Here is a 144179-nt window from a genome sequence, read left to right on the forward strand (position 1 = left end):
GGTTCAGTCCATGTGGCTGGATGTCTGTCTGTCTTCAGTATATATCAGAGTTTCAAAGAGGTAGGCTTTTTAATGCCAGAAAAAGAAAAGGAAAGAAGAGGGGTTGGGGATTTAGCTCAGTGGTAGAGCGCTTGCCTAGGAAGCACAAGGCCCTGGGTTCGGTCCCCAGCTCCGAAAAAAAGAAAAAAGAAAAAAAAAGTAAAGGAAAGAAGAAAGAAAGAAGAAAAGGCAAGAAAGAACTTGCTAGCCAGAGGTAAGGTAAGTAGACAAAGAGAATGAGCTAACATCTTTCTTTATATATGTAGGCTGTCACTAGAAGCTGTGGGCTAGAGTAAAGGTGGATCTTAACAACTCAAAAAAATCTAGATTAAAGAAGGGTTTTCACATTTCAAAAGCTATAATTAAGAGAAATCCCCAGACTGTACCCAATCTCTTTCAGTTTTAGTAAATCCTACATGTAGTCAGTTTGAATACAAGGAATAGCCAATATGTAAGACAAGACAGAAGAACTGAGAAAGACATCCCCCGCCCCCTCCATTGCAAGCAAGGAGAGAAGAGGATTCATTTCCAAAGGAATGATTTCCTTCAAGAAAATAAGCAGTGGGATTTTACTGAAGGAGTCTGGCTATGTTCACGTATAGGTTTCCCTATCCCTGTACATGCCACGTTAGCCATCGTTGGACTAACGATGTGAAAATTCTAATAAATCTGCTTTCAACCTGCAGAGATTCATCCTATCAGGACTGTTCATCTAGAGAACCTTTACTAAAACAGTTCTGTGTGTGAATGTGTGCTTATCTTCCCACTGAAGAGGATGTGCTGGCTAACACTAGTGTTCCTCAAGGTTTGTCTCCCAGGGTTCCAGTACCTACCAGTGAAAACTAGCTGCAGTTTACCTAAGCCCAGCACGAAGGATTCCACCCAAGCCAAATGACAGTGTTTATTGGGGGCAATTCTCTAGTGGGCTCACTGATCCCAAGGATACAGAGTTCACTAGTTCCAAAGAGGTCAGAAAAGTCGATATGGGGAGTGAGGATAATGAGCAGGGGTGGAGAGAAAGAGAGAAAGAGCAAGCAAGGAAAGCAGGGAGAGAAAAATGCAGTAGGCAGAAAGGGGGTGTGAGAGGGAAAGTGGAGGGAAGAGAGGGAAGGGTGGAAAGGGGAGGGGGAGGGAGAGAGAAACAGAAAGACAAAGAGTACAAAATTTCTGGATTATTTAGGAAGAGCTTCTGGGGAAGGGAAAACTCGGCCCCTGTGCTGGAAGGTTCTAGGTACAAGGTGGGGTATGCCAGACAGGCCCTGTTACAGGTGGGGACTGAGGAGTGCTGGGAGAACCTGGAGGCCCAGACAGCTTTGGTGTGTTAAATATATGAAGGTCAGCTGATTGTCAGGTCTGAATCCCAACAGCCACAAAGAAAACTCTTGTTTTCTCAAATCTCCCTTTAAGTGTTAATATCTTGGGCACCCTTCCACTTGTGGGACAGATTAATAACACCACTGCAAGTTGAGTACCAGGGATTATGCAAGCTGTATACCTTGATTCCAGGAAGAGGAAGGGAAAGAGACTACTGAATGTTGTGAGCTGAGTGCAGGTTGAAGTGAGGACCGGGTGAGCACAGGGTCACCGCCCACGAAAGGGAGGAGCAAGCAGCTGGGCAGTGGTAGTTGGCGAGGTGGGTCCTTCCTAGGGCTGGGCGGGGAGACAGATGGGTAGGCTATTGGAGGACAGGCACAAGTGCTACTGAAATGCAAATCCCTGAAGATCTGAAAAAGGTCTGGCCCTGGGCTTGATGCTTGGGTCTGGAACTGTGAATCCTCACTGTACCTTCAGCTCACTCTAACCCTTAAGGAAGTGCTCAAGTCACTCAAGACGACTGGCCAATCAGAGTCTTAACTGGACCTGCCAGTCATAAGAGAAGGCGGGCTTTTCCGGGTGCCGTGGTGTAGTATTCGCGTAGTAGCTAAGCCTTCTTAAATGGTCCTGGCTGCTGTGTTCTGTGTCCTGTGTTTGGATTCTGTGAGGCATGTTCAGGCAAGCTCCGAAGTTGCGACATGGTGAGCACAGGGTCACTGCACACAAAGGGGCAGCGGGGTGGGGGGCGGGCGGGCGGGCGGGCAGAAGGCAGGGGATGAGCAGTGGGAGCTGGTGTGGTGGGTCCTTCCTGGGGCTGAGTGGGAATCGCCGGCTACCCGTGAGATCTTAGCCACTCACTGGAGCCAGCGGCAGTTTCTGAATAACTTCCCTGTAGGGGCTGCAACTGTGCAGAGCATTTCGCTTGTGTATGGAAAGATCCTTGGCGTGATCCCAAACTCAGAAGCCTGGTTTGTACAGTTCTGTTCTTAGCTTTTAACATTAAGGTGTAAGATCCATTTGGAGTTATTTTGTGGAGGTTGTGGAAGGCATCTCATGTGCTGGGTAGCAGTCCAATATCAAGCTGTAATGTAAGAGTAGAATTGATGATGTAAAGGATTTGCTAAAGTTTAGGAGATAGCCAGGCACACCATGTAGAATTTAGCTGAGAGAGGACTGCCTGCAAAACACCCCACGTGTAAGTAGTAAGCTAACCAGGCCTGTTAGAGATTAGGATGCTAGGATACACAAGTTTGTTCACCAGGATTGTCCAGAAATATGGCCCCAGACCCTGATTTGCAACCAGCCACTAAGCCCATCTCCATATCAAAGAGCAGGCCTCTAACAAGCTGATCAGTGGGGCATTACAGGATCACAGTCAACAGTGAGGCCTGGTGTGCCATAAAGTTTAGTTTTCTTCTTGAGAAAAGCATAGTTCTGCCACATGGGCAAGATGACACCCGGTGACAATCATTAGAAAAGGTAAAACAACAACAAAACACTGTTTTATTGAGTGCTGCCCTGAACAAGCTAAGCTTTCCCTCCTTTTCCTGAGGTCCCCGTGTTTGATCTCCTTCTGAGACACAGGGACATGCTTGCCAGAACCAGTAACCATCTAGGACCTAGTCCTTGGGAGCTTTCCCTGGGTCCCTGGGTATGGAGATCAAACAGCTCCCCTAAAACCAGGAATATGCTTGGGCCAGGGCATTTGGGAGGGGCTGCTTAATATTCTGAGAAAACAACTCTTGCCTGTTGTGGTTTGCCCTGAAGTTTTCTGTATTTTGATGCTAATTCCATTGCCCCAAGAACAGCTACCTAGTCACCTACTCAGAACTCAGGTGACTTCACCAAAACCACCTCCCCATTGAAACTGTAAAGTACAGGTGAGGGGCAGGTACAGGATAGAAGGAGGCCTGTCACTGGAGGAGAAGGAAGGATGGGCGGGAGAGAAGTTTGAAAGAAGAGAAGGAGACTAGGACAGAAAGGAAGAGAGAGGAGACCAGGACAGAGAGGAGGAGAGAGGAAAGCTGGAGAAGCCATGGCAGGTGATGTTAAGATTCTGCTCTGTGTATTTACAGGTTGTTATCAATGTTCCTAAGGGATGGATGGTACCGGGCTGTGTATGGTTAAGTCGGCAATTTTACCTTACCAATTGGATCTAAGATTATTGTGTTGTGTGTTCTTTATGTGGGGGTTTGAGTGTAGGAAAGTGTACGGCTGGGATGTGTTTCTCCCAAGATACCTAGTGGGATAAAAGACCAACAATACCCTCTTTATTTTTACATTTTTACAACAACACTTCCCACCATGTGGGGCTATGGGTCCCATGGCCACTATAGGCTTGGTAAGGAATATTTTTGAAATACCCTGAGTTCCTTGTGCAGCACTGTTTGATTAGACTTTTCCTGAGTGTGTCCTATTATACAATGTTTCTGCTAACTTCATAGTTTAATCTTTCTGCTGACTTCATAGATGTCTCCCGTTTCTTTCCATTTCCCTCATATAAACCATATACAAGGTGACATTCTTCTTAATGTCTCAGCTTAAGACACCCCCACCCCCACCCCAGCTTTTATACTTTCTAGCTTCTCCTTTTCCTATGTTTTTCTTCATCTGAGACCTTCCACTTAGGACACTGTCACTAACCTACTGTTTTAGGGCACTGGTGTGCTTAAGAAACATCCCGGAAATGTTTGCTGTGTAATGGCCTATCTAAGTGGCCAGACTTGTAGCCTCCAGTTTATATTTAAATTGTTCAAAACTTAACCTGGAAAAAAAATGGGCTGGAGAGATGGCTCAGCTGTTGAGAGCACTGACTGCTCTTCCAGAGATCCTATTCCCAGCAACCACATGGTGGCTCACAACCATCTGTAATGGGATGCTCTCTTCTGAAGTGTCTGAAGGGAACCATGGTGTACTAACATATAAATAAAATAAATAAATCTTAAGAAAAAAAAAACTTGGGGGTTGGGGATTTAACTCAGTGGTAGAGGGCTTGCCTAGCAAGCACAAGGCTCTGGGTTCGGTCCCCAGCTCCGAGAAAATAAAAAAAACAACCTGAAACCTGAACCTAAAACAAACTTAAGGGTGACAGCATACATGGAATGTAAAATCTACCTAGACTAGATCCTCTTTTAGCATTTTAGACCCAGCTAACTGGATCTTTGCTGGTCTTTGCTACTTTGTGGTTTCTTTTTCCCCACTTTTAATCCCCTCCTCAGCCTCCCTCCCCCCCACCCTCGTCTCACCCCCTAACACCAGATAGGAGAGAAACAAGGATGGAGGAGAAAAAGATCCTTGAATCTAGTTCCTTGTACTCGACCCAGCAGCCTGAGTCGAACAGTCTCTGCTGGGGGTAGTGAAGATGCAAAGCCAAGAGTTAGATTTGGGGGGACTGCTGGTTAATACAGCTGCCTCGAGTTCGTTTTTCATAATGTTTATGCCCCACAGCGCCATAGAAAGCAAAGCCACAAGTTAATAAACAATTCTCCAAAATATGCACAGAATATAGGGATGAGGTTATGAGAATCATCCTTTGGCAATACTTGGTTAAAACCCTTTTACCTTTCCACTATCAGCAGTCACAGTGAATGGAGTGATTCAGGGAAATTCAGTTCCAGAGTCCAAAAGGAGTTTCTGAGATGCAGAGGTTTCTCAGGTGTGCAGGGTGGGGTGTAGGTGGGTGGGGCAGATTGTACATCATTACTAAAATCCACATGGCATCATGTGGAAGCAGACATTAAGTTATTCTTCAACCTTCGTTTGTGTGTGGGTTCGGGGGCTGGGTTTGTGTGAGATCACACGGGGGCATTGGGAGCCGCAGAGCCATAACCCTCCTTTCTTACCACCTCCACACAGAGAGTGTGGGGTCAGTAGTGGCCGGAGGGTCAGAAATATAGCAGTTTAGGGGTCAGTTTGAGTCATTTTTGTTGGAGTTGGGAAGTCTGTGTTTTTTCCATTTGAATACACATGCAATCATAGGTAATATTGATCAAGTTCATTTTTCCTGGCTGAGTTTCCTTAGGTCTTTTGATTAAAACTTGACTATAATTTGGGGCTTATGTTCTTGCCTTTTTTTCTCTACATCTCATTTTTTCACTAATGTGCAAAAACTTTTGATTGTTATAGCTCTTTGTTAAGTACAGATGGGATCTATACTGTGCCAAAATGTGTACTTTTTCTTCATAATCCTGTTGATGATTCTGACGTTTTTTCACATGGCAAATAGCTTTGAAATCAGCTGTCCTGTTATATATTATTAGACGTTTTCTTTAGATTGTATTGAATTTTTGCTGCAAATTGAACATACCCAACATTCCTTTTTTAACAATAACGGTGTTGTTTACAGTTATATAACTTGGTAAAAGATATTCTCCATAATAATTCATTTAGCAAGCTATATAGTATGTGTGCGAAACTGAAACTGATATGAAATAATGTCCAAAGCCATAGAAAGAGGACTTTAGTGTAGACTTTAGTGACACAGAATTCATCCTTAGGCTCACGTAGGTCTTTATAAGTATGACTTAATTGAGAAAGCAAAAAGAGTGAAAATAAAGCATGGTCCAGAATTGGACAATAAATCTGGATGTGACACAGGATTGTGTCTTAGCACTAAAGTCTGATAGCAGTACGTTGGGATTTTCCATAGATACCTACTAAAACTAGTTAAGACTGTGTTTCTATAGTTGATATAAAATTGTGCATGCTTAACATATGTATTCTGATACATGTGTACATAATACCTACACCCAAGCAATCCCCATCCTATGGAGTGTTGTATAGGAATCGAGGCTCGTGCCCAGACAGACCACACCTGGCCAGTACGGTTCCACGTGAGAGACTTTCATTGGTGCTGGGGATGGGGGATGCACAAAGGAGGGGAGGAGACAAAGGAGGAAAAGAGAAAGAAGGGGCGACGGTCAGGAGGGGTTGGCTTTTTATTTGGGTAGGGACATAACCTCTTGCAGGTGAGGGTAGGAGATGGACTAGGAGGACACTGGAAATATATGACAACAGATGCACAGGTCCCTTTTCACCTCTGGGTGACGTCACTGCTATCGCTGGGTTTGGAGACAACCTGCAACCATAAAGCCGATTCCTCATACCAACACTTACTTCTCATAAAAATGACAGAATTGCCATGGATCCCAGCAGTCTTCTCAGTATAGTTTCCATGCACTTGAAATTAGTTTTAAAAAGTACCAGAATGCTCATGTTTCTTGCAGTTGTATTCATACTTGCCTAAATATGAAAATAACATCAATGCTCATTTGTTGAGGACAAGCTAGGTACCTCTAGGCGACCTAGGGTGCCTTGGGTTAAAGGAGTGGATAAAGGATTATGCACTTGTAAAGACTCTCACAGTCAGTGCTTTATTGTCATAAAACAGCATGTAATTATAGCTTAAGCATTATCAACCCACTTCTTTCTCCCATATAATTTTAACCTTTAATGCACTCTTATTATCAGATGGATATGGGAGCTTGAACCATGTTGTCAACATTGTAGGTAGCACTCGAAAATGAAGGGTGACCAAGTCAACTCAGTCAGTCAACAGGGTCTCAAGGGAGGGAGTGAGGATTGAAAGGAAAAAGACAATTAGACAATATATAGCATGATTCTAGTGAATGCTGAGGCTGAAGCGGGTTTATTTTTCCCAGTCTGCTTTTCTACCATTTTTAGTACAAGCAAATAATAAGGTCAATTCTAGGTCAAGGAACAAACAAGGCACAAAGACCTGTGATCATTGTTTCTAGGGGCTCATTAGTTTAACAAGAGAAAAGGAATGTTACTAGCGCAAATGAAAATATTCTTACCTGAACCTATTTCCTAAGTCCTAGTCCATGGTCAAATTCCCGCCAAATTCCTATAGAAGGGCAGAAAGCAGAGAATCCAGCTGAAACAATCTCCTTCAAAGGTTTTTTTTTTCCTAATGTTTATTTAGAACATTATGTGGAGAAGAGAAATGAAATATCAAGCTTTCTGTAGCAAGAGTTGTTGTAGATGAGAAGCAAATGTGCTATTGTAGTATGCTATAAAAATGCAGAAAGTGGCTTTATTTGGATGGCATGAGAGCCCTCTGCCAATGAGTCATACTGCATGAAGAAGTAAAAACGAGGTTCAGAAACAGATTGAAGGGGTTGGGGATTTAGCTCAGTGGTAGAGTGCTTGCCTAGCAAGCGCAAGGCCCTGGGTTTGGTCCCCAGCTCCGAAAAAATGAAAAGAAAAAAGAAAAAAAGAACCACATTGACTATTTCGTTTGAGTTTAAATACTAATGATAAATTAGAGTTGAACAAACATGTAAAAGTCTTAGATAACTGACTTGGCTCTTTGCTTTCTCTGCCTTCAGTAACTTAGATGGTAACACTTACATTTTTGCTTTGGAGAAAGTGTTTAAACATTTAATATTTTTATACATTAGTTTATTTAGGCTTAATGCATAATATAGTTCATGTAGCGATTTTGTGCAACATCTCATTTATTTCTGTTTGAATAGTTATTGAAACATTAGTTTTTCTTAAGAACAATTATGAGTATTCCTTTGGAATGAAATGAAAAGCATTGTAATCCCGCACTCCAAACTAGTGAAAGCCAACACAAGAAAGTCATTGCTTTTGTTTCCTGCGTGATATATATTTCACATTGCTGAGAACAAAACTTCTGATTTCACAGATGTAGACTGGCCCCAAGATGAGCTTGTCATGAACTCCTGTGTTACAGAGTATTTGATCATATTGTGAACCCAGAGACTGTCCAATTTGCTGGAGGCAGGGTTAGGAGGGGAGCTGTTTCTAACTGGTATGGCTCAGCCCTTAGTACACACCTTTGCTCTCAAATGATGAAGGTAAACATCGTTTTTGAAGGAAGTGCTCATGTTCGTAAGTAATGTATAATTGAGTGGGTGAAAAAATGATGAATCAGGGAAAGATCTGACAGAATAGGATATGCCCAACTCTCAAGAGAAGAGGGAAAAGAGGCAACATAAGAGGAAGCAGCACAGAGGGTAAGAGGAGGAGGCAGTTTTACCTGGAGAATTTTACAGAGAGAGGCAGGCTAAAGACAGAAAAAGAGAAAATGAGCGAGAGAATGAGAAGAGAGCAGTTTACTAGAGTTCATTTGAGGCCAAGCACAGCAATCAGTCAGAAGTGAAAGAAGCAATTTGAATTGGTTAGAGTGAAGAGTAAGAGCTAGAAGAGCACAGTTGACCAGCCAGAGTTCAAAAAGAAGAAGAAAGGGTGATTATTTAACAGTTAAGTCTCTGATGCCCAAAACATTCAAGTGCCCAACTCTACTAAGCCCCCTCAGTGTTTGCCCAGTGCTGAGCCTTGCTGATGCATGTGGAAGCTTTAGTTCCTAACAAAGGAACATCTTGATCTTTCTGTTTGGCACCTGGGCAGTAACACCCAGTTCCTGAATTTTGTTCCTGTTTTTCACCTGAGGGCATAACCTATTTTTCCACTGTGCTTCCTGGAATTCTCCACCCAGTGAACTTGGGGTGTATATTCTGTGAACCTCAGTAAAGCTTTGGCATTTTCTTAGCCCAAATGACCCTAGTCTGTGTCTTTTGTTAAATCGCCCATGCCTACGCCCCATCATTCTAGACCTAGATAAGATTGTACAGAAGCTATAAGCTTCCATGACTAGGCCTAGATTATCAGAAGGAGGAAGTAAGCCTTCCAGGTATTTTTACATTCCTATGTGATAGTCACTGTGGACAAAGATAGAGCAAGTACTGTATGTATCACAATCTTGCTGTCCCTATCTTTACGAATTTGCTTTTCTTTGTTCACTATAGCTTCCCTTCTTTGCCTTTCATTTAAACAATATTGAATTAAGTTTTTTTTTCTTTTCTTTTTTTTTTTTTTTAGATTTATTTATTTATTATATATAAGTACACTGTAGCTGTCTTCAGATACACCAGAAGAGGGCATTGGAACTCTTTACAGATGGTTGTGAGCCACCATGTGGTTGCTGGGAATTGAACTCATAACCTCTGGAAGAGCAGTCGGGTGCTCTTAACCGCTGAGCCATCTCTCCAGCCCGAATTAAGTTTTTATATGAGGGTAGATTCTCATATAATATATCCTGACCACTGTTTCCCCAACCTGCACTCCCAACTACCCCTCATTTCTATCCTTTCCCCAAGGTCCACCCCCTCCCCCACCAATGTCCTCTTCAAAAAGGAGCAGACCTAACAGACAAAACAAGATAGAAAAAGACAAGGTGAAAGCCTTCATGTTGGACAAGGCAACCTGACAGGAAAAATCTCAAGATCAAGCCAACGAATCAGAGTTACACCTGCTTCCATAGTTCGGAGTCCCGCAAAGACACCAAGCTAACAGCCATAACATATCAGCAGAGGACCTGGCATAGACACATGCTGTCTCTATGCTTGCCATTTAAGTTTCTGTAAGATTCCTAGAAATCCAGTCAGTGTTAGTCATGGGTTCCCTCTCATATCAAGGGCCTCAAGTTAAACCAAACATTGGTTGGCCACTCAAACACGTTTGTTACCATCATGCCCCAGCACATCTTAGGAAGGACCAATTGTAGGTGTGTGTGGGTGTTGGGGGCAGAGTGGGGTTTCCCGGTTTCTCTTTCTTCTTTTTAGCCTGTAGAGTACCTTCTCTCCTCAAAGAGACTAGAACACAGGGGTGAAGGCTCCGAGCCTGTACTAGCTTGACCTCTGAATTCAGTGAACTGTGTGGAATTTGTCCTTAATGATCAGTCCCTGCTGTCAGTTATCTGAGAGAAAAGTTTGTCCTTGCATCAGCAAGGATTGTTGAAGGATCTCAAGGGACCTCCTTGGCCAACAGCTCAACCAAATGTAACTTATTAGCAACATCGAAGCCCTGTCTGGTTTCAAAGGATGGTAAGTTCATACTCCATATCCTCCATTACTAGGAGTTTCATTAGGGTCACCCTGGTCATCCAGGAAGTTGTCATTGTACTGGATTTCTATACTAACTCCCAAATAACCCCTAATTCCAGCTGTTTCTTCCTGCATTGTACTTTCCCCTGCATCCCCCTCAACTGATCCTCCCTACTCCTGTTCCCATCAAACTCTGGTCTACTCACAGAAATTATTCTATTTCCCCTGTAGAAAGAGATCTGTGCTTCCTCCCTAGAGTCCACCTCTTTAACTAACCCCTCTGGGTTGGATTATTATTTATCTAATAGGTAATATCCACTTGTAAGTAAATGCATGCCATGTTTGTCATTCTGGGTGTAATTTCTTTAGTTGCATTTACTTGCCTGTAAATTCATGATGGCATCTTTTTAAACAGCTGAGTGATAAATGTACCACATTTTTGGTTTACCCCATAGGGCTCAAAGTGAGTCTTAACTACCAGGAGATCCCCCAAGTGAGGCATGAGAATGGAGTTTAATGCAAAGGCAAGAGTTTATTTTCGGGAGTGTCGGGGTCAACCTTCAATCAGCCCCTCGTAGCGAGGGACTGGAAGGTGACCCCAATGGCTGTGACAAGCAGTTTTTATACTTTCAGAGGTACAGGTTACATTAGCAGGTTTACAGTTCAAACTTATATGGCATGCCTTTGAGCTCTTATCTGAGACCAGAGGATAAGGCTACTCTCAGTACATTCTGCAGGATTTTCAAGAATGTCCCTGCTTCTCCCAGGAACTCTGGGTGGAGAATGGAACTTGTCCTAGCCTTGGCCCGAGGCCTGAAGCTGGGTCGTGCCCTAATCTTCACCAGAGGCAGTTGATGTAAAGCTGGCAAAAGCCCTTAGGGTCCCCATAACCTACCTACTTTCCACCAGGCCAAGCCTCCTGACAGCGCTTAGGCTTCAATAAGAACTAGGGTCCTTCAACCCATTCTTCAGTTGAGGTACTTTTCGGTTGTTTCTAGGTTCTGGCAAGTATGAATAAATATGCTATGAACATAGGTGAGCAAATGGCCTTGTGGTAGGGTGGAGCACCTTTTAGAGAGATGCCAAGAGCTTTATAGCTGTGATTTGAGATAGATGGATTTTCAGGGTTCTGAGGCACCAGGACTCTGAGGAAATGCTCATTTCCATAGTGGCAGTATTAGTTTGCACCCTACAAGCATGGAGAGTTGTTACCGATTCTCCACATTCTTACCAGCATGACTTGTCACTTGTATTGATCTTAGCCCTTCTGACATGTGCAAGATAGATTCTCAAAGTAGTTTTGATTTGCATTTCCTTGATGGCTGAGATGATAATGATTTCTTTAAGTATTTCTCAGCTTTTTGAGATTCCTCTTTTGAGAATTCTCTGTATAGATTTATACCCCCCTTTTTTTTAAAGATTTATTTATTTAATGTGTGTGAGTACACTGGAGCTGTCTTCAGACAAGCCAAAAGAGGGCATCAAATCCCATTACAGATGGTTGTGAGCCACCATGTGGCTGAACTCAGGACCTCTGGAAGAGCAGTCAGTCCTATTAACCGCTGAGTCATCTCTCCAGCCCCTTTACCCCATTTTTTAATTGAATTTTTTACTTTGAAAGTTTAATTTCTTGAGGTCTTTATGTATTTTATATATTAGGCCTCTATAAGATATGGATTTCTTTAAAAAAATATTTTCCCATTCCTTAGGCTGCCACTATGCCCAATTCACTAGGATTTTGCCACAGCTAAGCTAATCCCATTTATTTATTTATTTATTTATTTATTTATTTATTTATTTATTTATTTATTTATTTATTTGCAAAGATGAGAAACAGAATACACAGGATGAGTATTGGCCTGTAATTTCATAAATTTGTTATTACACTCCTGTAGTTCATGTTTAAAACACTTTCTGTCTGTCTTTCTGTCTCCTTTATCTTCTGAAAATTTACTGTGTTATGAGTTTCTTGAAGTTTTGATAGTTTGGGAAACAGTTTTAGTGTCCTCTTCTAAAGGCTTGCCTCTCCTCATTTCTTGGCAAATCTGTGTTTTCCAGTTTTCGTAATCATTAATTTTGATTGTGTGTGTGTGTGTGTGTGTGTGTGTTTGTTGGTTTTTGCTACTTAAATGATATTGTTAACATATTTGATTTGGGTTTTTTTTACACTTTCTGATATATTATTGCCTTTTTGTCCTAGTCAGCTTCAGTTGTGAACATTTTAGAGCCTACAATCATCTGAGGGGCTCTCACTTGAGGGCATGCCCTCATCAAAATGTCTGCATGCTGTATCAGTGAGAGATTGTGTTGTGATGATTGATGTGGTAAGGCTCTACACTGAGGGTGGCAGGATCCCTGAGCAAGTGGGCCTGGGCTGGGTAAGAGAGCTGGGTAAGTATGAGACAGTGACCAAGCAGGAAACAATAATTGTTCATGGTTTTTTCCTTTTCTTGAAGCTTGAGTTTCTATCCTAAGCTCCAGAACTTATGGCTGTCATGTGACTGGACCAAACAAGTGAACCTGTTTATTTCCTGAGATGCTCTTGGTTAGAGAATTGAATCAAAGTAGGAAAGTAGCAAGTTAGAACAAAAAAAAAAAAAAGGTTATTTTGTTGCTGGACAGAAACTAGAGAAACTAGAAATGTTCTCCTTTGGAGGAAAGTGGTAAATATCAGGGCTTGAGATGGCAAACAGCATAGAAAGCTGTATTCAGAGCTTAATCGGCTGTTGTTGTAGCACCTGGAAGACTGGAGTCATGCAAGTAATGCAGTCAGAAGTTGAGGTCATAGGATTTCAGTGGAAAATAGACTCCATGAAAAATTTAGCTAGAAGTCATTTATGTGGTATTTTGACCCCAAGTCTTTCTTATTCCGCCCATGCTCTGATAAATTGAGGAAGGCAGAATTAAAAAACAATTAGCTATATTTCTCAGGTGAAATATTGAATCTGTTAGATGATTATTACTAGTAACTCATTCTGGACTACAAGAAAAAAACAACAAGTTGAGCAGAAATAAATGCAAAGTCTGTGGTTTGTAGAGAAAAGCAGCCCTGGGAAGTTACCCATGGCAGCCAAATGCTGAGACAGAGGCATGAATTTTCAAAGAGATTATCACCATTAAAGAGAAGGACTTTGCTCAGGATTGGAAGCCTAAGAAGGTGAATTAAGGGAAACAGTCCCTCCTGCTAAGCCTTCAGTTAATGGAAGGGGGAGTTGGCAAAGTCATTCCTAGACCCAGGAAGGAACTTCATATAAAACCTGCTACTACTGGTCCAAGCGTGGCACCCAAGTTCTGGAAATAAGAAAGATGGAAAATGTAAGGTTATGGCTTCTTCCCCCGTGGTTTCAGTTCAGCAGTGTTCCAGCCATCTGTGTTTGGCAGAGTGAGATCCCCAGTGAGGGAGGACACTGTGAGAGTGCATGGGATGAATCTGAGGATGAAGCCAGAGTTGCATTTGAGACCACAAGATATAGAGATGCCTAAGTTATGAGACACCTGTCATGGAGAGCTGCATATAGCAAGTGGAGGTAACAAAGCCGAGAGATGTATGAGAAGTTGCAGGGATATAGCCATCTAAGCCTTTTGAATCTGAAGCTCCTTGTGTCTGAGACAGAGCTGCAGGATTTGGTGTTCGTCCTGCTGGGTTTCTGGCTTTGGTCCAATCTTCTCTCACTATGTACACATTCCTCTCTTCTGGAATGGGAAGGGCCATTCTGTGCCTTTGTATGTTGGAAAGATATAACTTGCTTTCTGATTTTACAAGATGTGGCAATCAAGAGTGTCAGAAGTGATTTGGGGCATTTGAAGAGTGTATGGACTGCAGGCTATTAGGGTCATTGGAAGCTCCTGATTAGCTGTGCCTGTGAGGGATGGTTTTCCTAGAATTGACTTGTTTGGCCTTTTCCAGTTCTGGGAAACAGAAACTTAGGCCTAGCTTCCCAGTCTGTCAGTTTACAACCTGTCATGGAGGAGTCAGCCTTGCTCTGGCCAACTCAGTTCTCTAAATAGAAACTTTTGTAGGAAGAGCCTTTCTAGATGATTAGTTATTGGGGATGACATTTGGGTGTCTATAGAGTCAACCCATTTGCTGCGTGGTGTGTGTGTGTGTGTGTGTGTGTGTGTGTGTGTGTGTGTGTGTGTGTGTGTGTGTGTGTGTCTTGTGTAGTGGTTGTACCTGATTAGTCAGCTTCCTTCTTATGTTGTCTTGCCTTCAGCATTAAAGACTCTAACCCTAAATCACATAAGATGCAGTTGAAGCAATTGCTATTCAGTGCTAAGGTATTTTGGAAGCCAGGTTTTTTTTTTTATAATTTTAATTTTGTTTTTGTTTTTGAGGACAAAGTTTCTTCATGTAGCCCTGGCTGTCCTGAAAGTAGGTATGTAGAACATGTGGCCTCAAACGGAAATGGTCCACCTGACTTTGGCTCCAGAGTGCCAGGATTAAATATCAGCCAACATGCCCCGCTTTTTCTTTGTTTCTTTGTTCGTTTTTATATTATTGGCTGATGGTTTGGACTGTGGGTTTTGGCACATGTCAAGCATATGCTGCTGTGTTGATTTCATCCACGTTATGAATTTTGAAATTTGACAGAGAGCATATTCTGTTTCTCAGGTGGCATGTATTCATGACATTCATACTGCCTGGCTATGTTGCCTGAGCTTTCTGAGTCATTGGATTGCAGGTATATAACATTTTTCCTACCTGTTGCGTTTGTGTTGATTTTTTTTTTAATGAATATGTGTATTTTGCCTGTATGAATGAATATGCACATCATGTATTCCTAATCCCCATAGTAGTTAGAAAATGGCTTCAGAATTCCTGAACTTGGAGTAATCAATAGTTATGAAGCTCCCTTCTAACTACTGGCAATTATTTTTAAGACCAGCAAGAGCTCTTCACTGATGAGCCAGCTCCTGTCCTATGTTGCTTATTTAGGATCAACATTTACATTGCCAATATTTTGAGCTATCTGTTTGTATCTGTTTAAACATTCATTCCCTTTTAGTAAGATCTCATTATTGTTACAGTTTAAACTGGGCCATCTCAAGATTCTGGAAGAAGAATACAGAAGTGCAGTGAATTTAATTCTTTGTAGGAACTCTAGTAAAAACCTCTGAGTCCTTTCTATCTTTCTTGTTTGTTTGATTAATTTTTCATAGGGGAGACAGGGTCTTAATATGTACCTCTGGCTGTCCTGGATAGACCTCAGATATACCTGCGTCTTCCTCCTCAGTGCTTGGATTAAAGACATGAGCCTATATGCTCACTTGATATTTTTTGCAGTTAGTAATTGTTCATACAATTTCTCTGTGTGCTGAGTACTGCTCCTCTCTCTCTCTCTCTCTCTCTCTCTCTCTCTCTCTCTCTCTCTCCATTAATTAGCATTTCTTTTGCAAGGCTATGTCCTACTCAGTGAGCAAAGAAATGACAGAGGTGAACCTTATTACTCAGTTTTCTTCTAAGATGATTTGGTAATTAACATTAGAACATCTGGGTCAAGAAATAAGTGGGGGAAGCACCAGAAGCATACATTTACAGTGATATCTGTATCATGGTTTCTGTTGTTAATGTACGGGATATTTCAGGATGCATTGACCTATGATGATGTACATGTGAACTTCACTCGAGAAGAATGGGCTTTGCTGGATCCTTCACAGAAGAGTCTCTACAAAGATGTGATGCAGGAGACCTACAGGAACCTCACTGCTATAGGTAAGACAGTGAATTTTCTTTCAGTTTTTAAAATAAGGAAACAAATGTTCCTTTGTTACTGTTGCTTTTCTGTAAAGTCAATTGAGAATAAAGAAGAATGAGGTGAAAAGATCAGGTTCACTGAAGATAGTAACTTAAATGTTGCCTAATTTCCAATAATATATCATTCATTTTCTGTTACTGTATTTTAGGTTACAATTGTGAAGACCATAGTATTGAAGAACATTGTCAAAGTTTCAGAAGACATGGAAGGTAATTTTCATGTGCAAGTTGGTATGAATATGCCTCTGAAGAAATGTTAGTATGTCCTGGAACTTTTAAAGAAAAGCAACAGTGTAAAAAGAAAAGCACTTCTCCAAGTGTATTGATTATTAAATTCTCACAAATACCTGTACCTCAATGTCAGGTGTCTGACTTGAAAGAAGACAAGGAAACAATGCCTTAACAAATATTACCATTTGAATCATAGTCACATTACAGCTACTCTGTATACCTGCCAATCTGTTTAGTCTCATAACACACAGACACACACACACACACACCACACACAGAGAGAGAGAGAGAGAGAGAGAGAGAGAGAGAGAGAGAGAGGGAGAGAGAGTAGGTGATAAGTTTATGTTTCTAATAGGCAAATATAGTATAGTAAAGCTGATTACTCATATAGTAACATTGTTAAGTTTAAGTGAGAGGGACAGTTTATGAGAGTCAAGAATGTTTTTGAAGAGAAAACTTAATTCTTATACCATATGTCTATGATGAACAAAAAAATCAAACTGTATGAATGATGCAATGTGGAAATATTTATTTGTTATTTTAACAGCTATATCCTGTGTCACAATGGATACAAGCCATGTGAGGACAAGGATACTGAAAGAAGCAATGCCCCCCCCCCCCCCAGAACAATTAAGATATATGTAGTAGTCCACATTTGAGCAGACTTTCTCAGTGTGATACAAGTTTATAATTAGTTGGTTTCCCAACTTCATTGGGAATATATCCATAAAGTCACCTAGCAGAAAATCCCTATGAATACTAGGATTGTGGAAATCCCTTTCTGTTTGTGTGTTGATTCACTTGGCCGATGTGGTATGCAAATGTAGTGTATTTGACAATAAAGGAAAGCATATGAATGTACTCAATGTGGTAAAGCTCGGAGCTCTTCCATTTCTCTTCAAATATATGAGAAATCTCATAGAGATAAAGGATGCTACAAATGTGAGCCATGTAATAACACTTTTACCAACCCATAATGAATGGGAAACCATGAGTGTAAACAAAGTGATACAACCTTAAGATGTGATTCTTCTTTACAATTAGACCAAATTATAAAATTAATTTCCACAGGTAAAAAGATTCATTAGGGGCTGGAGAGATGGCTCAGCGGTTAAGAGCGCCCTACCGCTCTTCCAGAAGTCATGAGTTCAATTCCCAGCAACCACATGGTGGCTCACAACCATCTGTAAAGAGATCTGATGCCCTCTTCTGGTGTATCTGAAGACAGCTACAGTGTACTTATATATAATAAATAAATAAATCTTTAAAAAAAAAAAAAGATTCATTAGTTTATTGAATGTGGTAAAGCTTTCCCATGTGCTAACTATCTATCTTTGCAGGCATGAAAGATGTCATACTGGAGAGAAACCCTCTGAAAATACTCAGTGTGGTAAAGCCTTTGCACAACATAGTCATCTCCAAAGACATAAAAGCACACATACTGGAGAGAAACTCTATGAATGTAAGCCACGTGATAAAGCCTTTACATACGATTCTCAGCTTCAAACTCTTGAAAGAATTCATACTGGAGAAAAAACCTACAAATGTAATCAATGTGGTAAAGCCTTTGAACGTCGTTGTAATTTTAGAAGGCATAAACTAATACATACTGGAAGAAAATCCTACAAATACAATCAGTGTGGTAAAGCCTTTGCACGACTCAGTCATCTGAAAGCGCATGGAATAACACATACTGGAGAGAAACCTTACAAATGTGATCAATGTGGTAAAGCCTTTGCACATCATAGTTATCTCCAAGTACATAAAAGAGAACATACTGGAGAGAAGCCCTATGAATGTAATCAATGTGGAAAAGCCTTTGTACTTCACAGTGCTCTTAAAACACATGAAAGAATTCATACTGGAGAGAAACCCTACAAATGCAATCAATGTGGTAAAGCCTTTGCAAGACCCAGTCATCTCAAAAGGCATGGAATAACACATACTGGAGAGAAACCTTATGAATGTGAACAATGTGGCAAAGCCTTCATAAGTTGTAGTTATCTCCAAGTACATAAAAGAATACATACTGGAGAGAAGCCCTATGAATGTGATCAATGTGGTAAAGCCTTTATACGTTGTAGTCATCTCCAAGTACATAAAAGAGAACATACTGGAGAGAAGCCCTATGAATGTAATCAATGTGGTAAAGCCTTTGTACTTCACAGTGCTCTTAAGAGACATAAAAGAATTCATACTGGAGAGAAACCCTACAAATGCAATCAATGTGGTAAAGCCTTTGCACGACCCAGTCATCTCAAAAGGCATGGAATAACACATACTGGAGAGAAACCTTATGAATGTGAACAATGTGGTAAAGCCTTTACATCTCATAGTTATCTCCAAGTACATCAAAGAATACATACTGGAGAGAAGCCCTATGTATGTGATCGGTGTGGTAAAGCCTTTGCATATCATGGTTATCTCCAAGTACATAAAAGAATACATAGTGGAGAGAAGCCCTATGTATGTGATCGGTGTGATAAAGCCTTTGCATATCATAGTTATCTCCAAGTACATAAAAGAATACATACTGGAGAGAATCTCTATGAATGTGATCAATGTGGTAAAGCCTTTGCATCTCATAGTTCTCTCCAAGTACATAAAAGAATACATACTGGAGAGAAGCCCTATGAATGTAATCAATGTGGTAAAGCCTTTGTAGGTCAGAATAAACTTAAAAGGCATGAAAGAATTCATACTGGAGAGAAACCTTACAAATGTAATGAATGTGGTAAAGCCTTTGTATGTAACGCTTATCTCCGAAAACATAAAGCAACACATACTACAGTGAAACCTTATGAATGTAAGTAATTTAGTAAATTCTTTGCCTCTCATGATCAACTTTGACAACATGAAAGAATTCATACTGGAAAGAAACCTTATGAATGTAGTCAATATGGTAAAGCATTTTCACAATCAAGCCACCTCCAACTACATAAAAGAAAACATACATACTAAAGAGTAACCCTATGAATGTAACCAGTGTAGTAAAGCCTTTACTGTGATCTTCAAGGGTATGGTGGTTTAAATATACTTGGCCCATGGCAAGTGTCAGTGTTAGGAGGTATGGCCGTTTTGGAGTAGATGTGGCCTTTGAGGAAGTATGTCACTGTGGAGAGGGGATGGGCTTTCAGACCCCATGCTTAAACTCTGCCCAGGGCAGAAGAGTCTTCTGGCTGCCTTCTGATCAAGATGTAGAACTCTCTCCTCCAGCACCATGTCTGCTCGGACACTGACATTTCTTCCACCTTGATAATAGACTGAACCTCTGAATCTGTATACCTCCCCTCCCCCCAATTAAATGTCCTTTCTAAGAGTTGCCTTGGTCATGGTATCTTTTCACAGCATTAAAACCCAAATTAACACAAACAGCATAAAAGATAGCACACTAGAGAGAAACTATGAATGTACTGAATATGGTGAAGCCTTTGCACATTTCTATAGTTCTCAGTATAATAAAAGTATTCATACTTGCATTCACTGAAACCCTGTGAATCCAGAAAATAACATTCTTGAGAAAAGCCTTATGAATGGGCTCAATGTGGTAAAGTGTTTGTGTTTTGAAATCTGCATACATACTTAACAAGTCAAAAACATGGTCAAAGTAAATGCCAGGAGTCTATTGGAAACAAGCTGAGTTAGAAGGGTAGGGATTATGAATAGGGTGGTTGGGTGTGCAGTTAGTTCCAGAAAGTTAGGGTTTAGGGTTAAAGTGTTGGTGGGGGGGCGGTGTGGGTTAGGGAGTGGAGGGGTAGGGTTAGGTTGGGAGTGTTTAGGGTTAGGGGGTTAGGAAAAAGTGTGAATTTGGGGAAGGAAATGGGAGGAGGTTGGTTGTGGGACAGGGAGGGATTAAAATGATATGTAGTATTCATAAAATCCTCAAATACAAAAATAATCCAGTTGAACAGCTTCAACGTAAATAGATTGGGGGGTAAGGAGAGTTGTTACTACATACATTAATGAAATTCAGGAAAATCATTAGGTCTCATTTTAGAAATCACTTATTTCAATAAAGTGGAAAACTCTAAAATAAAGTATGTAGATTTCTGGATGTATATAACCTACCAAAAGTAAATCATGAAGATCTAAAAAAAAAAAAAAAAAAAAGAAATGGAGCAGCTTTGTAGAAAGCAGTACAAGTGAAGTAGTGATCAAATATTTATCAAATAAAAAAATTACCAGACCTTCAATGAAATACACAAATGCTTCTCAAAGTATGCTATTAAATAGCAAAGGAAGGTTACATTACCAAACTCTTTATGAAGTTAGTATTAGCCTAGTACTAAAACCAGATAAACACAGACCACTCTCCAACATAAATACATGCAAAATTTCTTTAAAAATGCCTGCAAACTCTTCAATAATAAATCACAAAATTACTATGATCAAACTGGTTTATTCCAGAGATGTAGTGCTGGCTCAATATGTCAATTAATTTTATAAATTTCACAAATCTCTTGTTTTTGAAAGAATAGAAATCATATCAATTGATAGACATGTAAGGCTTTTGACAAAGCCAACATCAATTATGTCAAATATCCTCCCCCCAAAAAATGTCTTGAATTAAACCCGACCAAGGAAGTGAAAGACCTTTGTAATGAAAATTCTGTAGATACTAAATAAAATTAAAGAGGACACTAGAAGATGGAAAGACCTTGCATGCTCATGGGATGGCCCTACTTCCAAAATCAATCTACAGATTCAATGCAATCCCAAGAGAAATTAAGGGGGAATAGTATCAAAGTCCATTACTTAATGCATGAAAACCCTATAATCCCATTATTCTGTATAATAAGTGTTAAGTGTTAAGACATTTTTGAAAGCTTTAGATCCATACTGGTTTTAGGAACACACACAGTCACACACATGCACATGACAAAACTGCTAAACACCAGTCAGGCATATGATGTTCTACCAGTAAACCCAGCTCTAGTGAGCTGGTGCCCTGGGATTCATTGTCAAGACAGCTTAGCCTAAATTATTGATCTCATGTGAGAGACCCAGCTTCAAAAACAAGGTAGATATTACCTGAGGTCAACAATTGTTCAAGAGATGCATGAACATATATGAACACACTGTATACAAATGGAACATAATTCAGACGAAAAGCTGTGGCACATGCCAGAACATAGATGCCCCAAGGAATTTACACAAAAAGAAATAACCCAGTTGCCAAGAGACAAATACTATATGATGTTATTTGTACAAGGAGCCTAGAGACAACAAATGGAAGCAATGGAAAGCAGCATGGTGGTTGCCAAGGGCTATGAGAGGGAGAAGTGAAGAGCTGGTATTTATTGAATATAGAATTTCAGTTTGAAATGGTAAAAGAATTGTGATGCATGGGAATCATAATCCCACAATCCAGTGAATGTACTTCATGCCAATCAACTATCAACTTAGATAAAAATAATACATTCATATTATGTATATTTTACAAGAATAATAAAAGTCCTCCATCGCCATAAAGTGATAAGGAGGTTGGGCCCTGTATAGCTGCAACTCAGTAACAGCAATGTTAATTTACTTTGGTGAGTTTCCTAACGGTCTCAGTGCATTTAGATAGCTGTATCTTGAAAATAAAGTAACATTAAAATGTCTACCAAGGTCTTTTCTGAGGTATCTTGAAATCTCAAAGGAAACTCCTTTGAGTGACTTGGTGTAATGGAGGCGGCTGTTGGCTGTGAGGTGCTGAGAAGAAGGCAGAATCAGAGAATCCTGAGTGCTCTGCACAGCACTAACCCCCAGGCAGTACTTAGTTTACTTTCCTTTATAAAACTTTACAGAATGAAATTTTAAGCCTATCTGGTTGATTAACCACATGTACTTTCACAAGAAGTCAGCATTAGATGCTTCCTTTGTCCTCAAATGTCTTTTTTTTTTTTAAGGTATGTCCCTGAGGCTAGGGTACATGTTACATGAACACACACACACACACACACACACACACACACAGTGGCAGCCTGCAACATGCAAGGATTTTTTTTCTTCACTAAATGTTTGTGTTATCTTTGGCTGTTGAGAGATGTTTAAATTCATGCTGGCATAAGAATATATGCTGAATGCTTCTTTAGATATTTAGAGTAAAGTTTTTTTTTTTTTTTTTTTTTGGTTCTTTTTTTCGGAGCTGGGGACCGAACCCAGGGCCTTGCGCTTCCTAGGTAAGCGCTCTACCACTGAGCTAAATCCCGAGCCCCTAGACTAAAGTTTTGTGTAACAAATATCAGTTTATTACCCCCAGGATGGCGAGCCTCCTCGAGACAGAATAAGCAGTAAACAACACAACACTTATCATTCAATATTGAGCGACACAGATTCCAGCTCTGAGTCCCAGACCAATAGAGTGCTACACAGCATCTTAGAACCTTCAACTGTAAAACTGACTAAATAGCACATACCATTCGGGATTACTGTAAAACTAGGGGTGAAATGTGTAAGACTGTGCAGGCCCTGTCACCTAATGGACACCAAATAAACATTAGTTACTATTTGTGTCACTAGTGTTAGTGTTATTAGAGAGCCTATGCAGGATAGGGGACAACAGTAAGTGTGCACTGGTAAACACGATCCCCCCCTAACCCACACACACACATCATTAGGAATGATGAGAGATTGAGACTAAGACAACTCTAGCAGTTAACATTTTGGGTTGTTTCAATGACACCCTTTTTACTTGGTCTTGCTAACTCTGAGCATTGCTAATATCCAACCCACCTTTTTATCTGTTTTTAAAAACAAAAATACATAAAATGGACTATTAAGGCAAGGTGACAACTGCTTTTCCTGTTCTTTATTTAAATTTTTTTAAAAAGATTTATTCATTTTATTATATATAAGTACACTGTAGCTGTCTTCAATAAACCAGAAGAGGGCATCGGATCTCTTTACAGATGGTTGTGAGCCACCATGTGGTTGCTGGGAATTGAACTCAGGATCTCTGGAAGAGTAGTCAGGTGCTCTTAACCACTGAGCCATCTCTCCAGCCCCAAAAATGCTTCTCTTGAAAAAAGGAACACATATTTTAAAATTGTATCACATTACCTAGTAAGGACTATCACAAACAACAGATTCTGTTTAAAAAAAAATACAGGTTGTGATTTAGCAGTTAAAAGGTAGAAGACAGGCACAGTGTCCCTCTGTCAGATTTGTATCAGATGTAATAATGGAGACTCAGTTGGGAGGTTCTCAAATATTGGACACTATTACCCACCAAGTTTGCAGAGCAAATACATGTTATCCCAAACTATTGTACAGTTTTCAAGCCTGCAACTTTCCCTAAATGATTTTTACTATTTGTTCTAAAAAACAAAAAAGCTCAACAACAAGAGAAACTCCCAGCATGCTGTTTCCTGACATTTTCTGTCTTTCATTCCCCCTAGAAAGAGCTGGACCCAAAGCTTCTGAACCATGTTGGGCTGTGCTTAAGGACAATAATGCATTAACACACTTTTCTCACATTTAATTTATTTTAATCATTTTATTCCAGCAAACTTTCAGAGGGCAGAGGGGAAATTCCATTCACCCCTATCATATTCTGCCCTGCCCTGCTGCACATCAGCCCAATGGCTTACCAAGGGCAAAATTTTCTATTTTTTTTTTTTTTTCGGAGCTGGGGATCGAACCCAGGGCCTTGCGCTTGCTAGGCAAGCGCTCTACCACTGAGCTAAATCCCCAACCCCCCCTTTTTTTTTGGTTCTTTTTTTAGGAGCTGGGGACCGAACCCAGGGCCTTGCGCTTCCTAGGCAAGCGCTCTACCACTGAGCTAAATCCCCAAACCCACCAAGGGCAAAATTTTAATGCAGGTTTGGTTTTTGTTTTTGTTTTTTTTTTTTTCTTTAAGATCAGGGGTACAGTGTTTCTAAACAGAAAGAACTGCACTAAGTCCATTAGTAGACACCAGATAGCTCTGAGAATAGATCTTTTTGGAAACACCTTCAATAATGTCAGTTTAGGGTGCTAACAGAGGCCACTTGACAAATCATTTTAAACTGAAACAAGGAAATCCACTTAAGAAAGGGTTAATAAGTCAGTGTAAGGACCAGACGTTAGAACTGTTGAAAGTCACTGTACACCAACTTTAAACATCAATTAAGAAAGTGGTAATTGTTCAAATTCTGAAGGTTATAATAGGATCAATGAAGAAATGTATTTCTTAGTCAATCATAAGGGAGAAGCTTATGATTTGACTCATTTCCCAGTCAATGGAAGCTTGTGGTTTGAACTTGTTTTCTAGTTAGTATGGTCACTGCCTTCAATGGGTCAGAACCAAAAGCCATGTACTTTAGAATGCTTGTAAGAAGCTCAACATTGACAGTAGAAATTATAAAAATATGTATAGCCAATAGTCACATGAAAAGTTAATACAAAACTGGAAACCGAAGTAGAATAATTAAATATTACTGAATGAATACAGTATTACATGTGCTTTTGATACAGTGTAGCTAAATCAATAAATATATTTATTAATATTTTTGAGTTAAATATTGCAAAATAAAGTAACTTTAAAATATTTATTGACTTGTGTGGGTGTATGTACCTACTTGCACACATGTGAGTGCCACAGTGCACATGTAGAGACAAGAGGACAACGTTCAGAAGTTAGTTCTCTCCTTCCTCCATATCTATTCTGGGGCTAAAGCTCAGATCATCAACCCACTGAGACATCTCACTGGCCCTAAATAAATTCTTTAAATCTCTATTTACATCCCTTAAATTTTCTATACTCAAGTTGACAAGAAAATAAAACAAAAGATACTACCATCCTAGTTCATTTTCTGGCCAAAGCCTGGTCAATTTTTTTTAAGAAAATAGGTTTGTTGGGCTCTTGACTGTGGAGACTGGGGGTTTAAAGAACACAGCAACAGTGTCTGATTAGGGCCTTCTTGCTACATCATAACATGATGAGGGCATCACTAGTGAGACAGGGCAGATGTGATGATGAGCTTTCTCTACTTGTCCTTATAAAGTCACTGTGCCATCATGGGGATTCTATTCATGGTCGTATCTAAACTTAAGTTAATGAAGACACTGAGCAAAAGTTCTGCTTCTTAGCACACAGCAAAAAAATGTTTTATTGCTTTGAAAAGAAATCTTGCTTCATCAAATCACAAATAGGCTGGCCCATGACAAACAGAATAGGTGGATCCCACCTTTCCCCCTGTGTCTTCCTTTGAAAAGTACTATTTTGCCTGTGAGTAATGGGCACTTGCTGTGCACAGAAGGGGGGATCAGACAGATTTATGGTAGATGGTGTTTAATGTACTTCCTGTAGGTGGCCTCCCAACAGATATCTTCAGAGAGAAGTTAAAAAACAGAGAGCAATTATTCTGGATTCTGGATTCTGCCTCCTTTTTCTCTCTGGACAACTCTTGTCATAGAGCAGGCTACTGAAGAGACAAGATGGGAAGGCTCTTGGTGATCACTCTTTGACTATGTGCCATCTCCCTCACACTGACCCTCTCTAACCATACATGGGTCAGACTCGTCTGTATTAATGACTCTCCCCTTAGATTCTGATTATCACCTTGACAATTTCCATAAGGTGTTGTTACAGTCAGCATGCAGTCAGTTCTCTGTATACTTGGGACTTTTATTCCAGGTCACCTCATCAATATTACATGTAGGAATGGCCAGGTCTCCTATGTAAAATTGTGTAGTAATAGCATAAGACCCAGACAACCCCTCCTTATACCATAAATTATTTTAGACATTTTACAATATTCAATACAATGTTGCTTCTAAGAAAATATCTTGAATTATTAGGAAATTGTGACAAGCAGATAGTTCTCTGCGTGTTTGGTAGAGAAATCACATCTTATAAATAGTCTCTTCTTCCTTCTCTACTCTCCTTTCATTTTGTCTCATTTATATCCTTCTATATCTACTTTTCCTTCCCATTTCTTTATTCCCCATGAGGACAGTGATGTATTAAGATAGAATCTCATATGTAGCTCAGGGTAGTCTTGAATTGAAAATCCTCTTACATCTACTTCTTGAAGGCTGAGTTATAGGTGTGTGTGTTGTGCCTAAGTTTTTCAAGCAGAAATCCATGGATGTGGAACCCTGAGCAACAAATTAACTGTCTAATCTTTGGGAAATTGCTAAGGTGATGACAATATTGAGGAGTATACTCAGAGGGTACAGCCGTGCCTCCACTTCTGTTAGCTCCTGGAAGCACATTACTGTAGGGATATAGAATAAGCCTAGGCATTAATTCTAAAGCAGTCTATTTCACTTGAGACAATAAGAAGCACCAAAATGACCAAGAGGGACTAGAGCTTAAAGCACTATAAATGCCCTCTCAAGCCAGACAAGGACTCCAGGAGATGCTCTAACAGATTCAATGATTCTTGGTCAGAGAGGAAAAGCTGTAAGAGGGGGTTCCAAGGTGCTTCCTTCTGGCTTCTCACAGTGTTTATTTTATTTAAACACTAGTATTTATTTAAACGCAGACACATATTGGACAGGGTAGAGATGAGTATCTTAAGATTCACATGGCAGTCTTTCTAGACCATCCTCCATGTCCACCTCCTTGCCATTCAACAGAGCATCAGAACATGGGATCTGCTGCTGACACTTTGAAGCAGTTCCAGAGAGATCCCTGTTATGTGACTATTAGATTTCAAAATGTTTAATTCCAAGCTATTCAGAGTTTGAAAGGTTCATAGAAAGAATACACAAGTGCCTTTGGCTATGTTAGTGATGGGCAGGGAAAGAAAAGTCCTACAGTTTTCCCTTAAAGCTTTTCCTCCTGTGTTCTTTTACATCATGCGAATCATGAACTGTGATTGGTCTCTCAAGTCTTACACCGCTTCTCTTTGGTAATGTTGTCTGATGAACAGGTAATGAATTCTGGTTCTTGATGTGCATGCTGAGATCATTTCCTAGTAATTCAATGTGTTTTCTCAGAATCAACATTTTATCGAGTATTGTAAAACATCTAAGCTGATTTACAGTGTAAGGAAGATGTGTCTGGGTTCTGTGCTATTTCTACAAAATTTTACATGCATTGAGCATAGATTAAGTCAACTATGTTGTTGTGGCTGCTCAGTATTGCTTCTTGACCATCTAACTCATAGGAAGCACATTACACTGTCATTTCATAAAATTTGCACTAGCAAACATTACATTAAAAATGTCATTTCTTGAAAAAAAGAAAAAAATGTCATTTCTCAGGGCTGGAGAGATGGCTCAGTGGTTAAGAGCACTTACTGGTCTTCCAGAGGTTCTGAGTTTAAATCCCAGCAACCACATGGTGGCTCACAACCATGTGTAGTGAGATCTGATGCCCTCCTCTGGTGTGTCTGAAGATAGCTATTGTGTACTTAGATACATGACATGAATCTTTTTTTTTTTAAAGTGTCATTTCTCTGGAGTATGCTCAGCAATTAATTTTGTATCAGCAAATTAGGAGAGCAGCTTTCAGATGCACACATTCACAGTTAACAGAGTCTGCTTTTGAAAACTGTTATGAAGTGTGATGCATATTCTCCCATCTACTCATCTTGATCTACTATAAATTTGTTCATTATCGGAAAATTAAATTTAAGGACATTAATTAAATTATGGATATAGTGATACTGGGAAATTGTATTAAGAATAAAAATACAAAACCCTTGCTAAAAAAGGGAGAAGAATTTTTGTCTCCCCTCCTTAAGAAGGTAGGTGAAATGTATTTGAGATGAGATAGGGCTCCATGGCCTATTTGAAGAAGAGGGTGTGTTAACTATATGCTTTAATTAGCACCTAAACTACAGATCAGAATATTCCCTTTTGTGTAGGAGGACAGTCATGTAAAATGCATGTAGTTGAGCAATTTTGCACATCCTGTCCTCCAGCTAGAGTCCTGATCACACTGGGAATAGGCTACTGAAGTGTGCTTCAAAGAGTCACTCACCCAGAAACAATTTTTCTTTTAAAACTAAAAATCATGAAAACATTTTTAAATTTAATTTTTACTTTCAATCTTTTATTTTTAATGTATTTATATAGAATATATAACTAATTATGAAAACTGTCATAAATTTTTCTAATAAAATAAGCACCACACATGAACATTTATGTAAAGGAAATTCACTGTACACAGTATAGCACCTTTCTCAGACTTTTATCAACTCATTATATGAGATTGGTTCAGTAGAAACCACCAGGGGGCACCCTCAGCACTGTCTTCCAGTTGTGTCCTACTTATGGTGTCCTGGACACTAGGTGACGCTAGAAAATTGATGTCTCTAGGTATGCTGCACCCTATTAGACTAGTTCAACAGGAAAAACATAAACTTCAACGAAGGTAATGACAGTGCGGATGAGTCGTTCAGTGGTGTGGAAGAAAAATAGAAATAGAGATCCTGGTGGAGATAAGAGACTGTGATTCTCATGACCACTACCTACCAACAGACCCTACTCCACATCCACAATCTGTAACTCCCCTATACCTATGTGCAGAGTGACACCATGACATGTCACTGATACACCGGCTGCTGGTCTATGTCTTATGTGTCAAAATCTCCTTCAGTCATGAGGAAGAGTTTTCTTTAAAATATCATCCTCAGAAGCAACAGAAATAACCAAGTCCCACAACTCCTGTCATCAATAACATGCCTGTTCTCCACTGGCAGCCACCATGGCCCTTCCTCCTTCCTGCCTGCGCCGGTGTGATATCAGAAGAATCAAACGCATAAGTCTTTCCTCAGAAGATGCGATTAAAGGTTGTGGTTGAAAGAATAAGAGAAAAAGAATAGGCTAGAGAAGCATCTACCACAAGTCCAGCACAGCAGTATGGGGGCTTTATTTTCTCTAGAATCTTGATTAAATGTCAACTCTGCATTGTAAAGGATAGGGACAAAGGAATAGACGTGTGGGCATTTGAGCAAAAATTTACTTAAGAAAGTATTTCTAGTCTTGAAGTCATGCTTCCCAGAAACATTCATTCTGCACATTCTCCACACCGTGCCTCCCTCCACCTCCCCTACCTAGACAGTGGCTAATGATCACATACACATTTTAAAGCTGTGCAGTTTCTTTCTACCTGTGACAGTCTGAATGAAAATGGCCCTCATAGGCTCTTAAGGAATGGCACTATTAAGAGGTTTGGCCTTTTTGGAGGAAGTTTGTCACTGTTGGGTGGGCTTTGAGATTTCAGATGCTCAAGCCAGGCCTAGTTGCTCCCTTTCTTTTCTCTTCTTGATGTCTGCAAATCCAGATGTAGAAGTCTCAGGTACCTCTCCAGTACCATGCCTGCCTGCATGCCACCGTGCTTCCCACCATGATGATAATGGACTAAACCTGTGAACTGTAAGCCAGCCCTAACTAAATGTTTTCTTTTATAAGAGTTGCTATGGCCATGGTGTCTCTTCACAACAGGAGAAACCCCAACTAAGACACTACCCATTTGATTTGGGGGACCTTCTTAGTTAGGTTTTCCTGGGATCCCAACTGAGGGCTTAGGAAATTTCTGAGGGCAGGTGGGCCTCTTACCTTTTCCTGTATTTTAATTTTTGAGACAGAGTATCACTATGTACCTCAGCCTAGCCTCAAGTTTGCAGTCCTCCTGCCTCAGCCTCTTGATTGCTGTTATTGTAGGCATGTAGCATCGAACCAGAATAGACTCACAGACTCCACTCTGGAAACTTCAGTGTTTCTGAACAATCAGGAAATGGGTTGAGGTAGGGTAGATAGACCAGTCCTTGTTTGTATGGGTTTCCAATATTTAATGTCTCAGCTCAATGTCTCAGCTCAAAGATGTTAGTGGTAGGAAACTGAGACATAGCCAGTGCGGACACTCTGACAGACATGAGAACTGACAGCTTGATAGAGTTAGTGGTACCTGTCTGACTGCCAGTCCCACCATTAGCCAGACCTCACATTGGAGCTGTGCAGGAGCCAACAACCCCAGAATTCCTGGTAACTTCCAAGCTGTCCTTGTGATAACACCCAGCTCATGATGGGCAATTCAGGTCACATGGTAACTTGGTGTCCCATTGCCAAATGTTCAGTTTCTACTAAGACCTAATAGCAGGCCCAGAGCTGTTTTTGAAAGGGAAAACAGTTGTCTGGGGATGATGGTATAGCTTTGCTCCAAAGATACCAAAGGTATCTTCTGTGATCCATCTACAGAGGCCAGCCAGAGGTTCCAAACGGCAACTCTATCTACCACAAAAACCTCGAGTACCATAGAGTTTGCTGGATCATATGGTCCAAGTAGTAGGGCAGCCTGCACAGCAGCCTGGACCTGTTGAAGAGTCTTCTGTTCCAGGCCCCACAAAAGGCCAGTGGCTTTCCTAGTCACTTGGTAAATGTGCCTGAGTAACACACCCAAGTAAGGAATGTGCTATGTCCAGAATCTAAATAGACCCACTAAATGTGCTTCTCCTCCTATTGATGCCAGACAATGCAATCCTCTGGTACATGTGTGTGGCTGGAACCATGGGTCCCTCTTTGTGTACTCTGGTTGGTTGTTTAGTGCCTGAGAACTCTGAGGTCTGGTTTGTCAATATTGTTGTTCTTCCTATGGGGTTACAAACCCCTTCAGCTCCTGCAGTCTTTTCTCTCACTCCTGCGTTGGGGTCCCCATGCTCAGTCCAATGGTTAGCTGCAGGCATCCTCATATGTATCAGTAGGGCTTTAGCAGAGCCTCTCAGAGACATCATATCAGGCTCTTGTCAGCAAGCACTTCTTGGCAACAACAATAGTGACTGGGTTTGACGTCTTCATATGGAATGGATCCCCAGGTGGGGCAGTCTATGTCAGTCCCTGCTCCACTCTTTATATCTGTATTTCCTCCTGTGAGTATTTTGTTCCCCCTTCTAAGAAGGACCGAAGCATCCACATTTCGGTCTTCCTTCTTGACCTTCATATGGTCTGTGACTGTGAATGCCAATTTCTAAGTATATCTATCCCAATTATACATTCTGGAACTTGGGATATGACCACAGGATGTGTTCAGGCACCTACTGGACCTACTGTGAGTCAGGCATCAGTCAAAACTCCATTAAACGCCTGTCCTCCATAAGCCCCTACTTTAACTGGAGGGCCATAGCATTTCTTGGGATCTCCTGGGATCAGAACCAGTATCTGATAGACCCTGGAAAGTCTGATTATTTGCTTTCCCCAGTGTACAGTTATCCTTGTAAAAGGCTACAGGTCTCTCTGGGGAAGAACTGGAAAGAGGCTAATAGCAAAATTTTTAGGTGTCTTATCAAGATCCTTCCTCTGGGGAACCTAGCCACCCCTTCATTCAAGGGGTTCTGGGCCTGCAAACTGACTCAAGTCTGGAAATTGATTTACTGGCCAAGATTGCCTTTTGCCAGGATCCAATGTAGCCTCTCTTTCATTTGTTTGAGAATTTGTCTGCTTATAGAGATCAAACAGATATGCAGTAGGCTTCTTATCTATTTCCTGCCTGGACACCATGACTGATTAGGCACTACCAAAGGTCTGAACCAGTCATGCCATTATAAATTTCACCTCTCCTGTGCTGATCATTACAGGCTATGTCATTATAAACGTTGTTTTGTCTACTCTGACTAGTATAATAACTATGTTCGCCTTATGTCTTGCCATTCAATGCTGCCACCTGGCCCGTGGCAGCATTGAATTTAATTCATCTAATTGAGCAACATCTCCAACCCTACAGTCTGGCACACAGAAAAGGGCAAGAACAACACTTTTCAAATGTGTGGTGCCCCTCTCACCAGTTTTCGTCTTATAGGATTCGTGAAGGCCATATCTTCTGGGCCTTCCCATTGTGGAGGATTAGTTTTACCCAACCTATCTACTCTAGCATTGCAATTTCCCTGAGCCTTGTGACTTCATCTGGGTTCAGGTAAACTGCAGCTACTTCTCACCTGGTAGGTCTGAGACAAGTCTGAGAGAAAAGCAGGAAACAGGACAAACACCGTGGATAACAGTTGTTAGCTGGGACATCTTCCTCAGTGGAAAGGTGGAAAAACAAAACAAAAGCCTTGTATGCACACATGGCTATATTACTAAATGTTATGGTTTGCCCTGAAGTTACTGTATTTTGATGCTAATTCCAATGCCCCAAGGACAGCTGCCTAGTCAAGGACTCAGAACTCAGGTGACTTCACCAGAACCACCTCTCCATTGAATCTGTAAAGTACAGGTGAGGGGCAGGTACAGGATAGAAGGAGGCCTGTCATTGGAGGAGAAGGAAGGATGGGCTGGAGAGAAGTTTGAAGGAAAAGGAGGAGAGGAGGAGAGAAAGGAGGAGAGAGAAGGCGAGGGGGGAGAAGCCATGGCAGGTGATGTTAAGATTCTGCTCTGTGTATTTACAGGTTGTTATCAATGTTCTTAAGGGATGGATGGTACCGGGCTTTGTATGTTTAAGAGGGCAATTATATCTTACCAATTGGGTCAAAGATTATTGTGTTGTGTCTTCTTTTATTGTGAGGGTTTGAGTGTAGGAAAACGTGTGGCTGGGATGTGTTTCCACCAAGATATCTAGCGAATATCTTGGGGCACTGAGGTGCCGAACCCAGCAGGGTAAGAGACACCAATACCTTTTTTATTTTTGTATTTATAAAACAACAACTAAACATTCTATTAATGAACAGAACTGATAGAATGAATCTCTGTATGTGTGTTGAAAGCGGATTTATTAGAATGTCTCACTAACAGTGGCTGTCTACCAATGGAAAGTTGAAGAATCCAGTGTGGTTCAGTCCATGTGGCTGGATGTCTGTCTGTCTTCAGTATATACCAGAGTTTCAAAGAAGTAGGCTTTTTAATGCCAGAAAAAGAAAAGAAAGAAAGAAAACAAAAGAAAGAAGAAAAGGCAAGAAAGAACTTGCTAGGGAGAGGTAAGGTAAGTAGACAAAGAGAATGAGCTACCATCTTCAGTGTTCTTTATATATGTAGGCTGTCACCAGAAGCTGTGACCTAGAGTAAAGGTGGATCTTAACAACTCAAAAAATCTAGATTAAAGAAGGGTTTTCAAATTCCAAAATCTATAATTAAGAGAAATCCCCCTACAGTACCCAAAGCCTTTCAGTTTTAGTTAATTCCACATGTAGTCACTTTGAATACAAGGAATAGCCATCATGTAAGACAAGACAGAAGAAATGAGAAAGATTTCCCCCCTGTGGCAGGCAAGGAGAGGATAGGAGTCATTTCCAAAGCAATGATTTCCTTCAAGAAAGGAAGCAGTGGGATTTTACTGAATGAGTCTGGCTATGTTCACATATAGGTTTCCCTACCCCTATACATGCCATGTTAGCCATCGTTGGACTAACGATGTGAAAATTCTAATAAATCTGCTTTCAACATGCAGAGATTCGTCCTATCAGGTCTGTTCATCTAGAGAACCTTTACTAAAACAGTTCTGTGTGTGAATGTGTGTTCACCTTCCCACTGAAGAGGATGTGCTGGCTAACAGTAGTGTTCCACAAGGTTTGTCTCCCAGGGTTCCAGGACCTACCAGTGAAAACTAGCTGCAGTTTACCTAACCCCAGCACGAAGGATTCCACCCAAGCCAAATGACAGTGTTTCTTGGGGGCAATTCTCTAGTGGGCTCACTGATCCCAAGGATACAGAGTTCACTAGTCCCAAAGAGGTCAGAAAAGTCGATATGGTGAGTGAGGATAAGGAGCAGGGCTGGGGAGAAAGAGAGAAAAAGCAAGCAAGGCAAGCAGGGAGAAAAATGCAGTAGGCAGGGAGGGGGGGTGAGAGGGAAGGTGGAGGGAAGAGAGGGAAGGATGGAAAGGTGAGAGGGAGGGTGAGAGAGGCAGAGAAACAGAAAGACAAAGAGTACAAAATTTCTGGATGATATAGGAAGAGCTTCTGGGGAAGGGAAAACTCGGCCCCTGCGCTGGAAAGTTCAAGGTACAAGGTGGGGTATGCCAGACAGGCCCTGTTACACGTGGGGACTGAGGAGTGCTGGGAGAACCTGGAGGCCCAGACAGCTTTGGTGTGTTAAATATATGAAGGTCAGCTGATTGTAGGGTCTAAATCCCAACAGCCACAAAACAAAACTCTTGTTTCCTCAAATCTCTCTTTAATTGTTAATATCTTGGGCACCCTCCCACTTGTGGGACAGATCAATAACTCCACTGCAAGTTGAGTATGGGGGTTATGCACGCTGTATACCTCGATTCCTGGAGGCAGAAGGGAAAGAGACTACTGAATGTTGTAAGCTGAGAGCAGGTTGAAGTGAGGACCTGGTAAGCACAGGGTCACCACTCACGAAAGGGAGGAGCAAGCGGCTGGGCAGTGGTAGGTGGTGTGGTGGGTCCTTCCTGGGGCTGGGCGGGGAGACAGATGAGAACGCTATTGGAGGACAAGCACAAGTGCTACTGAAATGCAAATTCCTGTAGATCTGGAAAAGGTCTGGTCCCAGGCTTGATGCTAGGGCCGAGAACTGTGTACCTACCCTGTACCTTCAGCTCACTGTAACCCTTAAGGAGGTGCTCAAGTCACTCAAGACTACTGGCCAATTGGAGTCTTCAATGCACCTGCCAATCAGAAGAGAAGGCGGGCTTTTCCGGGTTCCTAGGTGTAGGATTTGTTTAGTAGTTAAGTAGTCTTAACTGGTCCTGGCTGCTGTGCTCTCTGTTCTGCCTTTGGATTCTCTGAGGCATGTTCAGGCAAGCTCCAAAGTTGCGACATGGTGAGCACAGGGTCACTGCACACAAAGGGGCAGAGAGGGCGGGCGGACGGGCGGGCGGATGGACGGACGGACCGGCATGGGACTGAGCAGTGGAAGGTGGTGTGGTGGGTCTTTCCCCGGGCTGAGTGGGAATCGGCGGCTACCCATGAGGTCTTAGCCACTCACTGGATCCAGCGGCAGTTTCTGAAAAACTTCCCTGTAGGGGCTGCAACTGTGCAGAGCATTTGGCTTGTGTATGGAAAGATCCTTGGCGGGATCCCAAACTCAGAAGCCTAGTTTCTACAAGTTCTGTTCTTAGCATTTAACATTAAGGTGTAAGAACCATTTGGAGTTATTTTGTGGAGGTTGTGGAAGGCATCTCATGTGCTGGGTAGCAATCCAGTTTCCAGCTGTAATGTAAGAGTAGAATTGATGATGTAAAGGATGTGCTAAAGGTCAGGAGATAGCAAGGCACACCAAGTAGAATTTAGCTGAGAGAGGACTGCCTGCAAAACACCCCACGTGTAAGTAGTAAGCTAACCAGGCCTGTTAGAGATTAGGATGCTAGGATACATAAGTTTGTTCACCAGGATTGTCCAGAAATATGGCCCCAGACCCTGATTTGCAACCAGCCACTAAGCCCATCTCCATATCAAAGAGCAGGCCTCTAACAAACTGATCAATGGGGCATTACAGGATCACAATCAACAGTCAGGCCTGGTGTGCCATAAAGGTTTAGTTTTCTTCTTGAGAAAAGCATAGTTCTGCCACATGGGCAAGATGACACCCGGTGACAACCATTAGAAAATGTAAAACAACAAAACACTTTTATTGAGCGCTGGCCTGATCAAGCTACGCTTTCCCTCCTTTTCCTGAGGTCCCCATGTTTGAGCTCCTTTTGAAACTCGGGGACATGCTTGGCAGAGCCAGTAACCATCTAGGGCCTAGTCCTTGGGAGCTTTCCCTGGAGCCCTGTATATAGAGGTAAAACAGCTCCCCTAAAACCAGGAATATGCTTGGGGCCAGGGAATTTGGGAGGGGTTGCTTAAGATTCTGAGAATACAAGTCTTGCCACAATATGGGGCTATGGGTGTCTAGCCCACTATGGGCTTGGTAAGGAATATTTTTGAAATACACTGAGTTCCTTGTGCAGCACTGTTTGATTAGACTTTTCCTGAGTCTGTCCCATTATATGATGTTTCTGCTAACTTCGTAGTTTAACGTTTCTGCTGACTTCATTGATGTCTCCCGTTTCTTTCCATTTCCCTCATGTAAACTGTATACAAGGTGACATTCTTGTTAAGCTTACTTAGTTTTTTTTTTTTTTTGTTGCTTACAAAATAATTTATTTCTTTATAAAAACTGACCTAACAGTCAGGGCATATTTACATTTTAATCATTACCCAATTTAGTAAGAAACAATTCAATGCAAACTACAAAACAGCTTATAAAGTCAGACTTATACAGAACACCAAAAATAATAAATAGACTTACTAAAATAAGTAGGAAACAATTTAAATAGTCATCGTATTTTAAACAGGAATCCACAGAAGCCTTAAGACTTAAGGATTTATACAAAGTAGAAAAAACTACAAATAACTCCAAGCCTGTAGGATTCTGCTGTAGAGGGTTGGCTACTTAGAACATTTCTGGATTAGTCTAAGTTAGGATGGTCCAGCTGTGTTTCCTCTGCTTCCAACTGTCCTTCTTCCTGTGTGCTGGCAGAAGGAACGTCATGTGGACCATCAGCAGAGATCAATCCATTTGACTCTTCTTGATTCTCACCAGTACTGCTCTCTTCAACTGTCACGTCATTTTCTAGGGACTGGCTATTACTCAATAGCTTTGCCTGCCTTCTTTCCAAGGCCAGTTGTTTATTTCTCTCAATTCTCTGCTGCTGCTCTTCTGTTAGGTTTCTACTCGCTTCAGAAGCAAACCTCTTGCTGTCAGATGAACTTGTCACAAAGGCATCAAATCCAGTGGCAGCTGCATCAAGGCTGTTAGTTTCCTCAACTTCATCGTTATTGTTAACAAAATCTTCATGTACAATAGGCAGATCAAGTCGAATTCGTTTTAAACAGGTCTGAACCTCCTTTTTATTTCCTAGGTTTTCAACTCTGTCAATAAAATCTTCAAATTGCAGTTTGGGGAATAGCCTATGCGCCCAGTGCTCCATGTGTCTGATTAGCGTTTTCAAGTCTTCAGCCTCATGACCTTTCCCCTTGAATTTTGTCTTATCAAATACATGCCTTAAGGCTGGAAGCCCTCTCTCTGAAGTCAATCTTGTAGCATCTAGCTTGGGTATATTCCTTTTAACTATTCTCTTTGGCGGAACAGGAACAGGTGCTCCACTCCCTTCATCAGCTTCAGCTTCTGCAGGATCTCTCTCTGGAGAGCCCGGAGGTGGGAAGGGAGGAAAAGTTTCATCCTCTACATGTTCATAATCTGGTATTTCAAACAAGCCATTTTCTTCTTGCTCCAACATTTTTTCCTCACCCAAACGGCGGCCACCGCCAAGCGTGCCAACAGCACTTCTCCAAGCTTACTTAGTTTAAGACCCCACCCCCACCCCACCCCCCAGCTTTTATACTTTCTCCCTTCTCCTTTTCCTATGTTTTTCTTCCTCTGAGACCTTCCACTTAGGACACTGTCACTAACCTACTGTTTTAGGGCACTGGTGTACTTAAACATCCTGGAAATGTTTGCTGTGTAAATGTCCTATCTAAGTGGTCAGACTTGTATCCTCCAGTTTATATTTAAATTGTTCAAAACTTAAACTGGAACCTGAACGTAAAACAAACTTAAGGGTGACAGCATACATGGACTGTAAAATCTACCTAGGCTAGATTCTCTTTTAGCATTTTAGACCCAGCTAACTGGATCTTTGCTGGTCTTTGCTACTTTGTGGTTTCTTTTTCCAGGCTTAAACCTCCTCCTCTTCAGCCCCCTCCCCCACCCCCATTTCACCCCCTAACACCAGATAGGAGAGAAACAAGGATGGAGGAGAAAAAGATCCTTGAATCTAATTCCTTGTACTCAGCCCACAAGCTTGAGTCGAACAGTCTCCGCTGCGGGGAGTGAAGATGCAAAGCCAATAGTTACATTTGGGGGGACTGCTGGTTAATACAGCTGCCTCACTCGAGTTTGTTTTTCCTAATTTTTATGCCCCACAGTGCCATAGAAAGCAAAGCCACAAGTTAACAAACAATTCTCCAAAATATGCACAGAATATCGGTTCTTATCCAGAGGCACCTCCCTGTTCCTTCCACCAAGGTTGATAGAACTTTCAGCCCCTCCAATCGTTCCATGCCTCAGCAGGCTGATAAATTTGCCTACAGACCCTGACCCACTTTGACTGCCTGGGTACATACAAAGAATAGGGTCAGTTCTAAGGCACAAACAAAATAGCCAAGTGTGGGGAGCCGACTTGCCTGAGACCCCCAACATTGAGCTAATTAGGACAGACAAAGAACATATGAAAGGACACCTAAGGACAAGGTCACCTAAAGGACAAGCTGAGTGGAAAAACCTAAGGTTCCAGCTAAAGTGCGGATACCAATCTGGGGGTCAGAGTTGCTTAGTAACAAGGCTTGCCAGGAGCACTGACACAAATCTGGTGTTCCAACAGGTTTGCCAAGTGGAGGCTCCTGACCTTTTGTTGGGAGCTAGCTCCATACAGCTAGCTTTGCAAAAGAACCAGCTTCCTATAGACTCCTACAGACCCAGGGCTGTGACATTTTGCTGAGAGCCAATTTCCTCCAGACTCACAGATTGTGACTTTCTACTAGGGCCCAACTTCCTACAGACCTAGGCCAACATCCCGCAGGAGTGAGCCAACTACCCTGTTGCAGGATGGGACAGCCAAGGAAGAAAAAAGGTGTAAACAAAATTCCCGAGGTCATTCTATTGGGCTTATTAAGATGACCAAGATACCAGGAACACATTACTCTGTCCCATCCAACAGGACAGTTAACGAAGTTCCAGGGGGTACCCAGAAGAGAATGGGGGACAAGAGACTTGAAGAAGGACACTAATACAAGTGTCTGATGAAGGTGACAATTTTATTTTTACAAGCTCTGGTTATATACTATAGCAAGACTAGGAGAGGAAGAAATCTTCAGGGGGCTGGGAGACCTCTATTTATTAGCCTATGATGAAGTTGGCTCACACCTGCGGGATGCCTAGGTCTGTAGGAACCTGACTCCCCCTCAAAGGTCATGAGCCTCCGTTTGGCAAGCCTGTTCCTAAGCAATGCTGACCACCAGATTTGTATCAGCCCTTCTGTAAGCTTAGCTAGAACAATGGTTTTTTTTTTTTTTCTCCACTGAGCTTGTCCACTAGATGAACTTTCATCTGTCCTTTGTCTGTCCTAATTAGCACAATGTTGGGTTCTCAGGCAAGTTGGCTCCCACATTCCTCAGCTGTATTTTTTTTTTTTTTCTTTTGAACTTACTTTCTTGTCGTAGCCCAGTGGCAAATATACTTGTCATTTTCCTAGAAGTGGTACCAAGATCTCTCCACACCTGGGAGAGTTGAAGATTCTAATAAAATACAAATTTACCATACTAGGGCTCTGTCTGCCCCTAGGGTGGGGCGGAAGGGCAGAGCTGGGAAGGCTTGTGATGAGTCATGCAATCTCTAATCCTCCAATAGAGGAGCTGCTACCATTCTCTGGGGAGCCTAGCAATCAGGAGGAGCACCAGTGGGAGGTAGCTTGCAGGTTCTTTCCATATTCTCTGATGTAGTTCATCAGAGAGCTGTGAGGGAGATTTTGCAGCCACCAGGAACAACAGGTTGGCTAAGCTATCGGTGTCCAATCTGACTGGACTGACGTGGACTGTGAACCAGACTGTGGTGCTGTTGGTACATGTGGTGTCCTGGGCAGAGGGCCTTGTCCTCTGAGCTTCTCTGAGTGTGGATTCCCTGGGGAGGAGGCTTTGCATCTGGGTATAAGGTGTGTTGATTATAATATCACTGCCAGTGTGCACACAAGCATTGCTCTTGGTGTGCAAAAGACAGATTTCAAAACTGAAAATCCAGTTTCTAGAAGTTCAGAAGATTGTATTGCAAATTCATTTTGTGTGATAAATTTTACAAATAGTTTAGAAACTGGTAGGGATGAGGTTATGAGAATCATCCTTTGGCAATACTTGGTTAAAATCCTTTTACCTTTCCACTATCAGCAGTCACAGTGAATGGAGTGATTCAGGGAAATTCAGTTCCAGAGTCCAAAAGGAGTTTCTGAGATGCAGAGGTTTCTCAGGTGTGCAGGGTGGGGTGTAGGTAGGTAGGGCAGATTGTACATCATTACTAAAATCCACATGGCATCATGTGCAAGCAGACATTAAATTATTCTTCAACCTTCGTTTGTGTGTGGGTTCAGGGGGGCTGGGTTTGTGTGATCACACAGGGGCATGGGAACTATAGAGCCATAACCCTCCTTTCTTACCACCTCCACACAGAGAGTGAAGGATTAAAAATTAATAATAAGCCGCCTAGCTACCCAAAAAGAAGAGGTAGGGTCTGTGAGAACATGAACTTTTCACCCCTCCCTTGCTGTACAATGGTTCCCGGAACATTCTTGCATGAAAGGTTTCCTGGAACAGCCACAATGACCCATAGCCTCCGGCCACAATGGTCCAATGGCCCTGTAAAATGTCACTACCCCTAATCACAATGTCACAAAGTCCTGGGTGTGTTGCCTAGTGTTACACATGACTAGCATATGACCTAAATGTATGGGCAGTTTGTGGTTTTGGAATTCCCCTCCTCCCTCCCTCTTGATCCCCCTGGTTTGTGGTTTTTTCCTTTATAAGCTCTGTGAAAATTCAGGTCGGGGTCGAACTCCTCTACTCCCTGTGTGGTGTATGAGTCTCGACCCCAGCATGCTGGCCTGAGCTCTCGTTTCATCTCGCCTACAATAAATCTTCCTCGTGTGATTGCAGCAGGTCGGTGTCTGTGTCCTACTGGGTGCGCGTCTTTCCCGAGACTTGAGTGGGGGGCTCCCTTCGGGGGTCTTTCATTTGGGGGCTCGTCCGGGATCTGCGCGACCACCCAGGGGTCCTAGACCCACTTGGAGGTAAGATTCTCTGTTTTATCTCAGCGCTGTGTCTGGGTCTGTGTCTATGTTCTGTCTGGGAATCTGGTGCGATCGCTGTTTCGGTTTTGCGGACGCTCAGTGAGACCGCGCTCCAGGAAGGAGAGCGGGGTGGATAGGGATAGACGTGTCCAGGTACCCACCGTCCGTTCGCCCTGGGAGACGTCCCAGGAAGACAAGGGGGGACCAGGGACGCCTGGTGAACCCCATCTGATAGGTCCAGAGGAGACTTTACTCCTTGACGACCGGTTTGTTAGGCAAGGTCTGCGACCTGCCGATCAGTTTCAGTGCCTCTGGTCGACACGAAGTCGACGTCGGTTTTGTTTTTTTTTTTTTTTCTCTTTTGTTTGTGCTCGTGTGTGTGAGTGTGTGTGAATTAAGTCCTGTAGTCTGTGTTTTTCGGTACCGGTTTAAGGTCTTAGTGCACTGTCTGGGCAGATGAAGGATTCCTGCCCTGTGCACGAGAGTCTTAGTGCACTGTCTGGGCAGAAGAAGGTTTCCTGCCCTGTGCACGGGTGGAAGAAGGTTCCCCACCCCGAAATGGCGCCTGTGAGTAGATGATGGATTCCTACTCCGAATAGTCTTTTTCTTTCTTTTTTTCCTTTTTAGAAAGCGCACCGGGGGACGCCCCAATCGCGCAGGCTCTGGGACTCGTGAGAGACGTTCCACGAGTCAGCCTTTGTTGGGTCCTGGCTCTGGGACGCGTGAGAAACGTTCCTCGAGCCGAATTTTGTCGGGAGGACCTGGCAACGGACAGTCAAAAAGATCTGACTGTGACTTTGGAGGTCGCGTTCGGCTGCCTATTTAAGTATAGGCACGGACAAGTGTGCTTAGATGTGTTAGTGTCTGTTGTCTGTATTCTGTTTCTGTGTTTGGTATCCCAGAAGCAGCTAAGGTTAAGCTGCAGTTTGGGCCAGGTACTGAAGGTACCAGGCATCTGTGGAAATTGGTTATAGGATGCTTTGTCTTGGTCTTGTTTGTCTGGATTGTTTTCTGTGGTATTGTCCAGTGTTTTTTTTTTGACTTTTGTTTCGTGTTTGAATTTGGACTGACGACCGTGTTTAAAATCTTGGACTGACGACTGTGTTTGAAATCATGAAACTGTTTGCTTTGTTCGTTGAAGAGTTTTACTTGGTCCCCTTAATGCTTAGTAAGAAACTTAATCTTATGGACCCCGCTCTAGTGGCGGTGTGTTGGTTGATAGCCAAAGTTAATTTTTAAAATAGTGTTTTATCTGTGCTTGTGCTCGCAGCACACAGTAGAGGGGAGCGAAATTAGCTGCGGAGCTGCTGCAGCGAGCATGGGGACTTCTCAAGTCTCACCCAATTTTTCTGGCTCTTCAGGAGCTGTTTAAAAGGAAAAGGCTTAAGGTAAAAAGAAACACTATAGAGAGATTTCTTAGTGAATTACTACACCTTGGTTCGCGATCTCTGGGAATCTCAGGGTGGACAGCTGAGATAAGCTGGAAAAGGATTTAAATTTTGCTTGGGAGCAAAGAATCTTAAAGGCGGAGTTTCAGCCGGTATGACACTTAGTGCTTAGCTGCCTAAAAGATCAGAAATGCTGTTAATAGGCTATAAAAAAGGGACAGGCTGTGTTAGAAATGCTACAGAAGAATAATCTAAAAAGGCTGAGAGCTAGGTGGGGCTATAAGGAAAACAAGAACAGGAAAAGAATTTCTGACATTTGCTCACAGAAGGAGAGTGCTCATTTAGAGAAGTTCTTTAAGGAAGCCTGCCTTATCTGCTGTCTTTATTCCAAGGGAGGAGTCAGTCTCCAGCACTAAATTACTTGGAGGTAGCCAAGGTCAGGATTAATGTTTTCTTTTCCATGGGCCTTTAAACCCAGTGAGACAGTTTGGTAAAGGGCTACTACTGAGGTCCTGATAGCCCCAGGTGAACTGGTTACAATTCTTTTATCAGCCCCCTGGCATCTAGCACCCAGGTTCTAACCATCTCTCCATCCTTTTGTTATTAGTTGTTACTAGAAGCCTAGTGTCATTTGGAGGCTGGTTCTCTTGAGAGGCAAAGCCATGGAGCTGACACTGACAATGGCCTTTTTGTTCCAAGAAAGGCCTCCTGGTTTAGCTGTGTGACTAAATGCTGTTTGCCCTCTTCGGTAGACTCTATTCTCAAGATTCTCTTGTTTTCTCACCATCCCATTTGATATGCTTGTTAGTAACTGTTACAGGTCTTCTTTACCACCGATGAAAGACGGAATCCTACTGGAGACCAGAAAAAAATGTTCCAGACACGGATAGAAGGCCCTCACTTCTGCCTGCTCTCTTCATACCCCTGAAGGTAGGGAGTGCTCCAGGTCTGCCCCCAGGCTCCAAGGGTGGGTCTCCTAGGGGCTGGAAAATGCCCCACCAATCTGGCTAAGATAAGGAAAAGATATGAAGAGAAAGTTACAGAAACTTGAAGGGTTAAGCTAAGTCGCTGAGAGAGTTATTGTAAGTTGATGCATGGTTCAGGGTCTGTGCAGAAAAGTGGACAGCACCTAATAGCTGTAGAAGAAGATGCAGAGAGACTGAAAAAAAAGAAAGAAAGAAAGAAGGTTAAAAAGAGCAGGAAGCTAGGGAAGAAAAGAGACTAAAGGAAGAGGAAATTAGAGAGCTAAAGAGAGATAAAAGACAAGAGAGGAACATATACTGGCCACAGTAGTTAGGGAACCTAGGAAGATAGTACCTGGCAACAGAAGAGAATTCCTGGCTAAAGATCAGTGTGCCTAATACGAAGAAAAAAAAAAAAAGACACTGGGTCAGGGACTGCCCCAGAAAGAACAAGAGGGGACACTGGAGAGCCTCTTGGTCCTAGAGTGCTGGCTATGTACAGAGATAGAAGGGAAGTGTGGATGCAGGGACCCAATGCTCTGTGCTCCTATGCCCCCCTCCAGTGGGCCAATATCCAAAGACCTTGGGTACAGGGGCCTACTGGCAACAAACAATACTTATGGACTGCCCGAAGAACAGTGGACCTTGGCGTGGGCCGGGTAACCCACTAGTTCATAGTCATCCCTGACTGCCCCTATCCCTTGCTCATGAGAAAATTGCTCTCCAAAATGGCTTGCGTGGGCTGAAATGGCTGGGTGAGGCCATGTGTATGCATATCTACAGACTGTGTATGCGGAGCTTAAGACCTGTCTCAGTGCACCAGTACCTGATGCTGGGAGACGAATGGCTTAGCGCTGTTCTACTTGGAACATATCACTCCTGCCAGCCGGGCACTAACAATTATCACCCAATCCAGGACTTAAACTGTGATAGAGTGGCTGATGTTTGCCTTTGAATAGAGTGTCCCAAAAGATGGGACCACTGGTCAGCTGCCATGGACTAGATTCTCCACCGGTTGGGGACAATCTGGTCACCTTGCTGCCCAATCCGGACCTGGAGCCACCACAGCACGAGTGTCAAGCACTGGCAGAAGCCCATGGGTGGAGGAAAGACCTCTGCGACTGGCTGATTGACCCCTGCTGAAAGCCGAGGACCTTGTCCACAGACGGGAACAGTTCTCTTCATGAATGAAGGTCAGAGACAAGTGGGTGCTGCCATGGTGGACAACACAATGTCATCTGGGATGACTGAACCTCTACCCCCCCAGTACATCACTGCAGATGCCTTTACCATCTCTTGGATGCCCTGGTGAAGCCAACAACTGTGAGTACTATTCATTGCTCAGGATATCAGGAGGGAAGAGATTCAGTGACATGGGGCAATAACGAAGCAGATAAAGTGGCTCGAAAAATGGTTATGCAGGAGCCCATCCTGGTTGCAGGCCTGCAAGAGACAGCCACTGAGAACTAGGATCGGACTAAGGGATGGCCTCACTTAGAAAAGGCCCAAATTGCTTAAAAGATAAAGGACAATGGCACATTGAGGGGAAAGCTATACTTCCCAGAGAACAAAGAAAAGACTCACTTTGCCAAATACAGAAATGGACTCATTTAGGAGATAAAAAGTTTGTCCAAGTAGTTAAGTGTATGTAATAGACTTTAAGATTTTAGCCAGAGAGACAGTAGAAAGTATAAGGTATGTCAATAAGTGAATGCTTAGCAAGCAAACAGGGCAAAGAGACCTAGAGAGTTTGGTGAAAAGTCGAAGTGAACTTCACTGAGATAAAACCAGAAAAATATAATCACAAGTATCTCCTAGTGCTTGTAGATACTTTTTCAGGAATAGATAGAAGCTTTCCTCACCAAACAAGAGACGGCCTCTGCAATCATCAAGAAGATACTGGAAGAAATCTTCCTCCGATTTGGAATGCCCAAGGTAATCTGGTCAGACAACTGGCCCTACTTTCGTTGCCAAGGTAAGCCAGGGTGTGGCCAAGTATTTAGAGGTAAATTGGAAATTACATTGTATTTACAGACCTCAAAGTTCAGGACAGGTAGGGTAAATAAATAGAACTCTAAAAGAGACCCTGACCAAATTAACCATGGAGACTGGCACAGACTGGGTGACACTCCTTCCCTCTTGCTCTCTTCAGAGCAAGAAATACCCCTTCCAGATTCAGCCTTACCCCCTTTGAGATCTTATATGGGGCCTCAGCCCCCCTGACTGTATTAGATGATGTTACTGAACCAACATGTCATAGTGCCATAGTAATAATGATTTGTGTGCCAGGCTAAAAGACCTACAGGTGATACAGAAAGAAATCTGCTCACAGCTGACAGCAGCCTATGCCCCGGAGACCCCTGAGACATCCCATCAGTTCCAGGTTGCAGCTACACTGAGTCCAGACATTCGAGCCTCGCTGGAAAGGACCGTACCTGGTGCTGCTGACCACCCTGACAGCTGTCAATTCTCAGCCCTCACCAGCCATGTACTAGCTGTTGGGGCTGAGAGCTGGGACCTAGAGGGAAATTCAGTCATGTTTGTCCTGGGTTCTATCAAGATAGGTGTGGGATAGGCTTGATTTCCATTACAAATGATGTAACATTGCATATGTTAGTACTCTTAACACTTCTTGGGACTGTGCCTCAGGGATCACAGTCCGTATAAGCTTAGAAGTTCTAAAAGCTAGTCATGACCTTGGTGGATAGGCTTGGATAGTGTCCAGGTTAGAATCCTCATGTTAAGACTACAATACCAAGCTGTTATGTTAGATGAAGCTGAGTTCTCCATGAAGTTCTAGGATTAGAACTATTAACAAAAAGAAGAAGTGGGGAATGAAGGATTAAAAATTAATAATAAGCCGCCTAGCTACCCAAAAAGAAGAGGTAGGGTCTGTGAGAACATGAACTTTTCACCCCTCCCTTGCTGTACAATGGTTCCCGGAACATTCTTGCATGAAAGGTTTCCTGGAACAGCCACAATGACCCATAGCCTCCGGCCACAATGGTCCAATGGCCCTGTAAAATGTCACTACCCCTAATCACAATGTCACAAAGTCCTGGGTGTGTTGCCTAGTGTTACACATGACTAGCATATGACCTAAATGTATGGGCAGTTTGTGGTTTTGGAATTCCCCTCCTCCCTCCCTCTTGATCCCCCTGGTTTGTGGTTTTTTCCTTTATAAGCTCTGTGAAAATTCAGGTCGGGGTCGAACTCCTCTACTCCCTGTGTGGTGTATGAGTCTCGACCCCAGCATGCTGGCCTGAGCTCTCGTTTCATCTCGCCTACAATAAATCTTCCTCGTGTGATTGCAGCAGGTCGGTGTCTGTGTCCTACTGGGTGCGCGTCTTTCCCGAGACTTGAGTGGGGGGCTCCCTTCGGGGGTCTTTCAAGAGCTCTAGAGCGTGGGGTCAGTAGTGGCTGGAGGGTCAGAAATATAGCAGTTTAGGGGTCAGTTCGAGTCATTTTTGTTGGAGTTGGGAAGTCTGTGTTTTTTCCATTTGAATACACATGCAATCGTAGGTAATATTGGTCAAGTTCATATTTTTCCTGGCTGAGTTTCCTTAGGTCTTTTGATTAAAACTTGACTATAATTTGGGGCTTATGTTCTTGCCTTTTTTTCTCTACATCTCATTTTTTCACAAATGTGCTAAAACTTTTGATCATTGTAGCTCTTTGATAAGTACAGATGGAATCTCCATTGTGCCAAAATGTGTACTATTTCTTCATAATCCTGTTGATGATTCTGACGTTTTTTCACATGGCAAATAGCTTTGAAATCAGCTGTCCTGTTATGTATTATTAGATGTTTTCTTTAGATTTTCTTGAATTTTTGCTGCAAATTTAACATACCGAACATTGCTTTTTTAACATCACTGTAATGGTGTTGTTTACAGTTATATAAATTGGTAAAAGATATTCTACATAATAATTCATTTAGCAAGCTATATAGTATGTGTGCGAAACTGAAACTGATATGAAATAATGTCCAAAGCCATAGAAAGAGGACTTTAGTATACACTTTAGTGACACAGAATACATCCTTAGGGTCACGTAGACAAGATCTTTGTAAGTATGACTTAATTGAGAAAACAAAAAAAAAAAAGAGGAAATAAAGCATGGTCCAGAATTGGACAATGAATCTGGATGTGACACAGGGTTGTGTCTTAGCAGTAAACTCTGATAGCAATAGGTTGGGATTTTCCATAGATATCTACTAAAACTAGTTAAGACTGTGTTTTTATAGTTGATATAAAGTTGTGCATATTTAATATATGTATTCTGATACATGTGGACATAATACCTACACTCAAGCAATCCCATTCTATGGAGTGTTGTATTGGAATCATGGCTCCACAGCTGGCCAGTACGGTTCCACGTGAGACAGTTTCATTGGTGCTGGGAGGTGGGGGGGTGCACAAAGGAGGAAAAGAGAAAGAAGGGGCGAAGGTCAGGAAGGGTTGGCTTTTTATTTGGGTAGGGACATAACTTCTTGCAGGTGAGGGTAGGAGATGGGCTAGGAGGACACTGGAAATATATGACAACAGATGCACAGGTCCCTTTTCACCTCTGGGTGACGTCACTTCTTTTTTTTTTTTTTAATTATTTATTTATTTATTATAGATGAGTACACTGTAACTGTCCTCAGACACACCAGAAGAGGGCATCAGATCCCATTACAGATGGTTGTGAGCCTCCATGTGGTTGCTGGGAATTGAACTCAGGACCTCTGGAAGAGCAGCCGGTGCTCTTAACCACTGAGCCATCTCTCCAGCCCCGGTGACGTCACTTCTATCGCTGGGTTTGGAGACAACCTGCAACCATAAAGCCGGTTCCTCATACCAACACTTACTTCTCATAAAAATGACAGAATTGCCATGGATCCCAGCAGTCTTCTCAGTATAGTTTCCGTGCACTTGAAATTAGTTTTAAGAAGTACCAGAATTCTCATGTTCATTGCAGTTGTATTCATACTTGCCTAACTATGAAAATAACATCAATGCTCATTTGTTGAGGACCAGCTAGGTGCCTCTAGGGGACCTAGGGTGCCTTGGGTTAAAGGAGTGGATAAAGGATTATGCACTTGTAAAGACTCTCACAGTCAGTGCTTTATTGGTCATAAAACAGCATGTAATTATAGCTTAAGCATTATCAACCCATTTCTTTCTCCCATATAATTTTAACCTTTAATGCACTGTTATTGTCTGATGGATCTGAGAGCTTGAACCATTTTGTCAACTTTGCAGGTAGCACTCGAAAATGAAGGGTGACCAAGCCAGCTCAGTCAGTCAATAGGGTCTCAAGGGAGAGAGTGAGGATTGAGAGGAAAAAGAAAATTAGACAATATATAGCATGATTCTAGCCAGTGCTGAGGCTGAAGCGGGTCTATTTTTCCCAGTCTGCTTTTCTACCATTTTTATTACAAGCAAGTTATAAGGTCAATTCTAGGTCAAGGAACAAACAAGGCACAAATACCTGTGATCATTGTTTCTAGGGGCTCATTAGTTTAACAGGAGAGAAGGAATGTTAATAGCCCAAATGTAAATATTCTTACCTGAACCTACTTCCTAAGTCCTAGTCCTAGTCCAAGTCCAAGGTCAAATTCCTGCCAAATTCCTATAGAAGGGCAGAAAGCAGAGAATCTAGCTGAAAGAATCTTCTTCAAAGCGTTTTTTCCCTTATGTTTATTTAGAACATTATGTGGAGAAGAGAAATGAAATATCAAGCTTTCTGTAGCAAGAGTTGTTGTAGATGAGAAGCAAATGTGCTATTAGAGTATGCTGTAAAAATGCAGAAAGGGGCTTTATTTGAATGGAATGAGAGCCCTCTGCCAATGAGTCATACTGCATGAAGAAGTAAAAACGAGGTTAAGAAACAGATTGAAGGGGTTGGAGATTTAGCTCAGTGGTAGAGCACAAGGCCCTGGGTTCGCTCCCCAGTTCTGAAAAAAAGAAAAGAAAAAAAAAAAAGAAACATATTTACTGTTTTGTTTGAGTTTAAATAGTAACGATAAATTACAGTTGAACAAATATGTAAAAGTCTTAGATAACTGACTCGGCTCTTTGTTTTCTCTGTTCTAAGTAACTTATCTTAGATGGTAATACTTTCATTTTTGCCTTGGAGAAAGCATTTAAACATTTAATATTTTTATACATTGGTTTATTTTGGCTTAATGCATAATATAGTTAATGTAGCAATTTTGTACAACATCTCATTTCTATTTGAATAGATATTCAAACTTTAGTTTTTCTTAAAAACAATTATGAGTATTGCTTTGGAATGAAATGAAAAGCATTGTAATTCCACATTCCTAACTAGTGAAAGCTAACACAAGAAAGTGACTGCTTTTCTTTCCTGCGTGATATATATTTCACATTGCTGAGAACAAAACTTCTGATTTCACATATAGAATGGGCCCAAGATGAGCTTGTCATGAATTCCTGTGTTGCAGAGTATTTGATCGCATTATGAACCCAGAGACTGTCCAATTTACTGGCAGGGGCGGGGGGCAGGGGAGCTGTTTCTAATTGGTAGGGCTCAGCCATTACTACACAACTTTGCTACCAAACATAGTTTTGAAGGTAAACATAGTTTTAGAAGGAAGCACTCATATTTGTAAGTAATGTATAATTGAGTGGGTGAAAAAATGATGAGTCAGGTTAAGATCTGACAGAATAGGATATGCCCAACTCTCAAGAGAAGAGGGAAAAGAGGCAATATAAGAGGAAGCAGCGGGGTTGGGGATTTAGCTCAGTGGTAGATCACTTGCCTAGCAATCAAAAGGCCCTCGGTTTGGTCCCCAGCTCCTGGGGGGGGTGGGGGGCAGAGAAAAGAAAGAAGGAAAAGTAAAGAGGAAGCAGCACAGAGGGTAAGAGGAGGGGGCAGTTTTACCTGGAGAATTTTACAGATACAGGCAGGCTAAAGACAGAAAAGGAGAAAATGAGCAAGAGAATGAGAAGAGAGCAGTTTACTAGAGTCCCTTTGAGGCCAAGCACAGCAATTCAGTCAGAAGTGAAAGACTCAATTTGAATTGGTTAGCATGAAGAGTTTGAGCTAGAAGAGCAGAGTTGACCAGCCAGAGTTCAAAAAGAAGAAGAAAGGGTGATTTTATTTAACAGTTAAGTCTCAGATGCCCAAAACACTCAAGTGCCCAACTCTCCTGAGCCCCCTCTGTGTTTGCCTGGTGCTGAGCCTTGCTGATGCATGTGGAAGCTTTAGTTCCTAACAAAGGAACATCTTGATCTTTCTGTTTGGCACCTGGGCAGTAACACCCAGTTCCTGATTTTTGTTCCTGTTTTTGTCCTGAGGGCATAACCTATTTTTCCACTGTGCTTCCAGGAATTCTCCACCCAGTGAACTTGGGGTGTATATTCTGTGAACCTCAGTAAAGCTTTGGCATTTTCTTAGCACAAATGACCCTAGTCTGTGTCTTTTGTTAAATACTCCAGGCCTATGCCCCCTCATTCTAGACCTAGATCAGATTGTACAGAAGCTATAAGCTTCCATGACTAGGCCTAGATTATCAGAAGCAGGAAGTAACCCTTCCAGGTATTTTTACATTCCTATGTGATAGTCACTGTCTACAAAAATAGAACGAGTACTGTAGGTATCACAATCTTGCTGCTCCTATCTTTATGATTTTTCTTTTCTTTTTTTTTTTTTTATTCTTTTTTTTCCGAAGCTGGGGACCGAACCCAGAGCCTGGCGCTTGCTAGGCAAGTGCTCTACCCCTGAGCTAAATCCCCAACCCACGATTTTGCTTTTCTTTGTTCACTACAGCTTCCCTTCTTTGCATTTTCATTTAAGCAATATTGAATTAAGTTTTTAAATGAGAGTAGATTCTCATGTAATATATCCTGACCACTGTTTCCCCAACCTGCACTCCCGACTACCCCCCACTTCTATCCTTTCCCCAAGATCCACCCCCGCACCCATTTCCTCTTCAAAAAGGAGCAGACCTAACGGACAAAACAAGATAGAAAAAGACAAGGTGAAAGCCTTCATATTGGACAAGGCAACCTGATAGGAAAAATCTCAAGATCAATCCAAAGAATCAGAGTTACACCTGCTTCCACTGTTAGGAGTCCCGCAAAGACACCAAGCTAACAGCCATAATATATAAGCAGAGGACCTGGCATAGACCCATGCTGTCTCTATGCTTGCCATTTAAGTTTCTGTAAGATTCCTAGAAATCCAGTCAGTGTTAGTCATGGGTTCCCTCTCATATCAAGGGCCTCAAGTTAAACCAAACATTGGTTGGCCACTCAAACACGTTTGTTACCATAATGCCCCAGCACATCTTAGGAAGGACCCATTGTAGGTGTGTGTGGGTGTTGGGGGCCGAGGGGTGTTTCCAGGTTTCTCTTTCTTCTTTTTAGCCTGTAGAGTACCTTCTCTCCTCAAAGAGACTAGAACACAGGGGCGAAGGCTCCGAGCCTGCACTCGCTTGACCTCTGCATTCTGTGTGGAATTTGTCCTTAATGATCAGGCCATGCTGTCAGTTATCTGAGAGAAAAGTTTGTCCTTGCATCAGCATGGATTGTTTAAGGATCTCAAGGGACCTCCTTGGCCAACAGCTCAACCAAATGTAACTTATTAGCAACATCGAAGCCCTGTCTGGTTTCAAAGGATGGTAAGTTCATACTCCATATCCTCCATTACCAGTAGTTTTCATTAGGGTCACCCTGGTCATCCAGGAAGTTGTCATTGTACTGGATTTCTATACTAACTCCCAAATAACCCCTAATTCCAGCTGTTTCTTCCTGCATTGTACTTTCCCCTGCATCCCCCTCAACTGATCCTCCCTACTCCTGTTCCCATCAAACTCTGGTCTACTCACAGAAATTATTCTATTTCCCCTGTAGAAAGAGATCTGTGCTTCCTCCCTAGAGTCTACCTCTTTAACTAACCCCTCTGGGTTTATTACTATTTACCTAATAGGTAATATCCACTTGTAAGTAAATGCATGCCATGTTTGTCATTCTGGGTGTGATTTCTTTAGTTGTATTTTCTTGCCTGTAAATTCATGATGGCATCTTTTTGAACAGCTGAGTGATAAATGTACCACACTTTTAGTGTACCCCATAGGGCTCAAAGTGAGTCTTAACTGCAAGGAGATCCCCCAAGTGAGGCATGAGAATGGAGTTTAATGCAAAGGCAAGAGTTTATTTTCTCGAGTGTCGGGGTCAACCTTCAGTCAGCCCCTCTTAGCGAGGGACTGGAAGGTGACCCCAATGGCTGTGACAAGCAGTTTTTATACTTTCAGGGGTACAGGTTACATTAGCAGGTTTACAGTTCAAACTTATATGGCATGCCTTTGAGCTCTTATGTGGGACCAGAGGATCAGGCTACTCTCAGTACATTCTGCAGGATTTTCAAGAATGTCCCTGGTCCTCCCAAGAACTCTGGGTGGAGAATGGAACTTGTCCTAGCCTTGGCCAGAGGCCTGAAGCTGGGTTGTTACCTAATCTTAACCAGAGGCAGTTGATGTAAAGCTGGCAAAAGCCCTTAGGGTCCCCATAACCTACCTGCTTTCCACCAGGCCAAGCCTCCTGACAGCGCTTAGGCTTCAGTAAGAACTAGGGTCCTTCAACCCATTCTTCAGTTGAGGTATTTTTCGGTTGTTTCTAGGTTCTGGCAAGTGTGAATAAATATGCTATGAACATAGGTGAGCAAATGGCCTTGTGGTAGGGTGGAGCACCTTTTAGATAGATGCCCAAGAGCTTTATAGCTGTGATTTGAGATACATGGATTCTCAGGGTTCTGAGGCACCAGGACTCTGAGGAAATGCTCATTTCCATAGTGGCAGTATTAGTTTGCACCCTACAAGCATGGAGAGTTATTACCCATTCTCCACATCCTTACCAGCATGACTTGTCACTTGTATTGATCTTAGCCATTCAGACATGTGGAAGATAGATTCTCAAAGTAGTTTTGATTTGCATTTCCTTGATGGCTGAGATGATAATGATTTCTTTAAGTATTTCTCAGCTTTCTGAGATTCCTCTTTTGAGAATTCTCTGTTTAGATTTATACCCCCCCTTTTTAAAAAAGATTTATTTATTTAATGTGAGTGAGTTCACTGTACCTGTCTTCAGACAGGCCAAAAGAGGGCATCAGATCCCATTACAGATGGTTGTGAGTGACCATGTGGTTGCTGGAAATTGAACTCGGGACCTCTGGAAGAGCAGTCAGTGCTCTTAACCGCTGAGCCATCTCTCCAGCTCCTATACCCCATTTCTTAATTGAATTTTTTGCTTTAGAAAGTCTGTTTTCTTCGGGTCTTTATGTATTTTATATATTAGGCCTCTATAAGATATGGATTTGTTTAAAAAAATATTTTCCCGTTCTTTAGGCTGCCACTATGTCCAATTGACTGGGATTTTGCCACAGCTAATCCCCTTTATATATTTATTTTTTCATTTGTTGGCAAAGATGAGAAACAGAATACACAGGATGAGTATTGGCATGTAATATCTTAAAATTGTTATTACAATCTTGTAGTTCATGTTTAAAACACTTTCTGTCTGTCTTTCTGTCTCCTTTTATTTTGGTACCATTTACGTTGTGTGATTCTATTCATTATAATCTAATTATATTGTTTCTCTGGAAAATGAAAGACCTGCACCTACAATTTTATAATCTGAAAATTTACTATGTTATGAGTTTCTTGAGGTTTTGATAGTTTGGGAAACAGTTTTAGTGTCCTCTTCTGAAGGCTTGTCTCTCCTCATTTCTTGGCAAATCTGTGTATTCCAATTGTTGCAATCATCAATTTTTTGGTTTTCTGTGTGTGTGTGTGTGTGTGTGTGTGTGTGTGGTTTGTTTGTTTGTTTTTGCTACTTAAATGATTGATATTGTTAACACATTTGATTTGGGTTTTTTAAACTTTCTGATATATTATTGCCTTTTTGTCCTAGTTAGCTTCAGTTGTGAACATTTTAGAGCCTACAATCATCTGAGGGTCTCCCTTGAGGGCATGCCCTCATCAAAATGTCTGCATGCTGTATCAGTGAGAGATTGTGTTGTGATGATTGATGTGGGAAGGCTCTACACTGAGGGTGGCAGGATCCCTAAGCAAGTGGGCCTGGGCTGGGTAAGAGAGCTGGCTAACTATGAGACAGTGACCAAGCAGGAAACACTACTTGTTCATGGTTTTTGCCTTTTCTTGAAGCTTGAGTTTCTATCCTAAGCTCCCAAACTGATGGCTGTCATGTGATTGGACCAAGCAAGCGAACCTGTTTATTTCCTGAGATGCTTTTGGTTAGAGAATTGAATCAAAGTAGGAGAGTAGCAAGTTAGAACAAAAAAAAAAAAAAAAAAGGTTATTTTGTTGCTGGACAGAAACTAGAGAAACTAGAAATGTTCTCCTTTGGAGGAACCTGGTAAACATTAGGGCTTGAGATGGTAATACAGCATAGAAAGCTGTATTCAGAGCTTAGTCGGCTGTTGTTGTAGCACCTGGAAGACTGGAGTCATGGAAGTAACGCAGTCAGAAGTTGAGGTCATAGGATTTCAGTGGAAAATAGACTCCATGAAAGATCTAGCTAGAAGTCATTTATGTGGTATTTTGACCCCAAATCATTCTTATTCGGCCCATGCTCTGAGAAATTGAGTAAGGCAGAATTAAAAAATAAATAGCTATATTTCTTAGGTGAAATATTGAATCTGTTAGATGATTATTACTAGTAACTCATTCTGGACTACAAGAAAAAAAACAACAAGTTGAGCAGCAATAAATCCAAAGTCTGTGGTTTGTAGAGAAAAGCAGCCCTGGGAAGTTACACATGACAGCCAAATGCTGAGACAGAGGCATGAATTTTCAAAGAGATTATCACCATTAAAGAGAAGGTCTTTGCTCAGGATTGGAAGCCTAAGAAAGTGAATTAAGGGAAACAGTCCCTCCTGCTAAGCCTTCAGTTAATGGAAGGGGGAATTGGCAAAGTCATTCCTAGACCCAGGAAGGAACTTCATATAAAACCTGCTACTACTGGTCCAAGCTTGGTACCCAAGTTCTGGAAATCAGAAATATGGAAAAATAAGGTTATGGCTTCTTCCCCAATGGTTTCAGTTCAGCACTGTTCCAGCCATCTGTGTTTGGCAGAGTGAGATCCCCAGTGAGGGAGGACACTGTGAGAGTGCATGGGATGAATCTGAGGATGAAGCCTGAGTTGCATTTGAGACTACAAGATATAGAGATACCCAAGTTATGAGACACCTGTCATGGAGAGCTGCATATAGGGAGTTCAAGGGCCATCTAAGCCTTTTGAAACTGAGGCTCCTTGTGTCTGAGACAGAGCTGCAGGGCTTGGTGTTTGTCCTGCTGGGTTTCTTGCTTTGGTCCAATCTTCCCTCACTATGTACACATTCCTCTCTACTGGAATGGGAAGGGGTATTCTGTGCCTTTGTATGTTGGAACGATATAACTTGCTTTCTGATTTTAAAAGATGTGGCAATCAAGAGTGTCAGAAGTGATTTGGTGCATTTGAAGACTGTATGGGCTGCTGCAGGCTATTAGGGTCATTCGAAGCTCCTGATTAGCTGCCTGTGAGGGATGGTTTGCTTAGAATTGACTTGTTTGGACTTTTCCAGTTCTGGGAAACAGAAACTTAGGCCTAGTTTCCCAGTCTGTCAGTTTACAACCTGTCTTGGAGGAGTCAGCCTTGCTCTGGCCAACTCAGTTCTCTCAATAGAAGCTGTTGTAGGAGGAACCTTTCTAGATGATTAGTTATTGGGGATGACATTTGAGTGTCTATAGACTCAACCCATTTCCTGTGTGGGGTTTGTGTGTGGGGTGTGTGTGTGTGTGTGTGTGTGTGTGTGTGTGTGTGTGTGTGTATTGTGTAGTGGTTTTACCTGATTAGTCAGCCTCCTTCCTATGTTGTCTTGCCTTCAGCATTATAGACTCTAACCCTAAATCACATAAGATGCAGTTGAAGCAATTACTATTCACTGCTAAGGTATTTTGCAAGCCTGTTTCTTTTTATAATTTAAGTTTTGTTTTTGTTTTTGAGGACAAAGCTTCTCTATGTAGTCCTGGCTGTCCTGAAAGTAGCTGTTTAGAACATGCAGCCTCAAACATAAATGGTCCACCTGCCTCTGGCTCCAGAGTGCCAGGATTAAATGTGGGCCATCATGCCCAGGTTTTTCTTTGTTTGTTTGTTTGTTTGTTTGTTTGTTTGTTCGTTTTTATATTATTGGCTGATGGGTTGGACTGTGGGTTTTGGCACATGTCAAGCATATGCTGCTGTGTTGATCTTCATCCACGTTATGAATTTTGAAATTTGACAGAGAGCATATTCTGTTTCTCAGGATGGCATGTATGTATTCATGACATTCATACTGCCTGGCTATATTGCCTGAGCTCTGAGTCATTGGATTGCAGGTATATGACATTTTTCCTACCTGTTGCATTTGTGTTGATTTTTTTAATGAATATGTATATTTTGCCTGTATGAATGAATATGCACATCATGTATGCCTAATCCTCATAGTAGTTAGAAAATGGCTTCAGAATTCCTGAACTTGGAGTAATCAATAGTTGTGAAGCTCCATTCTAACTACTAGCAATTGAGGCCAATTATTTTTAAGACCAGCAAGAGCTCTTCACTGATGAGCCAGCTCCTGTCCTATGTTGCTTATTTAGGATCAACATTTACATTGCCAATATTTTGAGCTATCTGTTTGTATCTGTTTAAACATTCATTCCCTTGTAGTAAGATCTCATTACTGTTACAGTTTAAACTGGGCCACCTCAAGATTCTGGAAGAAGAATACTGAACTGCAGTGAATGTAATTCTTTGTAGGATCTCTAGTAAAAACCTCTGAGTCCTTTTCTATCTTTCCTGTTTGTTTGATTAATTTTTCATAGGGGAAACAGGGTCTTAATATGTACCTCTGGCTGTCCTGGATAGACCTCAGATATACCTGCCTTTGCCTCCTCAGTTCTTGGATTAAAGACATGAGCCTATATGCTCACTTGATATTTTTTGCAGTTAGTAATTGTTCATACAATTTCTCTGTGTGCTTAGTACTGCTCCTCTCTCTCTCTCTCTCCATTAGTTAACATTTCTCTTGCAAGGCTATATCCTACTCAATGAGCAAAGAAATGACAGAGGTAAACCTTATTACTCAGTTTTCTTCTAAGATGATTTGGTAATTACATTAGAACATCTGGGTCAAGAAATAAGTGGGGGAAGCACCAGAAGCATACATTTACAGTGATATCTGTATCATGGTTTCTGTTTTACTAATGTATGGGATATTTCAGGATGTATTGACCTATGATGATGTACATGTGAACTTCACTCGAGAAGAATGGGCTTTGCTGGATCCTTCACAGAAGAGTCTCTACAAAGATGTGATGCAGGAGACCTACAGGAACCTCACTGCTATAGGTAAGACAGTGAATTTTCTTTCAGTTTTTAAAATAAGGAAACGAATGTTCCTTTGTTACTGTTGCTTTTCTGTAACTTCAATTGAGAATAAAGGAAAATGAGGTGAAAAGGTCAGGTTCACTGAAGATAGTAACTTAAATGTTGCCTAATTTCCAATAATATATCATACATTTTCTGGTATTGTATTTTAGGTTACAATTGGGAAGACCATACTATTGAAGAACATTGTCAAAGTTTCAGAAGACATGGAAGGTAATTTTCATGTGCAAGTTGGTATGAATATGCCTCTGAAGAAATGTTAGTATGTCCTGGAACTTTTAAAGAAAAGCAACAGTGGTAAAGAAAAAAGCACTTCTCTAAGTTTATTGATTATTAAATTCTCACAAATCCATGTACCTCAATGTCAGGTGTCTGATTTGAAAGAAAACAAGGAAACAATGCCTTAACAAATATTACCATTTGAATCATAGCCACATTACAGCTACTCTGTATACCTGCCAATCTGTTTAGTCTCATAACACACACACACACACACACACACACACACACACACACACACACGCACAGAGAGAGAAACAGAGTAGGTGATAAGTTTATGTTTCTAATAGGCAAATATATCATAGTAAAGCTGATTACTCATATAGTAACATTGTTAAGTTTAAGTGAGAGGGACAGTTTATGAGAGTCAAGAATGTTTTTGAAGAGAAAACTTAATTCTTATACCATATGTCTATGATGAACAAAAAATCAAACTGTATGAATGATGCAATGTGGAAATATTTCATTTGTTATTTTAACAGCTATATCCTGTGTCACAATGGATACAAGCCATGTGAGCACAAGGATATTGAAAGAAGCAATGTCTCCCCACCCCCAGAACAATTAAGATATATGTAGTAGTCCACATTTGAGCAGACTTTCTCAGTGTGATACAAGTTTATAATTAGTTGGTTTCCCAACTTCATTGGGAATATATCCATAAAGTCACATAGCAGAAAATCCCTATGAATACTAGGATTGTGGAAATTCCTTTCTGTTTGTCCTGGTTCACTTTGCTGATGTGGTATGCAAACGTAGTGTATTTCACAATAATGGAAAGCATATGAATGTACTCAATGTGGTAAAGCTCTGAGCTCTTCCATTTCTCTTCAAATATATGAGAAATCTCATAGAGATAAAAGATGGTACAAATGTGAGCCATGTAATAACACTTTTACCAACCCATAATGAATGGGAAACCATGAGTGTAAACAAAGTGATACAACCTTAAGATGTGATTCTTCTTTACAATTAGACCAAATTATAAAATTAATTTCCAATTATTAGATTCATTAGTTTAGTGGTAAAGCTTTCACATGTGCCAACTATCTATCTTTGCAGGCATGAAAGATGTCATACTGGAGAGAAACCCTCTGAAAATACTCAGTGTTGTAAAGCCTTTGCACAACATAGTCCTCTCCAAAGACATAAAAGCACACATACTGGAGAGAAACTCTATGAATGTAAGTCACGTGATAAAGCCTTTACATACTATTCTCAGCTTCAAACTCTTGAAAGAATTCATGCTGGAGAAAAACCCTACAAATGCAATCAATGTGGTAAAGCCTTTACATCTCATAGTTCTCTCCAAGTACATGAAAGAATACATACTGGAGAGAAACCCTACAAATGCAATCAATGTGGTAAAGCCTTTGCACAACTCAGTCATCTCAAAACGCATGGAATAACACATTCTGGAGAGAAACCTTACGAATGTGAACAGTGTGGTAAAGCCTTTACATCTCATAGTTATCTCCAAGTATATAAAAGAATACATACTGGAGAGAAGCTCTATGAATGTGATCAATGTGGTAAAGCCTTTGTACTTCACAATGCTCTTAAAAGACATAAAAGAATACATACTGGAGAGAAGCTCTATGAATGTGATCAATGTGGTAAAGCCTTTGCATATCATAGTTATCTCCAAGTACATAAAAGAATACATACTGGAGAGAAACCCTACAAATGCAATCAATGTGGTAAAGCCTTTGCACAACTCAGTCATCTCAAAACGCATGGAATAACACATACTGGAGAGAAATCCTACGAATGCAATCAGTGTGGTAAAGCCTTTACATCTCATAGTTATCTCCAAGTACATAAAAGAATACATACTGGAGAGAAGCTCTATGAATGTGATCAATGTGGTAAAGCCTTTGTACTTCACAGTACTCTTAAAAGACATAAAAGAATACATACTGGAGAGAAGCTCTATGAATGTGATCAATGTGGTAAAGCCTTTACATCTCATAGTTATCTCCAAGTACATAAAAGAATACATACTGGAGAGAAGCTCTATGAATGTGATCAATGTGGTAAAGCCTTTGTACTTCACAGTGCTCTTAAAAGACATAAAAGAATACATACTGGAGAGAAGCTCTATGAATGTGATCAATGTGGTAAAGCCTTTGCATATCATAGTTATCTCCAAGTACATAAAAGAATACATACTGGAGAGAAGCCCTATGTATGTGATCGGTGTGATAAAGCCTTTGCATATCAGAGTTATCTCCAAGTACATAAAAGAATACATACTGGAGAGAAGCCCTATGTATGTGATCGGTGTGATAAAGCCTTTGCATATCATAGTTATCTCCAAGTACATAAAAGAATACATACTCGAGAGAATCTCTATGAATGTGATCAATGTGGTAAAGCCTTTACATCTCATAGTTCTCTCCAAGTACATAAAAGAATACATACTGGAGAGAAGCCCTATGTATGTGATCAATGTGGTAAAGACTTCGTAGTTCCGAGTGATCTTAAAAGACATAAAAGAACACATACTGAAGAGAAACTTTACAAATGTAATGAATGTGGTAAGGCCTTTGTCTGTAATGCTAGTCTCCGAAAACATAAAGCAACACATACTGGAGTGAAACCTTTCGATTGTAAGCAATGTGGTAAAGCCTTTGTAGGTCAGAATGACCTTAGAAGGCATGAAAGAATTCATACTGGAGAGAAACCTTACGAATGTAATGAATGTGGTAAAGCCTTTTCACAATCAAGCCAACTCCAACTACATAAAAGAACACATACATACTAAAGAGTAACCCTATGAATGTAACCAATGTAGTAAAGCCTTTACTGTGATCTTCAAAGGTATGGTGGTTTAAATATACTTGGCCCATGGCAAGTGGCAGTGTTAGGAGGTATGGCCTTTTTGGAGTAGATGTGACCTTTGAGGAAGTATGTCAATGTGGAGGGGGGATGGGCTTTCAGACCTCATGCTTAAACTCTACCCAGGGCAGAAGAGTCTTCTGGCTGCCTTCTGATCAAGATGTAGAACTCTATCCTCCAGCACCATATCTGCTTGGACACTGACATTTCTTCCACCTTGATCATAGACTGAACCTCTGAATCTGTATACCTCCCCTCCCCACAATTAAATGTCCTTTCTAAGAGTTGCCTTGGTCATGGTATCTTTTCACAGCATTAAAACCCAAATCAACACAAACAGCATAAAAGATACCACACTAGAGAGAAACTATGAATGTAGTGAATATGGTGAAGCCTTTGCACATTTCTATAGTTCTCACTATAATAAAAGTATTCATACTTGCATTCACTGAAACCCTGTGAATGCAGAAAATAGCATTCTTGAGAAAAGGCTTATGAATGGGCTCAATGTGGTAAAGTCTTTGTGTTTTGAAATCTGCCAAAATACTTAACAGTTCAAACACATGGTCAAAGTAAATGCCAGGAGTCTATTGGAAACCAGCTGAGTTAGAAGGGTAGGGATTATGAATAAGGTGGTTGGGTGTGCAGTTAGTGCTAGAATGTTAGGGTTTAGGGTTAAAGTTTTGGGGGGGCAGTGTGGGTTAAGGAGTGGACGGGTAAGGTTAGGTTGGGGGTGTTTAGTGTTAGGGGGTTAGGCAAAAGTGTGAATTTGGGGAAGGAAATGGGACGAGCTCGATTGTGGGACAGGGAGGGATTAAAATGATATGTAGTATTCATAGAGTCCTCGAATACAAAAATAATCAAGTTGAACAGCTTGAACGTAAATAGATTGGGGGGTAAGGAGAGTTGTTAGTACATACATTAATGAAATTCAGAAAAATCATTAGGTCTCATTTTATAAATCACTTATTTTAATAAAGTGGAAAACTCTAAAATAAAGTATGTAGATTTCTGGACATATATAACCTACCAAAAGTAAATCATGAAGATCTAAAAAAAAAATTGAGCAGATTTGTAGAAAGCAGTACAAGTGAAGTAGTGATCAAATATTTACCAAATAAAAAAATTACCAGTCCTTCAATAAAATACACAAATGCTTCTCAAAGTATGCTATTAAATAGCAAAGGAAGGTTACATTACCAAACTCTATGAAGTTAATATTGGCCTAGTACTAAAATTAGATAAACATGGACCAATCTCCAACATAAATACATGCAAAATTTCTTTAAAAATGCCTGCAAACTCTTCAATAATAAATCACAAAATTACTATGATCAAACAGGTTTATTCCAGAGATGTAGTGCTGGCTCAATATGTCAATAAATTTTATAAATTTCACAAATCTCTTGTTTTTGATAGAATAGAAATCATATCAATCAATAGATATGTAAGGCTTTTGACAAAGCCAACATCAATCATGTCAAATATCCTCCCCCCAAAAAATTTCTTGAATTAAACCTGACCGAGGAAGTGAAAGACCTCTGTAATGAAAATTTTGTAGATACTAAATAAAATTAAAGAGGACACTAGAAGATGGAAAGACCTTGCATGCTCATGGGATGGCCCTACTTCCAAAATCAATCTACAGATTCAATGCAATCCCAAGAGAAATTAAGGGGGAAATAGTATCAAAGTCCATTACTTAATGCATGAAAACCCTATAATCCCATTATTCTGTATAATAAGTGTTAAATGTTAAGATTATTTTTGAAAGCTTTAGATCCAAGCTGGTATTAGGAACACACACAGTCACACAAACGCACATGACAAAACTGCAAAATACCAGTCAGGCATATGATGTTTTGCCAGTAAACCCAGCTCTGGTGAGCTGGTGCCCTGGGATTCATTGTCAAGACAGCTTAGCCTAAATTATTGATCTCATGTGAGAGACCCAGCTTCAAAAACAAGGTAGATATTACCTGAGGTCAACAATTGTTCGAGATGCATGCAAACATATATGAACACACTATATACAAATGGAACATAATTCAGACGAAAAGCTGTGGCACATGCCAGAACATAGATGCCCCAAGGAATTTACACAGAAAGAAATAACCCAGTTGCCAAGAGACAAATACTATATGATGTTATTTGTACAAGGAGCCTAGAGACAACAAATTGGAAGCAATGGAAAGCAGCATGGTGGTTGCCGAGGGCTATGAGAGGAAGAAGTGAAGAGCTGGTATTTATTGAATATAGAATTTCAGTTTGAAATGGTAAAAGAATTGTGATGCATGGGAATCATAATGCCACAGTCCAGTGAACGTACTTCATGCCACTCAACTATCAACTTAGATAAAAATGATACATTCATATTATGTATATTTTACAAGAATAATAAAAGTCCTCCATCGCCATAAAGTGATAAGGAGGTTGGGCCCTGTATAGCTGCAACTCGGTAACAGCAATGTTAATCTACTTTGGAGAGTTTCCTAACGGTCTCACTGCATTTAGATAGCTGTATCTTGAAAATAAAGTAACATTAAAATGTCTACCAAGGTCTATTCTGAGGTATCTTGAAATCTCAAAGGAAACTCCTTTGAGTGACTTGGTGTAATGGAGGCGGCTGTTGGCTGTGAGGTGCTGAGAAGAAGGCAGAATCAGAGAATCCTGAGTGCTCTAACTCTCAGGCAGTACTTAGTTTACTTTCCTTTATAAAACTTTACAGAATGAAATTGTATGCCTATCTGGTTGATTAACCACATGTACTTTCACAAGAAGTCAGCATTAGATGCTTCCTTTGTCCTCAAATGTCTTTTTTTTTAAGGTATGTCACTGAGGTTAGGGTACATGTTACATGAACACACACACACACACATATGCCTTCAGTAGTGGCAGCCTGCAACATGCAAGGATTTTTTTTTCTTCACTAAATGTTGTGTCACCTTTGGCTGTAGAGAGATGTTTAAATTCATGCTGGCATAAGAATATATGCTCAATGCCTCTTTAGATATTTAGAGTAAAGGTTTGTGTAACAAATATCAGTTTATTACCCTGAGGATGGCGAGCCTCCTCGAGACAGAATAAGCAGTAAACAAGACACCACTTAGCATTCAAGATTGAGCGACACAGATTCCAGCTCTGAGTCCCACACCAATGGAGTGCTAGACAGCATCTTAGAACCTTCAACTGTAAAACTGACTAAATAGCACATACCATTTGGGATTACTGTAAAACTAGGGGTGAAATGTGTAAGACTGTGCAGGCCCTGTCACCTAATGGACACCAAATAAACATTAGTTACTATTTGTGTCACTGGTGTTAGTGTTATTAGAGAGCCTATGCAGGATAGGGGACAACAGTAAGTGTGCACTGGTAAACACGATCCCCCGCCTCCACACACACACATCATTAGGAATGATGAGAGATTGAGACTAAGACAACTCTAGCAGTTAACATTTTGGGTTGTTTCAATGACACCCTTTTCACTTGGTCTTGCTAACTCTGAGCATTGCTTATATCCAACCCACTTTTTTATCTTTTTTAAAAACAAAAATACATAAAATGGACTATTAAGGCAAGGTGACCACTGCTTTTCCTGTTCTTTTTTTAAAATTATTTTTAAAGATTTATTCATTTTATTATACCTAAGTACACTGTAGCTGTCTTCAGATAAACCAGAAGAGGGCATCAGAACTCTTACAGATGGTTGTGAGCCACCATGTGGTTGCTGGGAATTGAACTCAGGATCTCTGGAAGAGTAGTCAGGTGCTCTTAACCGCTGAGCCATCTCTCCAGCCCGATGTTTCTTTTTTTTTAATATTTATTTTTAGTATGTGTGGGAGTGTGAGGGCACCCTCAGAGACTAGAAGCGTCTGGTCCCCTGGAGCTGGAGGTAGAAGCAGCTGTGAACCTTCCAATGTGAATGCCTGGAACCAGGCCTTGGTTCTCTTCAATGGTAGTCTGTGCTCTTAACCACTGAGCCATCTCTCCAGCCCCAAAAATGCTTCTCTTGAAGAAAGGAACACATGTTTTAAAATTGTATCACATTACCTAGTAAGGACTATCACAAAGAACACATGCTGTAAAAAAAAAAATACAGGTTGTGATTTAGCAATTAAAAGGTAGAAGACAGGCACAGTGTCCCTCTATCTGACCTCAGCCTCTGTCAGATTTGTATCAGATGTAGTAATGGAGCCTCAGGTTGGAGGTTCTCAAAGATTGGACACAATATTTATTACCCACTAAGTGTGCAGAGCAAAATACATGTTATCCCAAACTATTGTATACTTTTCAAGCCTGCAACTTTCCCTAAATGATTTTTACTATTTGTTCTAAAAAACAAAAAAGCTCAACAACAACAAGAGAAACCGCCAGCATGCTGTTTACTCACATTTTCTGTATTTCATTACCCCTAGATCGAGTGGGGCCAAAAGCTTCTGAACCATGTTGGGCTGTGCTTAAGGACAATAATGCATTAACACACTTTTCTCCCATTTAATTTATTTTAATCATTTTATTCTAGCAAAACTTCAGAGGCTAGAGGAGAAATTCCATTCACCCCTATCATATTCTGCCCTGCCCTGCTGCACATCAGCTCAGTGTCTTACCAAGGGCAAAGTTTTTTTTTTTTTTTAAAAGATTTATTTATTTTATTTTGTATATGAGCACACTGTCGCCGTCTTCAGACACACCAGAAGAGGGCATTGGATCTCATTACAGATGGTTGTGAGCCACCATGTGGTTGCTGGGATCTGAACTCAGGACCTCTGGAAGAGCAGTCGGTGCTCTTAACCACTGAGCCATCTCTCCAGCCCAAGGGCAAAGTTTTAATACAGGTTTGTGTTTGTTTTTTTTTTTTTTTTTCTTTCTTAAAGATCAGGGGTACAGTGTTTCTAAACAGAAAGAACTGCACTAAGTCCATTAGTAGACACCAAATAGCTTTGAGAATGGGTCTTTCTGGAAACACCTTCAATAATGTCAGTTTAGGGTGCTAACAGAGGCCACTTGAGAAATCATTTTAAACCAAAACAAGGAAATCCACTTAAGAAAGGGCTAATAAATCAGTATAAGGACCATACGTTGGAACTGTTGATAGTCACTGTACACCAACTTTAAACATCAATTAAGAAAGTGGTAATTGTTCAAATTCTGAAGGTTATGATAGGATCAATGAAAAAACATCTTTCTTAGTGAATCATAAGGAAGAAGCTTATGATTTGACTCATTTCCCAGTCAATGGAAGCCTGTGGTTTGAGCTTGTTTTCTAGTTGGTATGGTCACAGCCTTCAATGGGTCAGAACCAAAAGCCATGTACTTTAGAATGCTTGTAAGAGGCTCATCATTGACAGTAGGAATTATAAAAATATGTATAGTCAATAGTCACATGAATAGTTAATACAAAACTGGAAACTGAAGTAGAAAAGTTAATATTACTGAATGAATACAGTATTACATGTGCTTTTGGTACCATGTAGCTAAATCAATAAATATATTTATTAATATTTTTGAGTTAAATATTGCAAAATAAAATAACTTTAAAATATTTATTGACTTGTGTGGGTGTATGTACCTACTTGCACACATGTGAGTGCCACAGTGCACATGTAGAGACAAGAGGACATAATCACAAGGACAAGGACAAGGCGACACGTAATCATGTCCCTAGAAAAATAACTACAGTCACACTGAGTAAGCCTGTGGCAGTTGTAGAGAGCAGTGGGTCCTGCTTGCATAAGTGTTCTGAGGAAGCTATGGCCAATAAACAGAGACTTAAAATGGGGAAGCTATGGCTGATCAATAGAAACTTAAAAATGGTTCCTACAAGATGGTATCCAATTGATAGGTGCTTATCAGGAAACACTGCTTGGTACAATGAGCACATCTCTATGTGCAATTAAGAAAATATTATGACAAAAGGATGCTATTTGATGAATGGACTTATACTCACAACTGTTTAATCTGTCTCACCTTGCATAGCTCAATAACCAGCTGCCAGCTGGGTATGTGCTCATGTCCACAGGATATTTCTGGCTGGATATTCATTTTTTGCTTGTTGAAATTGTGCTTTGTAGTGCAAAATGAAGTTAGGGAGTAATTGACCTATCAGGAGATGGGAAGGGGGAAGAAAAACTACTGGGGGCTTTTACAATGATGGCGCTTTTAGGATGCTGATGTTATGATTTCATTTAAGCAGAACAACCAATGATATCACTGCTCATGGGAGCAGTGTATAAAGACTGTATAAAGACAGGTGGGTCAAGCTATTCAGTGCCACTTGGTTGAAAGTCAAGAGCTACTGAAAAGTCTTTACTTTTGCCAGACCATACATCTATCCTCAGGTTCCAGAACTCCACCAGAGATGGACTCCAGCAGTACTCACAGCACAATTATCTACAAATACATGAACTAATACATACCAGAGAGAAAATATATAAATGTAAAAGACATAGTAAGGCCTTTGCCTGTAGCAGTAGTCAACAAAATATGAGAAAAATCAAACTGCAGAGAAATTCCATAAACACAGTACATGTGGTAAAGTTTCCTAGGATCTTCACACAGGAGTAAAACCTTTAGTGTATGATCAGTCTGTTAAAGCCTTTGCATATCTCAGTAGTCTTTGAATTCCTGAAAGAACTCATACAGAGGGGAATCTATGACTATAAAACATTTGGTAAGATCTTTTAAATCACTGCACACACTATTGAAAGATTAAGAGAAATCTCTTTAATGACAGCATACATTCAGCTCTGGCTAATACTCAAATAAGAGCTGGCTGAGAGTAGATTTTATTTTCCTCCTATGCTGTCAAACTTAAGTCCCTTTTAGGTTCAGGCCCCAGGTTACGTTTTGAACAATTTAAATATGGACTAGGGACCACAAGTGTAGCCACTTAGACAGACATTTACACAGCAAATACTTTCCGAGAATTATTTTATAAGTACACCAGTGCCTTGAAATGAGTTCCTTGGTCAAAAGCAATACCGTGTGGAATACCATGCCACTAAATAAGCCATTCTAGAAGTCCATGGATGGTGGTTTTGGCAGAAGCATTATGTGCAGGAAAGGCAAATTCATAGCCAGAATAAGTATCTACTCCAGTAAGAAGAAAACATTGTCCTTTCCATGGAGGAAGTGGTTCAATGTACTCAACCAGCCACCAGGTTCATGGCTGGTCACCTCGAGGAATGGTGTCATATCTGGGGCTCAGTGTTGGTCTCTGCTGTTGGCAGATCTGGCATTCAGCAGCAGCTGTAGCCAGGTCAGCCTTGGTGAGTGGAAGTCCGTGTTGTTGAGTCCAAGCATAACCTCCATCTTGGCCACCATGTCCACTTGGTTCCTATCCCCATTTACCAATGATAGGATTGGCAGGTAAAAGAGTCTGACTGTCCACAGAACATGTCATCTTATCTACTTGATTATTGAATTCCTCCTCAGCTGAAATCACCCTCTGGTGAGCATTTATATGGGACACAAATATCTTTGCCCATTTGGAGAGATCCATCCACATACTTCCCCAGATGTCTTTCTCACCAATTTTCCAAATGTAATCATCCCTGACCATCCAGCCATACCATTGGCTACAGCCCACTAGTCAAGAACAATCATGTACATCTGTCCATTTCTTCTTTCGCACAAACTGTAATACCAGGTGTACTGCCCGAAGTTCGCTCCACTGTGAAGATCTTCCTTCACCTGTATCTTTCAGGGTTGTCCCGGAAAGGGGTTGTAATGCTGCAGTTGTCCACTTCCAGATGGTGCCTGCATAACATGCAGAGGCGGCAGTAAACCAGGTCCTAGTCTTCTTCAGTCAGCCAATCATAGAGAACACCCCCATAAGGCTATAGGTGCATGCTTAGCAGCAGATGGTATTGTAACAAGAGTAGAAACCATAGGCATTTTGGCAACTTCTTCATGTAATTTGCTTGTGCCTTAAAGACCTGCTCAGGCCCAATCACATATACACCACTTCTATTTGACGGACAGACCGCTGCTGTCCATGTCCTACTTTCTCACTTGGAGAGTCTGATAACACCCAGCTCATGATGGGCAGTTCAGGTCACATGGTAACTTGGTGTCCCCTTGCCAAATATTCAGTTTCTACTAAGGCCTAATAGCAGGCCCAGAGCTGTTTTTCAAAGGGAAATCAGTTGTCTGCGGATGATGGTATAGCTTTGCTCCAAAATATCTAAGGTATCTTCTGTGATCCATCTACAGAGGCCAGCCAGAGGTTCCAAACGGCAACTCTATCTACCACAAAAACCTCGAGTACCATAGAGTTTGCTGGATCATATGGTCCAAGTAGTAGGGCAGCCTGCACAGCAGCCTGGACCTGTTGAAGAGTCTTCTGTTCCAGGCCCCACAAAAGGCCAGTGGCTTTCCTAGTCACTTGGTAAATGTGCCTGAGTAACACACCCAAGTAAGGAATGTGCTGTGTCCAGAATCAAAATAGACCCACTAAATGTGCTTTTCCTCCTATTGATGCCAGACAATGCAATCCTCTGGTACATGTGTGTGGCTGGAACCATGGGTCCCTCTTTGTGTATACTTTGGTTGGTGGTTTAGTGCCTGAGAACTCTGAGGTCTGGTTTGTCAATATTGTTGTCCTTCCTATGGGGTTACAAACCCCTTCAGCTCCTGCAGTCTTTTCTCTCACTCCTGCGTTGGGGTCCCCAGGCTCAGTCCAATGGTTAGCTGCAGGCATCCTCATATGTATCAGTAGGGCTTTAGCAGAGCCTCTCAGAGACACCCATATCAGGCTCTTGTCAGCAAGCACTTCTTGGCAACAACAATAGTGACTGGGTTTGACGTCTTCATATGGAATGGATCCCCAGGTGGTGCAGTCTCTGTCAGTCCCTGCTCCACTCTTTATATCTGTGTTTCCTCCTGTGAGTATTTTGTTCCCCTTTTTAAGAAGGACTGAAGCATCCACATTTTGGTCTTCCTTCTTGAACTTCATATGGTCTGTGACTGTGAATGCCAATTTCTAAGTATATCTATCCCAATTATACATTCTGGAACTGGGGATATGACCACAGGATGTGTTCAGGCACCTACTGGACCTACTGTGAGTCAGGCATCAGTCAAAACTCCATTCAACCCCTGTCCTCCATAAGCCCCTACTTTAACTGGAGGGCCACAGCATTTCTTGGGATCTCCTGGGATCAGAACCAGTATCCGATAGACCCCGGAAAGCCTGATTATTTCCTTTCCCCAGTGTACAGTTACCCTTGTAAAAGGCTGTAGGTCTCCCTGGGGAGAGGGCAATAGCAAAATTTTAAGGTATCTTATCAAGATCCTTCCTCTGGGAACCCGGCCACCCCTTCATTCAAGGGGTTCTGGGTCTGCAAACTGACTCAAGTCTGGAAATTGATTCACTGGCCAAGATTGCCTTTTGCCAGGATCCAATCAATGTAGCCTCTCCTTCATTTGTTTCAGAAGTTGTCTGCTTATAGAGATCAAACAGATATGCAGTAGGCTTCTTATCTATTTCGTGCCTGGAAACACCATGACTGATTAGGCACTACCAAAGGTCTGAACAAGTCTTGCCATTGTAAATTTCATCTCTCCTGTGCTGATCATTACAGGCAGGTGGCAGCATTGAATTTAATTCATCTAATTGAGCAACGTCTCCACCCCTAAGGTCTGGCACACAGAAAAGGGCAAGAACAACACTTTTGAAATGTGTGGTTCCCCGCTCACCAGTTTGCGTCTTATAGGATTCGTGAAGGCCATATCTTCTGGGCCTTCCCATTGTGGAGGATTAGGTTTTACACAACCTATCTACTCTGGCATTGCAATTTCCCTGAGCCTTGTGACTTCATCTGTGTTCAGGTAAATTGCAGCTACTTCTAACCTTGTAGGTCCGAGACAAGCCTGGGAGAAAAGCAGGAAACAGAGGACAAACACTGTGGAGCACAGTTGTTAGCTGGCTCATCTTCCTCTGTGGAAAGGTGGAAAAACAAAACAAAAACCACACATGCACACAAGACTATATTACTAAAGATTCTATCAATGAACAGAACTGATAGAATGAATCTCTGTATGCATGTTGCAAGGGGATTTACTAGAATGTCTCACTAAGAGTGGCTGTCTACCAATGGAAAGTTGAAGAATCCAATGTGCTGCAGTCTATGTGGCTGGATGTCTGTCTGTCTTCTCTATATACCAGAGTTTCAAAGTAAGTAGGCTTTTTAAAGCCAGAAAAGAAAAGAAAAGAAGAAAAGGCAAGAAAGAACTTGCTAGCCAGAGGTAAGGTAAGTAGATGAAGAGAATGAGCTCCCATCTTCAGTGTTCTTTATACATGTAGGCTGACACCAGAAGCTGTGACCTAGAGTAAAGGTGGATCTTAACAACTGAAAAAATCTTGATTAAAGAAGGGTTTTCACATTTCAAAAGCTATAATTAAGAGAAATCCCCACACTGTACCCAATCTCTTTCAGTTTTAGTCTATTCCACATGTAGTCAGTTTGAATACAAGGAATAGCCAATATGTAAGACAAGACAGAAGAAATGAGAAAGACATCCCCCCGCCCCCTCCATTGCAGTCAAGGAGAGAACAGGAGTCATTTCCAAAGGAATGATTTCCTTCAAGAAAATAAGCCCTGGGATTTTACTGAAGGAATCTGGCTATGTTCACATATAGGTTTCCCTACCCCTATACATGTCACGTTAGCCATCGTTGGACTAACGATGTGAAAATTCTAATAAATCTGCTTTCAACATGCAGAGATTCATCCTATCAGGTCTGTTCATCTAGAGAACCTTTACTAAAACAGTTCTGTGTGTGAATGTGTGTTCACCTTCCCACTGAAGAGGATGTGCTGGCTAACAGTAGTGTTCCTCAAGGTTTGTCTCCCAGGGTTCCAGGACCTACCAGTGAAAACTAGCTGCAGTTTACCTAAGCCCAGCACGAAGGATTCAACCCATCCCAAATGAGAGTGTTTGCAGATTTATTGGGGGCAATTCTCTAGTGGGCTCACTGATCCCAAGGATAGAGTTCACTAGTCCCAAAGAGGTCAGAAAAGTCGATATGGGGAGTAAGCATAACAAAGAGTGGGGAGAAAGAGAGAAAGAGCGAGCAAGGCAAGCAGGGAGAGAAAAATGAAGTAATGGGGGGGGTGAGAGGGAAGGTGGAGGGAAGAGAGGGAAGGATGGAAAGGGGAGGGGGAGGGAGAGAGAGGCAGAGAAACAGAAAGACAAAGAATACAAAATATCTGGATTATATAGGAAGAGCTTTTGGGGAAGGGAAAACTTGGCCCCTGCGCTGCAAAGTTCAAGGTACAAGGTGCGGTATGCCAGACATGCCCTGTTACAGGTGGGGACTGAGGAGTGCTGGGAGAACCTGGAGGCCCAGACAGCTTTGGTGTGTTAAATATATGAAGGTCAGCTGATTGTCGGGTCTGAATCCCAAAGGCCACAAAACAAAACTCTTGTTTCCTCAAATCTCTCTTTAGTTGTTATTAACTTGGGCACCCTTCCACTTGTGGGACAGATTAATAACCCCACTGCAAGCTGAGTATGGGGGTTATGCAAGCTGTATACCTTTATTCCATGAGGCGGAAGGGAAAGAGCTTACTGAGTGTTGTGAGCTGAGTGCAGGTTGAAGTGAGGACCGGGTGAGCACAGGGTCGCCGCCCACAAAAGGGAGGAGCAAGCGGCTGAGCAGCGCTAGGTGGCGTGGTGGGTCCTTCCTGGGGCTGGGCAGAGACAGATGAGAAGGCTATTGGAGGACAGGCAGAAGTGCTACTGAAATGCAAATCCCTGTAGATCTTGAAATGGTCTGGCCCTGGCTTGAAGCTTAGGCCGAGAAAAGTGTATCCTCACTGTATCTTCAGCTCATTTTAAACCTTATGGAGGTGCTCAAGTCACTCAAACTACTGGCCAATCAGAATCTTCACTGGACCTGCCAATCAGAAGAGAAGGCGGCCTTTTCCAGGGTACCTTGTTGCAGGATTCGCTTAGTAGCTAAGCCTACTTAAATGGTCCTGGCTGCTGTGCTCTGTGTCCTGCGGTTGGATTCTGTTAGGCATGCTCAGGCAAGCTTCAAAGTTGCGACATGGTGAGCACAGGGTCACTGCACACAAAGGGGCAGGAGGCCCGGGGGCAGGGCGGGCGGGCGGGCGGGCGGGTGGAGGCAGAGTAGGGGGTTGGGGGAACTGAGCAGTGGGAGCTGGTGTGGTGGGTCTTTCCCAGGGCTGAGTTGGAATCCGAGGCTGCCCCTGAGGTCTTAGCCACTCACTGGACCTAGCGGCAGTTTCTGAATAACTTCCCTGTAGGGGCTGCATCTGTGCAGAGCATTTGGCTTGTGTATGGAAAGATCCTTGGCGTGATCCCAAACTCAGAAGCCTAGTTTCTACAGTTCTGTTCTTAGCATTTAACATGAAGGTGTAAGATCCATTTGGAGTTATTTTGTGGAGGTTGTGGAAGACATCTCAGGTGCTGGGTAGCAATCCAGTATCAAGCTGTAATGTAAGAGTAGAATTGATGATGTAAAGGATTTGCTAAAGGTTAGGAGATAGCAAGGCACACCAAGTAGACTTTAGCTGAGAGAGGACTGCCTGCAAAACACCCCACGTGTAAGTAGTAAGCTAACCAGGCCTGTTAGAGATTAGGATGCTAGGATACACAAGTTTGTTCACCAGGATTGTCCAGAAATATGGCACCAGACCCTGATTTGCAACCAGCCACTAGGCCCATCTCCATATCAAAGAGCAGGCCTCTAACAAGCTGATCAGTGGGGCATTACAGGATCACAGTCAACTTTAAGGCCTGGTGTGCCCTAAAGTTTTAGTTTTCTTCTTGAGAAAAGCATAGTTCTGCCACATGGGGAAGATGACACCCGGTGATAACCATTAGAAAATGTAAAATAATGACAAACACGGTTTTATTGAGTGCTGGCCTGATCAAGCTACGCTTTCCCTCCTTTTCCTGAGGTCCCAGTGTTTGAGCTCCTTCTGAGACTCAGGGACATGCTTGGCAGAGCCAGTAACCATCTAGGGCCTAGGCCTTGGGAACTTTCCCTCGGGCCGTGGGTATAGAGATAAAACAGCTCCCCTAAAACCAGGAATATGCTTGGGGCCAGGGCATTTGGGAGGGGTTGCTTAAGATTCTGAGAATACAAGTCTTGCCACCTTATGGGTTATGGGTCCCAAGGCCACTATAGGCTTGGTAAGGAATATTTTTGAAATACACTGAGTTCCTTGTGCAGCACTGTTTGATTAGACTTTTCCTGAGTGTTTCCCATTATATGATGTTTCTGCTAACTTCGTAGTTTAATCTTTCTGCTGACTTCATAGATGTCTCCTGTTTTTTTCCATTTCCCTCATGTAAACTGTATACAAGGTGACATTCTTCTTAAGCTTACTTAGTTTAAGACCCTCGTCCCCCACCCCCCAGCTTTTATACTTTCTACCTTCTCCTTTTCCTATGTTTTTCTTCCTCTGAGACCTTCCACTTAGGACACTGTCACTAACCTACTGTTTTAGGGCACTGGTGTACTTAAGAAACATCCCGGGAATGTTTGCTGTGTAAATGTCCTATCTAAGTGGTCAGACTTGTATCCTCCAGTTTATATTTAAATTGTTCAAAACTTAACCTGGAACCTGAACCGAAAACAAACTTAAGGGTGACAGCATACATGGAATGTAAAATCTACCTAGGCTAGATCCTCTTTTAGCATTTTAGACCCAGCTAACTGGATCTTTGCTGGTCTTTGCTACTTTGTGGTTTCTTTTTCCAGGCTTAAACCTCCTCCTCTTCAGCCCCCTCTCCCACCCCCATTTCACCCCCTAACACCAGATAGGAGAGAAACAAGGATGGAGGAGAAAAAGATCCTTGAATCTAATTCCTTGTACTCAGCCCACAAGCTTGAGTCGAACAGTCTCCGCTGCGGGGAGTGAAGATGCAAAGCCAATAGTTACATTTGGGGGGACTGCTGGTTAATACAGCTGCCTCACTCGAGTTTGTTTTTCCTAATTTTTATGCCCCACAGTGCCATAGAAAGCAAAGCCACAAGTTAACAAACAATTCTCCAAAATATGCACAGAATATCGGTTCTTATCCAGAGGCACCTCCCTGTTCCTTCCACCAAGGTTGATAGAACTGTCAGCCCCTCCAATCATTCCATGCCTCAGCAGGCTGATAAATTTGCCTACAACCCCTGACCCACTTTGACTGCCTGGGTACATACAAAGAATAGGGTTAGTTGTAAGGCACAAACAAAGTAGCCAAGTGTGGGGAGCCGACTTGCATGAGACCCCAACATTGAGCTAATTAGGACAGACAAAGAACATAGGAAAGCTCACCTAAAGGACAAGCTCAGTGGAGAAAACCTAAGGTTCTAGCTAAGGTGCGGATACCAATCAGGGGGTCAGCATTGCTCAGTAACAAGGCTTTCCAGGAGTGCTGACACAAATCTGGTGTTCCAACAGGTTTGCCAAGTGGAGGCTCCTGACCTTTTGCTGGGAGCTAGCTCCATACAGACCTTTGCAAAAGAACCAGCTTCCTATAGACTCCTACAGACCCAGGGCTGTGACATTTTGCTGAGAGCCAATTTCCTCCAGACTCACAGATTGTGACTTTCTCCTAGGGCCCAACTTTCTACAAGACCTAGGCCAACATCCCGCAGGAGTGAGCCAACTATCCTGTTGCAGGATGGGACAGCCAAGGAAGAAAAAAGGTGTACGTGTGCGAAACTGAAACTGATATGAAATAATGTCCAAAGCCATAGAAAGAGGACTTTAGGATACACTTTAGTGACACAGAATACATCCTTAGGGTCACGTAGACAAGATCTTTATAAGTATGAGAAAACAAAAAAAAGTGAAAATAAAGCATGGTCCAGAATTGGACAATGAATCTGGATGTGACACAGGGTTGTGTCTTAGCAGTAAACTCTGATAGCAATAGGTTGGGATTTTCCATAGATATCTACTAAAACTAGTTAAGACTGTGTTTTTATAGTTGATATAAAGTTGTGCATATTTATTATATGTATTCTGATACATGTGGACATAATACCTACACTCAAGCAATCCCATTCTATGGAGTGTTGTATTGGAATCATGGCTCCACACCTGGCCAGTACGGTTCCACGTGAGACAGTTTCATTGGTGCTGGGAGGTGGGGGGGTGCACAAAGGAGGAAAAGAGAAAGAAGGGGTGAAGGTCAGGAAGGGTTGGCTTTTTATTTGGGCAGCACATAACCTCTTGCAGGTGAGGGTAGGAGATGGACTAGGAGGACACTGGGAATATATGACAACAGATGCACAGGTCCCTGTCACCTCTAGGTGACGTCACTGCCTTCTCTGTGTTTGGAGACAACCTGCAACCATAAAGCCGTTTCCTTATAACAACACTTAAGTTATCAGAAAAATGACAGAATTGCTATGGATACCAGCAGTCTTCTCAGTATAGTTTCCATGCACTTGAAATTAGTTTTAAAAAGTACCAGAATGCTCATGTTCATTGCAGTTGTATTCATACTTGCCTAAATATGAAAATAACATCAATGCTCATTTGTTGAGGACCAGCTAGGTGCCTCTAGGCGACCTAGGGTGCCTTGGGTTAAAGGAGTGGATAAAGGATTATGCACTTGTAAAGACTCTCACAGTCAGTGCTTTATTGTCATAAAACAGCATGTAATTATAGCTTAAGCATTATCAACCCGTTTCTTTCTCCCATATAATTTTAACCTTTAATGCACTGTTATTGTCTGATGGATCTGAGAGCTTGAACCATTTTGTCAACTTTGCAGGTAGCACTCGAAAATGAAGGGTGACCAAGTCAACTCAGTCAGTCAATAGGATCTCAAGGGAGGGAGTGAGGATTGAAAGGAAAAAGAAAATTAGACAATATATAGCATGATTCTAGCCAGTGCTGAGGCTGAAGCGGGTTTATTTTTCCCTGTCTGCTTTTCTACCATTTTTAGTACAAGCAAATAATAAGGTCAATTCTAGGTCAAGGAACAAACAAGGCACAAATACCTGTGATCACTGTTTCTAAGGGCTCATCAGTTTAACAAGAGAAAAGGAATGTTACTAGCCCAAATGTAAATATTCTTACCTGAACCTACTTCCTAAGTCCTAGTCCAAGTCCAAGGTCAAATTCCTGCCAAATTCCTATAGAAGGGCAGAAAGCAGAGAATCTAGCTGAAAGAATCTTCTTCAAAGCGTTTTTTCCCTTATGTTTATTTAGAACATTATGTGGAGAAGAGAAATGAAATATCAAGCTTTCTGTAGCAAGAGTTGTTGTAGATGAGAAGCAAATGTGCTATTAGAGTATGCTGTAAAAATGCAGAAAGGGGCTTTATTTGAATGGCATGAGAGCCCTCTGCCAAAGAGTCATACTGCATGAAGAAGTAAAAAGGAAAATAAAGTATCTTGAAAATAAAGTAACATTAAAATGTCTACCAAGGTCTTTTCTGAGGTATCTTGAAATCTCAAAGGAAACTCCTTTGAATGACTTGGTGTAATGGAGGCAGCTGTTGGCTGTGAGGTGCTGAGAAGAAGGCAGAATCATAGAGAAGCCTGAGTGCTCTGCCCAGCACTAACTCCCAGGCAGTACTTAGTTTACTTTCCTTTATAAAACTTTACAGAATGAAATTGTATGCCTATCTGGTTGATTAACCACATGTACTTTCACAAGAAGTCAGCATTAGATGCTTCCTTTGTCCTCAAATGTCTTTTTTTTTTTTAAGGTATGTCACTGAGGCTAGGGTACATGTTACATGAACACCCCACCCCACCCCATCCCCCAGCTGCAGTGGTGGCAGCCTGCAACATGCAAGGATTTTTTTTTTTCTTCACTAAATGTTTGTGTCAATTTTGGCTGTCGAGAGATGTTTAAATTCATGCCTGTATAAGAATGCTCAATGCTTCTTTAGATATTTAGACTAAAGTTTTGTGTAACAAATATCAGTTTATTACACCTAGGATGGCGAGCCTCCTCGAGACAGAATAAGTAGTAAACAACACAACACTTAGCATTCAAGATTGAGCGACACAGATTCCAGCTCTGAGTCCCACACCAATGGAGTGCTAGACAGCATCTTAGAACCTTCAACTGTAAAACTGACTAAATAGCACATACCATTGGGGATTACTGTAAAACTAGGGGTGAAAAGTGTAAGATTGTGCAGGCCCTGTCACCTAATGGACACCAAATAAACATTAGTTACTATTTGTGTCACTGGTGTTTGTGTTATTACAGAGCCTATGCAGGATAGGGGACAACAGTAAGTGTGCACTGGTAAACATGATCCCCCCCCCCCCACACACACACACATCATTAGGAATGATGAGAGATTGAGACTAAGACAACTCTAGCAGTTAACATTTTGGGTTGTTTCAATGACACCCTTTTCACTTGATCTTGCTAACCCTGAGCATTGCTAATATCCAACCCACCTTTTTATCTGTTTTTAAAAACAAAATTACATAAAATGGACTATCAAGGCAAGCTGACACCTGCTTTTCCTGTTCTTTTTTTAAAGATTTATTCATTTTATTATATATAAGTACACTGTAGCTGTCTTCAGATAAACCAGAAGAGGGCATCAGAACTCTTTACAGATGGTTGTGAGCCACCATGTGGTTGCTGGGAATTGAACTCAGGATCTCTGGAAGAGTAGTCAGGTGCTCTTAACCGCTGAGCCATCTCTCCATCCCGCTTTTTCTTTTTTTTAATATTTATTTTTAGTATGTGTGGGAGTGTGAGGCACCCTCAGAGACTAGAAGCGTCTGGTCCCCTGGAGCTGGAGGTAGAAGCAGCTGTGAACCTTCCAATCTGGATGCTGGGAACCAGGCCTTGGTCCTCTTCAATGGTAGTCTGTGCTCTTAACCACTGAGCCATCTATCTCCTCAGCCCCAAAAATGCTTCTCTTGAAGAAAGGAACACATGTTTTAAAATTGTATCACATTTCCTAGTAAGACTATCACAAACAATAGATGCTGTTTAAAAAAAATACAGGTTGTGATTTAGCAATTAAGAGCTAGAAGACAGGCACAGTGCAACCAGTGTCCCTCTAACTGACCTCAGCCTCTGTCAGATTTGCATCAGATATAGTAATGGAGACTCAGGTGGCAGGTTCTCAAAGATTGGACACGATATTTATTACCCACCAAGTTTGGAGAGCAAATACATGTTATCCCAAACTATTGTATAGTTTTCAAGCCTGCAACTTTCCCTAAATGATTTTTACTATTTGTTCTAAAAAACAAAAAAGCTCAACAACAACAAGAGAAAACCCCAGCGTGCTGTTTCCTGACATTTTCTGTATTTCATTTCCCCTAGAAAGAGCAGGGCCCAAAGCTTCTGAATCATGTTGGGCTGTGCTTAAGGACAATAATGCATTAACAAACTTTTCTCCCATTTAATTTATTTTAATCATTTTATTCCAGCAAACCTTCAGAGGGCAGAGGGGAAATTCCATTCCCCCCTATCATATTCTGCCCTGCCCTGCTGCACATCAGCTCAGTGGCTTACCAAGGGCGAAGTTTTAATGCAGGTTTGTTTTTTTTTTTTTTTTTTTCTTTAAGATCAGGGGTACAGTGTTTCTAAACAGAAAGAACTGTTCTAAGTCCATTAGTAGACACCAAATAGCTTTGAGAATAGGTCTTTCTGGAAACACCTTCAATAATGTCAGCTTAGGGTGCTAACAGAGGCCACTTGAGAAATCATTTTAAACCAAAACAAGGAAATCCACTTAAGAAAGGGTTAATAAATCAGGATAAGGACCAGACATTAGAACTGTTGATAGTCACTGTACACCGACTTTAAACATCAATTAAGAAAGTGGTAATTGTTCAAATTTTGAAGGTTATGATAGGATCAATGAAAAAACATCTTTCTTAGTCAATCATAAGGGAGAAGCTTATGATTTGACTCATTTCCCAGTCAATGGAAGCCTGTGGTTTGAACTTGTTTTCTAGTTGGTATAGTCACAGCCTTCAATAGGTCAGAACCAAAAGCCATGTACTTTAGAATGGTTGTAAGAGGCTCAACATTGACAGTAGAAATTATAAAAATATGTATAGCCAATAGTCACATGAAAAGTTAATACGAAACTGGAAACGGAAGTAGAAAAATTAATATTACTGAATAAAAACAGTATTACATGTACTTTTGATACAGTGTAGAAATCAATAAATATATTTATTAATATTTTTGAGTTAAATATTGCAAAATAAAATAACTTTTTTTTTAAAGATTTATTTATTTATTATATATAAGTACACTGTAGCTGTCTTCAGACACACCAGAAGAGGGCATCAGAACTCTTTACAGATGGTTGTGAGCCACCATGTGGTTGCTGGGAATTGAACTCAGCGCCTCTAGAAGAGCAGTCGGTGCTCTTAACCGCTGAGCCATCTCTCCAGCCCATAAAATAACTTTAAAATATTTATTGACTCGTGTGGGTGCATGTACCTACTTGCACACATGTGAGTGCCACAGTGCACATGTAGAGACAAGAGGACAACGTTCAGAAGTTAGTTCTCTCCTTCCTCCATATCTATTCTGGGGCTAAAACTCAGATCATCAACCCACTGAGACATCTCACTGGCCCTAAATAAATTCTTTAAATCTCTATTTACATCCCTTAAAGTTCCTATACTCAAGTTGACAAGAAAACAAAACAAAAGATACTACTATCCTTGTTCATTTTCTGGCCAAAGCCTGGTCAATTTTTTTTAAAAGAAAATAGGTTTGTTGGGCTCTTGACTGTGGAGACTGGGGGTTTAAAGAACACAGCAACAGTGTCTGATTAGGGCTTTCTTGCTACATCATAACATAATGAGGGCATCACTAGTGAGACAGGGCAGATGTGATAGTGAGGTTTCTCTACTTGTCCTTATACAGCCACTGTGCCATCATGGGGATTCTATTCGTGGTCGTATCTAAACTCAAGGTAATGAAGACACTGAGCAAAAGTTCTGCCTCTTAACACACAGCAAAAAATATTTTATTGCTTTGAAAAGAAGAAATCTTGCTTCATCAAACCACAAATAGGCTGGCCCATGACAAACAGAAGAAGTGGATCCCACCTTGCCCCCTGTGTCTTCCTTTGAAAAGTACTATTGTGCCTGTGAGTAATGGGCACTTGGTGTGCATAGAAGGGGGGGAGATCAGTCAGGTTTATGGTAGATGGTCGTTAATGTACTTCCTGTAGGTGGCCTCCCAACAGATATCTTCAGAGAGAAGTTAAAAAGCAGAGAGCAATGAAGGTTATTATTCTGGATTCTGCTTTCTTTTTCTCTCTGGACAACTCTTGTCATAGAGCAGGCTATGGAAGAGACAAGACAGGAAGGCTCTTGGTGATCACTGTTTGACTCCATGCCATCTCCCTCACACTGACCCTGTCTAACCATGCATGGGCCAGACTCCTCTGTATTAATGACTCTCCCCTTAGATTCTGATTGTCACCTCGACAATTTCCAGAAGGTGTCATTACAGTCAGCATGCAGTCAGTTTTCTGTATACTTGGGATTTGTATTCCAGGTCACCTCATCAATATTACATCTAGGAAGGGCCAGGTCTCCTATGTAAAATTGTGTAGTAATAGCATAAGACCCAGACACCCCCTCCTTACACCATAAATCAATTTAGATATTTTACAATATTCAATACAATGTTGCTTCTAAGAAAACATCTTGAATTATTAGGAAATTGTGACAGGCAGATACACTCTGCGTGTTTGGTATAGAAATAACATCTTTTAAATAGTCTCTTCTTCCTTCTCTACTCTCCTTTCATTTTGTCTCATTTATATCCTTCTATATCTACTTTTCCTTTCCATTTCTTTATTCCCCATGAGGACAGTGATGTATTAAGATAGAATCTCATATGTAGCTCAGGGTAGTCTTGAACTGAAAATCCTCTTACATCTACCTCTTGAAGGCTGAGTTATAGGTGTGTGTGTTGTGCCTAAGTTTTTCAAGCAGAAATCCATGGATGTGGAACCCTGAGCAACAAATTAACTGTCTAATCTTTGGGAAATTGCTAAGGTGATGACAATATTGAGGAGTATACTCAGAGGGTACAGCCGTGCCTCCACTTCTGTTAGCTCCTGGAAGCACATTACTGTAGGGATATAGAATAAGCCTAGGCATTAATTCTAAAGCAGTCTATTTCACTTGAGACAATAAGAAGCACCAAAATGACCAAGAGGGACTAGAGCTTAAAGCACCATAAATGCCCTCTCAAGCCAGACAAGGACTCCAGGAGATGCTCTAACAGATTCAATGATTCTTGGTCAGAGAGGAAAAGCTGTAAGAGGGGGTTCCAAGGTGCTTCCTTCTGGCTTCTCACAGTGTTTATTTTATTTAAACACTAGTATTTTTTTAAACGCAGACACATATTTGACAGGGTAGAGATGAGTATCTTTATGATTCACATGGCAGTCTTTCCAGACCAACCTCCATGTCCACCTCCTTGCCATTCAACAGAGCATCAGAACATGGGATCTGCTGCTGACACTTTGAAGCAGTTCCAGAGAGATCCCTGTTATGTGACTATTAGTTTTCAAAATGTTTAATTCCAAGATACTCAGAAGTTGAAAGGTTCATAGGAAGAATACACAAGTACCTTTGGCTATGTTAGTGATGGGCAGGGAAAGAAAAGTCCTACAGGTATCCCTTAAAGCTTTCCCTCCTGTGTTCTTTTACATCATGCGAAGCATGAACTGTGCTTGGTCTCTCAAGTCTTGCACCGCTTCTCTTTGGTAATGTTGTCTGATGAACAGGTAATGAATTCTGGTTCTTGATGTGCATGCAGAGATCATTTCCTAGTAATTCAAATATGTTCTCTTAGAATCAACATTTTATCGAGTATTGTAAAACATCTAAGCTGATTTACAGTGTAAGGAAGATGTGTCTGGGTTCTATATATTTCTACACAATTTTACATGCATTGAGCATAGATTAAGTCAACTATGTTGTTGTGGCTGCTCAGTATTGCTTCTTGACCATCTAACTCACAGGAAGCACATTATACTGTCATTTCATGAAATTTGCACTAGCAAACATTAAATTAAAAGTGTCATTTCTCAGGGCTGGAGAGATGGCTCAGTGGTTAAGAGCACTGACTGCTCTCTGGAGATTCTGAGTTGAAATCCCAGCAACCACATGGTGGCCCACAACCATGTGTAGTGAGATCTGATGCCCTCTTCTGGTGTGTCTGAAGATAGGTATTGTGTACTTAGATACATGACATGAATCTTTTTTTTTTTTAAAGTGTCAGTTCTCTGGAGTATTCTCAGCAATTAATTTTGTATCAGCAAATTAGGAGAGCAGCTTTCAGATGCACATATTCACAGTTAATAGAGTCTGCTTTTGAAAACTCCTGTGAAGTGTGATGCATATTCTCCCATCTAGTCATCTTGATCTACTATACATTGATTCATTATCAGAAAATTAAATTTAAGTACATTAACTAAATTATGGATGGATACTGGGAAATTGTATTAAAAATAAAAATACAATCGGTCCCCAGCTCCGAAAAAAGGAACCAAAAAAAAAAAAAAAGAATAAAAATACAAAACCCTTGCCAAAAAAGGGAGAAGAATATTTGTCTCCCCTCCTTAAGAAGGTAGGTGAGGGCTGGAGAGATGGCTCAGCGGTTAAGAGCACCTGACTGCTCTTTCAGGGGTCATGAATTCAATTCCCAGCAACCACATGGTGGCTCACAACCACCTGTAATGGGATATGATGCCGTCTTCTGGTGTATCTGAAGACAGCTACAGTGTACTTACATATAATAAATGAATAAACTTAAAAAAAAAAAAGAAGGTAGGTGAAATTTATTTGAGATGAGAAAGGGCTCTATGGCCTATTTGAAGAAGAGGGTGTGTTAACTATATGCTTTAATTAGCACCTAAACTACAGATCAGAATATTCCCTATTGTGTAGGAGGACAGTCATGTAAAATGCATGTAGTTGAGCAATTTTGCACATCCTGTCCTCCAGCTAGAGTTCTGATCACATTGGGAATAGGCTACTGAAGTGTGCTTCAAAGATTCACTCACCCAGAAACAATTTTTCTTTTAAAACTAAAAATCATGAAAACATTTTTAAATTTAATCTTTACTTTCAATCTTTTATTTTTAATGTATTTATATAGAATATATAACTAATTATGAAAACTGTCATAAATTTTTCTAATAAAATAAGCACCACACATGAACATTTATGTAAAGGAAATTCACTGTACACAGTATAGCACCTTTCTCAGACTTTTATCAACTCATTATATGAGATTGGTTCAGTAGAAACCACCAGGGGGCACCCTCAGCACTGTCTTCCAGTTGTGTCCTACTTATGGTGTCCTGGACACTTTTGGAGCTGGGGACCGAACCCAGGAGCGCTCTACCAGTAAGCCAAATCCCCAACCCCAGCAGCATTGAATTTAATTCATCTAATTGAGCAACATCTCCAACCCTAAGGTCTGGCACACAGAAAAGGGCAAGAACAACACTTTTCAAATGTGTGGTGCCTCTCTCATCAGTTTGCGTCTTATAGGAGTCGTGAAGGGCATATCTTGTGGGCCTTCCCATTGTGGAGGATTAGGTTTTACACAACCTATCTACTCTAGCATTGCAATTTCCCTGAGCCTTGTGACTTCATCTGGGTTCAGGTAAACTGCAGCTACTTCTCACCTGGTAGGTCTGAGACAAGCCTGGGAGAAAAGCAGGAAACAGAGGACAAACACTGTGGAGCACAGTTGTTAGCTGGACATCTTCCTCAGTGGAACAGTGGAAAAACAAAACAAAAACCTTGTATGCACACATGGCTATATTACTAAATGTTATGGTTTGCCCTGAAGTTACTGTATTTTGATGCTAATTCCACTGCCCCAAGGACAGCTGCCTAGTCAAGGACTCAGAACTCAGGTGACTTCACCAGAACCACCTCTCCATTGAATCTGTAAAGTACAGGTGAGGGGCAGGTACAGGTAGAAGGAGGCCTGTCATTGGAGGAGAAGGAAGGATGGGCTGGAGAGAAGTTTGAAGGAAAAGGAGGAGAGGAGGAGAGAAAGGAGGAGAGAGAAGGCGAGAGGGGAGAAGCCATGGCAGGTGATGTTAAGATTCTGCTCTGTGTATTTACAGGTTGTTATCAATGTTCTTAAGGGATGGATGGTACCGGGCTTTGTATGTTTAAGAGGGCAATTATATCTTACCAATTGGGTCAAAGATTATTGTGTTGTGTCTTCTTTTATGTGAGGGTTTGAGTGTAGGAAAGCGTGCGGCTGGTATGTGTTTCCACCAAGATATCTAGTGGATATCTTGGGGCACTGAGGTGCCGGACCCAGCAGGGTAAGAGACACCAATACCTTTTTTATTTTTATATTTTTACAACAACAACTAAACATTCTGTTAATAAACAGAACTGATAGAATGAATCTCTGTATGTATGTTGAAAGCGGATTTATTAGAATGTCTCACTAACAGTGGCTGTCTACCAATGGAAAGTTGAAGAATCCAGTGTGGTTCAGTCCATGTGGCTGGATGTCTGTCTGTCTTCAGTATATACCAGAGTTTTAAAGAAGTAGGCTTTTTAATGCCAGAAAAGCAAAGAAAGAAAGGAGAAAAGGCAAGAAAGAACTTGCTAGCCAGAGGTAAGGTAAGTAGACAAAGAGAATGAGCTACCATCTTCAGTATTCTTTATATATGTAGGCTGCCACCAAAAGCTGTGGCCTAGAGTAAAGGTGGATCTTAACAACTCAAAAAATCTAGATTAAAGAAGGGTTTTCACATTTCAAAAGCTATAATTAAGAGAAATCCCCCCACAGTACCTAAACTTTTTCAGTTTTAGTTAATTCCACATGTAGTCACTTTGAATACAAGGAATAGCCATCATGTAAGACAAGACAGAAGAAATGAGAAAGATTTACCCCCTGTGGCAGGCAAGGAGAGGATAGGAAGTCATTTCCAAAGCAATGATTTCCCTCAAGAAAGGAAGCACTGGGATTTCACTGAAGGAGTCTGGCTATGTTCACGTATAGGTTTCCCTATCCCTGTACATGCCACGTTAGCCATCGTTGGACTAACGATGTGAAAATTCAATCTGCAGAGATTCATCCTATCAGGTCTGTTCATCTAGAGAACCTTTACTAAAACAGTTCTGTGTGTGAATGTGTGCTTATCTTCCCACTGAAGAGGATGTGCTGGCTAACAGTAGTATTCCACAAGGTTTGTCTCCCAGGGTTCCAGTACCTACCAGTGAAAACTAGCTGCAGTTTACCTAAGCCCAGTAGGAAGGATTCAACACAAGCCAAATGAGAGTGTTTATTGGGGGCAATTCTCTAGTGGGCTCACTGATCCCAAGGATAGAGTTTACTAGTCCCAGAGAGGTCAGAAAAGTCGATATGGGGGAGTGAGGATAATGAGCAGGGGTGGGGACAAAGAGAGAAAAAGCAAGCAAGGCAATCAGGGAGAGAAAAATGCAGTAGGCAGGGAGGGGGGGTGAGAGGGGAGGTGGAGGGAAGAGAGGGAAGGATGGAAAGGGGAGGGGGAGGGAGAGAGAGGCAGAGAAACAGAAAGACAAAGAGTACAAAATTTCTGGATTATTTAGGAAGAGCTTCTGGGGAAGGGAAAACTCGGCCCCTGCACTGTAAAGTTCAAGGTACAAGGTGGGGTATGCCAGACACGCCCTGTTACAGGTCGGGACTGAGGAGTGCTGGGAGAACCTGGAGGCCCAGACAGCTTTGGTGTGTTAAATATATGAAGGTCCACTGACTGTCGGGTCTGAATCCCAAAAGCCACAAAACAAAACTCTTGTTTCCTCAAATCTCTCTTTAGTTGCTAATATCTTGGACACCCTTCCACTTGTGGGACAGATTAATAACCCCAGTGCTCGTTGAGTACCAGGGGTTATGCAAGTTGTATACCTTGATTCCAGGAAGCGGAAGGGAAAGAGACAAATGAATGTTGTGAGCTGAGAGCAAGTTGAAGTGAGGACCTGGTCAGCACAGGGTCACCGCCCACGAAAGGGAGGAGCAAGCGGCTGGGCAGTGGTAGGTGGTGTGGTGGGTCCTTCCGGGGGCTGGGCGGGGAGACAGATGAGAACGCTGTTGGAGGACAGGCACAAGTGCTAGTGAAATTCAAATCCCTGTAGATCTGGAAAAGGTCTGGCTTCAGGCTTGATGCTTGGGCCGGCAAGTGTGTACCTACACTGTACGTTCAGCCCCGCCTACCCTTACAGAGGTCCTCAATCACTCAAGAGTACTGGCCATTCGGAGTCTTCACTGGACCTTCCAATCAGAAGGGAAAGCGGGCTTTTCCGGGTGCCTAGGTGTAGGATTCGCTTAGTAGTTAAGCAGTCTTAACTGGTCCTGGCTGCTGTGCTCTCTGTCCTGCCGTTGAATTCTCTGAGGCATGTTCAGGCAAGCTCCAAAGTTGCGACATGGTGAGCACAGGGGCGGGGGGGGGGGAGGGCGGGCGGACGGGCAGGGGACTGAGCAGTGGGAGCTGGTGTGGTGGGTCTTTCCCGGGGCTGAGTTGGAATCCGCGGCTACCTGTGAGGTCTTAGCCACTCACTAGACCCAGCGGCAGTTTCTGAATAACTTCCTTGTAGGGCCTGCAACTGTGCAGAGCATTTGGCTTGTGTACGGAAAGATCCTTGGCGTTATCCCAAACTCAGAAGCCTAGTTTCTACAGTTCTGTTCTTAGCATTTAACATTAAGGTGTAAGATCCATTTGGAGTTATTTTGTGGGGGTTGTGGAAGGCATCTCATGTGCTGGGTAGCAATCCAATATCAAGCTGTAAAATAAGAGTAGAATTGATGAGGTAAAGGATTTCCTAAAGGTTAGGAGATAGCAAGGCACACTAAGTAGAATTTAGCTGAGAGAGGACTGCCTGCAAAATACCACACGTGTAAGTAGTAAGCTAACCAGGCCTGTTAGAGATTAGGATGCTATGATACACAAGTTTGTTCACCAGGATTGTCCAGAAATATGGCATCAGATCCCGATTAGCAACCAGCCACTAGGCCCATCTCCATATCAAAGAGCAGGCCTCTAAGAAGCTGATCAGTGGGGCATTACAGGATCACAATCAACAGTAAGGCCTGGTGTGCCACAAAGGTTTAGTTTTCTTCTTGAGAAAAGCATTGTTCGCCACATGGGCAAGATGACTCCTGGTGACTGTAAGACCCTCGCTCTAGTCTCAGGATGGCGCACCCCAGATAACACGAGAGACCAGTCTTGATGTAAAAGCAAGAGGTCGTTTAATAATAACGAAGCTCCGGGCGAAGACGTGTCTCTCAGAAGAGACAGAGGAGTTGACCACGAAACTCAAAAGTCAGAGGGTTATATAGAGAAAGCTAGGGGGTTTTGGTGTGGTTACATACAATTGGCTCATTCAAACATAGCAGTGAGAACAAAGCAGAGAGAGTAAGTGCTAGAAGTCAGGGGCTTAACAGGGGCCTGAGGACACCTAGTTGAGATATGGCCCTGAGTGTGCTAGGGGGAGAAGTCTTCCTGCCAGACATCCCACAAGTCAGTCCCATTAATGCAGGCTGGTTCCTGCATTCCTTTTCCTTATCTTTATGGCTTGCTAGTCCTGCCTGGACAGTGTTTCCTGTGCTTCTTTATCTTTATGGCCTGCTAGTCCTGGCTACAGGGCTTAGCCCTGGGTCTGTGGCCTTTTGGGGTTTATTCTTTTAATTTTGCATCTCCAAACCTAGAATTCGTATAATTCTCCTTTCAGTGACAACCATTAGAAAAGGTAAAACAACAACAAACACTGTTGTATTGAGTGCTGGTCTGATCAAGCTACACTTTCCCTCTTTTTCCTGAGGTCCCCGTGTTTGAGCTCCTTCTGAAACTCAGGGACATGCTTGGCAGAGCCAGTAACCATCTAGGGCCTAGTCCTTGGGAGCTTTCCCTGGAGCCCTGGGTATAGAGATCAAACACCTCCACTAAAACCAGGAATATGCTTGGGGCCAGCGCATTTGGGAGGGGTTGCTTAAGATTCTGAGAATACAAGTCTTGCCACAATATGGGCTATGGGTCCCTAGGCCACTATGGGCTTGGTAAGGAATATTTTTGAAATACACTGAGTTCCTTGTGCAGCACTGTTTGATTAGACTTTTCCTGAGTGTGTCCCATTATATGATGTTTCTGCTAACTTCGTAGTTTAACCTGTCTGCTGACTTCATAGATGTCTCCCGTTTTTTTCCATTTCCCTCATGTAAACTGTAAACAAGGTGACATTCTTCTTAAGCTTACTTAGTTTAAGACCCTCGCACCCCACCCCCCAGCTTTTATACTTTCTACCTTCTCCTTTTCCTATGTTTTTCTTCCTCTGAGACCTTCCACTTAGGACACTGTCACTAATCTACTGTTTTAGGGCACTGGTGTACTTAAACATCCTGGAAATGTTTGCTGTGTAAATGTCCTGTCTAAGTGGCCAGACTTGTAGCCTCCAGTTTATATTTGAATTGTTCAAAACTTAACCTGGAACCTGAACCTAAGATAAACCTAAGGGTGACAGCATACATGGAATGTAAAATCTACCTAGGCTAGATTCTCTTTTAGCATTTTAGACCCAGCTAACTGGATCTCTGCTGGTCTTTGCTACTTTGTGGTTTCTTTTTCCCCACTTTTAACCCCCCTCCTCAGCTCCCCTCCCCCCACCCTCATTTCACCCACTAACACCAGATAGGAGAGAAACAAGGATGGAGGAGAAAAAGATCCTTGAATCTAGTTCCTTGTACTTGACCCACAAGCTTGAGTCGAACAGTCTCTGCTGGGGGGAGTGAAGATGCAAAGCCAAGAGTTAGATTTGGGGGGACTGCTGGTTAATACAGCTGTCTCGAGTTTGTTTTTCCTAATTTTTATGCCCCACAGTGCCATTGAAAGCAAAGCCACAAGTTAACAAACAATTCTCCAAAATATGCACAGCATATCAGTTCTTATCCAGAGGCACCTCCCTGTTCCTTCCACCAAGGTCTTTTCTGAGGTATCTTGAAATCTCAAAGGAAACTCCTTTGAGTGACTTGGTGTAATGGAGGCAGCTGTTGGCTGTGAGGTGCTGAGAAGAAGGCAGAATCAGAGAATCGTGAGTGTTCTGCACAGCACTCACTCCCAGGCAGTACTTAGTTTACTTTCCTTTATAAAACTTTACAGAATGAAATTGTATGCCTATCTGGTTGATTAACCACATGTACTTTCACAAGAAGTCAGCATTAGATGCTTCCTTTGTCCTCAAATGTCTTTTTGTTTTAAGGTATGTCACTGAGGCTAGGGTACATATTACGTGAACACCCCACCCCACCTCACCCCGGGGCTGCAGTTGTGGCAGCCTGCCACATGCAAGGATTTTTTTTTCTTCACTAAATGTTTGTGTCATCTTTGGCTGTCGAGAGATGTTTAAATTCATGCTGGCATAAGAATATATGCTCAATGCTTCTTTAGATATTTAGACTGTTTTGTGTAACAAATATCAGTTTATTACCCCTAGGATGGCGAGCCTCCTCGAGACAGAATAAGTAGTAAACAACACAACACTTAGCATTCAATATTGAGCGACAAAGATTCCAGCTCTGAGTCCCACACCAATGGAGTGCTAGACAGCATCTTAGAACCTTCAACTGTAAAACTGACTAAATAGCACATACCATTGGGGATTACTGTAAAACTAGGGGTGAAATGTGTAAGACTGTGCAGGCCCTGTCACCTAATGGACACCAAATAAACATTAGTTACTATTTCTGTCACTGGTGTTTGTGTTATTAGAGAGCCTATGCAGGATAGGGGACAACAGTAAGTGTGCACTGGTAAACACAATCCCCCCCCCCTCCACACACACATCATTAGGAATGATGAGAGATTGAGACTAAGACAACTCTAGCAGTTAACATTTTGGATTGTTTCAATGACACCCTTTTCACTTGGTCTTACTACCTCTGAACATTGCTAATATCCAACCCACCTTTTTATCTGTTTTTAAAAACAAAAATACATAAAATGGACTATTAAGGCAAGCTGACAACAGCTTTTTCTTTTTTTTAATATTTATTTTTAGTATGTGTGGGAGTGTGAGGGCACCCTCAGAGACTAGAAGCGTCTGGTCCCCTGGAGCTGGAGGTAGAAGCAGCTGTGGACTTTCCAATGTGGATGCCTGGAACCAGGCCTTGGTCTTCTTCAATGGTAGTCTGTGCTCTTAACCACTGAGCCTTCTCCCCAGCCCCCAAAACTGCTTCTCTTGAAGAAGGGAACACATGTTTTAAAATTGTATCACATTACCTAGTAAGGACTATCACAAACAACAGATGCTGTTTAAAAAAAAAAATACAGGTTGTGATTTAGCCATTAAAACGTAGAAGACAGGCACAGTGTCCCTCTAGCTGACCTCAGCCTCTGTCAGATTTGTATCTCATATAGTAATAGAGCCTCAGGTGGGAGGTTCTCAAAGATTGGACACGATATTTATTACCCACCAAGTTTGCAGAGCAAATACATGTTATCTCAAACTATTGTATAGTTTTCTAGCCTGCAACTTTCCCTAAATGATTTTTACTATTTGTTCTAAAAAACAATAAAGCTCAACAACAAGAGAAACCCCAGCATGCTGTTTCCTGACATTTTCTGTATTTCATTTCCCCTAGAAAGAGCAGGGCCCAAAGCTTCTGAATCATGGTGGGCTGTACTTAAGGACAATAGTGCATTAACACACTTTTCTCCCATTTAATTTATTTTAATCATTTTATTCCAGCAAAGCTTCAGAGGGCAGAGGGGAAATTCCATTCCCCCCTATCATATTCTGCCCTGCCTTGCTGCACATCAGCTCAGTGGCTTACCAAGGGCAAAGTTTTAATGCAGGTTTGTTTTTGTTTTTGTTTTTTTTTTCTTTAAGATCGGGGTACAGTGTTTCTAAACAGAAAGAACTGTTCTAAGTCCATTAGTAGACACCAAATAGCTTTGAGAATAGGTCTTTCTGGAAACACCTTCAATAATGTCAGCTTAGGGTGCTAACAGAGGCCACTTGAGAAATCATTTTAAACCAAAACTAGGAAATCCACTTAAGAAAGGGTTAATAAATCAGGATAAGGACGAGACGTTAGAACTGTTGATAGTCACTGTACACTGACTTTAAACATCAATTATGAAAGTGGTAATTGTTCAAATTCTGAAGGTTATGATAGGATCAATGAAAAAACATCTTTCTTAGTGAATCATAAGGGAGAAGCTTATGATTTGACTCATTTCCCAGTCAATGGAAGCCTGTGGTTTGAACTTGTTTTCTAGTTGGTATGGTCACAGCCTTCAATGGGTCAGAACCAAAAGCCATGTACTTTGGAATGCTTGTACGAGGCTCAACATTGACAGTTGAAATTATAAAAATATGTATAGTGAATAGTCACATGAAAAGTTAATACGAAACTGGAAACGGAAGTAGAAAAATTAATATTACTGAATGAATACAGTATTACATGTCCTTTTGATACCGTGTAGCTAAATCAATAAATATATTTATTAATATTTTTGAGTTAAATATTGCAAAATAAAATAACTTTAAAATATTTATTGACTCGTGTGGGTGCATGTACCTACTTGCACACATGTGAGTGCCACAGTGCACATGTAGAGACAAGAGGACAACGTTCAGAAGTTAGTTCTCTCCTTCCTTTATATCTATTCTGGGGCTAAAACTCAGATCATCAACCCACTGAGACATCTCACTGGCCCTAAATAAATTCTTTAAATCTCTATTTACATCCCTTAAAGTTTCTATACTCAAGTTGACAAGAAAACAAAACAAAAGATACTACTATCTTAGTTCACTTTCTGGCCAAAGCCTGGTCAATTTTTTTTTAAAAGAAAATAGGTTTGTTGGGCTCTTGACTGTGGAGACTGGGGGTTTAAAGAACACAGCAACAGTGTCTGATTAGGGCCTTCTTGCTGCATCATAACATGATGAGGGCATCACTAGTGAGACAGGGCAGATGTGATAATGAGGTTTCTCTACTTGTCCTTATACAGCCACTGTGCCATCATGGGGATTCTATTCGTGGTCGTATCTAAACTCAAGTTAATGAAGACACTGAGCAAAAGTTCTGCTTCTTAACACACAGCAAAAAATATTTTATTGCTTTGAAAAGAAGAAATCTTGCTTCATCAAACCACAAATAGGCTGGCCCATGACAAACAGAAGAAGTGGATCCCACCTTGCCCCCTGTGTCTTCCTTTGAAAAGTACTATTGTGCCTGTGAGTAATGGGCACTTGGTGTGCACAGAATGGGGGAGATCAGTCAGGTTTATCGTAGATGGTGTTTAATGTACTTCCTGTAGGTGGCCTCCCAACAGATATCTTCAGAGAGAAGTTAAAAAGCAGAGAGCAATGGAGGTTATTATTCTGGATTCTGCCTCCTTTTTCTCTCTGGACAACTCTTGTCATAGAGCAGGCTATGGAAGAGACAAGACGGGAAGGCTCTTGGTGATCACTGTTTGACTCTGTGCCATCTCCCTCACACTGACCCTGTCTAACCACACATGGCCCAGACTCGTCTGTATTAATGACTCTCCCCTTAGATTCTGATTATCACCTCGACAATTTCCATATGGTGTCGTCACAGTCAGCATACAGTCAGTTCTCTGTATACTTGGGATTTGTATTCCAGGTCACCTCATCAATATTACATCTAGGAAGGGCCATGTCTCCTATGTAAAATTGTATAGTAATAGCATAAGACCCAGACACCCCCTCCTTACACCATAAATCAATTTAGATATTTTACAATATTCAATACAATGTTGCTTCTAAGAAAACATCTTGAATTATTAGAAAATTGTGACAGGCAGATAGACTCTGCATGTTTGGTACAGAAATAACATCTTTTAAATAGTCTCTTCTTCCTTCTCTACTCTCCTTTCATTTTGTCTCATTTATATCCTTCTATATCTACCTTTCCTTTCCATTTCTTTATTCCCCATGAGGACAGTGATGTATTAAGATAGAATCTCATATGTAGCTCAGGGTAGTCTTGAATTGAAAATCCTCTTACATCTACCTCTTGAAGGCTGAGTTATAGGTGTGTATGTCGTGCCTAAGTTTTTCAAGCAGAAATCCATGTATGTGGAACACTGAGCTACAAATTAACTGTCTAATCTCTGGGAAATTGCTAAGGAGACGACAATATTGAGGAATATACTAAGAGAATACAGCCGTGCCTCCACTTCTGTTAGCTCCTGGAAGCAGATTACTGTACGGATATAGAATAATCCTAGGCATTGGTTCTAAAGCAGTCTATTTCACTTGAGACAATAAGAAGCACCAAAATGACCAAGAGGGACTAGAGCTTAAAGCCTCCTAAAGGCCCTCTCAAGCCAGACAAGGACACCAGGAGATGCTCTAACAGATTCAATGATTCTTGGCCAGAGAGGAAAAGCTGTAAGAGAGGGTTCCAAGGTGCTTCCTTCTGTCTTCTCACAGTGTTTATTTTATTTAAACACTAGTATTTATTTAAACGCAGACACATATTTGACAGGGTAGAGATGAGTATCTTTATGATTCACATGGCAGTCTTTCCAGACCAACCTCCATGTCCACCTCCTTGCCATTCAACAGAGCATCAGAACATGGGATCTGCTGCTGACACTTTGAAGCAGTTCCAGAGAGATCCCTGTTATGTGACTATTAGTTTTCAAAATGTTTAATTCCAAGATACTCAGAAGTTGAAAGGTTCATAGGAAGAATACACAAGTGCCTTTGGCTCTGTTAGTGATGGGTAGGGAAAGAAAAGTCCTACATGTTTCCCTTAAAGCTTTCCCTCCTGTGTTCTTTTACATCATGCGAAGCATGAACTGTGATTGGTCTCTCAAATCTTGCAACGCTTCTCTTTGGTAATGTTGTCTGATGAACAGGTAATGAATTCTGGTTCTTGATGTGCATGCAGAGATCATTTCCTAGTAATTCAATGTGTTTTCTTAGAATCAACCTTTCATCGAGTATTGTAAAACATCTAAGCTGATATACAGTGTAAGGAATATGTGTCTGTGTTCTGTGCTATTTCTACAAAATTTTACATGCATTGAGCATAGATTAAGTCAACTATGTTGTTGTGGCTGCTCAGTATTGCTTCTTGACCATCTAACTCATAGGAAGCACATTATACTGTCATTTCATGAAATTTGCACTAGCAAACATTACATTAAAAAGTGTCATTTCTCAGGGCTGGAGAGATGGCTCGGTAGTTAAGAGCACTTACTGGTCTTCCAGAGGTTCTGAGTTCAAATCCCAGCAACCACATGGTGGCTCACAACCATGTGTAGTGAGATCTGATGCCCTCTTCTGGTGTGTCTGAAGATAGGTATTGTGTACTTAGATACATGACAGGAATCTTTTTTTTTTTTTTAAAGTGTCATTTCTCTGGAGTATGCTCAGCAATTAATTTTGTATCAGCAAATAGGAGAGCAGCTTTCAGATGCACACATTCACAGTTAACAGTCTGCTTTTGAAAACTGCTTGAAGTGTGATGCATATTCTCCCATCTAGTCATCTTGATCTACTATAAATTTGTTCATTATCAGAAAATTAAATTTAAGTACATTAACTAAATTATGGATATAGTGATATTGGGAAATTGTATTAAGAATAAAAATACAAAACCCTTCCTAGATTGGGAGAAGAATTTTTGTCTCCCCTCCTTAAGAAGGTAGGTGAAATTTATTTGAGATGAGAAAGGGCTCTATGGCCTATTTGAAGAAGAGGGTGTGTTAACTAGATGCTTTAATTAGCACCTAAACTACAGATCAGAATATTCCCTTTAGTGTAGGAGGACAGTCATGTAAAATGCATGTAGTTGAGCAATTTTGCACATCCTGTCCTTGCAATCTGTCCCCCTTCTGATCACATTGGGAATAGGCTACTGAAGTGTGCTTCAAAGATTCACTCACCCAGAAAAAATTTTTCTTTTAAAACTAAAAATCATGAAAACATTTTTAAATTTAATCTTTACTTTCAATCTTTTATTTTTAATGTATTTATATAGAATATATAACAATTATTTATGAAAACTGTCATAAATGTTTCTAATAAAATAAGCATCACACACGAACATTTATTTAAAGGAAATTCTCTGTACACAGTGTAGCACCTTTCTCAGACTTTTATCAACTCATTATATGAGATTGGTTCAGTAGAAGCCACCAGGGGGCACCCTCAGCACTGTCTTCCAGTTGTGTCCTACTTATGGTGTCCTGGACACTAGGTGACGCTAGAAAATTGATGTCTCTAGGTATGCTGCACCCTATTAGACTAGTTCAACAGGGAAAAACATAAACTTTAACAAAGGTAATGACAGTGCGGATGAGTCGTTCAGTGCTGTGGAAGAAAAATAGAAATAGAGATCCTGGTAGAGACAAGAGACTGTGATTCTCATGACCACTACCTACCAACAGTCCCTTCTCCACATCCACAATCTGTAACTCCCCTATACCTATGTGCAGAGTGACGCCATGACATGTCACTGATACACCGGCTGCTGGTCTATGTCTTATGTATGAAAATCTCCTTCAGTCATGAGGAAGAGTTTCCTTTAAAATATCATCCTCAGAAGCAACAGAAATAACTAAGTCCCACAACTCCTGTCGTCAATAACATGCCTGTTCTCCACTGCCAGCCACCATGGCCCTTCCTCCTTCCTGCCTGCGCCTGTGTGATATCAGAAGAATCAAATGCATAAGTCTTTTCTCAGAAGATGCGATTAAAGGTTGTAGTTGAAAGAATAAGAGAAAAAGAATAGGCTAGAGAAGCATCTACCACAAGTCCAGCACAGCAGTATGGGGGCTTTATTTTCTCTAGAATCTTGATTAAATGTCAACTCTGCATTCTAAAGGATAGGGACAAAGGAATAGACTTGTGGGCATTTGAGCAAACTATTTAATTAAGAAAGTATTTCTAGTCTTGAAGTCATGCTTCCCAGAAACATTCATTCTGCATATTCTTCACACCGTGCCTCCCTCCACCTCCCCTACCTAGACAGTGGCTAATGATCACATACACAGTTTGAAGCTGTGCAGTTTCTTTCTACCTGTGACAGTCTGAATGAAAATGGCCCTCATAGGCTCTTAAGGAATGGCACTATTAGGAGGTGTGGCCTTTTTGGAGGAAGTTTGTCACTGTTGGGTGGGCTTTGAGATTTCAGATGCTCAAGCCAGGCCTAGTTGCTCCCTTTCTTTTCTCTTCTTGATGTCTGCAAATCCAGATGTAGAAGTCTCAGGTACCTCTCAGGCACCATGCCTGCCTACATGCCACTGTGCTTCCCACCATGATGATAATGGACTAAACCTGTGAACTGTAAGCCAGCCCTAACTAAATGTATTCTTTTATAAGAGTTGCTATGGCCATGGTGTCTCTTCACAACAGGAGAAACCCCAACTAAGACACTACCCATTTGATTTGGGGGACCTTCTTTATTAGTTTTTCCTGGGATCCCAACTGAGGGCTTAGGAAATTTCTGAGGGCAGGTGGACCTCTTACCTTTTCCTGTATTTTATTTTTTGAGACAGAGTATCACTACGTACCTCAGCCTAGCCTCAAGCTTGCAGTCCTCCTGCCTCAGCCTCTTGATTGCTGTTATTGTAGGCATGTAGCATCGAACCAGAATAGACTCACAGACTCCACTCTGGAAACTTCAGTGTTTCTGAACAATGAGGAAATGGGTTGAGGTAGGGTAGATAGACCAGTCCTTGTTTGTATGGGTTTCCAATATTTAATGTCTCAGCTCAATGTCTCAGCTCATAGATGTTAGTGGTAGGAAACTGAGACATAGCCAGTGCGGACACTCTGACAGACATGAGAACTGACAGCTTGATAGAGTTAGTGGTAGCTGTCTGACTGCCAGTCCCACCATTAGCCAGACCTCACATTGGAGCTATGCAGGAGCCAACAACCCCAGAATTCCTGGTAACTTCCAAGCTGTCCTTGTGATAACACCCAGCTCATGATGGGCAGTTCAGGTCACATGGTAACTTGGTGTCCCATTGCCAAATGTTCAGTTTCTACTAAGGCCTAATAGCAGGCCTAGAGCTGTCTTTCAAAGGGAAAACTGTTGTCTGCGGATGATGGTATAGCTTTGCTCCAAAATACCAAAGGTATCTTCTGTGATCCATCTACAGAGGCCAGCCAGAGGTTCCAAACGGCAACTCTATCTACCACAAAAACCTCGAGTACCATAGGGTTTGCTGGATCATATGGTCCAAGTAGTAGGGCAGCCTGCACAGCAGCCTGGACCTGTTGAAGAGTCTTCTATTCCAGGCCCCACAAAAGGCCAGTGGCTTTCCTAGTCACTTGGTAAATGTGCCTGAGTAACACACCCAAGTGAGGAATGTGCTGTGTCCAGAATCTAAATAGACCCACTAAATGTGCTTCTCCTCCTATTGATGCCAGACAATGCAGTCCTCTACTACATATGTGTGGCTGGAACCATGGGTCCCTCTTTGTGTACACTTTGGTTGGTGGTTTAGTGCCTGAGAACTCTGAGGTCTGTTTTGTCAATATTGTTGTCCTTCCTATGGGGTTACAAACCCCTTCAGCTCCTTCTGTTGGGTTCCCCATGCTCAGTCCAATGGTTAGCTGCAGGCATCCTCATATGTATCAGTAGGGCTTTAGCAGAGCCTCTCAGAGACATCCACATCAGGCTCTTGTCAGCAAGCACTTCTTGGCAACAACAATAGTGACTGGGTTTGGTGTCTTCATATGGGATGGATCCCCAGGTGGGGCAGTCTCTGGATGACCTTTCCTTTAGTCCCTGCTCTACTCTTTGTCCCTGTATTTCCTCCTGTGAGTATTTTGTTCCCCTTTTTAAGAAGGACTGAAGCATCCACATTTTGGTCTTCCTTCTTCTTGAACTTCATATGGTCTGTGAGTATGAATGCCAATTTCTAAGTATATCTATCCCAATCATACATTCTCCAACTGGGGATATGACCACAGGATGTGTTCAGGCACCTACTGGACCTACTGTGAGTCGGGCATCAGTCAAAACTCCATTCAACCCCTGTCCTCCATAAGCCCCTACTTTAACTGGAGGGCCACAGCATTTCTTGGGATCTGTTGGGATGAGAACCAGTATCCGATAGACCTCGGAAAGCCTGATTATTTCCTTTCCCAGGTGTACAGTTATCCTTGTAAAAGGCTACAGGTCTCTCTGGGGAAGAACTGGAAAGAGGCTTATAGCAAAATTTTTAGGTGTCTTATCAAGATCCTTCCTCTGGGGAACCCGGCCACCCCTTCATTCAAGGGGTTCTGGGTCTGCAAACTGACTCAAGTCTGGAAATTGATTCATTGGCCAAGATTGCCTTTTGCCAGGATCCAATGTAGCCTCTCTTTCATTTGTTTGAGAATTTGTCTGCTTATAGAGATAAAACAGATATGTAGTAGTCTTTTTATCTATTTTAGGCCTGACAACACCATGACTGATTAGCCAGTACCAAAGGTCCGAACGAGTCATGCCATTATAAATTTCACCTCTCCTGTGCTGATCACTACAGGCTATGTCATTATAAACGTTGTTTGTCTACTCTGTCTGTTATAATAACTATGATCTCCTTGTCTCTGTTGATTTAATGCTGCCACCTCTCCCTTGGTACATTAGGGCCAGGTGGCAGCATTGAATTTTTTTTTTTTTCTTTTTTGGAGCTGGGGACCGAACCCAGGAGCGCTCTACCAGTAAGCCAAATCCCCAACCCCAGCAGCATTGAATTTAATTCATCTAATTGAGCAACATCTCCAACCCTAAGGTCTGGCACACAGAAAAGGGCAAGAACAACACTTTTCAAATGTGTGGTGCCCCTCTCACCAGTTTGCGACTCTTAGGATTCGTGAAGGGCATATCTTGTGGGCCTTCCCATTGTGGACGATTTGGTTTTACCCAACCTATCTACTCTAGCATTGCGATTTCCCTGAGCCTTGTGACTTCATCTGGGTTCAGGTAAACTGCAGCTACTTCTCACCTGGTAGGTCTGAGACAAGCCTGGGAGAAAAGCAGGAAACAGAGGACAAACACTGTGGAGCACAGTTGTTAGCTGGGACATCTTCCTCAGTGGAAAGGTGGAAAAACAAAACAAAAACCTTGTATGCACACATGGCTATATTACTAAATGTTATGGTTTGCCCTGAAGTTACTGTATTTTGATGCTAATTCCACTGCCCCAAGGACAGCTGCCTAGTCAAGGACTCAGAACTCAGGTGACTTCACCAGAACCACCTCTCCATTGAATCTGTAAAGTACAGGTGAGGGGCAGGTACAGGTAGAAGGAGGCCTGTCATTGGAGGAGAAGGAAGGATGGGCTGGAGAGAAGTTTGAAGGAAAAGGAGGAGAGGAGGAGAGAAAGGAGGAGAGAGAAGGCGAGAGGGAAGAAAAGCCATGGCAGGTGATGTTAAGATTCTGCTCTGTGTATTTACAGGTTGTTATCAATGTTCTTAAGGGATGGATGGTACCGGGCTTTGTATGTTTAAGAGGGCAATTATATCTTACCAATTGGGTCAAAGATTATTGTGTTGTGTCTTCTTTTATGTGAGGGTTTGAGTGTAGGAAAGCGTGCGGCTGGTATGTGTTTCCACCAAGATATCTAGTGGATATCTTGGGGCACTGAGGTGCCGGACCCAGCAGGGTAAGAGACACCAATACCTTTTTTATTTTTATATTTTTACAACAACAACTAAATATTCTATTAATGAACAGAACTGATAGAATGAATCTCTGTATGTATGTTGAAAGCGGATTTATTAGAATGTCTCACTAACAGTGGCTGTCTACCAATGGAAAGTTGAAGAATCCAGTGTGGTTCAGTCCATGTGGCTGGATGTCTGTCTGTCTTCAGTATATACCAGAGTTTCAAAGCAGTAGGCTTTTTAATGCCAGAAAAAGGATAGAAAGAAAGAAAGAAAGAAAGAAAGGAGAAAAGGCAAGAAAGAACTTGCTAGCCAGAGGTAAGGTAAGTAGACAAAGAGAATGAGCTACCATCTTCAGTATTCTTTATATATGTAGGCTGCCACCAAAAGCTGTGGCCTAGAGTAAAGGTGGATCTTAACAATTCAAAAAATCTAGATTAAAGAAGGGTTTTCACATTTCAAAAGCTATAATTAAGAGAAATCCCCCCACAGTACCTAAACTTTTTCAGTTTTAGTTAATTCCACATGTAGTCAGTTTGAATACAAGGAATAGCCATCATGTAAGACAAGACAGAAGAAATGAGAAAGATTTACCCCCTGTGGTAGGCAAGGAGAGGATAGGAGACATTTCCAAACAATGATTTCCCTCAAGAAAGGAAGCACTGGGATTTCACTGAATGAGTCTGGCTATGTTCACGTATAGGTTTCCCTACCCCTATACATGCCATGTTAGCCATCGTTGGACTAACGATGTGAAAATTCAATCTGCAGAGATTCATCCCATCAGGTCTGTTCATCTAGAGAACCTTTACTAAAACAGTTCTGTGCGTGAATGTGTGCTTATCTTCCCACTGAAGTGGATGTGCTAGCTAAGAGTAGTGTTCCACAAGGTGTGTCTCCCAGGGTTCCAGTGAAAACTAGCTGCAGTTTACCTAAGCCCAGCAGGAAGGATTCAACACAAGCCAAATGAGAGTGTTTATTGGGGGCAATTCTCTAGTGGGCTCACTGATCCCAAGGATAGAGTTCACTAGTCCCAGAGAGGTCAGAAAATTCGATATGGGGGAGTGAGGATAATGAGCAGGGGTGGGGACAATATGGGCTATGGGTCCCTAGGCCACCATGGGCTTGGTAAGGAATATTTTTGAAATACACTGAGTTCCTTGTGCAGCACTGTTTGATTAGACTTTTCCTGAGTGTGTCCCATTATATGATGTTTCTGCTAACTTCGTAGTTTAACCTTTCTGCTGACTTCATAGATGTCTCCCGTTTTTTTCCATTTCCCTCATGTAAACTGTAAACAAGGTGACATTGTTCTTAAGCTTACTTAGTTTAAGACCCTCGCCCCCCACCCCCCAGCTTTTATACTTTCTACCTTCTCCTTTTCCTATGTTTTTCTTCCTCTGAGACCTTCCACTTAGGACACTGTCACTAATCTACTGTTTTAGGGCACTGGTGTACTTAAACATCCTGGAAATGTTTGCTGTGTAAATGTCCTATCTAAGTGGCCAGACTTGTAGCCTCCAGTTTATATTTGAATTGTTCAAAACTTAACCTGGAACCTGAACCTAAGATAAACCTAAGGGTGACCGCATACATAGAATGTAAAATCTACCTAGGCTAGATTCTCTTTTAGCATTTTAGACCCAGCTAACTGGATCTCTGCTGGTCTTTGCTACTTTGTGGTTTCTTTTTCCCCACTTTTAATCCCCCTCCTCAGCTCCCCTCCCCCCACCCTCGTTTCACCCCCTAACACCAGATAGGAGACAAACAAAGATGGAGGAGAAAAAGATCCTTGAATCTAGTTCCTTGTACTCGACCCAGCAGCCTGAGTCGAACAGTCTCTGCTGGGGGGAGTGAAGATGCAAAGCCAAGAGTTAGATTTGGGGGGACTGCTGGTTAATACAGCTGTCTCGAGTTTGTTTTTCCTAAGTTTTATGCCCCACAGTGCCATAGAAAGCAAAGCCACAAGTTCACAAACAATTCTCCAAAATATGCACAGAATATCAGTTCTTATCCAGAGGCATCTCCCTGTTCCTTCCACCAAGGTTGATAGAACTTTCAGTCCCTCCAATCATTCCATGCCTCAGCAGGCTGATAAATTTGCCTACAGCCCCTGACCCACTTTGACTGCCTGGGTACATACAAAGAATAGGGTCAGTTGTAAGGCACAAACAAAGTAGCCAAGTGTGGGGAGCCGACTTGCCTGAGACCCCAACATTGAGTTAATTAGGACAGACAAAGAACATAGGAAAGCTCACCTAAAGGACAAGCTCAGTGGAAAAACCTAAGGTTCTAGCTAAAGTGTGGATACCAATCTGGGGGTTAGCATTGCTCAGTAACAAGGCTTGCCAGGAGCACTGACACAAATCTGGTGTTCCAACAGGTTTGCCAAGTGGAGGCTCCTGACCTTTTGTTGGGAGCTAGCTCCATACAGACCTTTGCAAAAGAACCAGCTTCCTATAGACTCCTACAGACCCAGGGCTGTGACATTTTGCTGAGAGCCAATTCCCTCCAGACCCACAGATTGTGACCTTCTCCTAGGGCCCAACTTCCTACAGACCTAGGCCAACATCCCGCAGGAGTGAGCCAACTACCCTGTTGCAGGATGGGACAGCCAAGGAAGAAAAATGTGTAAACAAAGTTCCCAAGGTCACTGTATTGGGTTTATCAAGATGACCAACATACCAGGAACACATTACTCTGTCCCATCCAACAGGACAGTCAATGAGGGTCCAAGGGCTACCAAGAAGAGAATGGGGGACAAGAGATTTGAAGAAGGACGCTAATACTGGGGTCTGATCAAGGGGACAATTTTATTTTTGCAAGCTCTGGTCATATACTATAGCAAGACTGGGGGAGGAGGAAATCTTCAGGGGGCTGTGAGACCTAGATGTATTAGCCTATGAAGAAGTTGGCTCACACCTGCGGGATGTTGGCCTAGGTCTGTAGGAAGCTGACTTCCCCCTAAAGGTCAGGAGCCTCCATTTGGCAAGGCGGTTTCTAAGCAAAGCTGACCACCAGATTTGTATCAGCCTTTCTGTAAGCTTTCCTAGAACACTGTTTTTTTTTTTCCATTTTTTTGAGCTTGTCCATTAGATTGACTTTCATATGCCCTTTGTCTGTCCTAATTAGCTCAATGTTGGGGTCTCAGGCAAGTTGGCTCCCTCATTCCTCAGCTGTATTTTTTTTTTTTTTTGAACATACTTTCTTGTCCTAGCCCAGTGGCAAATATACTTGCCATTTTCCTAGAAATGGTACCAAGAGCTCTCCACACCTGGTGGAGTGGAAGATCTAATAAAATACAAATTTACCATACTAGGGCTCTGTGTGCCCCTAGGGTGGGGTGGAAGGGCAGAGCTGGGAAGGCTTGTGATGCGTCATGCAATCTCTAATCCTCCAATAGAGGGGCTGCTACCATTCTCTGTGGAGCATAGCAATCAGGAGGAGCACCAGTGGGAGGTAGCTTGCAGGTTCTTTCCATATTCTCTGATGTAGTTCATCAGAGAGCTGTGAGGGAGATTTTGCAGCCACCAGGAACAACAGGTTGGCTCAGCTATTGAAAGACCCCCAGACTTGGGGAGACTCTCGCTCCAGTCACGGGTTGAGGTACCCCCAGGAAACACGAGAAGCCGGTCTTGATGTAATCAACAAGAGGCAGTTTTATTTACGAGATCTCGGGCTGACATGTATCTCACACAGGAGATTGAGTCAAGCCCCGAGCCTCTCTAGGCAGGAGCTTATATAGGGAAAACCAGGGGTTTCGTGTGAATACACATAATTGGCTAATACAAAGGGTGCACAGTTACTTTTGGCACGGAGTTACATCAACAAAGCATACGTGTAATCTAGCATCTCAGCAATGTGGGCAGGGCAACTCATCTCACTGCAGCAGGGGGATGACCCATCCTCAGGGAGTGAAGGAAGGCGAGGGGGTGGCTCCAGATGGCCAGTGTCCTTGGGAGTTGATAGTCGGGCCAGTCAGCCCTATCTCAAATTCTCTCAGGCATGTCTGGACTTTGTTCATGACTAACTTTTAGAAATTTTAACCCTTCACTATCAGAGTCCAATCTGACTGGACTGATGTGGACTTTGAACCAGACTGTGGTGCTGTTGGTACATGTGGTGTCCTGGGCAGAGGGCCTTGTCCTCTGAGCCTCTCTGAGTGTGGGTTCCCTGGGGAGGAGGCTCTGCATCTGGTTATAAGGTGTGTTGATTATAATATCACTGCCCAGTGTGCACACAAGCATTGCTCTTGGTGTGCAGAAGACAGATTTCAAAACTGAAAATCCGGTTTCTAGAAGTTCTGAAGATTGTATTGCAAATTTATTTTGTGTGATAAATTTTACAAATAGTTTAGAAACTGGTAGGGATGAGGTTATGAGAATCATCCTTTGGCAATACTTGGTTAAAATCCTTTTACCTTTCCACTATCAGCAGTCACAGTGAATGGAATGATTCAGGGAAATTCAGTTCCAGAGTCCAAAAGGAGTTTCTGAGATGCAGAGGTTTCTCAGGTGTGCAGGGTGGGGTGTAGGTGGGTAGGGCAGATTCTACATCATTACTAAAATCCACATGGCATCATGTGGAAGCAGACATTAAGTTATTCTTCAACTTTCGTTTGTGTGTGGGTTCAGGGGGGCTGGGTTTGTGTGAGATCACACGGGGGCATTGGGAGCTGCAGAGCCATAACCCTCCTTTCTTACCACCTTCACACAGAGAGCTCTAGAGCGTGGGGTCAGTAGTGGCAGGTGGGTCAGAAATATAGCAGTTTAGTGGTCAGTTTGAGTTATTCTTGTGGGAGTTGGGAAGTCTGTGGTTTTTTTTCGATTTGAATACACATGCAATCATAGGTAATATTGGTCAAGTTCACATTTTTCCTGGCTGAGTTTCCTTAGGTCTTTTGATTAAAACTTGACTATAATTTGGGGCTTATGTTCTTGCCTTTTTTTCTCTACATCTCATTTTTTCACAAATGTGCTAAAACTTTTGATCATTGTAGCTCTTTGATAAGTACAGATGGAATCTCCATTGTGCCAAAATGTGTACTATTTCTTCATAATCCTGTTGATGATTCTGACGTTTTTTCACATGGCAAATAGCTTTGAAATCAGCTGTCCTGTTATATATTATTAGCCGTTTTCTTTAAATTGTCTTGAACTTTTGCTGCAAATTGAACATACCCAACATTCCTTTTTTAACATCACTATAATGGTGTTGTTTACAGTTATATAAGTTGGTAAAAGATATTCTACGTAATAATTCATTTAGCAATCTATATAGTACGTGTGTGAAACTGAAACTGATGTGAAATAACGTCCAAAGCCATAGAAACAGGAGTTTAGTGTAGACTTTAGTGACACAGAATACATCCTTATTGTCACGTAGACAAGATCTTTGTAAGTATGACTTAATGGAGAAAACAAAAAGAGTGAAAATAAAGCATGGTATAGAACTGGGCAATGAATCTGGATGTGACATAGGCTTGTGTCTTAGCAGTAAACTCTGATAGCAGTAGGTTGGGATTTTCCATTGATACCTACTAAAACTAGTTAATACTGTGTTTCTATAGTTGATATAAAATTGTGCATGTTTAACATGTGTATTCTGATACATGTGTACGTAATACCTACACCCAAGCAATCCCCATCCTATGGAGTGTTGTATAGGAATCGAGGCTCGTGCCCAGACAGACCACACCTGGCCAGTACAGTTCCATGTGAGAGACTTTCATTGGTGCTGGGGATGGGGGATGCACAAAGGAGGGGAGGAGACAAAGGAGGAAAAGAGAAAGAAGGGGCGACGGTCAGGAGGGGTTGGCTTTTTATTTGGGTAGGGACATAACCTCTTGCAGGTGAGGGTGGGAGATGGACTAGGAGGACACTGGAAATGACAACAGATGCACAGGTCCCTTTTCACCTCTGGGTGACGTCACTTCTATCGCTGGGTTTGGAGACAACCTGCAACCATAAAGCCGATTCCTCATACCAACACTTACTTCTCATAAAAATGACAGAATTGCCATGGATCCCAGCAGTCTTCTCAGTATAGTTTCCATGCACTTGAAATTAGTTTTAAAAAGTACCAGAATGCTCATGTTCATTGCAGTTGTATTCATACTTGCCTAAATATGAAAATAACATCAATGCTCATTTGTTGAGGACAAGCTAGGTGCCTCTAGGCGACCTAGGGTGCCTTGGGTTAAAGGAGTGGATAAAGGATTATGCACTTGTAAAGACTCTCACAGTCAGTGCTTTATTGGTCATAAAACAGCATGTAATTATAGCTTAAGCATTATCAACCCATTTCTTTCTCCCATATAATTTTAACCTTTAATGCACTCTTATCATCAGATGGATATGGGAGCTTGAACCATGTTGTCAACATTGCTCTAAAATGAAGGGTGACCAAGTCAACTCAGTCAACAGGGTCTCAAGGGAGGGAGTGAGGATTGAAAGGAAAAAGAAAATTAGACAATATATAGCATGATTCTAGCCAGTGTTGAGGCTGAAGCGGGTTTATTTTTCCCAGTCTGCTTTTCTACCATTTTTAGTACAAGCAAATAATAAGGTCAATTCTAGGTCAAGAAACAAACAAAGCACAAATACCTGTGATCATTGTTTCTAAGGGCTCATTAGTTTGACAAGAGAAAAGGAATGGTACTAGCCCAAATGTAAATATTCTTACCTGAACCTACCGCCTGAGTCCTAGTCCATGGTCAAATTCCTCCCAAATTCCTATATAGAGGGCAGAAAGCAGAGAATCTAGCTGAAACAATCTCCTTCTAAGCGTTTTTTTTTTCCTAATGTTTATTTAGAACATTATGTGGAGAAGAGAAATGAAATATCAAGCTTTCTGTAGCAAGAGTTGTTGTAGATGAGAAGCAAATGTGTTATTATAGTATGCTGTAAAAATGCAGAAAGTGGCTTTAGGTGAATGGCTTGAGAGGTTCCTGCAATGAGTCATAGTGCATGAAGAAGTAAAAATGAGGTTAAGAAACAGATTGACAGGGTTGGGGATTTAGCTCAGTGGTAGAGCGCAAGGCCCTGGGTTCAGTCCCCAGCTCCGAAAAAATGAAAAGAAAAAAAAAAAACATATTGACTGTTTTGTTTGAGTTTTAATAGTAACGATAAATTACAGTTGAACAAACATGTAAAAGTCTTAGATAACTGACTTGGCTCTTTGTTTTCTGTGCCTTCAGTAACTTATCTTAGATGGTAATACTTTCATTTTTGCTTTGGAGAAAGCGTTTAAACATTTAATATTTTTATACATTGGTTTATTTAGGCTTAATGCATAATATAGTTAATGTAGTGATTTTGTACAACATCTCATTTATTTCTATTTGAATAGTTATTCAAACATTAGTTTTTCTTAAAAACAATTATGAGTATTCCTTTGGAATGAAATGAAAAGCATTGTAATTCCACATTCTTAACTAGTGAAAGCTAACACAAGAAAGTAACTGCTTTTGTTTCCTGCGTGATATATATTTCACATTGCTGAGAACAAAACTTCTGATTTCACATATAGAATGGGCCCAAGGTGAGCTTGTCATGAATCCCTGTGTTTCTGAGTATTTGATCGAATTATGAACCCAGAGACTGTCCAATTTACTGGCGGGGGTGGGGAGGTGGGGTGGGGAGCTGTTTCTAACTGGTATGGCTCAGCCCTTAGTACACACCATTGCTCTCAAATGATGAAGGTAAACATAGTTTTAGAAGGAAGCACTCATGTTCGTAAGTAATGTATAATTGAGTGGCTGAAAAAATGATGAATCAGGGAAAGATCTGACAGAATAGGATATACCCAACTCTCAAGAGAAGAGGGAAAAGAGGCAATATAAGAGGAAGCAGTGAAAGAATAAAAAATTCAGTTAATATGTCAGAAGTTTAAAAATGCTATCTCACCCCTAAGAAGCCTTAAATACCTCAAATTCCAGACCCTGCATTCTATCTGTAAGCAGGAAAAAGGTCACATTTCTTGAGCCTGCTCTCCCAAGAACTAGATAAAAGGACTTAAGATAAGGCCCTTAGGGCTGGAGAGATGGCTCAGTGGTTAAGAGCACTGCTCTTCCAGAGGTCCTGAGTTCAAATCCCAGCAACCACATGGTGGCTCACAACCATCTGTAATGGGATCCGAGATGCCCTCTTCTGGTATGTCTGAAGACAGATACAGTGTACTCATATACAAAATAAATAAATAAATAAATAAATAAATAAATAAATAAATAAATAAATAAATGGAAAAAAAAGATAAGGCCCTTAGATATGTGGTTCCTGAACTAGTAAAGATAATAGAAAGCTTCTCCCAGGAGCTAACTGTCTGTAAAGTTAAACTAGAATCTTAAGAGAACAACCTTGAGAAGCAGGAAACTTCTCCTAGGAACTAAAGGGAACACAAAGTTAAGCAATCTTGAGAGGCAGGAAGCTTCCTGTGATTTTCCAGTGACACCACCCCTGCTGCCTTGGGCTGTGGTTTCTCCCTTTAAATTCCCTTTCTCCCAGCCTATCTGGGTCGAACTCCTATGCCCCTGTGTAGGATATGAGTCTAGAGCCCAGTGCACTGGTTCCTATCAATAAACCTCATGTTTATTACAGCAAGGACGGTCTCGCATGAGTTCTTGGGGGTGAGTCATCCCGAAACTTGAGTGAAACTCTCCCCGCTCTGAGGGTCTTTCAGCAGCACAGAGGGTAAGAGGAGGAGGCAGTTTTACCTGGAGAATTTTACAGAGACAGGCAGGCTAAAGACAGAAAAAGAGAAAATGAGCAAGAGAATGAGAAGAGAGCAGTTGATTAGAGTTCTTTTGAGGCCAAGCACAGCAATTCAGTCAGAAGTGAAAGACACAATTTGAAGTGGTTAGCATGAAGAGTTTGAGCTAGAAGACCAGCCAGAGTTCAGAAAGAACAAGAAAGGGTGATTTTATTCAACAGCTAAGTCTCAGATGCACAAAACACTCAAGTGCCCGACCCTCCTGAGCCCCCTCAGTTTTTGCCCCCTGCTGAGCCTTGCTGATGCATGTGGAAGCTTTAGTTCCTAACAAAGGAACATCTTGATCTTTCAGTTTGGCACCTGGGCTGAATTCAGTTCCTGAATTTTGTTCCTGTTTTTCACTTGAGGGCATAACCTATTTTTCCACTTTGCTTCCTGGATTTCTCCACCCAGTGAACTTGGGGTGTATATTCTGTGAACCTCAGTAAAGCTTTGGCATTTTCTTTGCACAAATGACCCCACTCTGTGTCTTTTGTTAAATCCCCCAGGCCTACGCCCCATCATTCTAGACCTAGATAAGATTGTACAGAAGCTATAAGCTTCCTTGATTTTGCTCTTCTTTGTTCGCTATAGCGTCCCTTCTTTGCATTTTCATTTAAGCAATATTGAATTAAGTTTTTAAATGAGGGTAGATTCTCATATAATATATCCTGACCACTGTTTCCCCACCCTACACTCCCAACTACCCCCCACTTCTATCCTTTCCCCAAGATCCACCCACACATACACACCCCATTTCCTCTTCAAATGGAGCAGACCTTGAAAGAATAAAGATTCTAAACTATCACCCACTGACCCTGCTGTGAGGACAAGTGCACCTCACAGCAAAGAATAACATAACATATTTTGGGGATGTAGTCTGGCTATAGCCACCAGAAACCATCTGGCCTCGATAAGGCCTGACTCAACAGTTCCGAGAAAAACGAGAATTAGGGTCAGCTTGCCCCAGAAGGGTGGCCTAGAGTTGAACTGAGCCCAAGTTATAAACCAATGGAATTGCTTTGTGTGACTGTTGCCAACTACCTATGTAATTTTCCCTATAAATCCCTTCTCCTAATTGGGCTCTGGGTCAACTCCTCTGTCTCCTGTGTGAGATACGTGTCGTCCCCAGAGCTCTGGTTCCTCAAATACACCTCTTGTTCATTACATCAAGACTGGTTTCTCGTGAGTTCTTTGGGGGTTGCATTGTCTCGAGATTTGAGTGGGGGTCTTCCCCACCCCAGTGGTCTTTCAACCTAACAGACGAAACAAGATAAAAAAAAGAAAAGGTGAAAGCCTTCATATTGGACAAGACAACATGATAGGAAAAATCTCAAGATCAAGCAAAAGTATCAGAGTTACACCTGCTTCCACTGTTAGGAGTCCCTCAAAGACACCAAGCTAACAGCCATAACATATCTGCAGAGGACCTGGCATAGACCCTTGCAGTCTCTCTGCTTGCCATTTAAGTTTCTGTAAGGTTCCTAGAAATCCAGTCAGTGTTAGTCATGGGTTCCCTCTCATGTCAAGGGCCTCAAGTTAAACCAAACATTGGTTGGCCACTCAAACACGTTTGTTACCATCATACCCCAGCACATCTTAGGAAGGACCAATTGTAGGTATGTGTGGGTGTTGGGGGCAGAGGGGGAGTTTCCAGGTTTTTCTTTCTTCTTTTTTAGCCTGTAGAGTACCTTCTCTCCTCAAAGAGACTAGAACACAGGGGTGAAGGCTCCAAGCCTGTACTAGCTTGACCTCTCCATTCAGTGAACTGTGTGGAATTTGTCCTTAATGATCAGTCCCTGCTGTCAGTTATCTGAGAGCAAAGTTTGTCCTTGCATCAGCAAGGATTGTTGAAGGATCTCAAGGGACCGCCTTGGCCAACAGCTCAACCATATGTAACTTATTAGCAACATCAAAGCCCTGCCTGGTGTCAAAGGATGGTCAGTTCAGACTCCATATCCTCCATTACCAGGAGTTTTCATTAGGGTCACCCTGGTCATCCAGGAAGTTGTCATTGTACTGGATTTCTATACTAACTCCCAAACAACCCCTAATTCCAGCTGTTTCTACATGCATTGTACTTTCCCCTGCATTCCCCTCAACTGATCCTACCTACTCCTGTTCCCATCATACTCTGGTCTACTCACAGAAATTATTCTATTTCCCCTTTAGTAAGAGATCTGTGCTTCCTCCCTAGAGCCCACCTCTTTAAACCCTCTGGGTTTGATTACTATTTACCTAATAGGTAATATCCACTTGTAAGTAAATGCATGCCATGTTTGTCATTCTGGGTGTGATTTCCTTAGTTGCATTTACTTGCCTGTAGATTCATGTTGTCATCTTTTTAAACAGCTGAGTGATACTCCATTTTATAAATGTACCACATTTTTTTGTTTACCCTGTAAGGCTCAAAGTGAGTCTTAACTACCAGGAGATCCCCCAAGTGAGGCATGAGAATGGAGTTTAATGCAAAGGCAAGAGTTTATTTTCGGGTGTGTCAGGGTCAACCTTCAATCAGCCCCTCGTAGCGAGGGACTGGAAGGTGACCCCAATGGCTGTGACAAGCAGTTTTTATACTTTCAGAGGTACAGGTTACATTAGCAGGTTTACAGTTCAAACTTATATGGCATGCCTTTGAGCTCTTATCTGGGACCAGAGGGTCAGGCTAAATGTACTACAGGTACATTTTGCAGGATTTTCAAGAATGTCCCTGCTCCTCCCAAGAACTGTGGGTGGAGAATGGAACTTGTCCTAGCCTTGACCGGAGGCAGTTGATGTAAAGCTGGCAAAAGCCCTTAGGGTCCCCATAACCTACCTACTTTCCACCAGGCCAAGCCTCCTGACAGCTCTTAGGCTTCAGTAAGAACTAGGGTCCTTCAACCCATTCTTCAGTTGAGGTACTTTTCAGGTGTTTCTAGGTTCTGGCAAGTGTGAATAAATATCCTATGAACATAGGTGAGCAAATGGCCTTGTGGTAGGGTGGAGCACCTTTTAGATAGATGCCCAAGAGCATTATAGCTGTGGTTTGAGATAGATGGATTCTCAGGGTTCTGAGGCACCAGGACTCTGAGGAAATGCTCATTTCCATAGTGGCAGTATTAGTTTGCACCCTACCAGCATGGAGAGTTGTTACCCCTTCTCCACATCCTTACCAGCATGACTTGTCCCTTGTATTGATCTTACGCATTCTTACATGTGCAAGATAGATTCTCAAAGTAGTTTTCATTTGCATTTCCTTGATGGCTGAGATGATAATGATTTTTTTAAGTATTTCTCAGCTTTCTGAGATTCCTTTGTTGAGAATTCTCTGTATAGATTTATACCCCCCATTTATTAAGAAGATTTATTTATTTAATGTGATCGAGTACACTGGAGCTGTCTTCAGACATGCCAAAAGAGGGCATCAGATCCCATTACAGATGGTTGTGAGCCAACATGTGGTTGCTAGGAATTGAACTCAGGACCTCTGGAAGAGCAGTCACTGCTCTTAACCACTGAGCCATCTCTCCAGCTCCTATACCCCATTTTTTAATTGAATTTTTTGCTTTAGAAAGTCTAATTTCTTGAGGTTTTTATGTATTTTATATATTAGGCCTCTATAAGATATGGATTTGTTTACAAAAATATTTTCCCATTCCTTAGGCTGCCACTATGTCCAATTGACTGGGATTTTGCCACTTCTAATCCTATTTATTTATTTATTTATTTATTTATTTATTTATTTATTTATTTATTGGCAAAGAGGAGAAACAGAATACACAGGATGACGATTGGCCTGTAATTTCTTAAAATTGTTATTACAATCTTGTAGTTCACGTTTAAAACACTTTCCTTCTGTCTTTCTATCTCCTTTTATTTTTGATATCATTTACGTTGTGTGATTCTATTCATTATAATCTAATTATATTGTTTCTCTGGAAAATGAAAAACCTTCACCTACAATTTTCTCTTCTGAAAATTTACTATGTCATGAGTTTCTTGAGGTTTTGATAGTTTGGGAAACAGTTTTAGTGTCCTCTTCTGAAGGCTTGCCTCTCCTCATTTCTTGGCAAATCTGTGTTTTCCAGTTGTTGCAATCATCAATTTTGGGGTTTTGTGTGTGTGTGTGTGTGTGTGTGTGTGTGTGTGTGTGTGTGTGTGTGTGTGTATGTGTGTGTGTGTGTGTGTGTGTGGTTTATGTTTGTTTGTTTTTGCTACTTAAATGATTGATATTGTTAACACATTTGATTTGGGTTTTTTAAACTTTCTGATATATTATTGCCTTTTTGTCCTAGTTAGCTTCAGTTGTGAACATTTTAGAGCCTACAATCATCTGAGGGGCTCTCACTTGAGGGCACGCCCTCATCAAAATGCCTGGATGCTGTATCAGTGAGAGATTGTGTTGTGATGATGGATGTGGGAAGTCTCTACACTGAGGGTGGCAGGATCCCTGAGCAAGTGGGCCTGGGCTGGGTAAGGGAGCTGGCTAAGTATGAGACAGTGACCAAGAAGGAAACTAAGATTTGTTCATGGTTTTTGCCTTTTCTTGAAGCTTGAGTTTCTATGCTAAGCTCCAGAACTTATGGCTGTCATGTGACTGGACCAAACAAGTGAACCTGTTTATTTGCTGAGATGCTTTTGGTTAGAGAATTGAATCAAAGTACGAGAGTAGCAAATTAGAACAAAAAAAAAAAGTTATTTTGTTGCTGGACAGAAACTAGAGAAACTAGAAATGTTCTTCTTTGGAGGAAGGTGGTAAATATCAGGGCTTGAGATGGCAAACAGCATAGAAAGCTGTATTCAGAGCTTAATCGGCTGTTGTTGTAGCACCTGGAAGACTGGAGTCTTGCAAATAATGCAGTGAGAAGTTGAGGTCATAGGATTTCAGTGGAAAATAGACTCCATGAAAAATTTAGCTAGAGGTCATTTATGTGGTATTTTGACCCCAAATCTTTCTTATTCTGCCCATAAATTCTGCCCTGATAAATTGAGTATGGCAGAATTAAAAAACAATTAGCTATATTTCTCAGGTGAAATATTGAATCTGTTAGATGATTATTACTAGTAACTCATTTTGGACTACAAGAAAAAAACAAGTTGAGCAGAAATAAATTCAAAGTCTGTGGTTTGTAGAGAAAAGCAGCCCTGGGAAGTTACACATGGCAGCCAAATGCTGAGACAGAGGCATGAATTTTCAAAGAGATTATCACCATTAAAGAGAAGGTCTTTGCTGAGGATTGGAAGCCTAAGAAGGTGAATTAAGGGAAACAGTCCCTCCTGCTAAGCCTTCAGTTAATGGAAGGGGGAGTTGGCAAAGTCATTCCTAGACCCAGGAAGGAACTTCATATAAAACCTGCTGCTACTGGTCCAAGCGTGGCACCCAAGTTCTGGAAATAAGAAATATGGAAAAATAAGGTTATCGCTTCTTCCCCCTTGGTTTCAGTTCAGCAGTGTTCCCTCCATCTATGTTTGGCAGAGTGAGATCCCCAGTGAGGGAGGACACTGTGAGAGTGCATGGGATGAATCTGAGGATGAAGTCTGAGTTGCATTTGAGACTACACGATTTAGAGATACCTAAGTTGTGAGACACCTGTCATGGAGAGCTGCATAGAGCAAGTGGAGGTAACAAAGCCGAGAGATGTATGAGAAGTTGCAGGGATATGGCCATCTAAGCCTTTTGAAACTGAAGCTCCTTGTATCTGAGACAGAGATGCAGGATTTGGTGTTTGTCCTACTGGGTTTCTTGCTTTGGTCCAATCTTCCCTCACTATGTACTCATTCCTCTCTACTGGAATGGGAAGGGTTATTCTGTGCCTTTGTATGTTGGAAAGATATAACTTGCTTTCTGATTTTACAAGATGTGGCAATCAGGAGTGTCAGAAGTGATACGGGGCATTTGAAGAGTGTATGGGCTGCAGGCTATTAGGGTCATGGGAAGCTCCTGATTAGCTGCCTGTGAGGGATGGTTTTCGTATAATTGACTTGTTTGGACTTTTCCAGTTTGGGAAACAGAAACTTAGGCCTAGTTTCCCAACCTGTCAGTTTACAACGTGTCATGGAGGAGTCAGCCTTGCTCTGGCCAACTGAGTTCTCTCAATAGAAGCTTTCGTAGGAAGAAACTTTCTAGATGATTAGTTATTGGGGATGACATTTGGGTGTCTATAGACTCAACCCATTTCCTGTGTGGGGTGTGTGTGTGTGTGTGTGTGTGTGTGTGTGTGTGTGTGTATTGTGTAGTGGTTGTACCTGATTAGTCAGGTTCCTTCTTATGTTGTCTTGCCTTCAGCATTATACACTCTAACCCTAAATCACATAAGATGCAGTTGAAGCAATTGCTATTCAGTGCTAAGGTATTTTGCAAGCCTGTTTTTTTTTTATAATTTTAATTTTGTTTTGTTTTTTGAGGACAAAGTATCTCTATGTAGACCTGGCTGTCCTGAAAGTAGGTATGTAGAACGTGCGGCCTCAAACGTAAATGGTCCACCTGCCTCTGGCTCCAGAGTGCCAGGATTCAATGTGGGCCAACATGCCCAGCTTTCTCTTTGTTTTTTTCTTTGTTTGTTTGTTTGTTCGTTTTTATATTATTGGCTGATGGTTTGGACAGTGGGTTTTGGCACATGTCAAGCATATGCTGCTGTGTTGATCTTTATCCACGTTATGAATTTTGAAATTTGACAGAGAGCATATTCTGTTTCTCAGGTGGCATGTATTCATGACATTCATACTGCCTGGCTATATTGCCTGAGCTTTCTGAGTCATTGGATTGCAGATATATGACATTTTTCCTACCTGTTGCGCTTGTGTTGATTTATTTCAATGAATATGTATATTTTGCCTGTATGAATGAATATGCACATCATGTATGTCTAATCCCCATAGTAGTCAGAAAATGGCTTCAGAATTCCTGAACTTGGAGTAATCAGTAGTTGTAAAGCTCACTTCTAACTATTGGCAATTGAGGCCAATTATTTTTAAGACCAGCAAAAACTCTTCAGTGATGAGTCAGCTCCTGTCCTAGTTTGCTTATTTAGGATCAACATTTACATTGCCAATATTTTTATCTGTTTAAACATTCATTCCCTTTTAGTAAGATCTCATTATTGTTACAGTTTAAACTGGGCCACCTAAAGATTCTGGAAGAATACAGAACTTCAGTGAATGTAATTCTTTGTAGGATCTCTAGTAAAAACCTCTGAGTCCTTTCTATCTTTCTTGTTTGTTTGATTGATTTTTCATAGGGGAGACAGGGTCTTAATATGTACCTCTGGCTGTCCTGGATAGACCTCAGATATACCTGCCTCTGCCTCCTCAGTGCTTGGATTAAAGACATGAGCCTATATGCTCACTTGATATTTTTTGCAGTTAGTAATTGTTCATACAATTTCTCTATATGCTCAGTACTGCACGCCTGCCTCTCTCTCTCTCTCTCTCTCTCTCTCTCTCTCTCTTCCTCTCCCTCTCTCTCTCTCTCTCTCTCTCTCTCCATTAATTAGCATTTCTCTTGCAAGGCTATATCCTACTCAAAAAGCAAAGAAATGACAGAGGTAAACCTTATTACTCACTTTTCTTCTAAGATGATTTGGTAATTAACATTAGAACATCTGGGTCAAGAAATAAGTGGGGGAAGCACCAGAAGCATACATTTACAGTGATATTGGTATCATGGTTTCTGTTGTACTCATGTATGGGATATTTCAGGATGTATTGACCTATGATGATGTACATGTGAACTTCACTCGAGAAGAATGGGCTTTGCTGGATCCTTCACAGAAGAGTCTCTACAAAGATGTGATGCAGGAGACCTACAGGAACCTCACTGCTATAGGTAAGACAGTGAATTTTCTTTCAGTTTTTAAAATAAGGAAACGAATGTTCCTTTGTTACTGTTTCTTTTCTGTAAAGTCAATTGAGAATAAAGAAGAATGAGGTGAAAAGATCAGGTTCACTGAAGATAGTAACTTAAATGTTGCCTAATTTCCAATAATATACATTTTCTGGTACTATATTTTAGGTTACAATTGGGAAGACCATACTATTGAAGAACATTGTCAAAGTTTCAGAAGACATGGAAGGTAATTTTCATGTGCAAGTTGGTATGAATATGCCCCTGAAGAAATGTTAGTATGTCCTGGAACTTTTAAAGAAAAGAAACAGTGTTTAAAAAAAAAAAAAAAAAGCACTTCTTTAAGTGTATTGATTATTAAATTCTCACAAATCCATGTACCTCAATGTCAGGTGTCTGACTTGTTTTTTGCAAGGCATTCCTCTAAGAAAGAAGACAAAAAAACAATGCCTTAACAGATATTACCATTTGAAACATAGCCACATTACAGCTACTCTGTAAACCTGCCAATCTGTTTAGTCTGATAACACACACACACACACACACACACACACACACACGCACAGAGAGAGAAACAGAGTAGGTGATAAGTTTATGTTTCTAATAGGCAAATATATCATAGTAAAGCTGATTACTCATATAGTAACATTGTTAAGTTTAAGTGAGAGGGACAGTTTATGAGAGTCAAGAATGTTTTTGAAGAGAAAACTTAATTCTTATACCATATGTCTATGATGAACAAAAAATCAAACTGTATGAATGATGCAATGTGGAAATATTTCATTTGTTATTTTAACAGCTATATCCTGTGTCACAATGGATACAAGCCATGTGAGCACAAGGATATTGAAAGAAGCAATGTCTCCCCACCCCCAGAACAATTAAGATATATGTAGCAGTCCACATTTGAGCAGAATTTCTCAATGTGATACAAGTTTATAATTAATTGGTTTCCCAACTTCATTGGGAATATATCCATAAAGTCACATAGCAGAAAATCCCTATGAATACTAGGATTGTGGAAATCCCTTTCTATTTGTCCTGGTTCACTTGGCTGATGTAGTATGCAAATGTAGTGTATTTGACAATAAAGGAAAGCATATGAATGTACTCAATGTGGTAAAGCTCTGAGCTCTTCCATTTCTCTTCAAATATATGAGGAATCTCATAGAGATAAAGGATGCTACAAATGTGACCCATGTAATAACACTTTTACCAACCCATAATGAATGGGAAACCATGAGTGTAAACAAAGTGATACAACCTTAAGATGTGATTCTTCTTTACAATTAGACAATTAGTTTAGTGAATTTGGTAAAGCCTTCACATGTGCCAACTATCTATCTTTGCAGGCATGAAAGATGTCATACTGGAGAGAAACCCTCTGAAAATACTCAGTGTGGTAAAGCCTTTGCACAACATAGTCATCTCCAAAGACATAAAAGCACACATACTGGAGAGAAACTCTATGAATGTAAGCCACATGATAAAGCCTTTACATACGATTCTCAGCTTCAAACTCTTGAAAGAATTCATACTGGAGAAAAACCCTACAAATGCAGTCAATGTGGTAAAGCCTTTGAACGTCATTGTAATCTTGGAAGGCATAAACTAATACATACTGGAAGAAAATCCAACAAATACAATCAGTGTGGTAAAGCCTTTGCCCTACAGAGTCATCTCAAAACGCATGGAATAACACATACTGGAGAGAAACCTTACAAATGTGATCAATGTGGTAAAGCCTTTGCATATCATAGTTCTCTCCATGTACATAAAAGAATACATACTGGAGAGAAGCCCTATGTATGTGACCAATGTGGTAAAGCCTTTGCACAACTCAGTCATCTCCAAGTTCATGGAATAACACATACTGGAGAGAAACCTTACAAGTGTGATCAATGTGGCAAAGCCTTTGCACATCATAGTTATCTCCAAGTACATAAAAGAATACATACTGGAGAGAAGCTCTGTGAATGTGATCAATGTGGTAAAGCCTTTTTATCTCATAGTTATCTCCAAGTACATAAAAGAATACATACTGGAGAGAATCTCTATGAATGTGATCAATGTGGCAAAGCCTTTACATCTCATAGTTATCTCCAAGTACATAAAAGAATACATACTGGAGAGAAGCTCTATGAATGTGATCAATGTGGTAAAGCCTTTGCATCTCATAGTTATCTCCAAGTACATAAAAGAATACATACTGGAGAGAAGCCCTATGTATGTGATCAATGTGGTAAAGCCTTTGCTCGACTCAGTTATCTCAAAACGCATGGAATAACACATACTGGAGAGAAACCTTACAAGTGTGATCAATGTGGTAAAGCCTTTGAACATCGTTGTAATCTTGGAAGTCATAAATTAATACATACTGGAGAGAAACCTTACAAATGTGATCAATGTGGTAAAGCCTTTGCATCTCATAGTTATCTTCAAGTACATAAAAGAATACATACTGGAAAGAAGCTCTGTGAATGTGATCAATGTGGTAAAGCCTTTGCATCTCATAGTTATCTCCAAGTACATAAAAGAATACATACTGGAGAGAAGCTCTATGAATGTGATCAATGTGGTAAAGCCTTTACATCTCATAGTTATCTCCAAGTACATAAAAGAATACATACCGGAGAGAATCTCTATGAATGTGATCAGTGTAGTAAAGCCTTTACATCTCATAGTTATCTCCAAGTACATAAAAGAATACACACTGGAGAGAAGCCCTATGTATGTGATTGGTGTGGTAAAGCCTTTGCATATCATAGTTATCTCCAAGTACATAAAAGAATACATACTGGAGAGAAGCCCTATGTGTGTGGTCAATGTGGTAAAGACTTTGTAGTTCCGAGTGAGCTTAAGAGACATAAAAGAACACATACTGGAGAGAAACCTTACAAATGTAATGAATGTGATAAGGCCTTTGTAGGTCAGAATGATCTTAAAAAACATAAAAGAACACATACTGGAGAGAAACCTTACAAATGTAATGAATGTGGTAAAGCCTTTGTATTCAATTTTAATCTCCGAGCACATAAAGTAATACATACTGGAGAGAAAGCTTACAAATGTAATGAATGTGGTAAAGCCTTTGCATGTAAAACTAGTCTCCGAACACATAAAGCAATACATACTGGAGTGAAACCTTATGAATGTAAGCAATGTGGTAAAGCCTTTGTCGGTCAGAATGACCTTAAAAGGCATGAAAGAATTCATACTGGAGAGAAACCTTACGAATGTAATGAATGTGGTAAAGCCTTTTCACAATCAAGCCAACTCCAACTACATAAAAGAACACATACATACTAAAGAGTAACCCTATGAATGTAACCAATGTAGTAAAGCCTTTACTGTGATATTCAAAGGCATGGTGGTTAAAATATACTTGGCCCATGGCAAGTGGCAGTGTTAGGAGGTATGGCCTTTTTGGAGTAGATGTGGCCTTTGAGGATGTATGTCACTGGCGGCGGGGGGGGGGGGGGCTTTGAGACCCCATGCATAAACTCTACCCAGGGCAGAAGAGTCTTCTGGCTGCCTTCTGATCAAGATGTAGAACTCTCTCCAGCATCATGTCTGCCCTGACATGACACTGAGATTCCTTCCACCTTGATAATAGACTGAACCTCTGAATCTGTATACCCTCCCCCCAATTAAATGTCCTTTCTAAGAGTTGCCTTGGTCATGGTATTTTTTCCACAGCATTAAAACCCAAATTAAGACAAACAGCATAAAATATACCACACTAGAGAAAAACTGTGAATGTACTAAATATGGTCAAGCCTTTGCACATTTGTATAACTCTCACTATAACAAAAGTATTCATACTTCCATTCACTGAAACCCTGGGCTCTGTGGTAAAGTCTGTGTCTTGAAATCTGCATAAATACCTAACAATTCAAAAACATGGTCAAAGTAAATGCCAGGAGTCTATTGGAAACAAGCTGAGTTAGAAGGGTAGGGATTATGTTTAGGGTGGTTGGGTGTGCCTTTAGTACTAGTGAAAAAGCCGCGCCAAAATTTGGGGAGCCTCTCAGTCTAGTCGCGGGATGGAGTTCCCCAGGAAACGCGAGTAGCCGGCCTTGATGTAACAGCAAGAGGTAGCGTTTATTAACGAGATCTCGGGCTGAAATGTGTGTCACGCAGGAGACAGAGGAATCGACCCCAAGACTCGAAATTTAAGGCTTTTTATGGGGGAAGGCAAGGGGATTCAGCGTGGTTATCAGCAAGGGAAATGGGTACAAGGTCTCATCTGTAAGCAGTACGTGCGGGCTGGAGTGTTCCCAATGTAGGAGAGCGTCTTTATCTGTGGAGCAGGGAGTTGTCCGTCCCGGATGGCCCCGACTCAGCTGAGATGGTGGCTGCTAGTTCCTGGAACAATCCCTTGACCTTGTTTTTAGGCTTCGAAGGGCATATCTCAGGCCTGCTCTGTCCTGTCCCCTTATCTGCTGTTCTTTTGCAGTTTTTATGAAGTTTTTATTTTAACTCTTCATTCCCCTCTACTTTTTGTGAGTAGTTCTAATCTTAGAACTACATGATGAGATCAGTATCTAGAGGCTCTGTACCCCGTACAGCCTGATACTGTTGTCTTAACATGAGGACATGTACAGCACTAATCCGTTCCCTGACAAAAGTTAAAAGGCGATTAATGGGGCTGGGGATTTAGCTCAGTGGTAGAGCGCTTACCTAGGAAGCGCAAGGCCCTGGGTTTGGTCCCCAGCTCCAAAAAAAAAAAAAAAAAAAAAAAAGGCGATTAATGATGCAGGGCCCAAAAGTGAGCAAAAGGAGGAGGATAATCAAGGGACCAGCTAAGGCCGGCAGCAGGGTGGTAAGCTATGGGGACCTGTTTAACCAGCTTTGAAACCAACTATCAGTGGCTTCTCTTTCTCGTCTTCTCTTGTCTAGCCTCTCTCTAAGTTTAGCCATAGAATCTTTAATGGTCCCTGAGTGATCGAGGTAAAAACATTTTTTTTTTTCAAAGCAGCACATAGCTCTCCTTCTTTAAGGAATATCAGGTCTAATCTCCTATTTTGAAGGACTACCTCTGAGAGGGAGGTTAGGTATTCTTGGAGGTCAGCTAAAAAGTCTTTTTTTACTCTTTTTATATCTGAGACAATGGCAGTTCTGAATTCTCTATAAGCCTTGTATTGTAGGGCAACAGTAGATGTCCTTGTGCTGCCCTTGTAGCACCTAGATAGCCTTAAATGATTTTTTAACTCTCTTTTGTGTCTTATTAAGTTTTTAGCATCAGGATTTTAATCTGGACACTATCTAAACCTATACACCAAGGTCATGACTAGCTTTCAGAACTTTTAAACTTATACAGATTGTGATTCCTGAGGCACAGTCTCAAGAAATGTTAGGAGTACTAACATATGTAATGTTAAATCAAGCCTATCTCCTCACCTATCCCGATGGAACCCGGGGCAAACATGCAATTCTTGTTTCTAAAGCACACTCCTCAAGTGAGCATTATAGCAACCTCCCAGTCACTTAATTCTAGGGAGCTTTTTGAAGATCTGAGTGTCCCTCTAGGTCCCAGCTCTCAGCCCCAACAGCTAGTACACTGCTGGTGAGGGCTGAGACTTGATGGCTGTCAGGGTGGTGAGTAGCACCAGGTACGGTCCTTTCTAGTGAGGCTCGAGTGTCTGGGCTCAGTGTAGCTGCAGTCTCCGACCTTGAACTGATGAAATGTCTCAGGGGTCCCCGGGGCATAGGCTGCTGTCAGCTGTGAGCAGATTTCTTTCTGTATCACCTGTAGGTCTTTTAGCCTGGCATACAAATCATTATTACTATGACATGTTGGTTCAGTAACATCATCTAATACAGTCAGAGGAGCTGAGGCCCCATATAAGATCTCAAAGGGGGTAAAGCTGAGTCTGGAAGGGGTAGAAGTTTAGCCATCCTAGATGACATTGTGTTGTCCACCATGGCAGCACCCACTTATCTCTGACCTTCATTCATGAAGAGGACTGTCTGTGGACAAGGTCCTCGGCTTTCAGCAGGGGTCAGTCAGCCAGTCGCAGAGGTCTTTCCTCCACCCATGGGCTTCTGCCAGTGTTTGACACTCATGTTGCAGTGGCTCCAGGTCCGGATTGGGCAGCAAGGTGACCAGATTGCCCCCAACAGGTGGAGAATCTAGTCCATGGCAGCTGACCAGTGATCCCATCTTTTGGGACATTCTATTCAAAGGCAAAACATCAGCCACTCTATCACAGCTTAAGTCCTGGATTGGGTGATAATTGTTAGTGCCCGGCTGGCAGGAAGGATGTGTTCCAGGCAGAACAGGACTAAGCCACACATCTCCCAGCATCAGGTACTGGTGCACTGAGACAGGTCTTAAGCTCCACATACACAGTCTGTAGATATGCATACACATGGCCTCACCCAGCCATTTTAGCCCACGCAAGCCATTTTGGAGAGCAATTTTCTCATGAAAAAGGGATAGGGGCAGTCAGGGATGACCATGAGCTAGTGGATGGGTTACCCGGCCCACGCCAAGGTCCACTGTTCTTCGGGCAGTCCATAAGTATTGTTCGTTGCCAGTAGCCCCTTGCACTCAAGGTCTTTGGATATTGGCCCACTGCGGGGGGCATAGGAGCACAGAGCATTGGGTCCCTGTATCCACACTTCCCTTCTATCTCTGTACATAGCCAACACTCTAGGACTAAGAAGCTCTTCAGTGGCCCCTCTTGTTCTTTCTTGGGCAGTCCCTGACCCAGTGTCCTTTTTCTTTGTATTAGGCACACTGATCTTTAGCCAGGAATTCTCTTCTGTTGCCAGGTACTACCTTCCTAGGTCCCCTAACTACTGTGGCCAGTATGTGTTTCTCTCTTGTCTCTTTTTTTTCCCTAGCTTCCTGTTCTTTTTACCTTCTTTCCTCTTCCTCTTCCTCAGTCTCTCTCATATCTTCTGTATCTTCCTCTACAGCTATTAGATGATGCCCACTTAACCACACTTTAACTTTACTTTCTCTGTAACTTACACTAACTCTCAGCAACTTAGCTTAACCCTTTAAATTTCTGTAACTTTTTCTTTATATTTTTTTCTTTATCTTAGCCAGATTGGTGGGGCATTTTCCAGCCCCTCAGAGACCCACCCTTGGAGCCTGGTGGCAGACCTGGCACTCCCTACCTTTAGGCATATTGAAGTCAACAGGCAGGAGTGAGGCCTTCCACCCTTGTCTGGAACATTCTTTCTAGCCTCTAGTAGGATTTTGTCTTTCCTCGGTGGTAAAGAAGATCTGTAACAGTTACTAACAAGCATCTCAAATGAGATGGTGAGAAAACAAGAGAATCTTGAGAATAGAGGTCCACTGAAGAGGGCAAATAGCATTTAGTCACACAGCTAAACCAGGAGGCTTTCTTGGACAAAAAGGCCATTGTACAAATAAGCACAAGCTTTGTCTATGAAACAGAAAGGCGAGCAGAGAGGCAGCTGATCTGTTATCGACTATCTCTCTAGACTTAGATTCTCCCTCAAGGAGTATCTCTCTTCAGTGTCAGCTCTGTGGCTTTGTCTCTCAAGAGAACCAGCCTCCAAATGACACTAGGCTTCTAGTAACAACTAATAACAAAAGGATGGAGAGATGGTTAGAACCTGGGTGCTAGATGCCAGGTGGCTGACAAAAGAATTGTAACCAGTTCACCTGGGGCTATCAGGACCTCAGTAACAGCCCTTTACCAAACTGTCTCTCTGGGTTAAAGGCCCATGGAAAAGAAAACATTAATCCTGACGTTGGCCACCGCCAAAGCCTGAATTCTAAATCTTGACTGGCAAAACAAAGTTTTTCAGTTTGTTGTAGATTCTTTGAAACTATTTTAGGGGCTCTTTTTGTCCCCCAACCTGGGGCATTTTGACCACAGGGGCAGGAACTGGCTGCTGTGGGAATAGGATCAAAGGCACTCTCCATGTTAATGATGACGAATGAGAAAAGTAATTTAATGCTGGAGATTGACTCCTCCCTTGGAATAAGGTCAGCAGATAAGGCAGGCTTCTTTAAAGAACTTCTCTTAATGAGCGCTCTCCTTCTGTGAGCAAATGTCAGAAATTCCTTTCTTGTTCTTGTTTTCCTTAGAGTCCTCTCCCACCTCGCTCTCAGCCTTTTCAGATAGTTCCTCCTGTAGCATTTCTAATGTAGCCTGTCCCTTTAAGGTTCTTTGCTCCCAAGCAAAATTTAAATCTTTCCCAGCTTATCAGAGCTGTCTACCGTGAGATTCCCAGAGATAGCGAACCAAGGTGTAGAAATTCACTAAGAAATCTCTCTATAGTGTTTCTTTTTACCTTAAGCCTTTTTCTTTTAAACAGCTCTTGAAGAGCCAGAAAAATTGTGTGAGACTTGAGAAGTCCCCATGCTCGCTGCAGCAGCTCCGCAGCTAGTTTCCCTTTCCCCTATTGTGTGGGCTGTGAGCACAAGCACAGATAAAACACTATGTTTTAAAAATTAACGTTGGCTATCAATGATGAGTCGTTTACGGCTGTGGAAGAAAAATAGAAATAGAGATCCTGGTAGAGACAAGAGACTGTGATTCTCATGACCACTACCTACCAACAGTCCGTTCTCCACATCCACAATCTGTAACTCCCCTATACCTATGTGCAGAGTGACGCCATGACATGTCACTGATACACCGGCTGCTGGTCTATGTCTTATGTGTCAAAATCTCCTTCAGTCATGAGGAAGAGTTTTCTTTAAAATATCGTCCTCAGAAGCAACAGAAATAACCAAGTCCCACAACTCCTGTCGTCAATAACATGCCTGTTCTCCACTGGCAGCCACCATGGCCCTTCCACCTTCCTGCCTGCGCCTGTGTGATATAAGAAGAATCAAACGCATAAGTCTTTTCTCAGAAGATGCGATTAAAGGTTGAGGTTGAAAGAATAAGAGAAAAAGAATAGGCTAGAGACGCATCTACCACAAGTCCAGCACAGTAGTATGGGGGCTTTAATTTCTCTAGAATCTTGATTAAATGTCAACTCTGCATTCTAAAGGGTAGGGACAAAGGAATAGACTTGTGGGCATTTGAGCAAACTGTTTACTTAAGAAAGTATTTCTAGTCTTGAAGTCATGAGTCCCAGAAACATTCATTCTGCATATACTCTACACCGTGCCTCCCTCCACCTCCCCTACCTAGACAGTGGCTAGTGATCACATACACATTTTAAAGCTATGCAGTTTCTTTCTACCTGTGACAGTCTGAATGAAAATGGCCCTCATAGGCTCTTAAGGAATGGCACTATTAGGAGGTGTGGCCTTTTTGGAGGAAGTTTGTCACTGTGGTGTGGGCTGTGAGGTTTCAGATGCTCAAGCCAGGCCTAGTTGCTCCCTTTCTTTTCTCTTCTTGATGTCTGCAAATCCAGATGTAGAAGTCTCAGGTACCTCTCAGGCACCATGCCTGCCTACATGCCACTGTGCTTCCCACCATGATGATAATGGACTAAACCTGTGAACTGTAAGCCAGCCCTAACTAAATGTTTTCTTTTATAAGAGTTGCTATGGCCATGGTGTCTCTTCACAACAGGAGAAACCCCAACTAAGACACTACCCATTTGAATTGGGGGAACTTCTTAGTTAGGTTTTCCTGGGATCCCAACTGAAGGCTTAGGAAAATTCTCAGGGCGGGTGGGCCTCTTACCTTTTCCTTTATTTTATTTTTTGAGACAAAGTATCACTACGTACCTCAGCCTAGCCTCAGGCTTGCAGTCCTCCCGCCTCAGCCTCTTGATTGCTGTTATTGTAGGTATGCAGCATCAAACCAGAATAGACTCACAGACTCCACTCTGGAAACTTCAGTGTTTCTGAACAATCAGGAAATGGGTTGAGGTAGGGTAGATAGACCAGTCCTTGTTTGTATGGGTTTCCAATATTTAATGTCTCAGCTCAATGTCTCAGTTCAAAGATGTTTAGTGGTAGGACAGTTTGAGAAATAGCCAGTGCGGGCACTCTGACAGCCATGAGAACTGACAGCTTGATAGAGTTAGTGGTAGCTGGCTGACTCCAGTCCCACCATCAGCCAGACCTCACATTGGAGCTGTGCAGGAGCCAACAACCCCAGAATTCTTGGTAACTTCCAAGATGTCCTTGTGCTCGTAGCCTCATTAAGTATTTAATATTTATTAGGATGCCCTTGGGCCATCAAGAGGAGTAATTATACTCTGTTCATTTTGAATCCTAAGGCAAGCACTTACATAATACACTTAATTAACATTAAAAATTACTAACACTGGGGCTGGGGATTTAGCTCAGTGGTAGAGCGCTTACCTAGGAAGCACAAGGCCCTGGGTTCGGTCCCCAGCTCCGAAAAAAAAGAACCAAAAAAAAAAAAAATTACTAACACTGAACTCTGTGTGCCAGGACTCATGTTCCATGCTTTATAGGGATTATCTTGTTGTAGAAATATTCCCATATAAAACAACTTTAACCAAAAATATTTTGGTACTTAAGCTTTAGTTGGCTGAAAATTGTACGTATTTGGAAAACACATGTATTAAGAAGGCTTTGGTTAAATGATGGCTTCCATAGTCTCCTTTTGGACTGTGCGTTCGCATTAATCCTGGCAAGTACTTTCAGTATGTATTTTTGTACTGTTCTCTGTCCTTCAGTAGTACTAGTAGTTCCTTAACCATGGCAAATGCATGGCAAGACTCCAGTGGAATAGCATCAAGCCTCACGCATGAATGTTGTTGATAAACTTTAGCCTATAAATTAAACACAATAACAGGTTAACAGCCATGTGTAACTGTATGCTGCAGTAAAAGTTACACAAACCGGCTGTTTACACTTAAAATATTATGTGCACTGTTCTTCCTGTGATGATGTGCGATGGCAATGCCACGCTATAGTAAGATAAAGGTAGCAAGAAAACACAAGCACTGCGGAAGCAACGGATTCTATGTGCACTTCTATGTGCACTGCTCTTCCTGTGATGATGAGAGATGGCAATGCCACTCCATAGTAAGATAAAGGTGGTGAGAAAACACAGGCACTGTGGTAGCAATGGGCTTCTATGGAAGGGTTATCTGAACACAGTAGATTTGAGACAGAGATGGTGATGGAGCAACACACGAGTGCGAGATATATACAGACTGTATACAGACAAAGAAATGGTTTACATCTTAGGTGTGAAACCGAGAAAGACAGCAGAAAACTGTGCTGAGGGGTTTTCTGTTCCTAAGCTAGTCATGGCACAGAACTCATACAGCTTTTCAGGGGACACCTGCATTGCTCATGTTGCCTTCCACCTCCACCTTGGTCCCTCCTCTCTGAGCTTCTGCAGCCCTCACTTCCTGTGCATTGGGTGCCAACTAACTCTTCTACTCATCTCTCATGTTGATAACCCCCTCTTCTCTGGACCACAAGCAGGTGGAACTCAGGCTCTTCTGTAGGCTCCTCTGAGGCTGGCATGTCACTCCTCCATTGTCTTCTGAGAGCATCACTTTTCTCATATGAACAACAGGGATTACATTGCTCACATCATTTTGGCCAATATGTACATTACTCTAAATAACATGCAAAGAGATTGCCACACTAATATTTCTTATCTGTAGTGCAATATGTATAAGATCCAATGTACTAAAATATGGTATTCATATCACATTTATTTTTAACATTTTTGACAAAATTATTAACTTGTATGTATAGTGTATGATGAATGTGTGTGCACATACATATTACGGCACATGTGTGAGATCGGGACAACATTGTGGAATTGGATCTTTTTACCTTTGCATGAGCTCTGGGACGTCGACTCAGGTCTTTGAGTTTATGTGCTAAGTCCTTTTTTTTTTCTTCTCTCTGAGCCATGTTGCCAGCCCTCACATAGCTTTCTAGAAGTATAGTTTTAGGAATAAACATGGAACAATCTGCCCAGCCTAAGGCTTGACCAGGGACCCATCTGCTGCTTCTACATTGTCATCAGTAGCCCCTAAGCCAACCTTCTCCAAAGACCTAGACACTCAGATTTCTTTCTCAATGATTGAGCCACTGAAATACTAGATAATCTGTGCTGTAGAGTGAATGTTTACGTCCTCCTGAAATATGTGTGTGGTAACGGGGACCACATGGTGATGTGATTATGAGCCTTTGGCAGATTACCAAGTCACAGGTATGTTTCCCTCATGGAGTACTCATGATTGCGGTTCTGTCCTCAGAAAAGAGACTGGAGAGCTCCGCTGTTCCTTCTGCCATGGGAACACAGCAAGAAGATTTTAGTCTGGGAATGAACATCTGTAGACCTCAGCAAACACCTAACCTGGCACCCTGACTTAGTATTTCCAGTGTTTCTGTGCTGGAAATTTATGTGACTTTTTTTTTATGACAGACAATCTCTGTTGGGTTCCCTAGGTGGAAACATGCATGTGCCATGCACCATCTGCACACCAGTCTGCAATGATGTGTAGACGGCAGCTTTATGAGAGCAAAGACGAATGCCCACATGGTTTTGTAGAAGTGGGGCAATACCCTTTGTCTCCAATTTCTTATTCCTAGCTCTATTCCTTCTAGTAGCTTTCCTGATAAAGTGGAAGATGCTTTTCTCTGTAATTATATTTTTCTTACTACTATCTTCTGTCAGCTATTTTTCATTTAAATTAAAAGAGCATTCTATCTTCAACCATATATTCTGAACTCAAAAAGAAAAATAAATTTTTTTTTTTGGTTCTTTTTTTCGGTGCTGGGGACCGAACCCAGGGCCTTGAGCTTCCTAGGTAAGCGCTCTACCACTGAGCTAACTCCCCAGCCCCCGAAAAATAAATTTAAGATACTAGCATGAGACAAATACCTTTTCATTACAAAGAACATCTTCCCCAATAAGGAACTAATAGAACACTCAAATTATGTGTTCCCTAGAATTATGTTATGAGTCGGAAGCATTAAAGAGCAGCATTTTGTTTTCCAAAGCATATTCTGTATTTTACAAGCACTAGTTAGTGGTACTTATAAAATACAACAGAGCCAGCCTGTTACATGATGAAGTTCATGATGTCAAAGAGAAGCCAAATCACTTTTTTTTAATGTTCAAATCCACCATCTTTATTTAGCATTCATGTTCTTTCCCTTTCTGTACACTTTGGTACTGTTTACAATTAATTTCAATCATTAATTTATAAGTGCTACTGAGAGATAGAGTTTTAAACTAGCTCAAAACTCAGCAACAGGATCTGACTCAGGAAGACAGATGGTTAAAAGTGCAGGAGGGCTGGTGCAGACTCACTGACCCTCCGGATGTCACTGGAAGTGAGTAAATGAGTAATGGGTTCTGTTCTGCCCCTGTGATGTTTGTTGAAGCCCCCATTGTGTCCTGCAGATAGTATTCCAAAAAACCGGGGGCGAAGCCTAGCCAGATGTGTATCAGATGCAGATGCTTCGTCAACTCTGACAAACATTTACCCTAAAGGACAGGAATCAAGATCTGTTCTCAGGAGAATGAGGGCTTGACCTTTCCCCTGATTTAAACCCTAGAGTCTTAAGAACAATTCTGTGACTTTGAGAGTTTCCCTTTGTGACATGTTTGGTATTGCCTTTACACGTCCCCTCATCTCCTGGGGCTTGTGACTTCTTCCTTTAAATAGCCCTTCTCCCAACTACTCAGGGTCGATGCCTCTGTCTCCTGCATGGGATACATGGAGCTCCTGCTCCATACGTAATAAACTTCGCCTCTGCTTATTGCATTAAGATTGGTCTCTCGTGTGTCTGGGATCCACGACTTCCCGAGACTTGAGTGAGGGTCTCCCTTCGGGGATCTTTCAACATACATGAATGACAGATAAAGCCACACTTATAAAGGCTTTAGGTAATAACCTGTGGCGGTTTGTGACCACCCCATAGGTGCTGAAAGACCATAAAGGCACAGAATAAAGATTTGGGGGAAAAAAGCTCTTTTTCTCCTCTCCTCTCTCAGTGCCCCTTCCTCTCTCCTTCTCACCCCCTTTTCCCATGGCAATTTCCCTGGCCTTGGTCCTTGGGGCCAGTAAACTTGTCCACTAGAAAGCATCTTCCCAATAAACTCTTTGATATAAAAAAAGAAATATTTGAAGAAGCAATTGCTGATAAATTTTAGAAATTGATTGGTACCAGCAACATAACTGAAAAATTCATAAAATATTAAAAAGATAAATAGGTCTGGAAATTAAAAATATAAAGCCTTAGTATATTTAAGTGATCCCAAAAGTTCCACCAGAGAACTACTAAAGCTGATAAACACCTTCAGCAAAGTGGCTGGGTATAAAATTAACTCAAATAAATTAGTAGCCTTCCTCTACACAAAAGAGAAACTAGCCGAGAAAGAAATTAGGGAAACGACACCCTTCATAATAGACCCAAATAATATAAAGTACCTCGCTGTGACTTTAACCAAGCAAGTAAAAGATTTGTACAATAAGAACTTCAAGACTCTGAAGAAAGAAATTGAAGAAGACCTCAGAAGATGGAAAGATCTCCCATGCTCATGGATTGGCAGGATTAATATAGTAAAAATGGCCATTTTACCAAAAGCGATCTACAGATTCAATGCAATCCCCATCAAAATACCAATCCAATTCTTCAAAGAGTTAGACAGAACAATTTGCAAATTCATCTGGAATAACAAAAAACCCAGGATAGCTAAAACTATCCTCAACAATAAAAGGACTTCAGGGGGAATCACAATCCCTGAACTCAAGCAGTATTACAGAGCAATAGTGATAAAAACTGCATGGTATTGGTACAGAGACAGACAGATAGACCAATGGAACAGAATTGAAGACCCAGAAATGAAGCCACACACCTATGGGCACTTGATTTTTGACAAAGGAGCCAAAACCATCCAATGGAAAAAAGATAGCATTTTCAGCAAATGGTGCTGGTTCAACTGGAGGGCAACATGTAGAAGAATGCAGATCGATCCATGCTTATCACCCTGTACAAAGCTTAAGTCCAAGTGGATCAAGGACCTCCACATCAAACCAGACACACTCAAACTAATAGAAGAAAAACTAGGGAAGCATCTGGAACACATGGGCACTGGAAAAAAATTCCTGAACAAAACACCAATGGCTTATGCTCTAAGATCAAGAATCGACAAATGGGATCTCATAAAACTGCAAAGCTTCTGTAAGGCAAAGGACACTGTGGTTAGGACCAAACGGCAACCAACAGATTGGGAAAAGATCTTTACGAATCCTACAACAGATAGAGGCCTTATATCCAAAATATACAAAGAACTCAAGAAGTTAGACCGCAGGGAGACAAATAACCCTATTAAGAAATGGGGTTCAGAGCTAAACAAAGAATTCACAGCTGAGGAATGCCGAATGGCTGAGAAACACCTAAAGAAATGTTCAACATCTTTAGTCATAAGGGAAATGCAAATCAAAACAACCCTGGGATTTCACCTCACACCAGTGAGAATGGCTAAGATCAAAGACTCAGGTGACAGCAGATGCTGGCGAGGATGTGGAGAAAGAGGAACACTCCTCCATTGTTGGTGGGATTGCAGACTGGTACAACCATTCTGGAAATCAGTCTGGAGGTTCCTTAGAAAATTGGACATGACCCGCGGATCCCAGCCTGCAGCAGCTCTCTGCACCCAGACCCCGTGAGAGAGAGAGACCTCACCGCCTGGTCAGGTGGGCAGTCCTGAGGCTGCAGAGCGGAAGAGACCACCAACACTGCCCACCCCTGCCCACATCCCTGGCCCAAGAGGAAAGTGAATAAGGCCTCTGGGCTCCCGTGGGTGAGGGCCCAGGAGCGGCAGGACCCCTGCCTGAGACACCGCCGGAACCCGAAGGAAACAGACCGGATAAACAGTTCTCTGCACCCAAATCCCGTGGGAGGGAGAGCTAAACCTTCAGAGAGGCAGACAAGCCTGGGAAACCAGAAGAGACTGCTCTCTGCACATACATCTCGGACGCCAGAGGAAAACACCAAAGGCCATCTGGAACCCTGATGCACTGAAGCTCCCGGAAAGGGCGGTGCAGATCTTCCTGGTTGCTGCCGCCACAGAGAGCCCGAGGGCAGCACCCTGCGAGCGAAATTGAGCCTCAGGACCACAGGTAAGACCAACTTTTCTGCTGCAAGTGACCTGCCTGGTGAACTTAAGACACAGGCCCACAGGAACAGCTGAAGACCTGTAGAGAGGAAAAACTACACGCCCGAAAGCAGAACACTCTGTCCCCATAACTGGCTGAAAGAAAACAGGAAAACAGGTCTACAGCACTCCTGACACACAGGCTTATAGGACAGTCTAGCCACTGTCAGAAATAGAAGAACAAAGTAACACTAGAGTTAATCTGATGGCGAGAGGCAAGCGCAGGAACCCAAGCAACAGAAACCAAGACTACATGGCATCGTCGGAGCCCAATTCTCCCACCAAAACAAACATGGAATATCCAAACACACCAGAAAAGCAAGATCTAGTTTCAAAATCATATTTGATCATGATGCTGGAGGACTTCAAGAAAGACGTGAAGAACTCCCTTAGAGAAACACAGGAAAACATTAATAAACAAGTAGAAGCCTACAGAAAGGAATCGCAAAAATCCCTGAAAGAATTCCAGGAAAACATAAATAAACAAGTAGAAGCCCATAGAGCGGAGACACAAAAATCCCTGAAAGAATTCCAGGAAAACACAATCAAACAGTTGAAGGAATTAAAAATGGAAATAGAAGCAATCAAAAAAGAACACATGGAAACAACCCTGGATATAGAAAACCAAAAGAAGAGACAAGGTGCTGTAGATACAAGCTTCACCAACAGAATACAAGAGATGGAAGAGAGAATCTCAGGAGCAGAAGATTCCATAGAAATCATTGACTCAACTGTCAAAGATAATGTAAAGCGGAAAAAGCTACTGGTCCAAAACATACAGGAAATCCAGGACTCAATGAGAAGATCAAACCTAAGGATAATAGGTATAGAAGAGAGTGAAGACTCCCAGCTCAAAGGACCAGTAAATATCTTCAACAAAATCATAGAAGAAAACTTCCCTAACCTAAAAAAAGAGATACCCATAGGCATACAAGAAGCCTACAGAACTCCAAATAGATTGGACCAGAAAAGAAACACCTCCCGTCACATAATTGTCAAAACACAAAACGCACAAAATAAAGAAAAATATTAAAAGCAGTAAGGGAAAAAGGTCAAGTAACATATAAAGGCAGACCTATCAGAATCACACCAGACTTCTCGCCAGAAACTATGAAGGCCAGAAGATCCTGGACTGATGTCATACAGACCCTAAGAGAACACAAATGCCAGCCCAGGTTACTGTATCCTGCAAAACTCTCAATTAACATAGATGGAGAAACCAAGATATTCCATGACAAAACCAAATTTACACAATATCTTTCTACAAATCCAGCACTACAAAGGATAATAAATGGTAAAGCCCAACATAAGGAGGCAAGCTATACCCTAGAAGAAGCAAGAAACTAATCGTCTTGGCAACAAAACAAAGAGAATGAAAGCACACAAACATAACCTCACATCCAAATATGAATATAACGGGAAGCAATAATCACTATTCCTTAATATCTCTCAACATCAATGGCCTCAACTCCCCAACAAAAAGAAATAGATTAACAAACTGGATACGCAACGAGGACCCTGCATTCTGCTGCCTACAGGAAACACACCTCAGAGACAAAGACAGACACTACCTCAGAGGGAATGGCTGGAAAACAACTTTCCAAGCAAATGGTCAGAAGAAGCAAGCTGGAGTAGCCATTCTAATATCAAATAAAATCAATTTTCAATTAAAAGTCATCAAAAAAGATAAGGAAGGACACTTCATATTCATCAAAGGAAAAATCCACCAAGATGAACTCTCAATCCTAAATATCTATGCCCCAAATACAAGGGCACCTACATATGTAAAAGAAACCTTACTAAAGCTCAAAACACACATTGCACCTCACACAATAATAGTGGGAGATTTCAACACCCCACTCTCATCAATGGACAGATCATGGAAACAGAAATTAAACAGAGATGTAGACAGACTAAGAGAAGTCATGAGCCAAATGGACTTAACGGATATTTATAGAACATTCTATCCTAAAGCAAAAGGATATACCTTCTTCTCAGCTCCTCATGGTACTTTCTCCAAAATTGACCATATAATTGGTCAAAAAACGGGCCTCAACAGGTACAGAAAGATAGAAATAATCCCATGCATGCTATCGGACCTCCACGGCCTAAAACTGGTCTTCAATAACAATAAGGGAAGAATGCCCACATATACGTGGAAATTGAACAGTGCTCTACTCAATGATAACCTGGTCAAGGAAGAAATAAAGAAAGAAATTAAAAACTTTTTAGAATTTAATGAAAATGAAGGTACAACATACCCAAACTTATGGGACACAATGAAAGCTGTGCTAAGAGGAAAACTCATAGCGCTGAGTGCCTGCAGAAAGAAACAGGAAAGAGCATATGTCAGCAGCTTGACAGCACACCTAAAAGCTCTAGAACAAAAAGAAGCAAATACACCCAGAAGGAGTAGAAGGCAGGAAATAATCAAACTCAGAGCTGAAATCAACCAAGTAGAAACAAAAAGGACCATAGAAAGAATCAACAGAACCAAAAGTTGGTTCTTTGAGAAAATCAACAACATAGATAAACCCTTAGCCAGACTAACGAGAGGACACAGAGAGTGCATCCAAATTAACAAAATCAGAAATGAAAAGGGCGACATAACTACAGATTCAGAGGAAATTCAAAAAATCATCAGATCTTACTATAAAAACCTATATTCAACAAAACTTGAAAATCTTCAGGAAATGGACAATTTCCTAGACAGATACCAGGTACCGAAGTTAAATCAGGAACAGATAAACCAGTTAAACAACCCCATAACTGCTAAGGAAATAGAAGCAGTCATTAAAGGTCTCCCAACCAAAAAGAGCCCAGGTCCAGACGGGTTTAGTGCAGAATTCTATCAAACCTTCATAGAAGACCTCATACCAATATTATCCAAACTATTCCACAAAATTGAAACAGATGGATCACTACCGAATACCTTCTACGAAGCCACAATTACTCTTATACCTAAACCACACAAAGACACAACAAAGAAAGAGAACTTCAGACCAATTTCCCTTATGAATATCGACGGAAAAATACTCAATAAAATTCTGGCAAACCGAATTCAAGAGCACACCAAAACAATCATCCGGGGCTGGGGATTTAGCTCAGTGGTAGAGCGCTTACCTAGGAAGCGCAAAGCCCTTGGTTCGGTCCCCAGTTCCGAAAAAAAGAACAAAAAAAAAAAAAAAAAAAAAAAACAATCATCCACCATGATCAAGTAGGCTTCATCCCAGGCATGCAGGGATGGTTTAATATACGGAAAACCATCAATGTGATCCATTATATAAACAAACTGAAAGAACAAAACCACATGATCATTTCATTAGATGCTGAGAAAGCATTTGACAAAATTCAACACCCCTTCATGATAAAAGTCCTGGAAAGAATAGGAATTCAAGGCCCATACCTAAACATAGTAAAAGCCATATACAGCAAACCAGTTGCTAACATTAAACTAAATGGAGAGAAACTTGAAGCAATCCCACTAAAATCAGGGACTAGACAAGGCTGCCCACTCTCTCCCTACTTATTCAATATAGTTCTTGAAGTTCTAGCCAGAGCAATCAGACAACAAAAGGAGATCAAGGGGATACAGATCGGAAAAGAAGAGGTCAAAATATCACTATTTGCAGATGATATGATAGTATATTTAAGTGATCCCAAAAGTTCCACCAGAGAACTACTAAAGCTGATAAACAACTTCAGCAAAGTGGCTGGGTATAAAATTAACTCAAATAAATCCGTTGCCTTCCTCTATACAAAAGAGAAACAAGCCGAGAAAGAAATTAGGGAAACGACACCCTTCATAATAGACCCAAATAATATAAAGTACCTCGGTGTAACTTTAACCAAGCAACTAAAAGATCTGTACAAAAAGAACTTCAAGACACTGAGGAAAGAAATTGAAGAAGACCTCAGAAGATGGAAAGATCTCCCATGCTAATGGATTGGCAGGATTAATATAGTAAAAATGGCCATTTTACCAAAAGCGATCTACAGATTCAATGCAATCCCCATCAAAATACCAATCCAATTCTTCAAAGAGTTAGACAGAACAATTTGCAAATTCATCTGGAATAACAAAAAACTCAGGATAGCTAAAGCTATCCTCAACAATAAAAGGACTTCAGGGGGAATCACTATCCCTGAACTCAAGCAGTATTACAGAGCAATATTGATAAAAACTGCATGGTATTGGTACAGAGACAGACAGATAGACCAATGGAATAGAATTGAAGACCCAGAAATGAACCCACACACCTATGGTCACTTGATTTTTGACAAAGGAGCCAAAACCATCCAATGGAAAAAAGATAGCATTTTCAGCAAATGGTGCTTGTTCAACTGGAGGTCAACATGTAGAAGAATGCAGATCGATCCATGCTTATCACCCTGTACAAAGCTTAAGTCCAAGTGGATCAAGGACCTCCACATCAAACCAGACACACTCAAACTAATAGAAGAAAAACTAGGGAAGCATCTGGAACACATGGGCACTGGAAAAAATTTCCTGAACAAAACACCAATGGCTTATGCTCTAAGATCAAGAATCGACAAATGGGATCTCATAAAACTGCAAAGCTTCTGTAAGGCAAAGGACACTGTGGTTAGGACCAAACGGCAACCAACAGATTGGGAAAAGATCTTTACTAATCCTACTACAGATAGAGGCCTTATATCCAAAATATACAAAGAACTCAAGAAGTTAGACCGCAGGGAGACAAATAACCCTATTAAAAAATGGGGTTCAGAGCGAAACAAAGAATTCACAGCTGAGGAATGCCGAATGGCTGAGAAACACCTAAAGAAATGTTCAACATCTTTAGTCATAAGGGAAATGCAAATCAAAACAACCCTGAGGTTTCACCTCACACCAGTGAGAATGGCTAAGATCAAAAACTCAGGGGACAGCAGATGCTGGCGAGGATGTGGAGAAAGAGGAACACTCCTCCATTGTTGGTGGGATTGCAGACTGGTAAAACCATTCTGGAAATCAGTCTGGAGGTTCCTCAGAAAATTGGACATTGAACTGCCTGAGGATCCAGCTATACCTCTCTTGGGCATATACCCAAAAGATGCCCCAACATATAAAAAAGACACGTGCTCCACTATGTTCATCGCAGCCTTATTTATAATAGCCAGAAGCTGGAAAGAACCTAGATGCCCTTCAACAGAGGAATGGATACAGAAAATGTGGTACATCTACACAATGGAATATTACTCAGCTATCAAAAACAACGAGTTTATGAAATTCGTAGGCAAAGGGTTGGAACCGGAAAATATCATCCTGAGTGAGCTAACCCAATCACAGAAAGACATACATGGTATGCACTCATTGATAAGTGGCTATTAGCCCAAATGCTTGAATTACCCTAGATCCCTAGAACAAACGAAACTGAAGACGGATGATCAAAATTTGTATGCTTCACTCCTTCTTTAAATGAGGAAAAAGAATACCCTTGGCAGGGAAGGGAGAGGCAAAGATTAAAACAGAGACTGGGGTTGTGGATTTGGCTCAGGGTTGGGGATTTGGCTCAGTGGTAGAGCGCTTGCCTAGGAAGCGCAAGGCCCTGGGTTCGGTCCCCAGCTCCGGAAAAAAAAAAAAAAAAAAAGAACCAAAAAAAAAAAAAACAAAAACAAAACAAAAAAAAAAAAAAAACAGAGACTGAAGGAACACCCATTCAGAGCCTGCCCCACATGTGGCCCATACATATACAGCCACCCAATTAGAGAAGATGGATGAAGCAAAGAAGTGCAGACTGACAGGAGCCGGATGTAGATCGCTCCTAAGAGACACAGCCAGAATACAGCAAATACAGAGGCGAATGCCAGCAGCAAACCACTGAACTGAGAATAGGACCCCCGTTGAAGGAATCAGAGAAAGAACTGTAAGCGCTTGAAGGGGCTCGAGACCCCATATGTACAACAGTGCCAAGCAACCAGAGCTTCCAGGGACTAAGCCACTACCTAAAGACTATACATGGACTGACCCTGGACTCTGACCTCATAGGTAGCAATGAATATCCTAGTAAGAGCACCATTGGAAGGGGAAGCCCTGAGTCCTGCTAAGACTGAACCCCCAGTGAACTAGACTGTGGGGGGGAGGGCGGCAATGGGGGGAGGGTTGGGAGGGGAACAGCCATAAGGAAGGGGAGGGGGGAAGGGGATGTTTGCCCGGAAACCGGGAAAGGGAATAACACTCGAAATGTATATAAGAAATACTCAAGTTAATAAAAAAAAAAAGAAAAAAAAAAGAAAATTGGACATTGAACTGCCTGAGGATCCAGCTATACCTCTCTTGGGCATATACCCAAAAGATGCCCCAACATATAAAAAAGACACGTGCTCCACTATGTTCATCGCAGCCTTATTTATAATAGCCAGAAGCTGGAAAGAACCCAGATGCCCTTCAACAGAGGAATGGATGCAGAAAATGTGGTGCATCTACACAATGGAATATTACTCAGCTATCAAAAACAATGACTTTATGAAATTCGTAGGCAAATGGTTGGAACTGGAAAATATCATCCTGAGTGGGGTAACCCAATCACAGAAAAACACACATGGTATGCACTCATTGATAAATGGCTATTAGCCCAAATGCTTGAATTACCCTAGATGCCTAGAACAAATGAAACTCAAGACGGATGATCAAAATGTGAATGCTTCACTCCTTCTTTAAAATGGGAACAAAAATACCCTTGGCAGGGAATAGAGAGGAAAAGATTAAAACAGACACAGAAGGAACACCCATTCAGAGCCTGCCCCACATGTGGCCCATACATATACAGCCATCCAATTAGACAAGATGGATGAAGCAAAGAAGGACAGGCCGACAGGAGCCGGATGTAGATCGCTCCTGAGAGACACAGCCAGAATACAGCAAATACAGAGGCGAATGCCAGCAGCAAACCACTGAACTGAGAATAGGACCCCCGTTGAAGGAATCAGAGAAAGAACTGTAAGCGCTTGAAGGGGCTCGAGACCCCATATGTACAACAATGCCAAGCAACCAGAGCTTCCAGGGACTAAGCCACTACCTAAAGACTATACATGGACTGACCCTGGACTCTGACCTCATAGGTAGCAATGAATATCCTAGTAAGAGCACCAGTGGAAGGGGAAGCCCTGAGTCCTGCTAAGACTGAACCCCCAGTGAACTAGATTGTTGGGGGGAGAGCGGCAATGGGGGGAGGATGGGGAGGGGAACACCCATAAAGAAGGGGAGGGGGAGGGATTAGGATGTTTGCCCGGAAACCGGGAAAGGGAATAACACTCGAAATGTATATAAGAAATACTCAAGTTAATTATATATATATATATATATAATTATATATGTATATATAGCCTTATACATCATACCTCCAACCAGCTACATCTATACCCAAAACAATACGCCTGTCAAATACCTATACACATCATTGTGTCACACTTGAATTCCTGAGAAGAAAAGATTTTGAAGGCAACCAGATAAATTATAGCAACATTAATGCAGAAAGTGAAGATAAAAAGTATAGTCATTGTCATACCAGAACTTGTAGTAACTTGAAGGTATCTTTAACATGGCCTATGGGAAGAAAGAAACTACTAATCCACAATTGGAATTAAAAAGTAAACTAAACAGAATAAAGACTTGTGCAGGCAAGCAAATGTTGAGTACACATCATCTGTGTACTCAATTCAATCAGTGGATCAATTTCATGATAAAATGTTTTTCAGGCAGGAGAGACTATGACACCAGAGAGAAACCGGAATCTATACTGTGCAGAAAACATACTAAGAATCAAATAAATAACTTCTATTTTAACATTCTCTAAAAGAAAATTGGCAGTGGTAAAAATAGTATAAATAGTCTATTTGTTTACAGAACACGCAGAGGTAAAATATGTGCTAATGTTGATAAAGCACCACAAAGTTAGGAATGAAAATTGAGAATTTATTATGCTAAGTTCTTCATAGTACATATAATTTGAATGTAGACTCTGATTCATTAAAAGCATACACTGTAAACACTGGGATAACTACAAGTATTAAACATAATTGTGATGCTCTTTTATGTGAATACAACATGCCCTCCAGATCAAGGAAGACCTCAGATTTTAGAACCATGAGGTCCATTACTGCAGGGACAGCACTGGAGCCTCCTGGGAAGTCAGAGTAGAGCTGCCTTGGGACGAAGGTCTTGACTTGTTGGAGGACGTGTATCACTGTAGAGCTGAGCTGTGACGTCTTATTTAAGCTCCACCCAGGGTGGAAGACGTCCCTTCCTGGCGGCCTTCAGATCAAGGACTCTCAGCTCTTTCTCCAGCACCGTGTCTGCCTGCAGCTGCCATGTTTTCTGCTAATATGATGATGGACTGAACATTAACTGAAACTGAAGGCAGCTCCAGTTAAATGGTCACCTTTGTAAGAACTGCCTTGTAAGAACTTCACAGCAATGAAACCCTAAGACAATCGTTCTTGGTGGCTTGAAGTCTAATGCAGGGAAATTCATTAAATGTTAACAAAATGCTTTTCAAAGAGTAGAAGGAAGAATGAGTAATAATTCAACCATAACGATGAAGTGAATAATAAAAATGTGCAATTTATAACTAGAAATGCCACAGATTTTAACATTCAACACATAAAAATACATTAATCATGAATTGTTTAAACACACCAATTAAAAGACAGTGAGTATTCAACTGGTTAAAAAGCAGTAATTAACTTTGTACTGTCTACAAGAATGTTTATGGTGGATACCTTAACCAGTAGAATTCTGAAGACTCTATACTAATGTTGGACCAAGTCCAATTCAGAAGATAAAATTATGAAGAATGGTGTTGCTTGGGAGGAAAAGGCTAATTACTAAGAATATATAGCAATGCAAAAAGTATGTGCATGGAATGTGAGAGTTTCTAAGGAGGTGGAATAAAGCCTCGAAAAGAGTCCAGGTGGTACTGGCTTGCGCCTTTAATCCTAGCACTTGGGAGGCAGCGGCAAGAGGATCTCTGTGAATTCCAGGCAAACCTGGTCTACAGAGAGAGTTCCCGGACAGCAAGGACTACACAGAGAAACCCTGTCTCAGCAAACAGCAAACAAACAAACAAACAAAAATGCTTAAAACAACAACAACAAAAAAAACAGAAGAAAACATGGAAACCCACAAATGTAAATTCAGGACTCAATTTTTGAGCTGTGCATGGTGGTTCTCATGGCTGTAATCCCAGCATTCATGAGTCAGAGGCAAGATGGTTAGATGTTTGACCCCAGGCTACCCTCATTCCCAACTGTACAGCACCAGGCTTATATGCAGCTGAGCCTTCCGGTTCCAGCTAAGACTAGAAAATGGACACTTGTGGGTCTAAACCTCGATTGCCAGGTTACATTTATCCAATTAGGTTTGTCTCAGACTTTGCATGGACAGCTACGCCCTGGCTGGTAGGAGGAATGGTTTAAACAACACATGGCTGGTTGCCATCTTGACTATGGGGTAAAGAAGGACGAGTCATAGCTTCACCACTGACTTAAGGCAGCCGCATGGCTGGCAGCCATCCCTGTTCTGGGTCGGAAAAAAAGAAAGGAACGCTTGGTGTCCCTGACAGCCAAACCTTGTCCTGTAATAGTAATCCACTTGGTATTGTGAAGGAGTTACATTGTTTTCTCTTGTTAGAACTTAGTTTTTGTCTTCCAAAAATGATGGTTATGCTCTGTCTGTACTCTTTAAAAGGTATTTATTTTAACATACAGGGACAGTTTAGAGCAGGTAACTAAAAACAGACAAAGGTTGTTTAGCTCAGACAGGCGTGATAGGTAGCAGCCCTCAAAGCTGTTGGAGAACCTGCTGAGAATGGCATTTGAGATGTTTTAACTCACCATGACAGAGGCTCCCAATCCTAGCAGTGACCCCTTCAAGGCCTCCAAGAGGATGTGGGCATCGTGACCAAGGACTCCACCTGGACTGGGGTGCACTGATGACTGGGCATTACTGCCCCAATGCCTCATCCACTGCCAGGACCCTGCCCAAACCGTGGACAAATGGGGCAGAGGACAGGCCTTCTGTTGCTTATGATAGAGTCAGGTCGTTCTCCCGAGTTTCTCCAGGAAGAGCAGGGTTGCCAGGCCTGGCAGTCAACGCTGACCTTGTGGTGGGACCTTGGTCCCCAGTGAAGCCATCGACAACACAGCATCCCAGTCGGGCAGGCATCAGGGTAACCGGTCAATCTCTTCCATTAATTGATACGTAGGCCTGTGAATTATCCTCTTGCTCAGTCAGGTAAAATCCACTCTTCTCAGGTCTGAAGGGTTTAACGACAGACGAGTGAAGGAAACAACTTTCTTCTATTCCTTTACCTAAAGACACTCACTTTCCCATAACGGACCCCGGTTATCCACCATCCGCGTCTCACGGTGAACAGCCATATAGTAGGAAAGGGTACAGTTTAAATTTCATGCAAGGTCTGAGGATACGAAAGCTCTCAGGAAGTGTTTTTGGCCCTAAGGTGTTTTAAGGTTGGTAAACGCACGTTACAAGTGTTAGAGGATGGAATAAAAAGTGTGGAAAAGACTGAAAAACCCTACCTGTTCCTTCCCCGCACTGTGGTCCGGGTGCAGTGAAGCTCTCTGTGTTCGCTCCAGTGCAGCCCTTCAGACTCCAGTACAGCTGCTCAGTCTCCAGTGCGTCCCCTCAGTTTCCAGTGCAGCGGCTCAGGCTCCACTACAGCTCCTCTTCCCCATCAGGCCTGGAACTTTCCTCATTGAGGTTAAGTAGGAGGATTGCAGATGGAGGAAGGCACTGTCTCTGGCGGATCCGGTCCTGCTTTTCTCTGTTTCTAAGGACATTTCACAGACTTTCATACACTGCCTTCCAGGGCACTGCATTCAGTTTGTCAAAAACCTAAAACCCTGACAGCCCGACCTTTCCTACTAACAAAGGGTTGACTGCAAATCACCGAATGTAAATTATTGTTCTTCATGGACATCAGCATGGGACCCACACAAAGAAACGACCTCGTAACTGTACCGTGGCTACACCACCCCTGAGTCTATTATAGACCCAAAGGCTAAGTCGGGGCACCACAGAGACGTTTGCACATCTGTGTTTATTTCCACAATAGTCAGGAAGTGGAATCAGCCCAGATGCTCGACAGATG

At 41.6% G+C, this 144179-nt stretch overlaps 4 protein-coding genes and 1 pseudogene across 8 annotated transcripts; 4 read left to right on the forward strand and 1 right to left on the reverse strand.

Moving 5' to 3' along the window:
• Window positions 1-1645: 1645 nt before the first annotated feature.
• LOC134480626 (zinc finger protein 431-like) lies at window positions 1646-19531 on the forward strand. 2 transcript variants are annotated; one of them, XM_063268201.1, is made up of 4 exons: window positions 1646-2054; window positions 15813-15939; window positions 16131-16191; window positions 17553-19531. In XM_063268201.1, the coding sequence occupies exons 1-4, from the start codon at window positions 2052-2054 to the stop codon at window positions 19024-19026; spliced, it is 1665 nt and encodes a 554-aa protein (XP_063124271.1). In that variant the 5' UTR covers window positions 1646-2051; the 3' UTR covers window positions 19027-19531. The 2 variants fall into 2 exon arrangements, with proteins under 2 accessions (XP_063124271.1, XP_063124272.1); XM_063268202.1 differs by lacking the exon at window positions 17553-19531 and adding an exon at window positions 16760-17073 and having other exon boundaries at window positions 1897-2054.
• A 14987-nt stretch (window positions 19532-34518) lies between these two features.
• On the forward strand, window positions 34519-61087 carry LOC120093136 (zinc finger protein 431-like). 2 transcript variants are annotated; one of them, XM_039084936.2, is made up of 5 exons: window positions 34519-34840; window positions 57518-57644; window positions 57836-57896; window positions 59025-59146; window positions 60930-61087. In XM_039084936.2, exons 1-5 carry the CDS (start codon window positions 34838-34840, stop codon window positions 60956-60958), a joined length of 342 nt encoding a protein of 113 aa, XP_038940864.1. In that variant the 5' UTR covers window positions 34519-34837; the 3' UTR covers window positions 60959-61087. The 2 variants fall into 2 exon arrangements, with proteins under 2 accessions (XP_038940864.1, XP_038940865.1); XM_039084937.2 differs by having other exon boundaries at window positions 34565-34840; window positions 57836-61087.
• LOC120094818 (TIMELESS-interacting protein-like) lies at window positions 36125-38046 on the reverse strand. The gene has a single exon (XM_039084951.2). The coding sequence runs from the start codon at window positions 37302-37304 to the stop codon at window positions 36474-36476; it is 831 nt and encodes a 276-aa protein (XP_038940879.1). The 5' UTR covers window positions 37305-38046; the 3' UTR covers window positions 36125-36473.
• On the forward strand, window positions 59207-60611 carry LOC134480440 (putative zinc finger protein 826; annotated as a pseudogene).
• An 11247-nt stretch (window positions 61088-72334) lies between the features above and the next one.
• On the forward strand, window positions 72335-120655 carry LOC103693502 (zinc finger protein 431-like). 3 transcript variants are annotated; one of them, XM_039084918.2, is made up of 4 exons: window positions 72335-72864; window positions 116842-116968; window positions 117155-117215; window positions 118339-120655. In XM_039084918.2, exons 1-4 carry the CDS (start codon window positions 72862-72864, stop codon window positions 120293-120295), a joined length of 2148 nt encoding a protein of 715 aa, XP_038940846.1. In that variant the 5' UTR covers window positions 72335-72861; the 3' UTR covers window positions 120296-120655. The 3 variants fall into 3 exon arrangements, with proteins under 3 accessions (XP_038940846.1, XP_038940851.1, XP_038940845.1); XM_039084917.2 differs by lacking the exon at window positions 72335-72864 and adding an exon at window positions 86335-87204; XM_039084923.2 differs by lacking the exons at window positions 72335-72864; window positions 118339-120655 and adding an exon at window positions 86331-87204 and having other exon boundaries at window positions 117155-117372.
• The last annotated feature ends 23524 nt before the right edge of the window (window positions 120656-144179 follow it).

The sequence above is a fragment of the Rattus norvegicus genome, chromosome 9 (genome assembly GCF_036323735.1).
Source record: "Rattus norvegicus strain BN/NHsdMcwi chromosome 9, GRCr8, whole genome shotgun sequence".
NCBI classification, from domain to species: domain Eukaryota; kingdom Metazoa; phylum Chordata; class Mammalia; order Rodentia; family Muridae; genus Rattus; species Rattus norvegicus.

What these genes read in the sequence shown, in the direction of transcription:
- LOC134480626 (XM_063268201.1), top strand. An exon ending in CAGGAACCTCACTGCTATAG is followed by an intron (nt 15,940 to 16,130) that starts GTAAGACAGTGA and finishes ACTGTATTTTAG; the next exon opens with GTTACAATTGTGAAGACCAT. An exon ending in AGTTTCAGAAGACATGGAAG is followed by an intron (nt 16,192 to 17,552) that starts GTAATTTTCATG and finishes CTATCTTTGCAG; the next exon opens with GCATGAAAGATGTCATACTG.
- LOC103693502 (XM_039084918.2), top strand. An exon ending in CAGGAACCTCACTGCTATAG is followed by an intron (nt 116,969 to 117,154) that starts GTAAGACAGTGA and finishes ACTATATTTTAG; the next exon opens with GTTACAATTGGGAAGACCAT. An exon ending in AGTTTCAGAAGACATGGAAG is followed by an intron (nt 117,216 to 118,338) that starts GTAATTTTCATG and finishes CTATCTTTGCAG; the next exon opens with GCATGAAAGATGTCATACTG.
- LOC120094818 (XM_039084951.2), bottom strand. Translation starts at nt 37,304, where the DNA reads ATGTTGGAGCAAGAAGAAAATGGCTTGTTTGAAATACCAGATTATGAA.
- LOC120093136 (XM_039084936.2), top strand. An exon ending in CAGGAACCTCACTGCTATAG is followed by an intron (nt 57,645 to 57,835) that starts GTAAGACAGTGA and finishes ATTGTATTTTAG; the next exon opens with GTTACAATTGGGAAGACCAT. An exon ending in AGTTTCAGAAGACATGGAAG is followed by an intron (nt 57,897 to 59,024) that starts GTAATTTTCATG and finishes CTATCTTTGCAG; the next exon opens with GCATGAAAGATGTCATACTG.